The sequence below is a fragment of the Anarhichas minor genome, unplaced genomic scaffold (assembly GCF_050575085.1).
Source record: "Anarhichas minor isolate MPS153535 unplaced genomic scaffold, ASM5057508v1 ptg000014l, whole genome shotgun sequence".
NCBI lineage: Eukaryota > Metazoa > Chordata > Actinopteri > Perciformes > Anarhichadidae > Anarhichas > Anarhichas minor.
Genome location: NW_027466460.1, coordinates 6,295,855 through 6,440,033, shown reverse-complemented (window position 1 = coordinate 6,440,033; position 144,179 = coordinate 6,295,855). Strand labels below are relative to the sequence as shown.

The window sequence follows — 144,179 nt, the reverse complement described above, 5'->3', positions numbered from 1 at the left end:
ACACTTATGGTGGCCTCATGAATTTTAATTTAGCATACTATATCACATAATTGATTGTGAAAGCCATTATGAACAAATGGCCAGTGTCTTATGACGTACGTACAGACCTCTCATTCTTGCTGCACCTCCAGATTTATTGAATACAATTACCGTCAAGCTTGCAGGGAGAGAGAGGGTGCAAGAAATTAAGTGGAAGCTGCTCATAACTTTAGTCATTCAATGGAAGTGAAAAGGGCAATATTTGTATCTAGAAGTCTAAGATGGATATATACCCCATCTCCTCTTGTGATTGAATATAAGCATGGACAATAATGAGATTCATTGTCAGTGGACTACAAATCAATACACCATCATAATCTCATATCATTTTTACAAACATATTACACAGCCTCTGCACCTGGTAAACATCACCCAGGATCTTAAGTCTGCAGAGTCCATTATTCTTAGTTTGGCACTATGCTAAAAAAAATGTATTTCAAAAGAGAAAACAAAAAGGGAGCTCTGCCAAAAGGAATAATTATCTTGGAGATTGAGTTGTTTAAAATTGTTGCTTAGATGGTAGAGGTCTCTAATTGGCATGATCTGTTCTGTTGAGGTTTGTTTCCTCCATGACCGATTGACGAGTGTGGAATAGTCACCACCCACAAGTCTTAGCTCTGCTTACCCACACTTGGTCAGTCAGTCAGAGAGATCGATGTTGGAACATTGTTGAGACATTATTAACCTTTTGCTGAGAGACAAACATACTTTTAGCACCTCTTGTGCCAATCAGGCCCGTTCTCTGTGACGATGGAGTAGTCTGACTCATCTGAAGCTCCAGAGAGCGCCCGAACACAATTAGCTTATATTAGTGCACCAGACTCATGAATACCAGAAACTGATGGAATAAAAAGAAGTGGCCTTTCAGAAATACTTCTCTCACAGGGAATATACATTTTAGTTTTTAGTATGAATTATTCAACTATATATAATTTGCTGCTTTTCCTTTATTTTTGGCTGACGTAAATTCAACCAGCATAAAGTCACACATTCATGCGTGTTTCAAGTTTCCAATCATTGCAGTTCATAGTTGACTTTCTTTGTTTTAAAGGTGTGCATTCTATACTGTTACTTCAGTTATGCTTCGATGGATTTACATTTTTACTTTGAGCTGTATGAGGACCCATACAATTTACTTAGGGTGAGCAAATTTCAAACCATGTTGATCAGGATGTGAGCTGGCAGTAATGGGAAGTTTGGAGAACCAAAATGAGCACAAGAGTAAAGGAACTTGGTTTGTGGTTTCTTACTTAATAATTAGTATACATAAGACAAATAGCGCTGATACAAGAATAAAGGACACTCCCTGACACAAAGGAGGGATCCCCAGCACACAGAAAAAAGGCTGAATAACTCAAACTAACTTTAAATACTTCCTGGTTAAAACTACTTTGCTAACAGTAAGGGTAAAATTAGGCAGACAATTAAAGCTAGTAGGAATTTTAGTAACATCAGTATTTTCATTCAGGCATTAAGATACAATAACTTTAAAACATACATGTCAAGCTACAGTGATTCTATCTAAGGCTGAAATAAAAATAAATGAATACAAAATGAATTCCTCCCCCATCCCAAGGTCCCGCTTGGTACAGTGCACAGTACCAACACCTGGTGGAGCAAGGGGCATTCATGTGTGCATGTTAATGAGAGCGCCATCCTCAACCAGGAAGTGGACCCAGGAGAGAACAATTATTAGAAATCAAAGCAAACAAGAAACAATAAAACAAATATTTGAATGAAAACATACTTGATGAAGCAAATGTATTAATCAACAAAAGTGGATCCTACATTTAGACGAGGAACACATGTAAAATAACCCAAAGCCATGTATTTAACTAAGCTGATAAATAAAGGAGCGTTTCACCTGACTGGTGAGGGAGTGGGTGTATTATACTTGTTCATGAAGAACACAAGGCTTTCTCTCTATAAAGGGTAAGTCTGGTGATATTCTATATTTTTCTATTTGTCAACAAATCCCATGAGAAGACCAAAACCAACAATGAATTGATATGACCAACAAGTATTGTATTCTGTGACCTGATCAACCTAATTTCTCTGTGCTAGAGACTTCCTTTGTTGTCCATAAATGATACAAAAGAAAACAACATCAATTAGCCACACTGTTTCTCTGAGTGACATGTTCCTTTATTATGAGGCACCTGGGCACTGTCATTCATTTATACACCTCCTGCTGCTTTAAACACTACCACAGCAAATTTGAAGCTGCAATTAGTCCTCAACATAATCACTGTCTACTCCTGAGGAAATGGTTTTGCCTTTAATAATAATAATAATATATTCATGATACGTTTTTAAAGATTTATGTCTTCGGTGGAACAAATGTGCTTGGGGCAGAGTGTTTTGAAAGACAAATTCATAGTTTCTTTTAGTTTTTTCATAGAATTTGTTGACAATAAGACAATTATAAAATACCATCAGTATAGGTAAGAATAGTAATCTTACAGTTCATGGCTAATCATTACAATATGTCATTTGGTCAACAAGACTCCCTATAAATGCATACCATTGTTTATGCAAGTGTTCACTGAACCAGAGCTTCATACTTGAAGCATCAAATGTCAAGGAGATTATTCTCTAAACTCTTTCCACCCACCCGGACCTCCTCCTTACACATACGTTGTTGCTCTTTAAACAATACTTACCTGACTTTCTCCTATAAATGTAAATATCCGTTGCATTAAGCTGTTTACTGACTTATACTGGGGTTTTGTTGGGGAGGACGGTCTGCATCTAGCAGAACTTTAAAAGATACTGTTATCTAATAGGCAATAAAACAAAAATCATGGTGTAGTGGTAGTGCGTCACGGTACTGAATCACTTGCTGTCTGCCTTTAAGGTGATGTCATTTCAGTAAGAATAACCAGTGGATAACATCACTCCCTTTAATCACTTATTCATCTTAGTCTTTAACAGTGTTGAGTCAATGACTTACAGACGAGACGAAAGCAAAGTAAGAGGCAGGTAGCCGGAGCTACACAGAATATTGTTCATGCTGCAGAAAAACATACAAGTCAGAGAGAGAACTGTTTTATTATACAGTTTTTGTCTCTGAATAAATGGCACATAAAGTGTTCAGCATGTTATTGGTAGCTGATGTCAAAACAGCATGAACCATTGTTTAAATTACATACAAGCCATTTTGTATATTTCTAAATTGTACGAACACATTTGAAATGAAAATGGACTTCTGGGCTCAGGCAATGCAGACTTGGCATTAGCACTGTGACATGTTGCCTCTGTAGTCCAGGGTCAACAACTATGTTAAATTCAACGGGGAGAAAAGAACAAATTGCAATAGGATAAGGCAGCTTTCCATGAAAAATAGCATGTCATTTCATGTCAAGTATGATAAAATGAGCAAAGCAGCTATAGGGCTTGGGTTGATTGTAAGCAGAAAGAAAACTCACCTTTTATTGCAAAACTTTTATCTAATTAATGGTAAATTACCATTCTGTAATGTTATTTGGAAGAACTTTAAAAAGCCTCAATCCATTTTTTTAAATGCCTTTAGGCGGTTAAAAAAGAAAAATCTTAGCTGTTACATTTTAATGCTCTGCCATCCCAAAAATAAGCTGATAACTGGAATATTTAATGTTATCCAAGGCAGGATTTCTCATAATGCAGACATAATGACAAAGACATGGTTTGAATGAACCTGTGCACAAGCTAAGGCGGTGACATAATTACATGTGGAATCAGGTAGAACTACACTACTTCTGTGCTGACTCATTCAAACGCCTGACAAGACTATATCCCCTCAGAGAAAGCATTCACCACAGGAACATTTAAATGCCCTTCATGCTGGTAGCAGTCTGGTTAATGAAGACAAATGTTTTAATCAATTAAAATCACTCAAGAAAGGATTCAAGTACTTTGCACAAATAACAAAACAACTCACATGTTCTACTCCTGCAAAAGCCTCATGAAAGGAGTTGTGGTTGAAACATGCTCAGTAAATATCTGTCCCCATGAATAAAAGTCCACAAAATGTCTCAGCCTCCCATCACTACTGGTACACAACTAATCACTTCAAAAAATATGCTGTTAATACCTTACAGTCAAAGGGTTGAAACACACATATATGTAGCACAAGCATAATACAATGGTATAGTGCATTGTTTGTTTCAGATTCAGGTTCTGTTTTCCTGTATAACTATTTAAAAACACAAACTATTTAAAAATGGACTAATTGATAAAACAAACCTTTTGTCAAATTGACATAAGATACAATTATTCAAATTACTAAAAAATATTTTATACTGATTAAAGTCCAGATTGACAAAATGAAATACAGCATCATTTTGCCAAAAATCTTTATCTGTTATTTATCATAGCATTTGGTATACATAAAAGAGAATACAACCTATCTTACTGTACCTACATTGAGCTTCAACAGGTCTTGGTTTTGACAAATATCTTATGAAAATGTTCTTGAATTTTTAACAGAACAATGTCAGCAGTTTACTGTTCTTGTATTGTGCATTTACTGTATGTTTCCTCACAAATATTTCGTATGGATCCATCTCCTTTTAGGTGCCTTCTTTCCAGCACTGAAGCCATCAGAAACGTTGTTTAAGGTGGTCTTCTGGCTGGGCTACTTTAACAGCTGCATCAACCCCATGATCTACCCCTGCTCCAGCAAAGAGTTCCAGCGGGCATTCACTCGGCTCCTCAGGTGCCAGTGTCATCAAAGACAGAGGGTCCTGCGTCGCTTCTATGACCACAGGTGGCGGACGGCTGTCAAGGGAATGACAAGGGATCAGAGGGGAGACTGTAAGCCCGGCTATGCTGTGCACGAATCCTGTGGCAACTCTTTGTTTCACAAGGGAAAAGGGCCCTCGCTAGGTTTCAAGAGATGGAGTCTGTTTCCACCTCTGCAAACATCTTCTTTTCAGCTCAAAGAGAAAGTGAACAATCTGTCAAATAAAATCAAGGGAGGGCCAGGAAAAGGAACCAAACCTGCATTGGGTCGGATGGATACAGTAGACACAGTCTCTATGGGGATTTACAACTCTTGTGAGCAGAGCAGTTATCAATTCATTGATCTGGAAGACTGCTATGGTCTTAAAGAGACTGACATTTAAGGGGCAACCAGAGAATCTTTTATTCATTTTCAGAGCGCCATATTTGACCGACATGGGACGTACTTTTTTGTTCACAAAACATCTGTGAGTCCAAGCTTGATTAAAGCTGCAGACTGAGAACAATGGCTTGATCCCAGCCCAAACAGGACTAAACGTTTTTCTCAATCCCTCGCTCACATCATATTTATATAGATGACAAATCTTGCCATTTAAGTGGACACAGTAGTAGCCACATTCTTTGACTTACTTTAATTGCTGTCACTTGGAAGCACTGTGCATCGACATTACACAGCCTAGTTGACACGCATACGCCCTTTCGGCAAGACATTTAACATTAGCTTCTATATTACCGCTTATTTCTTTAAATTTATATATTAAATTTATATTTCAGCTGATTTCAGAGAAAAAAAGAACATACAAATGTAAAGGATTGAAACAAATATCTTGAAAACTCTAACAGAGCAAAATAAGAGTTATAAGTAACATTGTTGTTACGAGAATGTTTGGGTTTAATCAAAAGTAATATGTCAAAATGAATCATGATATTTCATCAATTCTGGGGGTTTTGACAAGGCATTGTAAAGGTAAGAGTCCGCCTATGAATAAAGATGCTGCACAGTATTTATTCTAACTGTTGGATGTAGAAGTTAACTTGGCATTGGTATGTACACTTATTTGAATAAGATTCCATGTGTCCTCTTGGCCCGCTTAACTGTAATTTCTTTGCCAAGTGAGTGCTAATGTGAGACAAACATGCTTTTTTAGGGATACTATCTAATGTTTAATGTTATGTTTGTTAACGTAAGATATAAATGAGAAATAAAATAAAAAGTATTTGAGCCATTGATTTTTTTTTATACAATCTGCCTCATCCAGCAGATGTCACTACTGTTCTTTTTGTTTCACCTCTTGCATCCTTTCACCTTTAAGTCTTGTGCTTTTGGGAAGCAAAATAGTGTGTTTTGACAAATTAGCAATAAAATTGATGGAAATAAATCAATATCTGTATGTGTCAACCAAGGTGAACAGAGTAGTGGGAATCTCCTGACACACAAACAAACAAAAATTGACAACATTCACATAAGGCTTGAGCTGCAGGCAATGTAAAAGAGACAAAGACAGAGAGAGAGGTAGAGACACTATCAAGACTAATACATCTCAATTACTTTCTGTTATTATCCTCATTCCACCATGAGTTTATTCAAATGTTCTTTTTTTTACCCAGGCGAAAGTCAAACAGTTGAATTTATACTTTTTAAAATCTGTAATCATGACCATAAATGAGAGAGAAAAAAGAGCTCCATGAAGAGAAAGAAAGCGATGAAAGAAAATAGAAGAAAGTTCTCATCGGTTGACACCTCATAAAGAATACAAATTCAATATACACAAATAAAAAAGCATAGCTTGTTGTCATGCTTCACATTCTCTTTGTTGTGTTCTTTGATTAATGCCCTTCGAAATATTTTGCCGTTTATACTCAGTCACTCTTCTGTCCCTCAAAAAGAAAACAGACTCGAAACAACATAGCTCCATCAAAGCTACAGTATTCTTTTAACTGGAGTGATACAATGTACTGGCTCCCACTGCAATGTGTGCACAGTTACACAAAGCAAAATAGCCTGCCAAAGAGACCGCCACTGCCTCGACTCCTAATTGTGTATACTGACAGCACTGGCATTAGTTTGACAAAGAAAGACTTTGACTATGGTTTAGAGCAGATACACAGACTGCAGATAAACATCTAAGTTTATCATTTGCACAAAGCTGTCTGGTCTTTGACTTTATTTTGAGTATGACGATGCATTCTGGGCACTATCTCTGTGCCTTGCAGGATTAGATTATAAATTAAAAGAAGAGGCAATAGCAGAAGCTAATATATCCTTAGGACTAAACAAAGATCCACGGTGCTGACCCACAAAAACAAAAGAGAAATAACTATAGTTACACACTAAATGAGGTTTTGGGAAAATATACTGCAGGACTCATTCTAAAGAGTGAATGAGAGACAGAGAGAGAGAGAGAGAGAGAGAGGAAGGGAGAAGGATATTCTTGCTCTAACAAGACCAAAAAAACGTCCCACTTATTAGCGTCCACCATGAAAGTGCAGCACTTTCTCAGAGCAGATTATGTGTTGAACCTGAAAAGAAATATTGTTTTTTCAGTTTAAAATGTCTCCAAACACTGATTTGCCAGCACTGAACAACATCTCACCAACTTAGCATCCAGTATCTGTTATGCTGCAGTGTTCCTAATAATGGATGTGGTTTGGTGTAAAGTACGTTATTCCATTGTACTAATAATGGTGGTCTTCACCTCATGTGCAATATTGTGAAGCAAATTGCCAAGGTAAATGCATTCGCCCCACACCAAACTGTTATCACAATATCCTAAAAATCTTTAAATACACTACCATAAACGTCTTGTTCACGTTTACATTGCATAACATTTACATACGTAACATTTTGGATATTAATGAATTCATAGTTTGTGCAAAATAAACGATTCATTTCTTACTCAATGTTCGTAGATTGATTTAAGGCCTTTTGTGCTGTGCAGGAGGCATTGTGTGTCATTATACCACAACATAATCCAGATTCAAGATTAGAAGAGCAACATGTTGCAAGTAGAGACAAAGAAATGGGACACATTTGGTTCATGTTTCTAAAATAAGCATATCAATTTACTTAAGTGTAAACGCCTTAGAGATTAATCATTGCAGATGCAATTTGTAGTTATTTCATGACAAACTTTGAATTCCAACTTAATGCTAAATGTTGATTTAAGAATAAATAATGCATTTTTATACTGTCTTATAGTCTTGTATAGTGTACTCTCTTTTTTAAATGTGTTATGATAAAATAAAAGCAACTTGAGAGCACTCATACACAGGCATGCGCTCAATCGTCCACCACCTGCCATTCTGTCACAACATCTTGAGATCTACTACTTTCTGATATTGTTAGTGTCGCTAAACTGTGCTGCAACTCCTGAATTCCGTCTATCCTTTCTCAGACAGCAATCCTTTCAGAAGAACAATCAAGAGACAACCTCATTTAGAAAAATAGAAAACTACAAGTACAAGGCAAGACTATCTTTGTAATTTCACCTTACTCTCGCCTCAAAAAGCCCAATTGGATGGGTGCCACACATTGAAGTTAGCCAAATACCTATATTTAAATTTAAATAATGAATTGGTTTCTTAGAGTATGAGCTGTTTTCATAACGTAAAAGGCTATATCAACACTGACTCACAAAAGGCAGAAAACTGCTCATTTGTCAAGCATGCAACATTTCAGCAAATATACTTTTTCTTAAACGTCTAGAGATGCAATTAACAGGGATACAGTACTCTTTCTAATTGGTTTTGATTCACCCTTCCATAAAACAACTGACACATTTTGATAATAATTTGTAATTTGCCATCTTGGTAGATCAATTTGAGTACATGTACTGTATATTTGATTGGGAATAAAAAGTGGCTCGAATTTTCATTTTATCAAAGAATCCTAAGCTGTTTTGTCAGATTTTGCTCACTGGTCCTGCCCAAAGCCGTGGCTTGTTCAACAACTGCATTTACTGCTCCTCCTCCACAGTTATATTACACAGATTCCCAGAGTAAATATGAGAGGTACAGTCAAATCTCTGCTTTGCCTTTCATTGTATTTTGCACACTTACCTTCAAACTTGTGCACCTTTATTCTGTATCTGCAGGTTTTTACGAGGATGTTTTAATTGTCCTGCAGTTGTCGGAAGACCTGACATTCCTGTTTTGATCAGCTTGACCACTGTGGTCTTCGATCCCACTGAAAGAGTTCCAAATCACGATAAACACATTTTTTAGTAATGACAGAGAGACATTAAAAGAACAATCATAATACAAATGAATAATCATCTTTTTGAATTCGTATTGTATATGTATTACATATATTAATATCAACCTCTGGAATACAGCCAGGTTAGGTGACGATACTTAAAGTCCAAATGTCATTTGTCAAAAGATATGCCTGGCCGCTCTCATTTTAAGTATCAATAAGGTGTTTACCTGAGATGCAAAGCTCTGTTGTGTCATCATAGCTTCATCAACCCCTTTGATGTGGCCTCTTCAAGTCTTGCACATTTTCCAAACCTTTGCCCTTTTTCTTTTTAGTTCCAGAGAATTCAATATTCTATGATCCTCCTAATCACTAGTACGTAGATTGAATAAAAAAATGTATATTTTCAATTGTAGCAATTTCTACGCCCTATCTGCTCTGGCATCCTCTTGGATCCTTTTGAACTTTTATTATTATTGAAAAATCATTTGTCAAGGATAATATTTTCAAAATATGTCAAAAAATGCCACGTCACTGATATTTCTTATAGTAGAAATAACATTCCTCCTGATTTAAACAAATTTTCTATGATATTGACAAAAATCTTAGTTTTACCAAATTAAAAAGTGACATTGATTTACAAAAATGTTGCCGTGTCTGTTCACTTTGTATGCCTACACAAAATGTACAGATACTATCTTTATTTTAAGGTTAATCTGCACGTTCATTTGCCTCTTTCCTTGTGTGCGACAGGTCCATCCCAGGGGAGGATCCAGGCAGACATACCCTGCAGCCCATGAACATCAGGAATGCCCTACGGAAGGAACGGTTGAAGAACCCATACAGGAAGGGATTTAGAGATGAGTTGATATATCCTAGCCATAAAAATGTATCCCAGACAACCACCTCCGTGCTGTAATCAATAAACGGGTCCACAATGTTGACTGTAAAAAAGGGCATCCAGAAGATAAGGAAAACTCCCATGATGATACCCAAAGTTTTTGCTGCCTTCCTTTCCCTTTTCATTGTGTTTCGGTGTCTTTGTTTCTTGCTTGAGTCTTTGCCAACTCCAGCAGCCATCTGGCTTTCCATGGCGCTGATCTGCCTGGCTTGCCGTTTAGCAGCTTTGAAGATCTTCCAGTAGGCTATTAACATGATAGCCATCGGCAAGTAAAAGGCTACCAAAGAAGCCATGACAGCATAAATGCGATTGACCAAAAACACACATACATCTTTAGGAAGCAGGATGTCCACACCGGCAATATGGAGATCTAGCATTATGGGGCCAAAGGAGATGAGCGTAGGAACAGCCCAACATATAACAATAAGGAGAGCTACCCGATTGCGGGACATCTTTAAAGAGTAAACTAGCGAGTTGCAGACAGCATAGTAACGGTCAAAGGCAATGCAACTGAGATGGAATATAGAGGCAGTGCAGAGCATGACATCTAGGCTAGAGTGAAGCTGACAAAATAGGACACCAAAGTACCAGCATCCCTCCACGGTTCGAATCATACTATACGGCATCACTACCAGGCCAACAAGGCAGTCAGCCACTGCCAGGGACATGACAAAGGAGTTTGTGGGTGACTGCAACTGCTTGAAGTAGGCGATGGACAACACCACAAGGAGGTTTCCCACTACTGTGCAGACGATGCCAACAGAGAGGAAGGCATACAGGAAAATGCGAGAGACCTGGTTCCTCAATGTAATACAGGATGGAAATTCAATCTGAAGAGATGTGTTTGCATCTCCGAGGAATCCCAAACTGCTGTTGTCCATGGTCAGATCAAGCCTGTCAAAACACACACAGATACAGGTGTTAGTAATGAGCGTTTTGGTCACACTCCTCCGTAGCACATTAACTGTGAAAACATTGACAAACCACCCAGGATTCTGTTTGTTTTGTCCCGAATGCTGCTCCATGGTAACTTCTCATTAGTTAATCTCTAAACTGTAAATTTAAGTTCGACATAGGAATCATAAAAGACTGTAGGCCTGAAGAGCACCTGTTCTGGTGTAATTGGCTTATCTAAAATGCCATCTCTTTGCTGGGTGTTGAGATCAAAACTAGATGTTCTTTTCATCAACACATACCTATATATAATGAGGAAAATACTATATTATTATTTTTGCATGTGTCTTCTTAATTAACCAAGAAACACTCTGTGTCAGATAATACATTGCAGAGCTTGAGCAGGTAGAACATTTTCATACGAGTCATTAGGTTAGTTGAAGGGGAACTTGACACCACAGTCACATTTTCTTACAAAGGCATTTAGGAATGTTAACCCTGTCTGTTACATGCATCTCATACATTATTGGAAGTCTTTGAGAATATTGGTCATTTATTTTATTTCACAGGTGTGTTTGCTTCTGGGAGCAATTACGTGTTTTGCTCCTCTGGATTCATACATTGCACATTACAGTATATCACACAACAGAGTACATATGACTATAAAGAATAGGGAGCAATATAATAAGAATATATATTTTCATGAACACTACAGGGACAGTGCAGTGGTGATGGGAAAGTGATGCTGAGTGAATATAGATTTTTGCAGGGCTTGTAGACTTGTTTGAGGGGAATCTCTCTCTCTCTCTCTCTCTCTCTCTCTCTACACATTGCACTTTTAAAATTGACAGAACTTTAGACTTCTGTATTTTCAACTAACCTGGCTGTCTATCTGTGTATCTTATATAAAGGCTGTTGGCATACTAATCATTTGTTTAATAAAAGCATGTGAACATGTCCTTTGCTTTGCCTGTTCCGTCTGCAACAATAATACAGCTGTATTAGAATCTGTTATTGTGGTACAATACCTCTTCCACGAAATAATGTTCTTATTGTCAATTGATTTACACTGCCAGTAGACAATAATTAGTAATTAGTTATTAGTTAATAATAAAAGTTGCCTGGTAATAATGACAATACCATAACATTTAATGAAAAGATAATGGCCATCTCTTAGTTTTGTCATGGATAATAGGTGGTTAAATCTTTTGCAATGCAGCAATACAGGAAAATACAATACTATTAGTATGAATGTAGGACTGTCAACAGGATTCTTCCATCTGATTCTACAGAGAACAGCTCAGTTACTAAGAATTAGCTTAGTTATAGAAGTTAGCATTTAAAACGTTTTTCGAAATCAAGATTAAATACAAAGGGTTGTTTATTGTAAAACTTCACATCATGCACTACCAGAAAACTGTGTAAAAAATGACACTCACCTGTAAAGCAGAGAGACGTTCGTCTGTCCTCTTGTCTGCATCATACTGCACCTTTTACACAGAGATGAGAGGGATGGGCTGGGAAGTGGGCTGTAATGAATGCATGCAACAACAATCACAGTCACAAAATACAGTCTGTTGCCAACTCCCCTGCCAACTCAAATCAAATGACTGTCAATTCAATTCGTATCGTGATATGTTGAATAGGGGCAGACCAGTATTTGTATCTGTGGATCACTTTGGAAGGTAAACATTTGTATAGCAGAGCGTGGAAAAATGATGTTATTATACCAAACCGATGTAAGAACATGACCCTCATTGAAACCATTGATAGATCCATAAACTGTATTGCTCCGGCTGAGAATACACTATGTACTTTACAGCAAAACAAACAATTTATATTCTCCAGAGACATCAGTGCACATCCTGAATGTTTTTGCTGTCCGTCAAAATACTTATAGCCATACTATACAATGTGAGTCTAGGGATGGCAATGTCAGTCATTCTACCCCCACTTTGGTCCATACAGAAATAACTATATGTCATGCAATTATTGTACATTGACAGTCCCAGAGGTGTATCCAACTGACTTCGGTGATCCCTCCCCTGAAGTGCCGCCAGCAAGTGGATATATATATTTCTTAAAGTAAAAAGTCGAAACAACTGGGATGGATTGCCATGACATTTGATTCTGACATTCATGTCTCCTTTAGGAGCTGTAATAACTTCACCAGGCACGAGTCATTTGTAATGAGTCAAATGGACAGAGGTCACTGAAGTGCTGTGTCTATCCCAAATATAAATGATTTTAAAAATGTTGTGTATTTTTTGTTTTGGCTTAATGTTTTGTATAATACAATTCATTATTCAATTGGAGAACAAAAAAGAAATAATAACACTAAATAAAAATAGAAGATTTACAACATCACCATTTTCTGTTTTAAATACATATGATGGATATATTATTATTATTATACTTACAAGTGCAACTTCACTTTCTTCATGCCCTTAAAACGGCTCTCATCATCCCTTTCATGTGTTTCAGTGAGCAGTAGAGCGCAACCAATCCTGCCAAGCTTGAATACCTTGGGCCTCAGCCAGTGACAGACATATCTCAAGTGTGGCGGATGTGTTCTAATTAAACATGGGGGGATTTTTAATGAAGGGTGCAATAAAAGGCAGATTGGCTCAGATTCTTTTTTTTGTCAGACCAGTCATTCATATGTGTAATGCAAGTGTGCCTTACAGACAGGATAGACTGGCTGCACATCTGTTCCTTTGTTTCTAAAAGAGGAGTGAGCAGAGGTTGATTCCCGGGGTAAGCGGTAAATAAAGTGACCTATCTAATATGATTAAACATTTCATTATCAACAGTGTAATACTGATGAATAATACTACTATATCTTATGATGCTTCAAAATTGCATTATAATATTCTGGACTACCCTGTCTTCATGAAATGTTTGATTTGTTGAAAATGTGTTGAATTAACATAATGGGATAGGTTTTTAATAAACAAATCTGAAAAGCTGCAAAATCTTGCAAAAGTGGTGACGTTGCAGATTGCAGCCAGTTGAAACTTCTTTAGTGCCCCAAGCTTCTAGGAGAACCACGGTGGCCGATAAAATATCGTAAAACGTGCAATTTTGCTACTTCATGCTACCCGCAAACTGTATGTCATAAAGAAAGCCTCCACAGATTCCAACTGTGTAAATGCGATAAGATCACTCGATCAAAACTCACTGAACTAGCACCCAAAGAAGAGAAAAAACATATTTCTCTTTATACAGCAATAACCATAGATACTGACTTACCTTTGCTGTTTTGTTATCAAACGTTGTGTTCAAGGGCATATCAATGCTGCTACCGGCTAATGTCTCGGAATCATTTTTGAGTCGATTCCAGTTGTGTCTATTCATTGTGTGGTATGGAGGATAAATTGCAGATTGCCTTCCTCTGTCTCCATCTGGAGGATAACATATACACCGACACTTAAAATAGAATGTCCCCTTTATTATGATTGTTGGAGCTATTTCATTAGTTTGATTATTTTGTTATTTGTTATTATCGTATTTATTTATTTTTGACACTAGGGGCACTGAGCACCAGGCCGGACACTTATAGGTGAATGGGTAGGAGGTGTGTCAGTGTCAGGTGATGCACCAGGAAGGGACATGTTTTTTTACCAGAGCAAGAGAGCAGAGGAAGAGAGAGACCGCATGAGAAATGTTTGATTTTGATCAATACAATAAAATCCACCTAAACTGGAAATCATGACCAGACATTAAACTTCTTGCCTGAGTTACAAATTGACTAAAATGGTGCATTAGTGGCCTTTTGATGTAGGTTTTTTTGTTGTTGTATTTTTTCGAATAGCCACTACAATGATAACAATATTATCCAAATAGACCTTGTTGCAGAGATACACTCAATTCATTTTGGGCCGGAGCATAGGGTGGAAGGAAATGGTTTGTGGAGTTCATGTGTCTTCATTCACTGAGTGGACAAAATAAAGAAGAGAATAAATGGAATAACAGTAATTTCTTACTTTTTCAGATTTTGGGGGGTTTATGCAGGGTAACACAAAGAAATAAATCAGAATCAGAATCACAACTCATGTCAAGAGGCCAGGGGTGATGTGAGAGCTATGTGACCTTGACTAACAGCAAACAAAACTGTAAATAAAACATTTTAGGGATGAAAGCTGTACACACAAGACCAAGTTTGAATGAGCTTTGGGGCAATGCAGCCCTCTTCTGGTGTGTCATTCCTATTGCATGTACTGTATGGGAAGATGACATGTTGTTGTTAATAGCAACAACTGGATTTTACATTCTGTATTAATAATACCACTTATGCACAAACTACACTCATGATGTGGTCTTTTGTTTAGATTAATAAAACACCGCTTCCATGTGTGACGCTAGTTGATACTCACACAATCAGCCATGAAAGCATTTTGACATACAAAATACACATATCGTGTTCCAGAAAATGAGTACAGTCCTAACTCTGATCAGTATGTTATTAGTGTATTCTATTTGTAGCCCAAGAATGTTATTATGGTGCTCTTGTTAGTAAATGTGTTACAGACCATCCAGGTAGCAACAGTGGGATCCCCCATTGCCTGTTACTGGGAAAAGTTGTTGCCCAGCAAATATTGAATGCATGGCCCCCATCAGACATACTGAACAGTTGTTCATGTGCTTTGGGGATGGAGTGGCTAGGAAAGCCCTATCCAAGAAACGCCTGGCAGGATGGTTTTGTGAGTGCATCTCCCAAACCTATAGGCAGGCAGGAAGAGACCCTTCCACTGTGGAGTGCTCACACTCTACACGCAGCATGGCAATGTCAGCGTCCTTGTTCAGTGGGGTGAGTTTTGAGGATATGTTATACAGCAATGTGATCAATATATTGTTCATTCATACTTTTCTATCTCTTTGACATGTCAGGCTCCTTTTCAGGGTCTATGCTTGCTGGAACGATACAGGACTGGATAAAAGGGCGGTGTGCGTCGGTTGTGTTGCACCTGCCGCTTGTCTTTCGGTCAATGTTTTGTCGCGGCAGGGCATGCATTCATCTGGCTCCAGCCACTGTACCCACGGATTCCAGTAGAGGGCGGAACCTGGGTTATTTAGAACAAAGGTTACAATATTGTAACCCTAGTTCTGGTGGAGCTAGGGTGGAGCCCTCTACCAAGGGGGCCCTGCCTCTCCTGTGTGTGTGCGTGTCATCATGGCAAAATGTATTCCTGGAGACGCCTATTGAAGTGGGAACTACCCCAGAGGCGGTTTTGAGTACTGTCTGTCTGTCTGTTGAGATCCAAATAAAGGCTGAGTTTGAAGACTGCTGTCGTCTGAACAAAGGTACCGTAAGTAGTGGGGTAGGAAGTTGGGAATGGGCCATTGGCCCACCCAATTTATGGCCCTGTCCCGATTTGGTGTTACAGCTGGTGTGAGCGGAGTGGAAACCGGAGACAAATTCCATGTATGCGTATGCATACATGGCCAATAAAGCTGATTCTGATTCTGATTCTGATTGTTGTGGCAAAAGCACCACCATTATGTTGTGGCTGAAATTAAGAGAAGATACGTAGTTCTTGGAGTAGCAACCAGCGGGACTGTTTAATGCACACAATGGCAATTCATAACAAATCCAAAGTATTACTTCTTACAGCTTACTCTTATAGTATAAAGTCAGCCCCTTATGTCATTTTCCACCAATCAAATCCGTCGATTGAACCACAAAAACAGAACACCTGGTCTCCTCATTATGTCATGCTCTATTGTCCTCGTCTGGATCAAGATAACCTTTTGGCAGAACAAATGATACATGTACGGGAAATGTTTTGTATATAATTACAATTTGTCTGGCGCACCTTTATCACTTCCTAGGAATGTGCTTATGAAACTAAGTGTCAACAAAACAAGTTATATGAGGATTTTCTTCAACATGATAATTATTATAATTGTTTGCCTTTGGTTGTATGTTCTTTGGTTGCCATGGTTTCTCATGCATCAATTCTTCGGAAACACAATTATTATTTCATCAACTATCATTACGTCTAGGCTGGATTCTGACTTAGAGGCATTCAGTCATAATCCCACAGATGGTAGCTTCGCACCATTGGCTCCTCAACCAAGCACATACACTAAATGTCTGAACCTGCGATTCCTCTCGTACTGAGCAGGATTTCTATGGCAACAATTCCCAATGTAGTGGTAACTAATTCAACTACCGTTGGGTGCCAATTATGTTGTGGCAAAAGCACGGTTGATCGCCACATGGCTGTGCTCAGTCACGTTCAGGAGCAGTCGATCACATCTTGTCACTCAAAAATGACTTTTAGGCAATAAGCAGTTGGAATAATAAAAAATATTCTATCTTCATTACAGATACATTCACCGACAACAGACGATGTATAGAGAAGCACATTTTATTACAGTGTTCTGTACGTCTTGGCAATGATCATAAATATTGTTGTTGACAGTTATAAATACAGAAAAAAGTTGGAAATGATTAGATTCAGTCATCACATAACAGATATGTAATCTATAACAGCACTAATTCTAAATGTTCAAATCTGCCATTCTGCCGACCAATCATAATGAAATATTTTCTTTTAATACTAAAAGAGAGTCAAAAAGAAAAATTTGAAAACCAACAAGGTCATTGGAAAGGTAACATTTTAATAATTTTAAATTAACAAAGATACACATATGTATTATTCCCCTTCTTGAAAACATACAGGAAGAACCAGTGTTTAATTTGAAGAGTTAAGCAATTACAATCAATAATCTTTCTAAATGTTAGAATAATAGCAGGACACTTTTAAACTTGCATCTACCAATCCACTTGTCATACTATTAACTTGATACTGGATGGTTCTGCAATCCCAACATAGTGCTTAATGACAATTTATTTCAATGTTCAATGACATTTTCTTTACTACAACATTCTCATATGGCAACTGTGGTGTTGTTAAAGTAAGCTACCTTAAACTGCATGGTTATGGTTGGAGAAAGATCATCTTTATAATGATTGGTCTGACAAGTAATATAAGTTATTGGTCTTCAGCATCAACATTAGTTCTACACCCCTAGCTTTTGGCATCACACTACATTAACTGCACACTTCTTCCTTCATTTGCACTTCACAATGGCATTGGATGTAAATTGTGTCCTGCTAAATCGTACAATGCTCATATAGCATTGGGAAATAAAAATGTTGTACATTTTCCTATATGTATTTGCATGTTTTAACTATGTTAACAATGTCACATGAAAAATTGCATATAAAGAAGCATTGCCAAAACAAACACATTGTATGATATCTGCCACAAAAATGCCCAAAAAAGTATCATATTAAGTATTTTTGATTACTCACAATCTTTATGGTAATCAATGGTAAGTTATTTAAATACAATTTAATTAAAACACAAGCAATTGTAACATAAAATGTGGAAAATACTGAAAAACTGTCTCAATCTTTGACACAGTACACATCTTTTTACCAAAATACATTGTATTGGTAAATTTCATTATGCACACTTGTTATGTCTTTTGATTTTAGTTCGATGGTACATTGCTTTTTTTCTCAAACTTGATAGCATGAAATATTGGCAATTTCAGTGCATCTACCTTGGGTTCGGGTTAAAGGTCTATCAGCATCTGTGCTACAGCCAGCAGTGTTAATGAAAAGACAGCCAGTGAGCCCATTGTGGACTGAGGAGGACTGCTTGATGTTGATGTTGATGTTGACTCTGAAATATAAGAAAAAGCAAAGATTGTAGTGATTGTTAGATTAAGTTGTCAGTGAAAATATCTGGACAGAAAGTAATTAAGTAAAATACTTTAGTTCAAAGTTCAAAAATATAGGCTAAAAAGGAAGCTGCATCGTACTTTTATATTTAAAAATGAACAAATAATTACAAATATCACATTGTAATATTAATTTAATAATTTAAAACATTAACGTATGTAAAACCATGAATTTAATACATTTTGAAGTAAAACGATATGCTTTAAGTTTAAGTCACCAATAACTTACGTGCAGAAACGCTGCCTTGTATAATGTTCAGGGTGGTGCCGCCGAGTGCACTGCTTAATTGTGAAGTTGCAACGCCTGCTGAAGGAACTGAATTTCTATCTTGAAAGACAAGGGTCATGTTGGTTCTCACTGATCCACTCCTACAGTGACAAAGAGGTAAATCAACACTTTTTAAAGCAAAGTAAACGGCAAATGTGTGGGAGAAGTTGGTTATTGATCGAAATTAATCTTACGTGAAGCGGTTTACAATGCTACGCCTGAAGGATGATCCATAGAGAGTGTTACCCACTCTGTTAACCTGAAAGACAACATTACGGTCATTTGCAATTCAAAAATACAAAAACTGTCTACAAGCACCAATGCACAAGTTCCCTGATTGCCCTGTAAATCAGGGATGTTGCTAAGGTTTGAAAACAATGGCGAGTGAGCTGAACTGGGATTTGGCACAAACTCATTTTGGGGACGTGTTTAACTTGCAGCAAGGGGGAAAAGAAAAAGAAACACCTTCCAATATAATGCAATAATCACTGTGTAAATTATAGAAATTTTGATATTGAATTCTTAAAACATGGCTCGTGCATACTGTATTCAGATGCAGCAACAGCTCTATGAGCTACAAAGCTCTTGCATCGTTTTAGTACAGGCTTTCATGAATTAACATTATCCCAATTAAAAATAGTAGGACAAATTTGATATTTTCTCAAAGATTATGTTTGGTGTTGCTTGCTCTGGTGTTGTTAGAGGACAAAAATGTCGGCTTCAAAAAAACTGCCATAAAACACAGAAAATAATTAATATTATTTTCCTCTTTCAGTGAGTTAAACCTTTACACCAACATCAGTCCTGATCATATTTACTGTTGTTTTTTATGAAAAAAATAACACAAAATGAACAATGTTCTGTATATTATCTTCTAGGAGGAATTACTTTTCTATTCATTTCACTGTCCAGGATATGTCAATGTTTAGCAATAGGCATATCAGTTTCAGTTGATATTGCATTTGATAGCCCAAACCGGTTAATTAATAAGAAAAAAAATGCAGAATGAGTTGACATACAAGAGGTGCTTTTCTTTCCTTTCGGCGCCGCGTTTCAAATCACTAAATCCATCCAAGTTTGTATGTTTTGTTTATTCTTTGCTGAAGTGTGTTGCCACATTTTGATCAGGTCATGTGTGTTCTGGTCAATTGGCCACTGATCATTATCAGCTAAAATCTGTTCTAAATAGTGTGATCGGTGAACTCTATAAAGGCCTATCATGAGAATTGATCAGATGAAGCATGAATTCTGTGGATGTGTGTGCTGTATCGCACATACACTGGGGAGCTCGCGCTGTGCGTCCTGTGAGAACAGTTCGATTGTTCGAACAGTTCGATCAGTGCCGAAGCTTCTTTCTGCGCCCATGTTAAATTACTATGCAGACTGTAAATCTATAGACCAAACGTGTGTAACCAGTTAAAAATGTCCTCAGTGGTTAACTGTTGACACCCCTCATTAGCAACAACATTGACTTCGTCGCATTATTATTTCTGCAGTGTCAGATTAAAAATAAACTCCCTTTGGTACTTCAAAGGAAAAAAATATCCCCTGCTAAAACTGCTATACAATTATTATGTATTAATTCCTTCATTATCTTTATTTGCTGTCAAGATCAAAAAAGTGTTGACTCAATAACCAAAATATAAGGCATATTAAGCAACAAATAAATTTCAAGAATAACAGATGTAATTGTTTCCATGTGAGAATTATAGGGACAGACTGAATGATTAATCTACATCAGTGCAAAAATGTTAGCAACATGTGTGTTCCTATAGTCAGTGTGCACGTTGAGAATTATTAAAAAAAATACATTATTTGCAGTTATATTTAGAAGACGCTTCTGTTTCTTATGATGTCCATGGAATAGTATTGTAACAAAATAAGATATCAGTTAATTTGCAGTAAACTAGTATAAGGCAAAGAAAACTAACCTCTCTGACGACTTCTGCAGCCAAAGTCCGAAACGCCGTTGATGACGGGTTGGAGAGGTCGGATGTAAATGCTCGGTCGAGACGAAACTCAAGGCCAAGGGTTCCCTCACTGGATGTAGGAGGATCTGTTGATGCAGTGGTGGTTGACGTAGTTGGAGCAGCAGTTGGAGCAGCAGTTGGAGCAGCAGTTGGAGCAGCAGTTGGGGCCACTGTAACATTGGGAGCAGCAGTTGGGGCCACTGTAACATTGGGAGCAGCAGTTGGGGCCACTGTAACATTGGGAGCTGCAGTTGGAGCCACTGTAACATTGGGAGCAGCAGTTGGGGCCACTGTAACATTGGGAGCAGCAGTTGGAGGCACTGTAACATTGGGAGCAGCAGTTGGAGCATCTGTAGCATTAGGGGCTTCGGTCAGGGTAGGTGTAACAGTAGGTGCAGCGGTGGTAGTAGCAGAAGAAGCTGTACCAAAACCAAAGGGTTATCAATGAATATGACACTGTAGCATGCATGTAATTTAAATAGATTGATCAATAGATTACGTTTGATTCTTAAACACTCCAATCACTTACTTGCATTAACACTGCCTGATATAATGTTCAGGGAGGTGTTCGTAAGTGCACTGCTGAGTCGTGAAGTTGCAATGCTTGCTGAAGGAACTGAGCTCCTATTTGTGAACACAAGGGTGGTGGCGGCAACCACTGATCCACTCCTTTAATGACAAAGAGACACAGCAGCACTGTTTAAAAGCAAGTGACTGGTAAATGTCCAGAAAAATTAGCCAGTGATTGATATTTAGTCTTACGTGAATCCGTTAACAATGGAGCGAAGGAAAGATGATCCAAACTGATTTCTTCCCACTGTGTTTAGCTGAAAGGCAACACAACGGTCATTTGCAGTGTAATGGCTCACAAGAAATGCAATATTTGATTTTGAGGCTGCTGTACCTTTTTTGTCTTTTGTATACATAATATGTTTACAAGATTACAGAAGTCATACTAGACTAATATTGAGCAAATTAAGGAATAAAATGTTTTAGTTATTGCTGCTTTAAAATTACAATTATGTGGAAAAAATATTTAATTAAGATCAGCACAATAATGTTAGAAACTTGAGTTTATTTAGGGGGCATTTTGATTCATTTCCAAAAACTAAAATTTGCTGAATATTTTAATGTTTCAGTGGTTTCAACTTTAATGTAAGATAAACTTGTTTTTCTCCTGATGCTCACATGATTAACATTTTTTGGGGCTAAAATGCCTACTTTTTAGTCAATATTTGTTGAATATTTTCTTATTTTTCTTATGATGCCCATGGAGTATTGTTACACAATACTATTTCAATGTATTTGCAGTAGACTTTTATAATGTAAAGACATCTTACCTCTCTGACCACTTCTGCAGCCAAAGTCTGAAACTCCGTTGATGATGAGTTGGAGAGGCCGGGTGTAAATGTTTGGTTAAGACTAAACGTAAGGCCAAGAGTTCCCTCATTGGATGTAGGAAGATCTGTTGATGCAGTAGTAACATTGGGAGCAGCAGTTGGGGCCACTGTAACATTGGGAGCAGCAGTTGGGGCCACTGTAACATTGGGAGCAGCAGTTGGAGGCACTGTAACATTGGGAGCAGCAGTTGGAGCATCTGTAGCATTAGGGGCTCCGGTCAGGGTAGGTGTAACAGTAGGTGCAGCGGTGGTAGTAGCAGAAGAAGCTGTACCAAAACCAAAGGGTTATCAATGAATATGACACTGTAGCATGCATGTAATTTAAATAGATTGATCAATAGATTACGTTTGATTCTTAAACACTCCAATCACTTACTTGCATTAACACTGCCTGATATAATGTTCAGGGAGGTGTTCGTAAGTGCACTGCTGAGTCGTGAAGTTGCAATGCTTGCTGAAGGAACTGAGCTCCTATTTGTGAACACAAGGGTGGTGGCGGCAACCACTGATCCACTCCTTTAATGACAAAGAGACACAGCAGCACTGTTTAAAAGCAAGTGACTGGTAAATGTCCAGAAAAATTAGCCAGTGATTGATATTTAGTCTTACGTGAATCCGTTAACAATGGAGCGAAGGAAAGATGATCCAAACTGATTTCTTCCCACTGTGTTTAGCTGAAAGGCAACACAACGGTCATTTGCAGTGTAATGGCTCACAAGAAATGCAATATTTGATTTTGAGGCTGCTGTACCTTTTTTGTCTTTTGTATACATAATATGTTTACAAGATTACAGAAGTCATACTAGACTAATATTGAGCAAATTAAGGAATAAAATGTTTTAGTTATTGCTGCTTTAAAATTACAATTATGTGGAAAAATATTTAATTAAGATCAGTACAATAATGTTAGAAACTTGAGTTCATTTAGGGGGCATTTTGATTCATTTCCAAAAACTAAAATTTGCTGAATATTTTAATGTTTCAGTGGTTTCAACTTTAATGTTAGATAAACTTGTTTTTCTCCTGATGCTCACATGATTAACATTTTTTGGGGCTAAAATGCCTACTTTTTAGTCAATATTTGTTGAATATTTTCTTATTTTTCTTATGATGCCCATGGAGTATTGTTACACAATACTATTTCAATGTATTTGCAGTAGACTTTTATAATATAAAGACATCTTACCTCTCTGACTACTTCTGCAGCCAAAGTCTGAAACTCTGTTGATGATGGATTTGAGAGGTTGGATGTAAATGTTCTGTTGAGACGAAACACAAGGCCAAGGGTTCTCTCACTGGATGTAGGACGATCTGTTGATGCAGGGGTGGTTGACGTAGCTGGTGCAGCTGTAACATTGGGAGCAGCAGTTAGGGCCACTGTAACATTGAGAGCTGCAGTTGGAGCCACTGTCACATTGGGAGCAGCAGTTGGAGCCACTGTAACATTGGGAGCAGCAGTTGGGGCCACTGTAACATTGGGAGCTGCAGTTGGGGCCACTGTAACATTGGGAGCAGCAGTTGGGGCCACTGTAACATTGGGAGCTGCAGTTGGAGCCACTGTAACATTGGGAGCTGCAGTTGTAGCCACTGTAACATTGGGAGCAGCAGTTGGAGCCACTGTCACATTGGGAGCAGCAGTTGGAGCCACTGTAACATTGGGAGCTGCAGTTGGAGCCACTGTAACATTGGGAGCAGCAGTTGGTGCCACTGTAACATTGGGAGCAGCAGTTGGAGCCACTGTAACATTGGGAGCTGCAGTTGGTGCCACTGTAACATTGGGAGCAGCAGTTGGAGCCACTGTAACATTGGGAGCTGCAGTTGGAGCCACTGTCACATTGGGAGCTGCAGTTGGGGCCACTGTAACATTGGGAGCAGCAGTTGGAGCCACTGTAACATTGGGAGCAGCAGTTGGAGCCACTGTAACATTGGGAGCAGCAGTTGGAGCCACTGTAACATTGGGAGCTGCAGTTGGAGCCACTGTAACATTGGGAGCTGCAGTTGGGGCCACTGTAACATTGGGAGCTGCAGTTGGAGCCACTGTAACATTGGGAGCTGCAGTTGGGGCCACTGTAACATTGGGAGCAGCAGTTGGGGCCACTGTAGCATTAGGAGCAGCAGTCGGGGCCACTGTAACATTAGGAGCAGCAGTTGGAGCCACTGTAACAACAGGTGCAGCTGTTGATGTAGAAATTCCTGTAAAAACAAAATGCAGATGGTTGTAGCATTTGAAGAAGCTTTGGATGCAGTAAAACATGCAGCTCTGCATACTGTATGAAACATGACGAAACAAAACATAAAACAACTCTTACTTGTTGCAACAACAGTTGATATATTCAATGGCAGGGAAAAGTTGGCATTGTTGGACGCTGCCTCCACCAGAACCGTTGCCACAGCATCAGTTTGTGGCACTGAGCTGGCATTATTAAAGGTCAGCACTGAATCTACCACAACTGAACCTCGGCTGTAAGAAAAATGATAGTTATCATAATTATTGGTGTCTGTTATTTGTGACAACTCAGTATGAAATGGTAATATACCGCAGACATGAAAATGACAAAATTATTGACAAGGGAAAACAAACACTCAGGTTTGAAGAAACACTTAGATTTGTGAGATAACTATTTAAATAAGACATACTGTATATTATTTTTTCTCAAATGTTTGATAAAGAGTAATTTCAAATACCTGAAAGATCTTATCAGGATTCCAAGGAAACGTATTCCAAATACTTCTCTAAAGATAGGTTCAAGCTGGGGAAATGAAACATACAAATGGTTAAACAACTTGAAACTTGAGTTTATTTAGGGGGCATTTTGATTAATTTCCAAAAACCAAAATTTGCTGAATATTTTAATGTTTCAGTGGTTTTAACTTTAATGTAAGATAAACTTGTTTTTCTCCTGATGCTCAAATGATTAACATTTGTTTGGGGCTAAAATGCCTACTTTTTAGTCAATATTTGTTGAATATTTTCTTATTTTTCTTATGATGCCCGTGGAGTATTGTTACACAATAATATTTCAATGTATTTGCAGTAGACTTTCATAATGTAAAGAAATCTAACCTCTCTGAGGAGTTCTGCAGCCAAAGTCTGAAACTCTGTTGATGATGGGTTGGAGAGTTCGGATGTAAATGTTCGGAGGAGACTAAACTGAAGGCCAAGGGTTTCCTCACTGGATGTAGGAGGATCTGTTGATGCAGTGGTGGTTGACGTAGCTGGTGCAGCAGTAACATTGGGAGCTGCAGTTGGGGCCACTGTAACATTGGGAGCTGCAGTTGGGGCCACTGTAACATTGGGAGCTGCAGTTGGAGCCACTGTCACATTGGGAGCAGCAGTTGGGGCCAATGTAACATTGGGAGCTGCAGTTGGGGCCACTGTAACATTGGGAGCAGCAGTTGGGGCCACTGTAACATTGGGAGCTGCAGTTGGAGCCACTGTAACATTGGGAGCTGCAGTTGGAGCCACTGTAACATTGGGAGCAGCAGTTGGAGCCACTGTAACATTGGGAGCTGCAGTTGGAGCCACTGTAACATTGGGAGCAGCAGTTGGAGCCACTGTCACATTGGGAGCAGCAGTTGGAGCCACTGTAACATTGGGAGCAGCAGTTGGAGCCACTGTCACATTGGGAGCAGCAGTTGGAGCCAATGTAACATTGGGAGCTGCAGTTGGAGCCACTGTCACATTGGGAGCAGCAGTTGGAGCCACTGTAACATTGGGAGCTGCAGTTGGGGCCACTGTAACATTGGGAGCAGCAGTTGGAGCCACTGTAACATTGGGAGCAGCAGTTGGAGCCACTGTAACATTGGGAGCTGCAGTTGGAGCCACTGTAACATTGGGAGCAGCAGTTGGAGCCACTGTCACATTGGGAGCAGCAGTTGGAGCCACTGTAACATTGGGAGCTGCAGTTGGAGCCACTGTCACATTGGGAGCAGCAGTTGGAGCCACTGTAACATTGGGAGCAGCAGTTGGAGCCACTGTAACATTGGGAGCTGCAGTTGGGGCCACTGTAACATTGGGAGCTGCAGTTGGAGCCACTGTAACATTGGGAGCTGCAGTTGGGGCCACTGTAACATTGGGAGCAGCAGTTGGGGCCACTGTAGCATTAGGAGCAGCAGTCGGGGCCACTGTAACATTAGGAGCAGCAGTTGGAGCCACTGTAACAACAGGTGCAGCTGTTGATGTAGAAATTCCTGTAAAAACAAAATGCAGATGGTTGTAGCATTTGAAGAAGCTTTGGATGCAGTAAAACATGCAGCTCTGCATACTGTATGAAACATGACGAAACAAAACATAAAACAACTCTTACTTGTTGCAACAACAGTTGATATATTCAATGGCAGGGAAAAGTTGGCATTGTTGGACGCTGCCTCCACCAGAACCGTTGCCACAGCATCAGTTTGTGGCACTGAGCTGGCATTATTAAAGGTCAGCACTGAATCTACCACAACTGAACCTCGGCTGTAAGAAAAATGATAGTTATCATAATTATTGGTGTCTGTTATTTGTGACAACTCAGTATGAAATGGTAATATACCGCAGACATGAAAATGACAAAATTATTGACAAGGGAAAACAAACACTCAGGTTTGAAGAAACACTTAGATTTGTGAGATAACTATTTAAATAAGACATACTGTATATTATTTTTTCTCAAATGTTTGATAAAGAGTAATTTCAAATACCTGAAAGATCTTATCAGGATTCCAAGGAAACGTATTCCAAATACTTCTCTAAAGATAGGTTCAAGCTGGGGAAATGAAACATACAAATGGTTAAACAACTTGAAACTTGAGTTTATTTAGGGGGCATTTTGATTCATTTCCAAAAACCAAAATTTGCTGAATATTTTAATGTTTCAGTGGTTTTAACTTTAATGTAAGATAAACTTGTTTTTCTCCTGATGCTCAAATGATTAACATTTGTTTGGGGCTAAAATGCCTACTTTTTAGTCAATATTTGTTGAATATTTTCTTATTTTTCTTATGATGCCCGTGGAGTATTGTTACACAATAATATTTCAATGTATTTGCAGTAGACTTTCATAATGTAAAGAAATCGAACCTCTTTGAGGAGTTCTGCAGCCAAAGTCTGAAACTCTGTTGATGATGGGTTGGAGAGTTCGGATGTAAATGTTCGGAGGAGACTAAACTGAAGGCCAAGGGTTTCCTCACTGGATGTAGGAGGATCTGTTGATGCAGTGGTGGTTGACGTAGCTGGTGCAGCAGTAACATTGGGAGCTGCAGTTGGGGCCACTGTAACATTGGGAGCAGCAGTTGGAGCCACTGTCACATTGGGAGCTGCAGTTGGAGCCAATGTAACATTGGGAGCTGCAGTTGGAGCCACTGTCACATTGGGAGCAGCAGTTGGAGCCACTGTAACATTGGGAGCAGCAGTTGGAGCCACTGTCACATTGGGAGCAGCAGTTGGAGCCAATGTAACATTGGGAGCTGCAGTTGGAGCCACTGTCACATTGGGAGCAGCAGTTGGAGCCACTGTAACATTGGGAGCTGCAGTTGGGGCCACTGTAACATTGGGAGCAGCAGTTGGAGCCACTGTAACATTGGGAGCTGCAGTTGGAGCCACTGTAACATTGGGAGCAGCAGTTAGAGCCACTGTCACATTGGGAGCAGCAGTTGGAGCCACTGTAACATTGGGAGCAGCAGTTGGAGCCACTGTAACATTGGGAGCTGCAGTTGGAGCCACTGTAACATTGGGAGCTGCAGTTGGGGCCACTGTAACATTGGGAGCAGCAGTTGGAGCCACTGTAACATTGGGAGCTGCAGTTGGAGCCACTGTAACATTGGGAGCAGCAGTTAGAGCCACTGTCACATTGGGAGCAGCAGTTGGAGCCACTGTAACATTGGGAGCTGCAGTTGGAGCCACTGTAACATTGGGAGCAGCAGTTGGAGCCACTGTAACATTGGGAGCAGCAGCTGGAGCCACTGTCACATTGGGAGCAGCAGTTGGAGCCACTGTAACATTGGGAGCTGCAGTTGGGGCCACTGTAACATTGGGAGCAGCAGTTGGAGCTACTGTAACATTGGGAGCTGCAGTTGGAGCAACTGTAACATTGGGAGCAGCAGTTGGAGCCACTGTAACATTGGGAGCAGCAGTTGGAGCCACTGTAACATTGGGAGCTGCAGTTGGAGCCACTGTAACATTGGGAGCAGCAGTTGGAGCCACTGTAACATTGGGAGCAGCAGTTGGAGCCACTGTAACATTGGGAGCTGCAGTTGGAGCCACTGTCACATTGGGAGCTGCAGTTGGGGCCACTGTAACATTGGGAGCAGCAGTTGGAGCCACTGTCACATTGGGAGCTGCACTTGGAGCAACTGTAACATTGGGAACTGCAGTTGGAGCCACTGTCACATTGGGAGCTGCAGTTGGGGCCACTGTAACATTGGGAGCAGCAGTTGGAGCCACTGTAACATTGGGAGCTGCAGTTGGAGCCACTGTAACATTGGGAGCAGCAGTTGGAGCCACTGTAACATTGGGAGCAGCAGTTGGAGCCACTGTCACATTGGGAGCTGCAGTTGGAGCCACTGTAACATTGGGAGCTGCAGTTGGGGCCACTGTAACATTGGGAGCTGCAGTTGGAGCCACTGTAACATTGGGAGCTGCAGTTGGGGCCACTGTAACATTGGGAGCAGCAGTTGGGGCCACTGTAGCATTAGGAGCAGCAGTCGGGGCCACTGTAACATTAGGAGCAGCAGTTGGAGCCACTGTAACAACAGGTGCAGCTGTTGATGTAGAAATTCCTGTAAAAACAAAATGCAGATGGTTGTAGCATTTGAAGAAGCTTTGGATGCAGTAAAACATGCAGCTCTGCATACTGTATGAAACATGACGAAACAAAACATAAAACAACTCTTACTTGTTGCAACAACAGTTGATATATTCAATGGCAGGGAAAAGTTGGCATTGTTGGACGCTGCCTCCACCAGAACCGTTGCCACAGCATCAGTTTGTGGCACTGAGCTGGCATTATTAAAGGTCAGCACTGAATCTACCACAACTGAACCTCGGCTGTAAGAAAAATGATAGTTATCATAATTATTGGTGTCTGTTATTTGTGACAACTCAGTATGAAATGGTAATATACCGCAGACATGAAAATGACAAAATTATTGACAAGGGAAAACAAACACTCAGGTTTGAAGAAACACTTAGATTTGTGAGATAACTATTTAAATAAGACATACTGTATATTATTTTTTCTCAAATGTTTGATTAAGAGTAATTTCAAATACCTGAAAGATCTTATCAGGATTCCAAGGAAACGTATTCCAAATACTTCTCTAAAGATAGGTTCAAGCTGGGGAAATGAAACATACAAATGGTTAAACAACTTGAAACTTGAGTTTATTTAGGGGGCATTTTGATTAATTTCCAAAAACCAAAATTTGCTGAATATTTTAATGTTTCAGTGGTTTTAACTTTAATGTAAGATAAACTTGTTTTTCTCCTGATGCTCAAATGATTAACATTTGTTTGGGGCTAAAATGTCTACTTTTTAGTCAATATTTGTTGAATATTTTCTTATTTTTCTTATGATGCCCGTGGAGTATTGTTACACAATAATATTTCAATGTATTTGCAGTAGACTTTCATAATGTAAAGAAATCGAACCTCTCTGAGGAGTTCTGCAGCCAAAGTCTGAAACTCTGTTGATGATGGGTTGGAGAGTTCGGATGTAAATGTTCGGAGGAGACTAAACTGAAGGCCAAGGGTTTCCTCACTGGATGTAGGAGGATCTGTTGATGCAGTGGTGGTTGACGTAGCTGGTGCAGCAGTAACATTGGGAGCTGCAGTTGGGGCCACTGTAACATTGGGAGCTGCAGTTGGGGCCACTGTAACATTGGGAGCTGCAGTTGGAGCCACTGTCACATTGGGAGCTGCAGTTGGAGCCACTGTAACATTGGGAGCAGCAGTTGGGGCCACTGTAACATTGGGAGCTGCAGTTGGGGCCACTGTAACATTGGGAGCTGCAGTTGGAGCCACTGTAACATTGGGAGCTGCAGTTGGAGCCACTGTAACATTGGGAGCAGCAGTTGGAGCCACTGTAACATTGGGAGCAGCAGTTGGAGCCACTGTCACATTGGGAGCAGCAGTTGGAGCCACTGTAACATTGGGAGCAGCAGTTGGAGCCACTGTCACATTGGGAGCAGCAGTTGGAGCCAATGTAACATTGGGAGCTGCAGTTGGAGCCACTGTCACATTGGGAGCAGCAGTTGGAGCCACTGTCACATTGGGAGCTGCAGTTGGGGCCACTGTAACATTGGGAGCAGCAGTTGGAGCCACTGTAACATTGGGAGCTGCAGTTGGAGCCACTGTAACATTGGGAGCAGCAGTTGGAGCCACTGTAACATTGGGAGCAGCAGTTGGAGCCACTGTCACATTGGGAGCTGCAGTTGGAGCCACTGTAACATTGGGAGCTGCAGTTGGGGCCACTGTAACATTGGGAGCTGCAGTTGGAGCCACTGTAACATTGGGAGCTGCAGTTGGGGCCACTGTAACATTGGGAGCAGCAGTTGGGGCCACTGTAGCATTAGGAGCAGCAGTCGGGGCCACTGTAACATTAGGAGCAGCAGTTGGAGCCACTGTAACAACAGGTGCAGCTGTTGATGTAGAAATTCCTGTAAAAACAAAATGCAGATGGTTGTAGCATTTGAAGAAGCTTTGGATGCAGTAAAACATGCAGCTCTGCATACTGTATGAAACATGACGAAACAAAACATAAAACAACTCTTACTTGTTGCAACAACAGTTGATATATTCAATGGCAGGGAAAAGTTGGCATTGTTGGACGCTGCCTCCACCAGAACCGTTGCCACAGCATCAGTTTGTGGCACTGAGCTGGCATTATTAAAGGTCAGCACTGAATCTACCACAACTGAACCTCGGCTGTAAGAAAAATGATAGTTATCATAATTATTGGTGTCTGTTATTTGTGACAACTCAGTATGAAATGGTAATATACCGCAGACATGAAAATGACAAAATTATTGACAAGGGAAAACAAACACTCAGGTTTGAAGAAACACTTAGATTTGTGAGATAACTATTTAAATAAGACATACTGTATATTATTTTTTCTCAAATGTTTGATTAAGAGTAATTTCAAATACCTGAAAGATCTTATCAGGATTCCAAGGAAACGTATTCCAAATACTTCTCTAAAGATAGGTTCAAGCTGGGGAAATGAAACATACAAATGGTTAAACAACTTGAAACTTGAGTTTATTTAGGGGGCATTTTGATTAATTTCCAAAAACCAAAATTTGCTGAATATTTTAATGTTTCAGTGGTTTTAACTTTAATGTAAGATAAACTTGTTTTTCTCCTGATGCTCAAATGATTAACATTTGTTTGGGGCTAAAATGTCTACTTTTTAGTCAATATTTGTTGAATATTTTCTTATTTTTCTTATGATGCCCGTGGAGTATTGTTACACAATAATATTTCAATGTATTTGCAGTAGACTTTCATAATGTAAAGAAATCGAACCTCTCTGAGGAGTTCTGCAGCCAAAGTCTGAAACTCTGTTGATGATGGGTTGGAGAGTTCGGATGTAAATGTTCGGAGGAGACTAAACTGAAGGCCAAGGGTTTCCTCACTGGATGTAGGAGGATCTGTTGATGCAGTGGTGGTTGACGTAGCTGGTGCAGCAGTAACATTGGGAGCTGCAGTTGGGGCCACTGTAACATTGGGAGCTGCAGTTGGGGCCACTGTAACATTGGGAGCTGCAGTTGGAGCCACTGTCACATTGGGAGCTGCAGTTGGAGCCACTGTAACATTGGGAGCAGCAGTTGGGGCCACTGTAACATTGGGAGCTGCAGTTGGGGCCACTGTAACATTGGGAGCTGCAGTTGGAGCCACTGTAACATTGGGAGCTGCAGTTGGAGCCACTGTAACATTGGGAGCAGCAGTTGGAGCCACTGTAACATTGGGAGCTGCAGTTGGAGCCACTGTAACATTGGGAGCAGCAGTTGGAGCCACTGTCACATTGGGAGCAGCAGTTGGAGCCACTGTAACATTGGGAGCAGCAGTTGGAGCCACTGTCACATTGGGAGCAGCAGTTGGAGCCAATGTAACATTGGGAGCTGCAGTTGGAGCCACTGTCACATTGGGAGCAGCAGTTGGAGCCACTGTAACATTGGGAGCTGCAGTTGGGGCCACTGTAACATTGGGAGCAGCAGTTGGAGCCACTGTAACATTGGGAGCAGCAGTTGGAGCCACTGTAACATTGGGAGCTGCAGTTGGAGCCACTGTAACATTGGGAGCAGCAGTTGGAGCCACTGTCACATTGGGAGCTGCAGTTGGAGCCACTGTAACATTGGGAGCTGCAGTTGGGGCCACTGTAACATTGGGAGCTGCAGTTGGAGCCACTGTAACATTGGGAGCTGCAGTTGGGGCCACTGTAACATTGGGAGCAGCAGTTGGGGCCACTGTAGCATTAGGAGCAGCAGTCGGGGCCACTGTAACATTAGGAGCAGCAGTTGGAGCCACTGTAACAACAGGTGCAGCTGTTGATGTAGAAATTCCTGTAAAAACAAAATGCAGATGGTTGTAGCATTTGAAGAAGCTTTGGATGCAGTAAAACATGCAGCTCTGCATACTGTATGAAACATGACGAAACAAAACATAAAACAACTCTTACTTGTTGCAACAACAGTTGATATATTCAATGGCAGGGAAAAGTTGGCATTGTTGGACGCTGCCTCCACCAGAACCGTTGCCACAGCATCAGTTTGTGGCACTGAGCTGGCATTATTAAAGGTCAGCACTGAATCTACCACAACTGAACCTCGGCTGTAAGAAAAATGATAGTTATCATAATTATTGGTGTCTGTTATTTGTGACAACTCAGTATGAAATGGTAATATACCGCAGACATGAAAATGACAAAATTATTGACAAGGGAAAACAAACACTCAGGTTTGAAGAAACACTTAGATTTGTGAGATAACTATTTAAATAAGACATACTGTATATTATTTTTTCTCAAATGTTTGATAAAGAGTAATTTCAAATACCTGAAAGATCTTATCAGGATTCCAAGGAAACGTATTCCAAATACTTCTCTAAAGATAGGTTCAAGCTGGGGAAATGAAACATACAAATGGTTAAACAACTTGAAACTTGAGTTTATTTAGGGGGCATTTTGATTCATTTCCAAAAACCAAAATTTGCTGAATATTTTAATGTTTCAGTGGTTTTAACTTTAATGTAAGATAAACTTGTTTTTCTCCTGATGCTCAAATGATTAACATTTGTTTGGGGCTAAAATGCCTACTTTTTAGTCAATATTTGTTGAATATTTTCTTATTTTTCTTATGATGCCCGTGGAGTATTGTTACACAATAATATTTCAATGTATTTGCAGTAGACTTTCATAATGTAAAGAAATCGAACCTCTTTGAGGAGTTCTGCAGCCAAAGTCTGAAACTCTGTTGATGATGGGTTGGAGAGTTCGGATGTAAATGTTCGGAGGAGACTAAATTGAAGGCCAAGGGTTTCCTCACTGGATGTAGGAGGATCTGTTGATGCAGTGGTGGTTGACGTAGCTGGTGCAGCAGTAACATTGGGAGCTGCAGTTGGGGCCACTGTAACATTGGGAGCAGCAGTTGGAGCCACTGTCACATTGGGAGCTGCAGTTGGAGCCAATGTAACATTGGGAGCTGCAGTTGGAGCCACTGTCACATTGGGAGCAGCAGTTGGAGCCACTGTAACATTGGGAGCAGCAGTTGGAGCCACTGTCACATTGGGAGCAGCAGTTGGAGCCAATGTAACATTGGGAGCTGCAGTTGGAGCCACTGTCACATTGGGAGCTGCAGTTGGAGCCAATGTAACATTGGGAGCTGCAGTTGGAGCCACTGTCACATTGGGAGCAGCAGTTGGAGCCACTGTAACATTGGGAGCAGCAGTTGGAGCCACTGTCACATTGGGAGCAGCAGTTGGAGCCAATGTAACATTGGGAGCTGCAGTTGGAGCCACTGTCACATTGGGAGCAGCAGTTGGAGCCACTGTAACATTGGGAGCTGCAGTTGGGGCCACTGTAACATTGGGAGCAGCAGTTGGAGCCACTGTAACATTGGGAGCTGCAGTTGGAGCCACTGTAACATTGGGAGCAGCAGTTAGAGCCACTGTCACATTGGGAGCAGCAGTTGGAGCCACTGTAACATTGGGAGCAGCAGTTGGAGCCACTGTAACATTGGGAGCTGCAGTTGGAGCCACTGTAACATTGGGAGCTGCAGTTGGGGCCACTGTAACATTGGGAGCAGCAGTTGGAGCCACTGTAACATTGGGAGCTGCAGTTGGAGCCACTGTAACATTGGGAGCAGCAGTTAGAGCCACTGTCACATTGGGAGCAGCAGTTGGAGCCACTGTAACATTGGGAGCTGCAGTTGGAGCCACTGTAACATTGGGAGCAGCAGCTGGAGCCACTGTCACATTGGGAGCAGCAGTTGGAGCCACTGTAACATTGGGAGCTGCAGTTGGGGCCACTGTAACATTGGGAGCAGCAGTTGGAGCTACTGTAACATTGGGAGCTGCAGTTGGAGCAACTGTAACATTGGGAGCAGCAGTTGGAGCCACTGTAACATTGGGAGCAGCAGTTGGAGCCACTGTAACATTGGGAGCTGCAGTTGGAGCCACTGTAACATTGGGAGCAGCAGTTGGAGCCACTGTAACATTGGGAGCTGCAGTTGGAGCCACTGTAACATTGGGAGCAGCAGTTGGAGCCACTGTAACATTGGGAGCTGCAGTTGGAGCCACTGTCACATTGGGAGCTGCAGTTGGGGCCACTGTAACATTGGGAGCAGCAGTTGGAGCCACTGTCACATTGGGAGCTGCACTTGGAGCAACTGTAACATTGGGAACTGCAGTTGGAGCCACTGTCACATTGGGAGCTGCAGTTGGGGCCACTGTAACATTGGGAGCAGCAGTTGGAGCCACTGTAACATTGGGAGCTGCAGTTGGAGCCACTGTAACATTGGGAGCAGCAGTTGGAGCCACTGTAACATTGGGAGCAGCAGTTGGAGCCACTGTAACATTGGGAGCTGCAGTTGGAGCCACTGTAACATTCGGAGCTGCAGTTGGAGCCACTGTAACATTGAGAGCTGCAGTTGTTGATGTAGAAATTCCTGTAAAAACAAAATGCAGATGGTTGTAGCATTTGAAGAAGCTTTGGATGCAGTAAAACATGCAGCTCTGCATACTGTATAAAACAGAAAACACTTAGGCTGCTTGCTTGTAAAACATCTACTCTCAGAGTTCTCCTCTGCTCTTTGATTTTTTTGTGCAATAACCCTGTAAAAACATGGGCGGTGTGCTGATATACGTATATAAAATAAAGAAAGAAAGCAATATCATAAAGCCTTTGAGGAAGGCAGTTGATTAACCAGGTTAAAGAGTGACCGATGTCAGGGAGTAAAGCGAACGCAATCGCAACAAGGCAGGGATCATCACATCAGTCAACACTACACCTGGCATACTATTGTTTGGGGAATTGTTATCGGGTTCTTGCACAAAAAATCCAAGAGCAGAGGAGAACTCTGAGAGCAGACATTTCACAAGCATGAAGAAGCAGCCTGAGTGTGGGGAGAAGGGCTAAAGCTGGACCACAGGAAATATGTGCAAGCAACAATATATCTGCGTGCAAGCATACAGTTTACGCAGAAGCAGAGCAAATCCATGCGTAAGCCGGGGCTATTTCAGTGTGAGGACAGGGTTCTGAAGGAAAGCATCACAAAATCTGAACGTGAATTTAATAAGTTATGCTCTCAAATTGAAAAAGCACACTCTTGAATAAAAATAGGAAAAAAAGCTCCACAGAAGCCTGCACTGCAACAAATACCTGCTAACAGGAGAACAATTATCAGAGGATCCATCCTCCTTTTTTCTGGTTCCTGTGAAATATCAAGAACACATTATAAATACATTGCAAATAAAGTTTAGTATGCAGAACCAATATGCAGACTGATATAATTTGAATACAGGTTACAATAATTTGCCAGTTTGCGTACACCTAGATTTAAAGTAATGCATTCTAACACAACAGCGCTCCAATGAATTCATTCATAAAGGTTATGACGTTCAGTTTTAGTAGAAGCTGTTTTTAAAAAGGTTTTGATTAAACTGAAAGACCAGTTGGATGTTATAGTTAGAAGTGTGTAATTCAAAGTGAAATTTCGAGTATTCTTTCACCCCATTGATATCAATAAGGATGATGCATATTGGAAACATCTCTTAGTGTGACAAATACAATTCAACAGCACAAGTAGCATCCTGTGAAGTGACTATAGATTTGAATCAACACATCTTTTAAAACTGTTTCAAGACAAACTAAACCGAATAACCATAGGATTTATTGCAAGGCTGTTGTATTTGGCCACATTAGTTCTAACAAAGTGTACCTAATAAGCAGCAAACAAAGCCTATGATATAGCAACTCAAATACAGTATAATAAAAAAAAAAAGGTCTCATCTTCCTCTGTGTGGCAATGACGCACTGATAAACTCATCTTCATACTGTCGCCATGCTTAAGACAGTTAACACATTCTGAGTGTGAGAAACGGCAGGATCGGGTATGTCAACATTCTGGAGAGACGAGATTGGGCATGTCTCACTCTGTCAGATAGTATCACACCTCCAGGACTGATTCAAACAGCAAGTGTATGGTACGCCTACAAGACTATCAAGATGTTCTTTCATAAGCTCAGTTCAATTTATGCACAGCCTAAAGCACAATATGATCCATTTATATTTCTCAAAGGAAATAATTTATGTGACCGCTGACCAGTTTATGAGGCATTTCGACTGTTTGTGTGGATTCAATTCACATTTCTGTCACCTTTAATACATCTCATATAGGCCAAAATCAGAAACAAGAGTCTGTCAGGTCTTTTTTAAACACCTGATTTTTGATACCAGCTCAGTAGACAATAACAATACATATAATGACAAAGACAACACATCATCTTCTCAATTATCTTGTCTCAATTAGATTTTGATCTGGACTCTGCCACCTTTGGACTCCAACATTTTAATATCATCTGATATTGATACACTTATGGTTTATAGGATTATTAATATAAGAGAGACAAACTAATTCATTATTCAACTTGCTAGACATCCTGATGCGGTATTGATCTGTCTAAGACATGTATGCGTCAACCTTTCAGTTTGATATTGTCTGTGAAAAACTGAATTTGTTTTAAGTAATTTGGATCAGAATACATTTCTTTACTTTATACCTTTTCTCCAATTAGAAGCCATTTTTTTGTTATTATTTAATTATTATTATTATAATTTTATGACATAAATATTTATATTTGTCAAATAAAGCAATTATTTTACAAGAGTTAAATTAATTCCCATTAGACAATCTCGGCGGCTACAACACAGGACATTCTGCTCTTTATATTCATTATATACAGCTGACAGAGCATTAAGGTGCAAGATAGCAGCCACACCCCGACAAGCCAAGCATCACAATCCATTAGTATATAGGCTATTGAATGTTTAACTGTTACAGCCTTCAGAATCATAACCGTTACTTTTAATAATCAAAGGTGTATCGGAGCAAATACCTGAAAAGTTAAGAAGAGTCAATAAAAATGAGAGGTAAATGTTTTACACATCTTAAAGGAAAAGCACAGATTGTGAATTAGAATTAGAATTTCTTTCTTTCTGACCCCAAATTGAAATGCATTCATTAAAAATCACACAATTCAATTCACAGTCACAAAAAAAGTGGTACAGAAAACCACCAAATCCAAAGTACATCAGTATTTATGCATGGGTTGAACATTGAAAAAACTAAAGCTACATTTATGGCGCCACATATACAGCCTTTTTTAAGGTAAAAAGTTAATTGATTTCTTATGGTTGACATTTTATATGTACATCCATGTCAATATAAATTGTTGCTTTCTTACCTCAGTGGAGTCCAACTGTGCAGAAAATATTGTTATATTCGCAACAATTCTTCAATGAATGGTAAGAGCTGACACTAAGAAGGTACCAGACACCTTGAAGACGTGAAGATGGAAGTTAAGTCTTGTCAGTGACTGAGAGTTTTGTTAGACAGACCAGAAATTCTTCCTTTTTAAACCTCTGACAGATCTTGCAGGACTGGTTCTCCTGTGTTATTTCCATGTTAAAGGAATGACGTAAGAGCTAAAGCACAATGTAAAAGTTCGAGGGAAGGGGGGGGTTTAGTTGAAAGATTTAAATACCAATGTAGGGTGAGTAATGAAAGCATTCTGGCTATTTGAAACATCCATGAGGTGTCACAATACAGTCTTAGCCTACGGTGCCATCACTCAACTCTGCCATCAGTTCTTGTAAAGAGCCGAGCTGCACAGTTGATTTGTCTGTGATAACACAAATGAAAAGAATAACTTTTGTTAAATCTGTGTAACTAATCTGCGTCATTACCATAAAAGATCAGCACGGCCTATCAACTGTCTCATCCAAAAGCAAAAGCTCAGACAGGAAGACTGCTTCACTCCTTTAAACTCATCTCATGCATCCATTACTGTATCCAAGCAATGTCAATAATCTGTTTTTTTTCATGTTTTTTTCCTTCTTTTCTTTACTTAGATTCAAAAGTTAGTACTGTCCTGGATTAGACTGTCCACCCACATAGTATACCTCTTTCAAATAAGACAATCCTTAATCGCTGTGCTATCTATTAACTGATTAATTTGCAGCTGTGACAGGTTGTTTGTTGCTTCTTTTAATTAGCAGCCAGACTGAAGGCATCAAGTTTTTCATGTTGTACAGGCAGCTGCGTTAGGGTCAGCCTCATGATCAGGCATTACAAAAAGGTAAAGCGTATACCATTTAATGTCACTCTTTGTCACATACTCTGCTTTCATACTGTAGTAGTTCCAACATTAACATATTTTAAATCCTCATTTAAAAAAGTGTTCGATAAATTGTATTTGCAAAACATTGAATTATCAAACACATTATGTCATGACTAAAGTTGCCCGAGGCTATTGTTTATTTTTATTTATTTATTTTATGTCACCATTTGATGCACTGTACCAGATTATCGCTTTAAGCTAATTCACATCTATCGTCCCTTGGCAGTTCAAAACTAGGAAAGCACAATAACAAACAGTACAAGGTAAAGACATAATACAAAGATATACAAAAAGGAACACACAAGACACACAATACAAAGCTACACGTAATAGCACATCACAAATGTATGTTTGTCAGATAAAAGCAAGTCATAAAGACAATAAGATTCGAGGTCAGTGAGTACAGAGCTGAGCAGCTTTTAACAGACTTTTTAAGTTGGTTTTGAAAGTGCTGATAGAGCTGCAGCTCCTCACATCGTCAGGCAGGGTGTTCCACTGACGTGTGGCTTTTACAGAAAAAGCTGATTGACCAAATGCAGTGCGGCAAAATGGTATGGTACAGTCTCGTATGGAGGATATTCTTGAGGATCTAATAGAATTTACTGAGCGAGTATACACAAAGTTACATAGTGGAGGAGGGGTCAAACCATTTAAAATTGTATAAACCAGCCACAAATTTGAAAATAATCTAAAATTCTCGAAGCTCAGTAAATTGTATTTCTCCAGTACCCTACAGTGGTGAAAGTGCAATGGCTTTTGTCCAGACAGCTTTAGGCAGATCTAAAAACACAGCACCAACTACTCCTCCTTGATTTAATTGGCTCTATTAAGTGCAAGGTAGCAGTTTCCGTGAAATGATTTGTTCTCAAGCCAAGCTACATAGGATGTAGACCAGAAATGATTTGACATTACTGGCAGTATACTTATCGGTCTATAATTACTGGCATCAAGGTAAGGTTTCCAGGTTATAAAATAGGTGTGACAATGGCTCATTTTCAGTCATCAGGAAACAAGCTGTGTTTAAAAGACACGTTAATTACTACATTATCCATTTGACACAGACACAGTGTCAACAATGAGTCAGATACAATACCCAACCCATCACAAAACTACCGATATAAACACAACACCTTTAGACAAAAGTCCCTTTGGTATGCTAAATGTAAAAGTGATTTCGACACACTGTCATACCTGCCATGGCGTAAAAGATGACAAAAGGACAACAGTATAGGTATAGGTAGATTTACGCAACACAACTAAGTCTATAAGTCTATAGTATGCTAAATGTAAAGATGTGACATTGTGGTCATACTAGTCATTCCAAAAAGAGGTCATATGTAAAAGATGACAAAAGGACAACACTAAGCAGCAATCTTCACTGTTAACATCTTTTTACACTGCAAGTATATTTGAAGTTATTTGAAGAGCTAGATAAGTAGGTAGATGGATTACAGATTGCTATGCTATCATGCTGATTTTAAGAACATATGCTGGTTGAGTCTTCTATGTGCCTCATCCTTTTTTAAAGCATGTGGCTGATTTTCTCATCCATCACACGATGTGACCTCTCCACACCGACAATACCAAGTCCAGAAGCCCAGTGGATTGTTTCAGTTCAGAATCTGGATGACTGAGATATACTACATACAGTAGATCTAATGCTTAGCACACATGGATTCATTAAATAGCACACTGATGATTTGTATTTAAGTATAACAGGTTGATGAACATGATGTTTAACATCACATTTCTGACTTTGCTTCTTCCACGGAGTCTTTGTGCTTTCTCGCCTCGCAGGTTTCCCTGGATCGTGGTTATACCTGGACAATGGTCCTGCCTCCTGCTTGACACCCACTGCTATTATTATTATTAATCACATTTGTGTTACTATTACTGATACCATTATCACTTTCATTATCATTATTATTCTATTATATCCACTGCTGCTGTTATTATTAGGAGTGGCAATTATTCCATCATTATTTTGCTCACTACTCTCATTATACTCGACACTTTACACTACACTTACATCTCACTTGTTCATAGTCTTGTTATCTGTTCGTTTGTGCACTTTATTTTATATTTTAGTGTACATTTTAATATGTTTCTACTTTGCACTGTGTTGATTGTTGTTGATTGTTAAATGTTATGCACCTGCCGTCATGTCAAATTCCTTGTATGTTCCACATACCATGGCAATAAACGGTTCTGATTCTGATTCTGATATGAATAATGTATGTCCGATGCATTGAATGTGTTGTAACTTTGTTATGTTGTTCATGCTGTACACATAGGCTGTCTATGTTTCCTAGGGCCACTGCAGAAAAACAACAATACATGTGCAATACATTTGATTTAAAAGGCATATATTCACAGTTACTGCTGTATAAGAAAGTCAGTTTTGGAATTGATTTGATTACAAAGATGTTATAGAAGCTTGTTGTAGTTTGAGGAGGAAGTTTGCAATATTTATCCCAGAATACCAAAACGTCATGCTAGCAAGGGGACTTTCCAGCATGTGTGTTGTGGTTTTTCTGTTGGCAGGGAATATGTTCCAGGTGTCAGGCAGGTTTGACTGCATTGCCAAACCTCTGACGCACGGACTGGGTGGGCGATGCAAAAAACGATCAGATATAATAAACAAAGGGAAAACAAACTATAATAAAGCCAGTTAAAGCTAAATATAGCAGACTGTCTACCTGAGCAGAGAAAGAAGTTGCTTTCCTGCTTGGTGTGTTGTTATCTGACCTTTAGTGCATGTGACGGTGCCCCACAGACCAGCTCACAACCGCTGCTCTACACTGCTCTCATTCGCGGTTACAGCTGATAACGCATGTTGAAAATCATTGAGAGGCAGACTAAATACTTTATATTTCGGATTGTGCACCATTAAAGTAAAACTTTAATTTGTAATTTGCTCCTGCTGCTATTTGCCATTTATTCCATTAATTATAATTAACTAATTAACTATTCAATTAATTGAGGACATTGCTCTGGATGATGATGATTAATAATTGTAACCCAAGCATAATGTTTAACAGTAATATACAAACTAAACAAATAGGCCATTCGCTTATGAAGTCTAGCACTGCTATTTTGTTCATATGAAACATTGCTGGAATGATAGCGTGCCCAAAGAACAGAGAGCATGCTATAAAAAGATTAGGTTACAAGTAAAATTACATTTAACTCATAATTAAGGGACTACAGACTGAATTATTATTATTTAGGATTTATTTTGAACCACCTCCATATTTCCCTGTAAAGGAGAAATGCATTATTGTAAATGTAATATAATCTCTCAGGACTCTGCTTGAGCTCATGAAATATAAATATTGGTCTGCTTTAGTATCGATCATGTTTGATGTTGTTAGTAAAGTTTTAAAAGTGGTCAAACAAGTCGTTACAATCCTGTTATCTTTTCTCAGATCATAGCACAAAACACAGGAGCCTTTGTTCTGAAAGTGAGAGAGTGAGGAACAAAGCACAATGGGCGATTGATAGAGAAACCAGGTGTCACATCATTCTTTACAAAGAGAAGATAACCAATGCTGTCACTTCTTCAGCTGAAGACAATTCCATAAATGCACAGGGATCTTCTTAATATCAAATCATAACATGTTAAAGGTAATACTAGAAAGCTGCACTCAGTAGAGTGCATATCTCTGCCAGCGGGGTCTGCAACGACCACTGCCGAACTGTTTGATTGCACAGTGAATCAGAATCAGGACCGTTTATTTGCTAAAGTATGTTTCATGTACAAAGAATTTGAAATGGTGGATGGTGCATAACATTAAACAAGCAACATAGTGCAAAATACAAGACATGATTTAAAAATAGAAACACATAGAAATGCACAATAAAATATAAAAATATGGTAAATAAACAAACATATAAGAGTATATTAAAACAAGTATGTTATTAAAGTGTCAAGTGTATATTAATAGGGAAAGAAGTGCAAGGGTATTTAAGGAAGAAATTGTCCTGGGGATGTAAGTGTCAGAGTCAGTGGGGGTCCCGGGCTTTGTTAATGAGTCCAACTGAAGACGGGAAGAAGCTGTTCTTATGACGTGAGGTCTTGGTCCTGATGGACCGCAGCCTCCTGCCAGATGGAAGGGGCTCGAACAGTTTGTGTCCAGGGTGAGAGGGGTTGGCTACAATCTTGGACTGGGATGGGTGGTACAGAGACATGAGCCCCTGCTGGGCTGGGGGGAGGGGGACATGGTGGTCTGGAGCTGGTGGATGGGGTCAGGACTGTCCCATTTCAAAGCGACAGTGGAACTCGTTCAGCTCGTCTGCCAGACGTAGGTCATTCATGGAGTGGGGGGGGGGGGGGGGGGGGGGGGCTTTAGGTTTGTAGTTGGTGGTCTGTCTGAGACCTCTCCAGACAGAATCAGAGTCACTTGCTGAGAGCTGGTATTGCAGTTTCTCAGAGTACTGTCGTTTCGCGTCTCTCACTGCCATGCTAAACCTGTATTTTGCCTCCTTGAACATGTCCTTGTCCCCAATCCTAAATTAAATGTTCCTTGTGCAACCTTAGCTGTCTGAGTTCTGCTGTATTGTGGGTCGTATTCATTGATGTAATGAATACGATAAATATTGGCTAACCCCCCATCTAGCGGATTGATATTCAATAAAAATGCATGGAATAGCTGTGATGCAGTCAGCTGTTTGTGTCTTTCCTTTAGCTGTTAGCTAAAGAAACCGTCCAAAATAATACAAGTGGGCGAACTGTTGTTCCCTATAGCATACAGCCTATGGTTTTCCTCCACTGTGTCTCAGGCAACAGAGTCGCGGCTGGGGGTTGGCGATGCACTTATCTGTGTTATCCGTAGTGGCCCTATACCAGCCAGGGACCGTTTAAGAGTAGTGAGTGAGAAGTCAGTAGGCAGTCATTGGCAGTATAAAAGAGGCAATAAAGCTGTTTTAAAAATGTATGAGCACCTTCGAGCATGACTCAAAATATTATGCAGTTTGCTGCCGAGAGTGAGGGATTAGTCCCTCACCCACGGACACATGCACTCATGCATGCACACACGCAAACACACCAAATCATGTCTCGTTTGTACGAACCACTACCTTTGTAACATTTTTGAACAAATCATGAACTCTGTCCCGTTTATACAAATGATCAGTTATGATCAAAGTTAAAAAAAAGTCACTTTAAAGCAGTATTCTAGGGCATAAGAAAAACAGCAGAAATTATTATATTCCAGTAATACCTGGTGAGAATTTCAAATTAAATTCTAAAATCACCTCAGTACAGAGCAGTGTTAATATTTGCTAATATGTTCTAACTCCTCAAGGCCAGCTATGCAGCACTATTGTTACAGCACTTTAATCCTTCGGCATACAATTCTCAAGACCTGCTCTGTTGACGTACATGCATTTTCATGTCTGAAGGTCGAACCAGTGCTCACAAATCCAGATGCACCCAGTCAATCCCTAATCCACTGTGTACAAAAGGGGTTGATATCAAGTTGAGAGATGTAAATAACACTGCAGTGTCATAATTCTATCTTAGCCTGGTGCACAAATTTGCCTCAGATGGCTTTACAATCTGTACACACACGACATCCTCTACCCCAGGACCCTCGCATCACTAATCCCTTATGTATTACATTTTCTCTTTTAAAATTTGTGGAGTGGAACAATGGAAATCAAAGGTTATTCTGAGCAATTACTAATAAATAGCTAATAAAAAGTTGATTATTACCTCAGTAAACATTGTAAACATGAGTTTATGGTCCAAATTTCAATACACAATGATATACATTTCGTGAATAATAGATTAAACACAGGGTTTGATTTAGGGCGTGGCTACCTTGTCACTGACAGGTCGCTGCCATGGGGTCTTCGACTTTAACCCTTTCAAGGTGTGTTTTCAGTTCATGAAAGTTAATTATAACTTTTTTTTGTTGCCCAAAAATGTGTTATTCAGCATTCGGTTGTACATAGCTCGACCCTTTCATGTCACTCACTTGGTTGCAAAAAGCCAAGATGACGAGGGACAAAATGGCAAACTCAGAGATTCAATATGGCAGTCCACAAACCATTGGGTCACGTCCCGGTGACTACGCCTAGCTATGCTGGGTGAGCGCAGTTCAAGATGGCGGTGACTTTGGTTATATTAATTTGTGTCTGAAGAAATATCATTGATTATCACACCTGATAACAGTCTTTAGCCACAGGTATTGAAATGTTGCATTGTTGAAGAAAATACAAGAGCTGGTAATATCTAACTTTCCCCTTTAACTGAACAAACTTTTTACCAACTTCCCTAAACAAGCAGAGAACAAAGCAATGTCTGGAAAACGAGGTCAAGATAGGGGAAAGGCAGATAAGAATCCCCTTTTCTTAAGCAGTGAAGTGAATCCTGCAGACATGCATTCTCATGCATGCTCAAAAACTCCTGACTGTATGCCATCACCTGACACCGTGCACAGTACTCCTGCTCCGAAGAAAACCAGAGCCAACCCTGACTGAAATGCAAGACAATATTTTGAGACTGCTGCTTGAATAAAAAAACGAGAGGGCTCGACGGTATAGAAGAGAAGGCTAATCATCTGGAGAAGTTGATCAAACTAAACAGAAAGAAAACTAATTTTTTAAATCTTTGATATAGTTTCGATTTCAAGAGGTCCAAGATATGAAAGCAGATGTCACAACACACACACAAGACGGCAAACCGCCGACCACAAGAAAAGAATCTCTGAACACTTAAAACCAGATCAAACTCATTTTAGTGTTGAACGTTAGTCCATTGTGGTCCATTTTCTTAGCTCAATTTCTTCACATAACGTAATCAGCTCATCACATAGACAAGTCTGTTGATTTAAACTGTGTGGTATTGTTGTATTAGCTTTTTATATGTTAACATATGTGAGGGACATGCAAACCCACAGTTGGACACCCAAAGCTTATCCTGGATGTCATAGAACTTTCCAGAAGTTCAGAACATTGTGTTGCTAAAGTTTTTATTTTGCTTGTTTTACAATCACTCATCATCAGAGATTGAGGAAACCAGCCAGGTGCATACCATTGAACAACAGTGGCATACCACTGCAGGGATAGGTGCATACCGCTGAGGTTACCCTCATGAGTTCAGTTAAGCCGGTCATTATTAAAGATTTTATGACTGTATTTGTTTTCGTCTAAACATGCAGTAGATTGTGAGTTTTGTGATCTAATACAAATGTCCCTTTATTGTTTGTCTTGAGATCATGTATTAAACTGCAACAATTATGTATTGAATGTCTATTGTTATTCTTTTATTTTTTGGGAATTAAATGCAAAAGTATTGGGTTGTATTACCCTTTGTAAATAAACGGTAACATTCTGACATATACCGTAAAGTCACCGTAAACCCCAGTTATCCTACTATCACATAATGTCATCCAGTGTACAGTAAGCTACCGTAGAAGTAAATTGCGGTAGCTTCACCGTAAAAAAAACAGTACATTACTGGCGTCCCTGCTGCCAGTAGTTACCATTATTTTACAGTGTAGGCCTGAAGATATCTTAACGCCAATATTTAGTCATAGCGCCACCTACTGACAACAGAGAGTCAGCCTTATGTGATCGTTATTGGGATTGTCAAAATCTCAGGAAAATTGGCAAAACTGGCGAAATTTGCAAAATTCTACCATGATTAGACTCATGTGTGGCCAATATGCTCCATAGCGTCCCCAAATGCAATCCAGGGTTGGGATAAAGTTCATTTGATGTTCATGAATTTTGTTTTGGATCATTTCTCTCATCTTTAAGAACATATTAAATGTTTTTTAAATTTTTTCACCCAACAGGAATTCAGCCATGTTGGATTTTGTGCATTCCTTTTCATTTTACAAACACATGTTTGAGAACTTTTGGATGCTCAACAACTCATGAAACTTTGCATCCATGTTCAAACAAGTAATTATTTAAATTTGATGTTGTAATTGGACTTCAGCGAGGCATGTATGCTCTATGGTGCCGATTTTCGCGATATTTGGTACCCACATTGCTCTCATCATTTTGGACACACTTCACATTGGCTATCATTAGCTCGGCCCAACCAGAAATATAAAAATAAGATAAAGATAAAGAGGTTTTTATTGTCATTGTAGTGATACAATGAAATTCCGTTTGGTAGCCCTCAGCCAGCCAGCAGCAGCGAACAACAGACATTTGAAATTTTGTGTTTAACTTGTACTTTTCAACCTCTGATTGAATGGCAACCCTGATCTACCGCTGAGCCAGTCGGAGCGACATTTCATTATCACTAAAAGCAACATAGCCTTCTGCACGATATGCAGTTATCATCTATACCCGCCATGATAGGGGGATTTTAACATTCTGAATTGAATGGCTATCAATCCAACAGCTTTTGAGACATTTGACTGAAAATCTAAAAAGTCAACCTATCGGTGGTTCAAGAGGAAAAGTCAGGGGACACCTAAGTAGAGTTCTGTAGGTGAATTAAGGGTGATTGGGAAAGTTTTGGAATTTCTGCATTGTGTAAGCTTTCTTACCATGAATTGTTTTAAAAATAAGCCAAACATACGATACATTTCTGTAATACTGAAGTTGTTACTTTGAGGAGGAAAGTAGGTAATATCATACTCCAAGGAGGCGTGGCATACCCTTTTGTGTAAACTGCCACAAGACTTTTTTTTCTTTTTGTAACATTTGGGTGATTGGGACAGCATATCTATCATCGATTTAGGCTAGACTAAGCATGTTCATTGCACAATTTATTTTATATGTTGATTTCATTTTAAATGCACATTTTCCTTTTCCTGTTAATCATTATGAATTAAAACTCCATGTTTATTTATGCAAAACTTTATTACTGAAGGTTTAAAAATAGGGCCACAATTCATACAGGACAAAACTGCCTTTCCTAAGTGTCAACCCCCTCCCTACCACAATTATCTCCCCCAAAATCTCATCGAACACATTTATTTATGGTAATAATAAAAAAGCTTCAAGTCCAAAATTCTTTCTCACTAGTGCCATTCTACTCTGATTAATCAAGATTAGTTCGGGATGGTTTAAGAGGTCAAGGCTAAACATAGTTGTTTGTGTTTGGCTTGGATAGTGTTTGAAGGTAAACATGGTGTTTTTTGCTTGCTGGCAACAGTCTAGCCAGCAAAAACAGCTAGTGAAAGAACAGCTAGCAAATTTCAGGGCGGCATTTTTGTGGTTGATAAGGGATCCGCACACATGAAGAAGTTGGGAACCACTAGCATACACAATGATTCTCTGTTGCAAGGAGCAAGCATTGTCCCACTCACCCAAACTGTGAATGGGACAAAATATAAATAACACAATTCAAAAAAAATGAACTACTTTGTTTTTACTGCATCATATGCACGTTTCCATCAAAAGTTTGTAAAATATAAAAGCTAAGACAAATGTATGACCTTATGATGAAAAGGTGACCAAGCTTGTCATTTTCCCCACCTCGTGCATTGCAGGAGTCATTACTTCCTCTTTGATGCTTGCCCCTCCCACCTACGTGATGTTACCACAATGAGGACATGGAATTTAGATTGGGTGGTTTCACAGCTAGGGACCAACAAAAGAAGTTATTCTCACAGATAAGCTGAGGAAATAAACAATGTGTTGTTATAATGTCCCTTTGGACATAATGTTCCAATCACCCTTGATTCACCCTACACAACCTATTTGAAAATGGTAAGCACAGAATACTTCTAAATCTACCTCATGTCACTTCCTTTTGAAAAGGGTTACTGTTAAACAACAGTGCCAGACCCAAAGCTGAATGATTTCTTCAAAGGAATGAGTAGCATCAAAGGAAGTTGAATGGTATTCCTCAAATAGCACCCCTCCAAAACTGTCTGGATGACGTGGGACATACATTCCTCAACAGGACGTTTGGAGAACGTGAACAAAAGATAACAGCCAATCAGCTTCTATAGAGCTGATACTCATGACATGCAAACACAAATGTCAAATATTTTGGCCACAATAGTCTTAATCAGTGTTTGAACAGCAGTCGACCACAGCAGTCAACCACACCCTCAACATATCAGCTAACTATGATGGCGTCATTACCTCCATGAACTAGATCTTCAACGACAAGACATAAAACACAAATCAACACACAAACATTAAAAGTGAAAATAATATTTATTCAGACAATACTCATTTAATCTAAAGTATATGTATGAAAAAATATAAACAAAAACATAAAAGTTCAAAAAGATTGTTCACAGTCACTAACTTCTCAGCTGTCACACACTAACCATAGCATACACTGAGTGCATTAAAAATAAGCTTGTGTTTGCAAGTTAAGCAGATGGGGATTTCTAGCATCAGTCTGGGTGGCGTGAGCTCTTTGCTCTAGCGAGGTGGAAAGCCCCGATGTAGCCCTCCCCTGCCCCTGAACCCTCCCCTGTCCCCACGGAAATTTGGCCGGTTTCTTTCACGGCCTCTGTCTCCGCCTCTTCCTGCATTTGGCCCACCACGGCCCCCTCTGGTTGCTCCACCACCACGTTCCGACTTCAGCTTAGCGGGGGGAGACTTAGGCCGCAGCCTCTCTATATCCTCTGTGCAGCCAGACAGGTGGGAATTGACAAAATGCGAGGCGTAGCTCTCTTGGTTAAAGTTACTGTTTGTCAAAGTAGGACCCACGGTCAGCCAGCCTAGAAGGAGAAGAAAACCAAAAAGCAACAACATGGGTATTGAGAAACAAGCAGAGGCACAGAGGAAGACGAGACACTCAGAAACTAAAAGCAAACATAGCCCACTGTACAATATGCAGTTATCACCTAAATTGACCATGGAAAGAGATTGTCCAGCTCACCTGGTCTGATGGTCGAGTCTCGTCCGAACAAGTGCAACCTCCTGCGGCCCAAACAGAAGTGCTCAATTATGTGGAAGATCTCAACAGGCTTCTCTACATTTCCCATCTCGGGCTCCTCAGTGATGATCAAGTCAATGTCCACGTTAGCATGGATGAAGTCACCGTCAGTACTCCTACGCACTGTTCCTTTGATTCCCATTAGGCAGTGTTCCTGGAGGGAATAGGTTGTATACATCATAATATACAGTTTAAACTGCTTTTACTTGACATTCATCATATGTAGAGGAGTTCATTTAAATTGGGTATCTATAATTACAATTTACAGATAAAAAGGAACAAATCCCAAAGCAATTTGATTATGTAAAATTGACATTAACATGTATTTCACATTTCTGCTGTACCTTGGTCCTCTGGAATACTGCTTTTGGGTCCAGTGCCTTGGTCTTGCCTGGGTTATTCTTGTTGGTCTTGATCCAACAGATATCCTCACACCGCCTAAAGCCCCACTTCCTCAAACACTGAAATGGGTGTAAATACAGTTAATGTGATGGACGATGCACTACACACACTCACCATAGAGATGTTAATAATGACAGCTCATATTTGTGTAAGTAATGTGAGACGATTACTGCATTATTAACACAGTACATGCAGAGTAGGGCTACCCCTACCCTTCTACTGTATGGCAAATCATGTAGCATAAATATTATAAATGGAATCAGAAAATCCAGTGTTTCCAAGAAAACTGATTTCTGAACTGCTGAAAAGTGCATGGCCTTACTCCGTGGTTCAAAGAGCAATAATGCCAGTGATTCCTTCAGTTTTATGTACACCAATTTTGAGTAATCTGCACAAAACATAATGTTTTGGCTTTTGTCTCCATCTCGTTCTTTGGTTGTAATACTTGAACGCTATTTGAGACAACGCATAATTGTTCAACATTTAGTTTACAATAAGCATGTTCTGTCTTCCTTTCTTAAAGGTTGTCCACATTAAGCTTTTTGGTGTTTTTGATAATGGCATTAGCAAAACATTCAAAACAATTAAAACTCTTGACATCAGACCAAAATTCCAAAATATTGTTGACTGCAAGCTATTAAAGGAATTTCTGTATATATATATATATATATATATATATATATAATAGGGGTGCAACAAAATTCTCGGTTCGGTTTAATACGATACAGTGGTGCCACGGTTCGGTTCGTTTTCAATACAGCAAAAAAGCAGAAATGCCAAATCCTTGCTGGTGAGACTCTCGAGGGGGGGCGTGTCTGAAGAACATGGCTCTTTATCTCCAATCAGTAGTGAGGTAATGTGTCGTTACTGTCGGGTAGCTTTGTGTAATCTGTGATGTCCAGCCGTCTGTTGTCAGAGCAACATTACCTAAACACTGCGGGGAACGTTTGTAGCGCGAGTGCTGCTGTTAGTTTCCTGCTCAGCTAGTTTAGCATAGGGCGCTTCCCAGAAGATAAGTGCCTCAGATTAGAGTGTTTTTCTTTCCTGGTCAGGGGTGAGACAGCTCATTTTCTGTTACGTGGTGGGAGTGTCAAGACAGCACTGGCAAACTTCATATAATTGAAGGAAGGATGAATGGAAAAATGTACCGAGACATTCTTGATAAAAAGCTGCTCCCATCTACCAGGATGATGAAGATGAAACAAGGGTGGACATTTCAGCACGACATTGATCCCAAACACACAGCCAAGGAAACTCTCAACTGGTTTCAGAGAAAGAAAATAAAGCTGCTAGAATGGCCCAGACGATCAGCTGACTTGAATCCAACAGAAAATCTATGGAAAGAACTAAAGATCAGAGTTCATAGACGATGCCCACGGAACCTTCAAGGTTTGAAGTCTGTTTGTGTGGAAGAATGGACCAAAAATCACACCTGAGCAATGCATGCGACTAGTTTCTCCATACAGGAGGCGTCTTAAAGCTGTCATTATCAGCAAAGGCTTTTGTACGAAGTATTAAATCAATTTCAGTAAGCGTGTTCAATACTTTTTCCCTGTGTCATTCCATTTTTTTTACACATAACTTAATTTCTGAACTTATCCGTTTGGTTTTCTTTGTATGTATGGATTACTTGGGTTGTTACCGACATCTGTTGAAAAGTTCATGTCAATAGCACCTTTAGAAATATATTTAGTGAGAAAAATGTTGACATGTTCATTTTACCCGCTGTATATATGTATATATATATATATATAATTATTTATTTAGAGTTTTTAAAGTTGTTTTGTTTGGAATATGTATAATAAGCATATAATTTAGTTATCGCTACTGAGAATTTAACAAACATAAGAAAGAAGAAAAAAACATGAAGTAGATAGGTTTGCAGTTTTCAAGGTGTATATTTCAAATTGCATCTATTACACACATGAAAATAAAGTTGTGAACACCGACTGAATATCTATGATCAGAATCATTATAACTGTATTATAACTGCTACTGTGTAAAGGGAATACTGCTGTTAAAAAGCACCTTATTTGTTTAAAGTGTTTGCAAACCAAATGGTATTGCACTTTTGTTGATATAGCAGTACTTTTAAAATAAAAGTGCGCAATACCCTACTTTTGAATTAATTATTGAACTTTGCGCATAACAATGCGATTAAAAATTGTCATCATTGCCCAGCACTAATATATATATATAAAAGCTTAAATGCAAAACTTGACATCGGTTTGCCTCGATTCAGTTTTCCATATTTGACTGTGAAGCAGTGTTATTGACAAGCTCAAAGACGACATACATCACATCGACGACAAACAATATAACAAAGTGAAAAATACTGTTCGTCTGACTGCCTGCCAAACATGAAACTTATTGTCATAACATTATATAAACAATTGCCCAACTGTCAGAAGCACACTGAACCAACCAGTTCCTGAATGACTGCCAGAATGCAGTGTTAAAAAGAACTTGCAAGCCTCTCGTTGCAAAACCTTGAGAACCCAGTAAAGAATGAGAGATGTATTGCACACAGAGTAAGAGTTTTCCTGGAATTGACTTTGTGCTTTTGATTGATTTAAGGACAATGTTACCATTCTGCCCAAGTCCAGGCCTTCACCAGAGCCGCACCAGAGAAAGACAAAGGAACGTAGAGAAGATATCTCCTCAATTTCCAGTTTCATGATCTGCAATCGCAGAGAACAGAGAAGGGAAAGAGGGGTGAGGGGACACAATGTCATAGTCATCCATGTAGGGTGAATACACCACTCACTAATCACTTTAACTTTAAGAGAGAACAGGTGATTCTGCTATGCCATCTTCACATCTGGACATTGACAGGCTCATTCAGAATATTTGTCACCACCTACTGGGAGAAGGTCAGCATACTCCTACTTAACATTGTGCGTTCACACATCACCGATACCGACTTCCACACCATATGGCATTTAGAATTATAGCTTACTTCAAGCAATTTCAGTGTATAATTGTTATACACTGATATTGCTGTCATAACACTATTCTATATTTTTCACATACTAGCACAAACTGCTAAATGTAAAACCAGTATAACATACATCATCCCAGGTCCAGAAACGCTCAGTGTGGCTGATGCCTGATTCTCTGTAGTATTCCTCTAAGGGAGGCTCAAGCAGAATGACATCAAACTCGCACTTCAAATCTTGCAGGTCAAAGTGCATTGGATCAGCCTGGAGGTACCTTAAAACACACACACACGCACACATTATAAACATTTTAAAGTTAATACCAACTTGATCTCAATTTGGTCTTCTTAATTAAAGTTTTTTTTGTCTCTAGGTGTAATCACATTGACATTCCGGTAAATATCTACTCTAACGTTCATCATTTCAAATACATGGGAGGGGTGTTGGTGGTGGAGATGAGCTCGTCCTTCAGTCGGATCAGCTCTCGAAGCTTAGGGTATTCTTCAAATCGGTCAGCCAAGCCTAAAACACAGAAGGCAACCAGGTCAGAACCACACACAAGCACGCCCATCTACATAAAACAGATAAAACACAAGCACACACTCACCAACATCTCTGATGAAGTTTTGTGGCCGGTGCCCTGTGTCAACAAAGTGCTGACAGTAGTCATTGTGAGGGTTCAAACTCTGGGTACCCTGAAAAAGAATGAATGAAGATAAATAAGAAATGCAGGAGGAAGGGTAATAAGACAAATACATCTGCATAAACAGAGACAACATATCGCTGGATTGTGTATTCAAGCATTTTAACAAACATTTGATGTCTGGAATTGGAAAAGTTCTAATACAATTTCTGCAATATCTAAAAACACTTTAAAACCTTTATTTTTTTTTAATACAAGGCAAAATAATAATATTATATAAACACCACTCTGGATTTATAGGGCTTTTTTATTTTAACAGTGTGATGTTGTACGCACTCTTTACTTGATTAAAAGCAGATCATGTGCATTGTAAAAAAATCAAAACTTATGATGCTGCAAACAATCAATAATGTCTGACCGAATTTCCTTTTGATGTGGCTATGTCTCAGTTTCTTATTTATTATCCGAATTATAATGTTGAAAGTGAGACTTACAAATATGTGTATTGTTACACCCCTAATATATATATATATATATATATATAAAAGCTTAAATGCAAAACTTGACATCAGTTTGCCTCAATTCAGTTTTCCATATTTGACTGTGACGCAGTGTTATGGACAAGCTCAAAGACGACATACGTCACACTGACGACAGACAACAATATAACAAAGTGAGAAATACTGTTTGTCTGACAGCCTGCCAAACATGAACCAGGGTGTCTTACACAAACACATTTAAAAGATGGACATTAATGATGCACAATTATGTCCAAAAGGGATCAAATTGACTTGTTTTTAACGGTGTTATTGCACTTGAAACAACATAAAAGAACAGAAAACTAACTTCACTTTTAAAAACTGCACAGTGCAAGATCTATAACTTAAACCATCTTCAAATATACCAATTGTAAAATGCAATCAGTCACCACATTAAATCACAAAGGGGACGGACAATCACTCACAAGTTAAAAGCATTATCAGCGGGTGAATAAATAAAAGAAGCTCGTTCCAGAAATGCTTTGACCGAGTTGTCAGGCAGTATAACCCCATCTGAACAGCTGTGAGATTAAAGAGGCTCTTTTTCCTGCTTCTCTCATACACATGTGACCAGTATTACCAGTGCAACTGTAGATTGCTTAAAAAGGCCATGGCTTGCATGCACAGAACCGGTAACACAAAAACTGTATCAATGTGCCAAATACTGGCACTATTTCTGTTGATATTTTCTAATGTAGCTACTTTCTACCTGCTTGATAGGCTACAACAGCATAGTTAGTGAGACACGACATAAAAGAGACGCGTGTATAAAAGAAAGGGAGTCCAACCTTAAGGAAAGTACTTGAGTCCTTGTACACTTCCTCATATGGGTTGCTTTCATCCAGCTGCTGCACCTCCACCTCATCCTAAAACATAAAAACACAACGAGGTTCATATTTTTGTTGATCTGCGTATGAGACATGTGTGGTTGGTCGATGAGTACAACTGAAAAAATATTGATGATAAATATTCATAAAATATGAGTGAAATCACATTCATGATAAAGTGATTTATCCCATAATAACAAATAAAACCAGTAAAGCTGTTGGGATAGTAAATAGAGGGGAAAACATACATTTTTAAAGGGCTTACGGTAAAATAGTTAACCACATGGTAACCAGCAGTCCCAACTACTGATCAGAATGTAAAGGGACGTCCAAATGGTTACAATATCGCCCTGACGCAGTTCAGCCGCTGGTATTTTGAACTCACGATAGAAAGATATAGTAAAATATGAACGATATACAACGATATACGACGTAAATTTGGCCACCACCCAGAATTGCCTTTCCCCTTTCTTCTTATCCGAAAGAAGCTAATAATGTTTCAGTTGACTCGTTATGGGGCTTAGCGTGTGGGATGAATCTAATGAAATATTTGAGCATAGTGTGAAATATTAGGTTCACCTCCGGATGACTTTGGGGTGAATATTTGACGTGTGCAGAATACAGGATTAACAATGTTCCTGCTTAGTCTTTGTTTTCCAGCTGATTGATTTTGAAAATAAGAATCTTATTTCATGTAGACTATGCATTTTTTTTGAATTACCAGAAACTGTGCATTATTATGATGAATCAAGAAATGAAAACCCCTATAGCGGGATTAAAGTTGTTGGCCATATCACTCAGCCTACTACTGTAGCCCAGACTACTTTCAATAGAGCTGGCGAATAGTCTGAGATCCTCGGGCAGGGACCCTCTGAACTGTCCCACTGGTCGGACAAAAGACCACACCTCTGTTTCCAGTGTCCTGAGGAACAAGCTGCCTGAGAAGATGCAGTTTGTTCAGTCTGTGTCTTCTTTTAAAATATTCCCCCATACATATTTACTCAACAGCTTGTCCTGATTTTAGTTGTCTCCTCTGTCATTCTATTTATTACACACTCTTTGTTTTATCTGCTGTGGTTGTTTCCTCATGTATTTTGATTTTATTGTCTTTCTAATTTTGTTTTTATACTTTAAATCACATTTGTTCAGAGAAATTATACATCAGTCAGGTGATTACCAGTACACACAAAAGGTTTGAGGTTTCTTTAACCCATGTAGATTCAAAATGCTCACCTTTTGTTCTTCCACATCTTCCTCTGTGTCCTCTCCCTCCTGTGCCTTCCTTTTGGAGGGTGCTGCTGAACTGTCAAATGAAGCCCTGCAGAGCACACACACAACACAAACACATTTCCACATTCTGTGATCTCACTAAAGCACAACATTTACATGTTAGTCCTGGGGATGACAAGACAAAACTGGCGAGCAAGATGGACAAATGCTAACAAAGATATGTTAAAGAAGAAAAGAGCGAGGTTGTGAATATAGCGAAATTAGTGAATTCAACATGCTCAATATGTGCACATACACAAGGACTAAATAGCACATATAACTCAAAAAGGCTTGGGCAGCTACTCTGCTTAGCAAGCTTTTTTTGTATTCTTCATGCCATAAAGTCAATTTAGTTTATGCGTTGAAAACACACACATTCACACATTGAAAATAGTTCACACAGCTCCACAAATAACTGTGAATCACCTAAAACTTCTCTCTACGCAAAATGTTGTCTGGAGCTCCACATTTGCATTTATAATAGCCTACAGGTAGATGTGTGGCTGTGATAAGCAACATGATGTGATGGAGATAGTTTGGGTTCAAAACTAAAAGTTAAAAAATAATTTCCAAGTTTCCAAGTCCAGTACCAAGTCCCAGACAACAACACGTTTCCTTTGAGGAAAACTCTACAGGAATCCCAAGCTGTCGGTGTATCCTGACAGGGAGGGCTCAGGTGACTCTGGAGACTTTTTGTCCCCCCCACTTTCAGGTGTCTGGTAGGGTAACTCCATTACAGAGATCAGAAAGAAGCTATTATTATAAGTGGGTGCATTAGAGGCTGTGGCAATCATAGATTATCACATTTCCTACTTCCACCCGCTGTAATCAGCTCCACCAGTCATGACGCACTGACAGTTTTAAACCCCAAAAAACCTCCATCACAACTTCATAGCAGCCACATATCTCCTTTAATCAGGAGGGACCTTAGGGATTCATAAGGGGAGCGAGAAGCTTTAAGTGATTCAAAATGTTTCACCGACATGTCTGTTAATATGCAGAAGAAACTGTGTGTATAATAATTAATCAATATGTTTAATGTGTTTTTGGGGGGTATTACATATCTTACCTGCATGTTTCTCTTGTCTCTTCAATCTCCTTCAGTTCATCTTTACTGTTTAGGACAGCTCCGATGCTGTCTGCGCTTTCAGCTCCCAACTGTGGTTAAGAACGAGAAAGCCAGTGTAAAGTCACATATTTTCAAATTCTGGTATCGTTTCCTTTAATGTATTATGCATTGTTGGACTCAATGTTGTTGTACTCAACGTTTCCTTTCTCATTGTTTTGTAATGCTGTTATATAGCTACAGATTCAACTATTCAAACAGATATAAAGCTCTATCTTACCTCACATATGTTACATATTACGTTACTGTAAATGGATCTCAGTATATGTTCTTAGTAACTCACTTCTAGCGTCATTCTAACTGACATGGCGTCATTTGCATTTGCTCGGATAGCTTTACCATGTTGATTTACTCGATACACGTTATATTCAGCTAGCTATATGATCACCCATGTGTGCGACAGAACTATGCCCATGTTCACCACAAAGTCCAGCATCAACATTTTGTTATGTAGCAGCTCCAAAGATGGTCAATAGATATAGCTTAAGTTAGCTAATGTAAACTGGTTAACTTGAAAAACGAGTTAGCTACGTGCTAACAACAAGAGGCTAACTGTCCACTTGCCTGTTGAGCTAAAAGCTGCCGCCTAAGTTTTTGTCGCTCGCGGATCTCTTGCAGTCGACTGTTCATATCTTCAGTTGTAATGTTTTCTTAATAATGCTAACTATCTAGTACATGTGGTCGTTGTTACAACAACGTTTTTCATATACATGTAATCGGCTGGTTATCTATAACATTAGACAACAATCAGCTAACGTCTAATAGCCGCTAAAAATCAAAATGGGTGTGCTCGTTATGAACACCGGGTTGCTCGGGTTCAATTTAGGGTCTTAGATGTAGTTAGCCGGCAAAAAAGATGCTTATGACACCCGGCTGCGCCTGCTCAATAGTTGCAATCTCAATCACGTATACGGGCTTTTTGCATCCGCAACGATCTTGGCAGCCCGGTTGGAATGGGTCAACAGGCGAACGGAGCTGTTTATCGAATGTCGACTCCGCCAAGCTGGGCGAGTTTCGGCGTACGCTGGTCATAATTACGAGTGCACACGTCTGGGGTTGAATGGACGCGGCGTGGTGATGTCACCATATAGGACGCTTTAGTTTGACGTGTGAAAATTCATCCTCCAATCAGATAATACCATGAGGGAGACACCGGTCACTAGAGGCGCTCTGTGGTCCATTTCAGTCTGTCTGTGATCGACATGGTCATAACATAACCACACAGGGATAGAGCGAGTGTATTCAAAAGAATCATTCGCCATACACGACCGTCCTGCGCCAAACTGTATCATATCAGTAGTTGTGCTTAACTGATGTGGCTACAAATATACTTTTCAACGTTGTGTTTGTTAAGTTGCACCTTGTTATGGATCCATATGAGTCGATGGATGATAAATGGGTTTATGTACTGTAGGTTCGTGTTGAAGGATATTGCTTAAAAATGACGATGAGCTTCAGAAAGTCATAAAGCATATCGATCTCATCAAAACTAACAAGTAAACAACTGGCTACGCGTTTTGGCCATGGCCGTGTTGCCACAATAGGCATTTCTCAAAGTTGTGGGCGCTCTAAGTGGATTATAAGGACTATACGACTGACTGCTTACAGTATGGCTAAATATCACATTATATAGGATGGAGCCCCCTCTACTCTGCAAATGTGCTCTAGAAACCATATCATTACTTTGATTTAATATAGGATTATTTTTCATAAAATAGCCATAATATAATTGTGTAAATCGCAATATGGGGGGGGGCAATTACTCCGAATATTGGATTTCGGTTGGAGGGCTGATTTCCCAGTAGCCCACGCAAATAGGAGTTTCATTGATCCGCGTCGTTTCTCCTTTCCCGGTTCACTCTCGTCCCACGGTAGGGCGATGAGGCTGACTAAAAATCGTCTCCTCAGATGATGATAGAGGCTGCTGCTGATTGAAGCATCGTTCTAAGCTGCCTATACAACCAGAGACCAAACATGAACGCGGCATTTATTGCTCTAACAGCCGCGCTTTTTGCTGCGAATAGTGGCTTCTGTTATTCCAGTAGCGTCCCTTCATTCATCCTGCCGTTCACTGACTGCGTCCAGAGCCGTGGGGAAGGCGGTTTCTACCAGGGAGCGATAGACGTCACCGAGTCCGGCACCCGGTGCATGAACTGGACAGAAGTGGACGGCTTCAGGGAACGCAACCCGGGCAAAGGAATTGGGGAGCACAATCACTGTCGCAACCCGGACGGCAGGATTCGACCCTGGTGCTTTTTCAGGAACCACAAAGGCAGAGTGGACTGGGGGTACTGCGACTGTAAACAAGGTAAACACGCAGGCCTATAGTCACACAGCAATAGGCTATAGTGTGTTGTGTTGCTTTTCATGCTCTTCTGTAGAAATATGTCGAAAACAGTTTGAACTAGACACACAGGAACTGAAATGACCCGACCCAAACAAGCCCCTGTAATTTGCTACATACTAAATCATTGTTGTGGGGCTGATGAATAGCAGATAACTGTGCAGTTGTTTTGTGTTTGGTGTGCGATTGTCTTAACAAATGTTCTAGCTCCACTGGTGTTAAACTCAGGAAGCCCAAGCTTAAATAATTAGACAAGACACACCTAAAGAGTCCCAGGTGTGAGTCGGTATGCAGATGGCGTGTCTAAGCACATTTGTGCTGTAATGAGTGCACAGGTATTTGCTGGTGTGGGAATAACACAGTCTAATGGATCCCAGGTGTAAGAGAATAAAGTGAATAAGCTCAATAAAAATCTCTCTTCTAAATAGTTTGCCATGGGAACACCACACTATCAATACCTGTCAAGCATGCAGGCTTGCACTGCTAAGTGTTGCTAAAATGAAAAGTGATGGCAAAGGATGGCCCCTACATCTCTGGATTGATGAAAGGTAGAAACGTAGAGAGAGAACGAGAGTGGTGAGAGGAATAGAGTGTGTGATTTTCATCTGGCACAAGACAAGCAGCCTGTGGTATTTTTAGTGTCGGGCAAAGCATGGGTAAATTATCTCCTGGTAATTGAAACATGGAATTGTCATTCATTGATCCAGTTATTACAGATGTTTGGACAATTACAAGCCTTTAGAAGGGGTGGCCAAATTTGAAGTCTGAATTCTGTTAATTTTGTGTCTATGACCTTTTACCGAAATGATATACAGCCACACACCAGATGTCTCTGATTTAAGTTCAGATATGCTGATGGCAGTAACAGGCAGGCACATACCTGTATATATGTGTGTGTGTAAATGTGTGAGATAGAGAGCATGCACCCTTACATTATATGTTGCCATAATAACTCTTCCCAAATGTATCAAATAGATAGACACAAAACAAACTTGTTACTCCAACAATAAACACACACTGTATCCATGTATTTTATGTGGAAACGTCTTGAAACATTCAATTCCAAATCCTGAATAGGACGTGGCTAAAAGTGATATCTTCAATTGTATGACAGCAAGGTAGGCCTATGGGGCCACACACGGAGGGAATCCCCTTTATTCTCTGGGGAAAGAAAAATATGCTGAGTGGATAGCTAAATATGTCACTTGCTGTGAAAATGAAAAAGACAACCAGAAGCACGTCTTGTTTTTTCATCTTTTTATAAAGTAGTTGTGATGTGCTGACACACAGGAACTGTTTTCTCTTTGGATGTCATAATCTGAAGTGCAATGAGAACTTCCATATGCAGCTGTTTTGACACAGACCGATTCACTGCTTCATTTATAAGACAGTTCTACCCCTGTAAATGTGCTCTCCTGTCATCTCATTTCATCCTGCTACTTTACTCTCTCTGACACCCTGCCTATATCTTGTCATATGGTGTGACACATCTCTTTCGTGTCATCTTTTATCCCCCAGTTTAGTATGTGCTGTATTATTAAACATCTGCTGTTCTCCAACCCTCTTTCCATACCCAGGCTCTGTGCGTCTGCAAGGAGGCCGCTCCAAGCTTGATGGCAGGGTGGAAGTCTATCTGGGAGGAGTGTGGGGGTCTGTCTGTAGCGATGACTGGGGGGACGAAGACGCTGCAGTGGTTTGCAGACAGCTGGGCAAGGGGTGAGAGAGCACACATGCATACACATGCGCTCAGACGTGCAATATTTGCCGCTCTCGTCTGCCTCTTGCTTCTACATACGTATTCAGACACAGGTGCAAGTACAATCCCCATCTGTCGTATGAATTCACAATGTGAAGCAGCCCACAGAGGTCTGACATATGGTTCGAGTGTGATGGAATTTTGGTGGGAATTTAAGAGAATTTAAGAATACTTACAACGCAGACATACATATGCATGCACTCTCTCCACAGTCTTTGTACTTTTCTTGTGTGACCCTTGCATTCCACCCCCTCATTCCCCAGAGGTATTTAAATACCTTCAGTGCTCAGCTATATACCTTGTTACCAGCTCTCTCTTTGTCTCTGTCTCTCTCTCACACACATGTACGACTGTGTCTCATGGTCTTGAATTTTGAGATGCTTTAATGGTGGAGGAGCCATTGATTTGCAGCGTCTCAAGGGAGCCTGCAGACAGATCATACATGTCGACGGTGTTATTAAGCTGCGGAGCGTCTTACTACCCTGGAGAACAGAGCCGTTCTGTTAACATGCTACACATGTTAACACGCCAGCGCTGGCACGCATGCTGACAGGAACACATGCCGCTGTGTGCATATTCACACAGGAGTCAATACAAGTCCTCAGCGGAAAGGAAAGAGGGCAAATGTCAGACATATGTCAGCTGGAATGGTTGGTGATGATTTTCACGCGGCCAGTTATTGAAGCTGTTGGGTGTAAAACGTCTGACCGCATTGGCCCTGGAATGGCAGATCATGAACATACAGACGGCTGAAGGTTACTACTACCAGATGTTAATGACTGCTGTACTTTTTCCTCTGAGATGGTCCGCCTTTTTGCCTAGCTGCAGGATTTATCTCAGATGATATGAAAAAAAAAGTGTCAACTCTACTGAGGTTGCATCTATCCTGAAAAATGTTATTAGATGAGACTGGAGGGAAAAAAAGTGTTTCTGTAGCTCACCTGGTACATGTTGCACATGCAACATTTATTAAGGCTTTGATTCCAGCCGGAGCCCTTTGCTGCATGTCATCCCACTCTTTCACCCTGCCTTTCCTGGTTCTCTCCAAGCTAACACTATCCACGAAAGCATAACTGTCCAAAAATTTAAATTGAATTTAAATTAGTAAAAGTAAATTGTTTGCTTATCGATCCCATTCCAGGATCTCAGGTCGTGCACGTGAAGTTCCCCTGTTTCGGCCAAGCATGGCCAAGCTCCATTGGAGGGCAGTCCATTGCCAGGGAGAGGAGCCAGACCTGCTCCAGTGTCCTAAGACTACTTGGAATGGAGGGGAATGTCCTCAGGCTGCAGCCATCACTTGCATACAGCAGCAAGGTACACACTCCTCATAGGGAATCAACGGCTCTTAACGTGGCGATGTGGAGATACACCAAATCTGTTGATGTATGTGAAGTGGACAGATGCTAGACCTGGGGGGGGGGGGGGGGAACCGGAGGGTGGGCACTAAGCTTCCGCAACGGCACCATGGGTCGGGACGGCGTTATTAACTGTACTCGCCATATCAGCCCAGTGGGGCACGCTCATATGCACTAACATGCACGCGCGGCCATCCCGGCTATGAAAACAAAGCACAGTGAAGCTCAGATAACAACACACACAGAGGGAGAGTGACTTCATTCTCTGCTCAGGTAAACATTACTCCACTATATCTTTTCATAGCAAATAGTTGTTTGCTGCTATATTAATGCTCTGTACATCAAATAGTGGTCATTCCGTATGTGATAATGTGTGTATTCATGCTTGGTTTCAGCGGTAGTGGTGCTCCCTATACGGCTGGTGGGTGGTCGATCAGGGTCAGAGGGCGCAGTGGAGGTCTTCCATGCGGGGCAGTGGGGTTCCATATGTGACGACCAATGGGACGACAGTGATGCAGAAGTAGTGTGTCGACAGTTGGGGCTGAGGTGAAGGGTCACACACACACACATACACGCACATATTAATGTTCATATTCAGATTCATTCTATCTCGTAGTTAGCATAAATTAAATACATTGTGAGTATGAGAAAACGAGGAACAAGTGTGAAGATAGAAGCTTAGATGAGTTAATGTGGGTGTCCAGCCGTGTGTCTTTCCCTCTGTCTCCAAAAGTATGAGAAGTATTCTTTCCATTCGGACACACGCAGAGAGAGGAGCGAGCAGTAAAGAACATCTGGGGGTCAGATAATGAATCAGGCTCATTGTTCCTGCATGAATTCTGGTAACACAGAGATATGCATATTTAGCAACACTACACTCGCCGCAAATGTTCGCGTGTGCATTTTGTGTGTATGCCACTGTGGTGTTGGTGTTGCAATGTCTATGTATTCTCATATATGCATAACAAGCAATTTTCCAAAAGTTTATTTGAAATACAATAGGTTCATTCCATTCAATATCCAGACTAAACATGTTGTAAGCCAGTCATTGCATCTTTTTTTCTCATTGTATCACTATTTCTGTAAACCAAACCTTTCTTCTGTACCTTCTCTGTTCTTTGTAGCGGTGTGGCAAGGGCATGGGGCCAGGCACATTTTGGCAAGGGTTCAGGCCGTGTGTGGCTGGACGAGGTGCGTTGCACAGGCAATGAGCTCACTCTGGAGCAGTGTCCAAAAAGTGCCTGGGGGGAACACAACTGTCTGCACTCTGAAGATGCAGGAGTGTCCTGTAACCCTCTTACAGGTAGAACAAGAGCCTGACTTGGTATAAGCAATCCATAACATTCACATTTTTATCTTTCACATACATAGACATGGAAACCCCTCCAGAAATTCACACCATATTGTAGCAAAAGGGTTTGCATGTACCCGTGACCCCTGAAGCTGGGTTCCTGGAGCCAACAGAGATTTTGACTTGTCAAACACAGGTGTAACTGATTGCATTAATAATGGTTGCTTTCCATTTCTGGTGCCTAAACTGAAGAGAGCAATCATTTAAGTTATTAGTTACTCCTGTGCCTTTCCTGTTATGACTAGTCAAAATGTTCTCTTTGAAAAAGGTATGGCAATTGGTCTCAGGAGAGACAAACAAATCAAGGACCCCCAAGAGAAGGGTGCAAGGGGAAAGGCATTGGAGAGGTGCTTTTAGGAGAGCTCATGGTGGATAGACCTTGAAATATGAAGGTTGACTATTGCCCATCTGTGTGCTTTCACCACTTACAAGTAGAGGATTAGGAGTCCGGTGTGTTGCCAGGTGACCAATGTGTGAAGGTAGAAGTCTAAAGAACTGAATCCTGGCTACAGACACTGGCTTTTAAGCCAGATTACGATCTCCCAGAGCTTTGCAGCCAGAAATGACTGCATAGTGTTTTATTAGGAATTGCAGCATTTTGTTGCAATATTGTGATCAATAATTCAATCTATTTAAGATTTTTTTTTAAAAGCTACACGCGGATGGAAGGCCAGGAAAAAATATATACATTTTCAAATGTATCCTCATTAGCGACTCACTCTCTGCCCGTCTCTGTCTTCATCTCCAGATGGTTCCGTTAGGTTGGTAGGGGGCACAAGCAGCTACGAGGGACGTCTAGAAGTATTTTACCGTGGTCACTGGGGAACCGTGTGTGATGATGGCTGGACAGACACTAACACACACGTCGTGTGTCGACAACTTGGTCACAGGTAATGTGAAGAATTCATGCGCATACAAAATAATATTATATAAACTTTTGATAAGAAAACAATATGTGAGTTTGTGTGTGTACATGTCTACCTTTCAGATTAGGTGAGACTCTCCTCTCCGAAGGACTAGACATCACACCAGTCCCACGCTTCGGGGTGGGGTCAGGTCCCATTCTCCTGGATGACGTGAGCTGCACAGGGAAAGAGCCTAGCCTACTGCTGTGCAACAGGAAGGAGTGGCTCCGTCATGACTGCACACACCATGAAGATGTTAACATCGCATGCACCCCTGATCGCATTGGAGAGAGTCTTCCAACGAGTAAGATCGAATCTTATCTTACAATAAGACCTTAAATGGTTGCAGATAGCATAGAAACCATGAATGGGCGAGAGAGGCTCATTATGAACTTTAAAATGTTGCTCATGTATGTAATTAGATACTGATACATATATTGTATGTGCATATGTGTCACAGTTTTTGGACTTTGAAAGACAAAGAGTGGGCTTTTTGAATATGGTAATGGTCTTTCTCAAAAATCCCATTCTGCTTTGAGAGTTGATCTTGACACAGAAACGCCACTCGTAACTTTGCTTATTTTAGTCCATATTAAGGCTTTTGATATTGTCGATCATTTGATTTTATGTTGCCATTGTTGAATACAATTCATCAATCCTCTTTGAATTCGGAGTGCCTCAGGGTTCAGTCCTGAACCTGTTTCTCTCCTCTTTCTATTGCAGCAACCGCAATGTACATACAAAGAGATTGAACATTGTGATGTCTGAAAACCTCTTTTTGTTAAATCCGAATTCATCATCATTGGTCCAGATATAGAATCTCCCCTAATCTTGTTTTACTGTTTTCTAATATCATCATCCCTTGTATTAACAATAGTACAACTCTCTCTTCAGTCCTGTTTCCCTGAGATTCAAAAAGAAAAGATTCTATCTATTTAACCAGCATTATTTAAATTCTCTTTATATACGCAATGTAAACTTTTAAAGTAAAGTTATTACTCGAGGATGCCGCAGCCCATTTCCTTTTTGAGATCCAGTTGGAGACTATAAATCACTATTTTAGAATCTCTGCACTGGTTACCCATGTCTTTGGAGTCTCCAGATTTTAATGAATATTTTCATCACTTTTATATGTGGTAAGCTCCAGACTACTGACCTTTACTCCCCTTTTTGCTGAGCTCTGCCTGAGATCTTCTGGTTCTTCCTTTTTAGTGGTTCCTAGGTGGAGGCTAAAAACAGTTTGTTATCAGTAATAAGGGTAGCATAAAAGAAGCACTGTAGAAGATAAACTTTGCACTAATAGCACTCATACTTTAAAGGCAGTGAAGAACAGGAAACCAAATGATGAAAGCCTCCATGTAATTTCCTTCACTTCATAAAACCCGGTAATGGAAGTGCAAGCTGGTCTGAAATCTGTTCCTGAGATCTCTGCCAAACTCAACCTGCAGTCAATTTGATCTCATCTTACTTAGATGAGTAAAGCCAACATTCTCCAACAGACATATAGAGGATGATGTAAGTCATAACTCTAATAGGCACAGCTGTTAGTTGGCTTTTCCTGCCTTTATTACTGGGACTCTTGTAAAGCCGTCATGATTAAATGGACCGACTGCAAACCTATACCTAAAGTAAGTCTCCCTCATGCCACTATTCCCAATTGCAAGACCATAACTATCAGGCACCAGTGGGGTGATGTGTTGCCAGACACACATAACTCTGCACCTTTTACTTCTTTATAAGAGGAGACAGAAGGGTTCAGTGGTGTTACTACTTGCTGAAAGAGGGGGAGAGGGTTGAATGGTAGCACCATTAATCCAGCCTATTTCTATAGCCTTCAGACACCAATAAAGATATGTGAGCATAGAGCTGGATGGAACCAGTAGTGGCTGAGATTTTACCTCATACTGTATATAACATTATATAATGTTGAATCTAACAGATATGAGTCTGATAAGTCTGGTGAATGTCACAGAAAGGATACATCATGTTTTCTTTCAGTGATGATAAGTTGGGTTTAAGTAGCTTATGTTTTTGAAGAAGAGTCTGAGGGACACTCTCGCTCCACAAACACCCTCTAAAGAACGCGTGTCATTACTACATAGCATTCGTGTGTGTGTTTGTGTGCATTTGTTTGAGTGTTTGTGTGTACACAAATCCCTCTTTCTCGCTCAACATGCTACAGGCAGATTGGTTTATGTTGTTTTTGGAAAAGGAGACAAAGCAGATAAGCCAGGCTTTGCTTTGAACTCTCCCTCTCTCTCTCACACACACACACACACACACACACACACACACACACAGTCTGGTGTGGGGGACCAGCACATTAGGGTTGTATCAGAGCAGCAATTTAACGTGTGTGTGCGTGACGTGTGTACTGAGAGGGAAAAAAGTCTTTGTATTTCTAAGGGAGAGGACAAAGATGAGCATTTCCTCAATAGCAAACACCAACAAAGAGGTAAACATTCCCACAATTTCCCCCTCTTACAAATTCTTATGTGCCACACACAAAATGTTTGAATGTGGCATGCCATTCAACTCCACACAGTGCAATACAATGTTTGAGCAACAAAACACAACAACCAACTTTATACATCACAGCATACAATTCCAAACACTTGGCAAGAGTGTAAACTGACCCTGAAATTGTCCACGCATGGAAAAGACATCGGCATTCACGTAAATGTGATTAGTGTGTGCATGTGTGGGCAGACAAATGAGGATGGATGGTTTAAACCTTAAGCCCAGACTTATTTGATTAACAGTGTGAGTGAATACCATTTGAGAGAGAAAGAACAAGAAAGGGAGAGTGTGAAAAACAGAGAGGCAATACATCTTTTCATAGCGACAGGAGTCTAAAAACAAAAGTGGTTATGTGCATGAAAACAGACAGGTGTTCAAGCAACTTCCTTTGTAGGGAACATGAGCACACATGCCCCATTCACTAGACTTGCTAGCCTGGAGGAGTTTTTGGGAGAGTATGTGTGTAATGTCTTTGAGTATTTCTAGACTCAGGGGTTTTGGGTAACATCAGAGAACAAAAATAAACCTGTGCCAGCAGCGTGAGTCTATGTGGTCGGTCTAAATTGCGTTTGTGCACATGTGTGTTCTCCAGGTGTGCTGGTGAGACTTGTGGGAGGAGAGAGCCCTAGGGAAGGCAGAGTGGAGCTCTATCTGTCCGGACAATGGGGGACTGTGTGTGATGACGGATGGACTGATCGTGACGCCGAGGTGGTTTGCCGACAGTTAGGATACAGGTATGTATATGTACAACTTGCACACTGATTTGCATGCATAAGCAAAAAGAATGCCATATGAGCAGACAGAGTTGTTAAAAGTGGGTATTTCCACACATTGCTCACAGATGTAGGTTCAGTTAGGAGGAGGAAATATTACCAATACGTTTCGAGAGATGGGTGCATTTTACGGATCCAATGATTATTTTCCTTATCGATTGTCGTGGTCCATTTGTCATTTGGCTGACAAGCTAAAAAGTGAAAATGCCCAATAACCCAAAGATGTTCAGTTTACTACAATAGATGGCTGAGAAAACCTGAAAACATTCACTTTTGAGAAAGTGCTTTTTGCTTCAAAACTGAAACGATGAAAAGTTAATTAACTTTGACAGTTGACTCAGTTGACAATTTTCTGCTGATCATTTTATTTTCAGTCGTGGTCCGGATGTTGGAATAGAGGTAACATGTTGGAGGCATTGCAATGTGATCACTCTATACATTACACTTCCTTAAGTGAATCCAGACGGCCTCTGTTTGCAAAATCAATCACCACTTCTAAACCTGGCATTTGTTTTATACACTTGCTCCCGCTTTCTCTGTCCGTCTTTCATCTCTCAACCCTTCTGTTTTCAGTTTGCACATCATCACGCACGTCTCGAGTTTCAAGCAGACCTACAATGGACAAACTAAAGTATGCTTTGAATCATTTAAGATGACTGTATTTTATTAATCAATCTGTACAAATTGTGCGCTCAAGTTTTTGAGCACTTCTTATAGCTGCTGGTGTGCTGCCAGCTGCTTTTATTAGGGGTTTTAGCTGTGCCCTTTTGCAGAGCCAAGATAAACATCCAATTAAAGGGCAGGCTAATTGTGCATATGACTCATTCACAGTGACAAGATATTTTGAGGGAAAGCCAACTACCTCATCTTATTCTCTCGCTTCCCATTATCTCTTCTCGCTGAGACACTGTCCAGATTTCCAAAACATTGGCAATGGGATGGCAAGGGACAACTGTACTGTAACAAACTGTCTTTATTTTCTCTCTTATCACTGCTCTGCATGGGACACCCCTGCCTCATGCTTCGTTCACACTACACAACTTTGACCCTGACTTTCCGTCTTTGGAATTCCCAGACAAAAGCCCCAGATCAGAGGGAAATCCACGTTGTCTTGGCCCTCGAGCGATACCTGTGAACTGTTCTAACGGCTCGTGGGTGCATCGCAGACGCATTCCAGATATCTAGCATGCTAAATATCTGGATCTGTCCAGGAGCTACAGCCAAGGAGTCAAAAAAATCATTTTTTTGAGGGAAAACCTGGCGGAGTGGTCGCCTCACCTGTGTCAAATCAAAGTTGTTGTTGTTGTTGTTGCACCTAGGGTGTTGGATGTTTGCATGAATAAATATAACACAGTGACTGATCCACATAGGGGAAATAGTAGAGTTGTGTGGAAACAGGCCATTATGTGAACATGTGTGCCGACGGCAACATCGATAAGCATGACAAGGCTACGCCCGTGTCACTACTCGCACCTGATTTTGTGACAAAACTAGCTTGGAGACCTCATCAGGATTCCAGATGAAGGATCTCGTAGCGTGTGACCCCCACTGTCGAAAGTCAGTCATGTAGTGTGAAAACCACACAACTTTAAGACTCGCGATTAAAAGACAACAAGTTGTGTAGTGTGAGCAGTACAGCGATCTGACTACTTTGAAAGTCACGTAGCGTGAATTTGACTTTAGCCACCCAATTTTCTGTGACACATCTGTGTGTAAGTGAAAGCCACATCTGGAACACATAAGCGTGAGAGAGGGGAAGTGTGTTGGAGGTGTGTAAAAGCCCTGTAAGGATCATCATCCAGTCTCACACAGGGTGTGGTGAAAGGTCGTTACATACTCAGCAGGTCCCCAAGGGTTAGAGGTTGCTCTAGGGGTGATAAAACAAAAATACACACAGACACACACTTTCACATACAAATTATATTCAAAGACAACAGAGTCACCTTTGACCCAGAGTCACCTTGAATAAGAACCTACATTAAACTGGACAACATGCACATGAAACATTTTTGAATTTGTATTTTGGCAACAATTTAATTTGCTAGTGGTTTAAAAGCCGATAATGTGGATTGAAATGTACCAATCGCTCTTTGTACCAATAATCTGAAAACAGTAACTGACTTGAAAGCAAAGGGAGCTTGTTTGTCTAACTTCAGGCATTTGATGTTGTATTTCTGCAAGTGTGGCAAAAGGCAAAAACGCGAATGTACGACACAGGATACAAGGTATGATCAAAAAGGCTAGATCCGTTCTAAACAGCAGGTGGTCATATAGAGGTCAACAGTCCAAGAGAGTAAACAATAGGCAAAATCCAAAGCAATGAGTACACAGAGTAGAACAAAGACAATCTGGCCGGGGGACAGGGAAAACAAGGGAGTATATAAAGGGGTAGACCAACGGCAAAATCAGGGGCAGGTGAGTAATTGAGGCCAGGTGAGGATAATCAAGGAGGCGGGAAACGTATGAGTGCATGAACTGCAGCAGCAGGGAGCGTTGAGAAAAAACTGCGGTCAAGTCAGTTTTTAGCTGCCTTTAAAGAATACACAGGAAGTCAAAGTTACATCCTGTTAGATCCGATCTGTAAGCTACTTGTAGTTTGAAGACCTCGTTCGGATTTATTTGTGTTTGTAAATATACTGTATATTTATATGGAAATGTGCGTGTAACTGGCATTGTTTGCTATCTTTTGGTATGTGTGCCTGTGAAACACTTTGCTGCTTGTTTTAATATGTGTTGTATAAATAAGCTTTATTATTTCCAATCACACAAGATATGTTTTTAGATTAAACCTTTGTCACACAGCATGAGACTATGAGAACATGAGAATAACCAACAATCTAGCGTTAAGTATTACAATTACACAGAAAAATAGGATTTTCTATAGGATTGTTATGCAGTTGGTGGAGAGCAACCGCGGCGCCTGGCTGTAAAAACTGAGGTTATCGTTGCCCACTTGCTCATGACGTCAGAGCAAGTCAGGATCAAGTCGGACACAAATCTAACCGGCATGCATTGTGCGGCGATCGCCGGTGATCGATTCTGTGCAGGACTGGCTCATCTTGAACGAGCCTAATAACATGGACAAAAACAACAAACAGAAGACCTAAAAACCTTGAACACAAAATTCTCTAGATACTTCATCATCTTCTAAAGATGCAGCACAGTCCAGTCTTCACAAAAACTCAGAGGGCATAGAGCCAGATTGTGACAACCATGTGACAACAAAGGAACAGTAAGAGGCATTTCTTAGATTGAAGACTTGTTTGAAGTTTGTCCAAACTGCATTAAGTGCCTGTTACCTGCAGCTCATGATGCATCCAAGTCACCTTGGCTGCATATTTTATTGCTTTCAACATTTAAAACTGATCCAACAAAAATGCAGCCAAGTCAGGACATATATTTTGAAGATAATTCACGGTACATGGACAGTACATGAAATATGATGAGAAAGAAAATACTTGGCTTTCCGTTCTAAGTTGAGCATTTAGTATCCAAAACAGCTTGTGTTGCATTTTTGACTCATGTTGTGTTACTGTGTGTTGCCACAGAAACACACCAAGCAGGCTTGATGTCAGGCTCTCGGCTTAGCTCCAAGTGACTTGGAGGTTCGTGCTTTGCATGCTAAGTACTGCTCGGGGAGCCATTGGAGACACAGACACAATGCTAGATGTCTCAATAAGTGACATGAGATTCCCTTTGGATGAGTGGGGATACAAGACCTGCCACCCCAGGGACACAACATGAGATCCTCTGAGTCGGTTATCTATCAATCTTAATTAAAATCACAGTTCCATCCTATACAGGCACACCTCGACCTACCGTCTCGTGTGTTAGCTGTTTGCTAATTGAAGTCAGAGGTGAGAAAGTGACAGAAATACTGTTGTTATCAGATTGTGAAAGTGGTTTGACCTGGTTTGCGTCACAGCCAGAGAATGTCAAACCATAACATCTATACTGAGATGTCATCACCTATATGCTTACACATGCAGGGAGAAGGATGTGTCAGGCAAGCATTCAACTTTTCAGTGTTTGTGACACGATTATAGGTAATGTGGAAAGATACACAGAATTAAATTATTTAAAAAAACGTAAGAGTTATATTCACTTCAAACATTTTTTAAAAATCAAATCAACAAAACCAAAAATATATGATGAACTAGATGTTCTAAGAGCTAAGCTTGAATTGTTAAAAAAAAAAAAAAAGCTTTTCAAGACTTGCTCTTTTGTTGATTTTAATTTTGTTTTGCTGCTTTTGAATCTGTTGAAATCCTGTCTTTTGATATATATAATGCTTTTATTCTGAGACTAATTTTGCCGTTTGTTTTGTCTCCAGCCTTAAGATGAAGTACTTTTTCGGCAGTTCTAATAGTCTTCCAGTTTAACAAAATGTATACGGCAATGGCAATGAAATGCCTGTGTTTTCTGGGTCCTGTCCATCCTCCACAGTGGTGTGGCAAAGGCCCGTGTGATGGCTTACTTCGGGGAAGGGACAGGGCCCATCCACGTGGACAATGTGAAGTGCAGCGGCGAGGAGCGTTCGTTAGCAGATTGCATCAAACAGGCACCCGGCACACACAACTGTCGCCATAGTGAGGACGCCGGGGTCATCTGTGACTATGGTGAATCGCAACCCAGCTACAAAGAGCTCAAAGGTCAGTCAGGTCTGTTTTTATAATAATAAATGTAGCTCTTGTGATTGATTTGGAGCATATGAGTGTGCATTGATCACGCATGAGACTAGTGTGTTTAGCAAACATTTCAGTTATCTTATATACACTGAGAAATGAATGAGAAACAAATAAAGAAAAGCCAGGAGGTAAGATTCTGAGAGGAAAGCGGGCAGCACTTCAGTTTGTGCGTATCCAGATGGTAAAATGGAGAGAGCAATGTTATTGCTTCACCCTGTCTGTCACACATCAGGGCAGACTCGCACAATGCTATCCATTACCTGCACATATGCTATTACTTCCCTTTCTCACAGGCACATACTGCGGAAAGTCAAACCAGTGCAGGAGGGTGTTTTGTCTCTTCAGTATGATGAATTACATCTTCTACACACAGACTATGAAAATGATCCCCCATTTATTTAATTGACTTTATTTCAGGTTCACATGTAGTGAAAGATTTGAAAAATGTAATCTAAATATTTAATAAGAGCAACATCTGAGCGCAAATGAATGGTTTAACAATCATCACCCTCCCACACACTCTCACATATACGCACACCCAATGGTTCCTCTTTTGTCTCTGTCAGATCCTGTCAACTCAATTTGTGGTTTGCGGCTCATACACACTCGCCAGCGCCGAATCATAGGAGGAGAAAACTCTCTGAGGTAAGCTGGCTGGAAGGGACATTAGGGATTAATGACAGCACAGAGGACGCCTGCCAGAGATATATAGAAAAAGAAAATTGGACACATTTTCAAGTCAACAGGTCTGAGATGGAAGACAGCTGGTCTGAACCACAGGCAATGGTCTATCCAATTGTATGTACTTCCAAAAACAAACTATATGTGGAAGCGTGGGAAGTGAGTGAGTGACCAAAATAATTTAGATAAAAGAGAAACAGGCGCACATGGCCAATCCAGAAAAACCCGCTGGAATTGAACAAGAAAATCCCATGGTTATGACTTTCTCTGTTTTGCTTTGTGTGTGTGTGTTTATGTTGTGTGTAAGAAAGAGATAGAGAGAGACGGAAAGAGGTTGGGATCAACAGAGAGAAAAGCAACATTTATGCGTATTTGTACGCAAACCGAGTGCGTGCGGTCACATTTATGTGTTTGTGTGTGTGTGTGCATGTTTAGATGACATCCTGCATCCTTACACTACACGAAGCTGCATGTAAACTCTGTCTGCCTGCCAGGTATGCTAATGTTTAGTGTCCTCCAAAAAAAAAAAATCACAAATCATGTTTGGATAGAATTCCTGTCACTCCTGCTGGCTATAGCTGTTTCAGGCTCTGTTTTTATCAATCAAGGTTCAGTAACGACATGCTGACTTTTCAGTACATAGTACTTTATAGTATATTTGTGCACTTTTATAATTCCTTGTGTGTTTGTGTGCATGTCTGGCTTTGTGCTCATGTTTGTAGGGGCGGCTGGCCATGGCAGGCGGCGGTTCGTTTGCGAGGATCTCGAGGAGACGGGAGGTTGGTGTGTGGAGCGACTCTCATTGACACCTGCTGGGTCCTCACCTCGGCACACTGCTTCAAAAGGTCAAACACACACACACACACACACACACACACACACCGACATCTACTTACACACAAATGCATGTGTCACAATTTGAAAGGCCATGTTGAACTTTTAACAGCCAACTCATCTCAGGCAGCAGGTTCAGTATGGAGGCCAGGAAATAATAACCCACCTTCATGTATGTGTTCACGGGCCTCTCAATACACGCGACACAACATGGGTCTTGCCTCTCATCCTGGCCACTGGTCTTTTCCACACGCCCACAACGCTGGACAGACAGCAATTTATTCTGTCAGCATCATTGATTGGCTTGTTAACTGTGGTGGCATTCCACATATAGTAAGAATTAAATATACTGTTTCAATACACTAAGTACAACTAAATCATGCAATAATTTAGTGCTCTAAGCCCACTGTGAACCCACTTTCAAAGCTGCTCTCCTGACGTAACGCATAAACGTAAGCTTTTACATTGTCTGTTAGGATTTTCTGCACGTTTGAGGTTTGAAGTTATCTTTATTCAATGAAATGTGGGTGTACATATGTATGCACTCTTCCTGCAGCTTGAACTAAACAAACGAGTCCGACAGAGGCATGAGAATCTCAACAATGTAAGCAGTGATCAGTGGGTGGTGCAGGCTGTGGTTTGTGGTGCAGGCAGCCAGAAATTCATCTGGTCTGGGGGCCTCTACATGGCACCACCAACATGAAATCAATCACTTAATGCATAGAGCAGAAAAGGCAGCAAAAAAAAAAAAAAAAAGAGCTGAGAAAGTTGGCGGTTGTGAGGACGCTAACCCTAGCGCCTGCCTTTAATATTTGTACAGGACATGTAAGGTTCTCAGACTGTATATTAAGAATAATATCTTTTGTGTTACGTTACCAAGTATTAGTTCCAACATTTGGGTTTAGGAAAACCAGAACTCTTTACCGGCTCCAGCAGCTCTACCACTATAAATCCTGATATTTCCAGATTAAAGAGAGGATGAGGTCGTTCACAAAATCCTTTCCAGTGCCATTTCTCCAGCCATCCCCAGTCCCTTTCCACTGCCAGAGTTGTACTCCTAATGCAGGAACCTCAACTTTGCGATGTGTCTTGTACACCTTCTTCCTTTATTAAACGACACACACAGGAAACAGACATCTGTGCTATGCTGCAAATTAAGACCACGAGGGATGTAGCAATCAGGACTTCTACGACTGATTAACGGAAGCACTGCAAGCAGTTGACTACCAGTGTAACTGCAGACTGACATAAATCATTTCACTGTCCGACTGTTTACTAACAATGGTAAGTCATTTAAAACTGCACAGTAGTCACTATAGTAACCACAATAGTTAGCCTCAAGCACAACAGGCTTTAACAGTTTATTCTTGTCGTTGAATGTCATAGCTCGCTTGAGTAAATAAATGACAGGCTTTATCCAAACACATTAATTATATGTTAGTGTTGTGCTTAACGTGCCAGGTGCTCACTCAGCTACTGCCTCAGGCGTTGCTTCCTATATTGAACAGGTTTTAATAATTGATTGTAGCTCTTGGAATTCGCCTTCACATTCAGATTGATGACACTCCTTTAAAAGACATTTTGCTGACTGCTGCAGATTAGCACAACATTTGTACAGCAAATCAGCACAACGTCCCTAGTGTAACAGTTAAGTATTTCTGGTAGACTTTTTATTTTGCTAAGAGGATACTCAAAGTCCACACCTATACACTACATATGACATGACAGAAATCAAAGTATTTTTTAGCTGTATGTAAGATAGTTGTTATGTTAGACATTGTAAGCAGACACAAAGTGTCAGACACGACAAAGTACTTGTCTTGCCTGCCTGATCACATATCAGACTTCAGTGGCCCGAGCTGTTAGCCTCAGCCATAACAGCTTTGAAAAGTAATTTGCTGCATGCAAGCCAGAGCATGCAGACCAAGATAGGGACTTCCGACTTCACAGTGTCACCTTTCATATATGGTAACCAAAATAGGGTGATACACATACAAGCACACACAGCAACAAACAAACAAACACACCCATGCAGGCAAACAATATACAGAAAATACATCAACAAGTTAGCATACCCATCTCTTCTTGCTCTAGATTGCACACAAGCACAGATGACGTAAAGGTGCAACCACCAAACGCGATCATGTTACCTTATCCCTTACACTACCATTACCATTAATAGGTTCATAAAAAAATGACCTCAGGTCAGTGGTCACATGCTGTCAACATATTTAACCTATTTATACCTTCTTGCTGCACAGCTGGTGGCAGGCCAACAGTAAGATTTGGAACTGTTATGAGCAACAACAACGTGTGAAAGGTAACTTAGATGTTACACATTCAAACTCCATTCTAATCCTGAGATTTCGCCTTCATGGTGGGTATGTACTGTACGCAAATGGCTGCTCAGCAATCTCCGCTCTGCCACGAACTTCGTGGCATTCCCAGGTCAGGAAATCTTTCCGGAAACACTCTACCAGTTGTAACTGGACACAGACAGTTGGCTCGATTGAAAGGCCTCCTTCCTTCTCTCCTCTCCTCTCCCTTGTCCCTGACTTACCCTACTCCTCTCTCCTCTCCTTCTCTCCCACTTGGCCAAACATCTTCAACAAGTAAATTGAAAAGCATGGAAACACTTAATTATGTCAACCTATGAGTCAGTTGAAAACATAAACACAGACACTGACAGTTTTTTTGTTATCATTCTCGCCTATAATCGCTTTTCCTAGAAGCAGTGTAGCGAGTGTGTAAACCGTCCTCAGTCATGATTTATAATGAATTGATAGAATGTATAAAATGCACTTCAATAATGTTGTGTTGAAGAAAGGGGTACAGCCGAGATACATAGAAACCATGTAGCTGATAAGTTTCTTGGGAAAAGCTTTTAGGACCGTCTGATTGAGCATATGAAACATTAATAAGACTTCGGGGGAACACAAACAATATACATTGTTGAAAATGTTGCTAAAAACAACAAGACCATTTTAAACAAGGGGTATAAAATAGTAATATTTTCTAACATGATATACATACTTCAAGGGAAGGTGACCTGAGCCAAAACACCTGTGTGTCCTCAGTGTTAGTGCTTGTACTTTTTCAAGCTGTAGAGCAGGGGTGTCCAAACTTTTTTCAAAGAGGGCCAGATTTGATAATGTGAAAATGCCCAAGGGCCAACAGTCCCTGCTGACATTATTTTAAACAATACAAGTAGCCTTGTAGATAAAACGGGGATGAATTTATATCATTGTATAAAGAGAGTGACATGAGAAGATCAATCTCATGTCTGTAAGTTAAATCAGCTATAATCACTATTTTAAAGTGATTAGTGACTCGTCTAAAACATTTAAAAAAGGAAAAACTTCAATAGAATTATTCTGATACAATGTAGCTTCTTTACATTCTATTAGAATGTAAAGAACTTACATTCTGATACAATGTAGCTTCTTTACATTCTATTAGAATGTAAAGAAGCTACATTGTTGCCTTTTCTTTTCTTTTCTTCCCACAAGAACGTAATTTTGTCAGGTTGATAAAAAAATGTCACTTTACTTCCTGACATTGTTATTTTACCACAGGGGTGTCCAAACTTCTTTCAAAGAGGGCCAGATTTGATAATGTGAAAATGCCCAAGGGCCAACAGTCCCTGCTGACATTATTTTAAACAATACAAGTAGCCTATACATACATTGTTATTTAATCATTTTATTTTCAATGACAGCAAATAGCAATGTAACCAAATGTCACATTTCTGACAGCTTGTTGTAGCATTAGCATGTTTGGTCTCGTAGTGTCTCTTTACATTATATTCCTTAAACAAGGCAACAGTCTCATGACTAATTAGGCAGACACAGTTGTTTCGGTTTTCGGTGAAAAAAATATTGCGATCTCCACCTCTCCTGGAAGCGGCGGCCCTTATTATCGACTTTCCTTTTTTTTTACTTGCCGTAACATGACAGTTCAAGGATCAGAGCCAATTTCAAACAGCCAGACAGTTACAGAGTGGTGCTGCCACCATGAGGTAAAAAGAGGAATTGCATGTTGAATTTGTATGATTTATTCATTCCGTTTTGACTGTGCTGGCGGGCCATAAATAATGCATTTTAAGACAGAAGCTGCGGGCCATATAAAATCTGACCTCGGGCCGTGATTGGCCCGCGGGCCGGACTTTGGAGATGTCTACTCTAGATGAACTATGACCCCAGCCAGGGCTCGTAATTTTATTGCACATGGTTTATGTATCAGCCGTGGGATTGCTCTCACACACACACACACACACACACACACACACACACACACACACACGCACACACACTCACTCCTTCTCTAATGGCCTCTCTTGATCCATCCCTATATTTATCTCTGCAGGTATGGAAACAGCACCAAGCAGTATAAAGTTAGAGTGGGTGACTACCACACCCTCGTCCCTGAGGAATACGAAGAGGAGTACGGCGTCGATCAGATTGTCCTCCACCCAAGCTACCGCTCCCATAGTAACGATTACGACTTGGCCTTGGTTCGTCTGTCACCGGGGGCAGTGGGCCAGATGCTAGGAGAGTGTGTGTCATTCAGCCGTCATGTTCTTCCCGCCTGTCTGCCCATGAGGAAAGAGAGAGTGCTCAAACAAGCCAGCAACTGTCACATTACCGGCTGGGGTGACACAGGTGAGGGTGTGTGTGTGTGTTTGTGTGTGTGTTTGTATGTAAAGGGTAGGTGGATACTGAGGCCTTGAGGTGACATCATTTCATTTCATCCTAGCATTTAACGGGAAGGCGACACTGTCTATGGAAAAGTGTAGGACCTTCACAAATGTAAATTATTTTATATTAAGGGCAATGCAGAAAATATATAGATGACATTAAAAGACCGATCCAGCAAAATTTTAGTTTGTGCTTTTTTCCATCTCTATAATGTTCATTTTAGCATTTTTCACAAGCACGTGCCATGACCAGGGATATATTTTCACAGTTCATTCCTCTTGAGCCAATCTGCCTTAAACCTTTCAAATCAAGCAAATGCTGTCTTTATATTGATGCTGACTGAATAAGAGATTGCAGAATTTGGAAATTGTTTTACTAAACCTTTCCTAAAAGTTGGTGTCTGATTTAGAAATCGGCTTTTGTAAATACACAACATTTAATTAAAAATATTTATCAGAACAATTGGATTTTAGAAGATATGTAACAGTTTAAAAAAGCACTGAGAATCAATTAATAAACAATGTAGTAATGTGAAATCAGCAAGGAGGGCCGTAGGAAGTCATATCACACTGGGACTAGTTATTTGGGGTAAAGTCTATTGTACATTTGGACAGACGTTAAAACAGTCATGTGCTGTAATCACAGTATTCCTACCATATGTAAGTCATTTTGAAGGTCAACTGCAAATGCATATAAAGTAGAAGAGAATCCTCCACCAGTAATTACACTTGCTTGACATCCCGCTTTGTATCTGTCCATACACTTGACAGTGTAAACCGACACACATCTGTTAGTGATCTCTTAATAACATGCTGGTGTCATCAATCAGAGCAACGCAGTCACAAAGGGCTAGAGTACACGCTTATGCAAAAAACATGTACTCCCTATTGATAGGTTAGAGTGTCTGTGTGTGTGGGGGGTAATAACACTGTGTGGTCATAGAGAGAACCAACACTGTAGAGGCTTGGGTTCAGTTTTGTCAGTGGCTCCCTTCAGCTTGGATGTACCTTCCATCGTCCATGTGTGGAAAGCCATGGAAGGACCATGTCCTTGTAGAGTGGGTTACAGTAGAAGGGAAGAGGAAATTGGAGGACGGAAATATTTTGGCCACAGAAGTTCCGTGCTGGTAATTGAACAAAGCAACCGGTGACAGTATGTGTATCAGAGGATGCACATTTTTGTTGACAACAGACAAGAGTCGAGACTGGAGACAGGCTCTGCATGCAACGGAATTGTATTTTGTTTTAAGAGACACAGAAAAAGATATGTAATGGGAACCTTCATAAGATGAAAGAAACAGCCTCCCTTAGACTCTGCCAGAAGCCTTGAAAGTGATCTCTAAATTAGAGCCCTCTAATGCCTGAAAAAAGTCAAAGCCTTTGATAAGAAGGTCATGGCAAGTGGAGTCTGCTGCCGGCTGGCAAGACAAGGCAAATAAATATATTTATATTTTGCACAAGTCATGCACTTGGGGAACACCCTGTGCTTCACATCCACAAATTTGAACTATCCTAAGGCACTCTCACCAGACAAGCACAGGCTTGTATGCAAGTTTCATATTGTAAGCTGTGCGAGTACATTTATTTCAAACATCATCACGATTGTGATTGATGCAGTTATATAGCAGCAATTCTGTAGTCTAGTTTTTTTCTCAGACCACTTAAATTAAAATATGCTGAGAGGTTATTATGTCATTTTTGTGCAATGACACTAAATATGATGCTCACACACACACTCTTCCACCTACCTTCTACCTCTCATTCTAAACTCTTCCGCTTTGCCTCTTTTTTTCAGGCCGCTCATACTCCAAGACCCTACAGCAGGCACCCCTCTCCTTACTTCCCCGCCGTCATTGCCAGCAGCATTTCCACAGTGCCTTCACAAGCCGCATGCTATGCGCCGGAAGCATCCAGTCAGAGAGGCGTGTGGACAGTTGCCGCGGTGACAGTGGAGGTCCGCTGGTGTGCGAGCGTCCGGGGGGGGGTTGGGTGGTTTACGGGGTCACGTCTTGGGGTCATGCCTGCAGGACACAGCAGTCTCCTGGCGTCTACACAAAAGTCTCTGCCTTCAGCTCCTGGATACGCAAGGTGATTGGGCGTGATGACAGAAAAGAGAACAAGCGATGAAAGGTGAATGACAAGTTGATACAATTGACTTCTCGATCAGAAAGAATGACTCGATCTACTGGTTAGGCGACAACTGATACAACAATATAATTCATAACTGATTAACTGATGTCATGATGTTGTACCTGATGTAAGTTATAATCTGACAAACGGAGAGCACAATGCAACGCTGGACTTTTTCCAAATAGAATTTTATTTTATATTTTTTGGAGAGAGGAAGGCTTTTCTGTCTTTTCTCTGATCTAAGTCATTAGCACTTATTTTAATGATTTAATATTCTCTTGAGCTGCAAGAATTTGAATGGAGTTAAACGTCAACTCAAGGAAACGGCCAATGTGTAACTTAAATTTCTTTTTGTTGTATCTGACATTGCATACTACACTAAAATGTTTTCTTTCCATAATAGTAATGTTTTCTGTGATTGCTTTTGTTATAAACTTATATTGTAATTTATGACGTGAAATATGTGATTAAAAATGTTGTAAAGGGACCACAGAAAAACAGTATGCATGTATGCGTGCACAGCAAGTATTTGGCATGATATCACCTTGCAGACCTGCACTATGAACCCCTCTTTAGGTACTTAATGCATAATAGTCAGTGCTTTTGTGTTAAGCATTCTAGTCATATTGACATTGGCCAAACTGAAATATATGTTTCAACATTATTTCATCATTGTTATATGTAATGTTTCTGTGCTCATTGTTTTGCTGTGTAAAAAGCAGATGTCAGGTCTTTGTAATTACTCAGGCATTTCCATAATTTACATCAAGTCAGTATTTGTCCTTGTCTCAGTGCTGCTTGACATTTTGCAGAGAAAGGAAAGGACTAACGTGTCTCTGAATCAAAGCACATGACAGTGTTGATTTGTCATATTGACACTGTTAATTCATGTCGTTAAGTGTTGTGGCGGATTTGACAACACTGAATGGAGACAATCTGGTACACTTGAAAAAAAAAACGACACTGCCTTTTTATTTGTGTTTACTGTTTATGTGTTATGATTTAATGTACTGTAACATTTCTTTATACATTTTTGTAAAAAAAAAAATGAAAGTGAGTTTTTTGTTCGCTTAGTTAATAAGCATCTGAAAAGTGACAGTAGCTGGAACAAGAGAGCTCTTTGAGGATTTCATCTGACTGCAAACTGTCAAAGTGAGCACCACTATGTCAGACAATGTGTACTATGCACACACACCGAAGCACACCCAGTGTCACTGGTTTTTCCGCACAGTGGCTACGGCAATAGCAGCCATTTTCTGAGTTGTCTTCATTTGCAAGGCAAACAAGTCATGTTGACTTAACACCCATTTAAGAACTGGGACCAACAGCTACAGTGAGAAGCTGCATACAATCTTGGCAACAAACATACAAATATTCTCATTGTAGTGTCTATAAATCCTATAATTTAGCTACTACTGGCTGATAATTAAGCTGAATTGTTTAGACATGTGCTCAGAAAAACAATACACAACGTCACCAATACATGCATTTATTTTTGCGTCCCTTCCAAGTTTAGTCACATAGTTAAAACGAATAACACCACCTGATATTAACCGAGCACAGTCATAACTTGGCTGAGGCCAGCATAGGCCTGTTCAACAACAGCACCTAGTGCTTGGAGGCATATTACATATAAACAAATATCAAATACATGGCTCATACACTTTGTACTCTTTATTTCAGCTTGGAAAAGCTGCATAATTGAAATTTGTATCTCCATATAGCGGCCTTTTCTTTTGTACGATTTATGTTTACTTATACACCTAACTGAGATCAGTTTAAAAATAAATAGGCATATTTATTTCCAACACAACCAAAAAAAAATAAAAAATCATATTAAGTCAGTAATTAGTTATGTAAACATGTATGGATATGTGACGTGTCTGCAACAAACCAAACCAGCAGCCTTATCAGCAATGGAAGAGGGAAGGTGGTGAGCTTTATATTCTGAACCACTCTGGCCCAGGTGTGGCTCATGACGCTGATGACCCAGGTCCTGCAAGACAAACCAGAAGCCAGCAAGCAAAGAGTACAGATTGGGTCAAAGGGTCAATATTATATTGGGAAGTAATAGTTTTTAATCAAAATTGAATTATAAGTCAACCACACGGGATGGTTCCACACATGAACACAGAGGCAGATAGTTCATTTAACTAATAATGCTAGAGGGGACGACATTCTGCAGGGGAATGTTTGTGGGCGTTAATGTGCAACTCCATCAGAATTTATCTTGGCTTACTTCTGCTGAGAATTGATTGCCTTAACTCAAAGAACTGCTCTCAGCTGGAGCACAGTTGTCCTTGTTGTCTGAGGCCCCCCTCCTGTGGTCATTATCATGCATTACAAAACATTGGCTAATGGTTAATATAAGGAAAATCAAACATCCAAAACCTTCCGATATTTCCTGTTTAAAGACACGGTGATGCTTGATGAGTATTTTGACATAATAAAACATGTAAAACATTACTAACCATAGAAGACATATATTTCAAATTGTAAATGTCCTTTTATTATTTGGGCTGATATCAAGATTAACAAACTAAACATATAAATGAAATCAAGAAAAAAAAAATCATAGATATAGAGATATAAATATGAATCTTAATTGAATGAATGTAACGATTTATTGAATCTAAGATTTAATTTCATAATGTCAATCATAAAACTGTCATGGCAGTGTGTTTTTAATCTGAATATTGAAACCCTTTTCCTTATGATTTTGCATTGTTCTTGTGTTGGTTTTGATGTTCGATGTTTTCGTCTGCTGATTTTTTGATTCTTGGACCTCCAATTATTCAAATCACTCAACAAAGGCAAATCAGTATCAAAGTATTATGCACAGACATTCAAATGAGATGAAAAGAGGAACCAGATTGGCTTATTATGTATTTTTCTTTTCGCTATTCCCACTGAACCTTTAGCCATAGCTCTCTGCACTATGTCACCAGAGGTGGTGCAGAACAGACAGTCTCATTATACACGGATAATTTATTTCTACTACTATCTGTTTCCATCCCTGAAACTCTGGCAACATGTGGAAAACCCAGTTGGGAAAGAGCTGAGGGTAATAATTAAACCTGCATAAGAGACACATCACATTAGCTGCTAAATGTACCCTCCTCAGCTAGCTACTTTAGAAGATGGATTAAGAAGTTCATGGATTTGGGATTTTGATTACTTTTAGACTGATTACATCTAGATGTGCAACACTTGAGTAATGTACTTCCTTTATCTTTCTATTATAAAATATGTATTATTTATAATCAGGTCTACATACCGTAGACCAAATCGCAAGTCTATTATTTTTATCAATAACGATCTGTTTAATTAATGCTGTAAAAACAGAACATTACAGCCATTATATCATGTCCAAAAAATTACTTTTTTCATATATAAAGTATGCAGTTCGTAGACTTAATATGTAAAAACTCCTTCCTGCTATTAACTGCCCATGGGAACTCTGCAGTAGAGATCTAACTCTGCCATAAATGAGCCAACTGGAATACCTGAAACTATTTCAGTCCCCTTCACTCACTCAGTTCTGGGAAGCCATTATGTATATTTCAAATTTCATCCATATCTGCCAAAAGTGGTTCTATGAGTGTAACATTTGAGAGTTGCTTAAAAAGAGTAAAAAAAATGCTGACATTCACATGCTGTGTGTTTTCCTTCACTCCTGCCTGTCACAGCTCGGCTCAGACCAGATGAGCAGGCTGCTAAGAAAAGTAATTTATTTACAAAAACATATACAAGTAATGCAGTTTATAGGTATCAGCTAATCAGTGGTGGACTGCACGTATGGTAGAAAGAGAACATAAAACAAAAGCTGCATCATGCCGGAGGGACGACAGGATCTCCCCTAGAGAGGCCAAAGCTGCCAAATGAGGGAGGTATTTATGGCCTGAGTAGGGAACGGGCCAAGGTGTGGCTCATGCAGCTGACGATCCTCCATTCAGCACCTGCAACAGACAACCAGGAACAAAACAGGGACACCTAGTGGATGGGAGGAGGAGGGTCGTCACATGCCTTACTGGCGATGGATGTTTTTATTGATTTCTCACTGTACAGTCGGACCCATCAGACGTGTTTGGGCAGTCGTGTTTGACTTCATGGCTAAACGTTGTTTCCTGTTGCTTTGGAAATGTCAAGGCCCTCCATCGGATTCAAGGTTTATTGCAAATTTCTACATTTTATGTACAGAAATAATAACAAAAAGCTCAACAGCAGATTGACAAGTACAATCTCGCCTGGCAACCCTCACTGCAGGATATCAAAACACTTACCCACACCCTCTAACACCGACTAATATGTGTTAACCATGCTGTGCCTTGGAGGGTATAGGGTCACATTTTTTCAGGTCTGTCTTAGAACAATAGTCAGGCGCCTAATATGGTCATTGAAACAGGTTTTGCTTGCTTGCTTGGTGTAAACATTCCTCCTGTTCCTCACCCTGGCTTTTGAAAGATCACTTCTTAATGTACTTTCAATGCAAGTGATTTAGAAGTATATATGAAGTTAATATGAGGCGTCAGCTGTCTGGGATAGTTAAGTCAAGTGGATATCTTCCGGAGTTCCAGTCTTTTGAGTTAAAAACCTCCTATTTGTTTTGTCCCTGTTGAGCAACCTGTGAACCTTTCCCTTAACATTACAACATGTTGCTAGATATATTCTAAAGTATATTCTAAACTCTTTCTGAATAAGCATGTAAATGCATTGTGGTCCAATGCATCATGTGTGACAAATAGTAACAGTGTGGCTCTCAGAAGATACAGCATGGAATCTTCAGCTGCAGTAATTTACCAAACAAAGAGGACTGTGAATGGTGTGAGTGTCTGCCATTTTGTTGTTTGTCCATATTGGCATTCTTTCTTGCTTTATTTTTTATTGTGTAATAGCATTGTCTATACTTTACAGTCTGACATGTGTGCTCTGTGCATTTCTGTGTTGTATTGTGAAAACAGGAATAGTTACACAACCTTGTTTTTAACTGAACATTATTGTATGGTAGGTTAGTTCCTGGTGACCGTTTCCTCAAAGAGCAAACTGTCTTCTCCATGTCATTTTAAACTTACCTTGAGTCTATTGTCAACCGTTCAGGCCAAAGATTAGACTTCACAAGTGTGTATTCAGGTGTGTCCCGGCACAACATGGTTCATCCGTGTTGCTTCCTCATTAAAAAAATTAATCGTATGCCATCAGTAATATCCATTTCTTTAATTTCTGTTTCTGTTTGACATTTAGGGTTTTTTGCATTCAAATAGAAGCTCAACAGCGTAGGCCACTGGTTTTAAAAAGGAAAGAAAAAGGAAGTTGAGACTTGAATGAAACACTGACAAAACAAAAACTGCCTGCGGTTACAGTAGCTACTTAAAGAGTGTTGGAATTGAGTGTCATATCCATTAGGCTCATTTTGGTCAGCTTTCTTCACAAACTCATGTGCCCTCAGTCCTTAGCGCTAAAGCCATCAGCGCTCATGCTCTGCTAAATGGACACAGCGTTCTTCTGCATGGCTCGTCACAGGAAAATAATGAGCGGGCGACGCATCTTGCTTGACTCATTTCTAGGCCATACTTTCCAATGAAAGCCTCAAGGGACATCTCTAAATGTGAACAAGGCTACCAGATCTACCAGAAACTAGCTTCACTTTAAAAAATGAACTTAAAAATGAACTCATAAAACAATGAGAACCTATCGTGGGAATCCTGTCACTCACCCTGAGTCTATGCACTTATCCTCCCTGCTTATTCACTCTCATTGTGACAAAAAACAACAACTAAAAGATAGAAAAACAGAACCACATAGGGTGAGGTTTTTTTTTTGTGTCTTGGAAACGCATGAAACAGAACTTAGTGCAAAGTCATCTCTATAGGAACCACACACAGCTGACCAGCGCTGTTCTGGCATCATAAATTAGAGGTGAAAATTAAACAAAAAGTAATCAAAGTCACTGCAGCTCTTCACGAGAGTTCACCACATTTCAGAACAGGGTTTGAGCATCAGAGACTTGCCAGTCATGGTTCTCTTCATCCTTATAATGTGGCTCTTCCTTCTAGTCCCACATTCCGCAGAGCTGGCAGAGTCACCTGGAGCTCTGATTCCTCCATCCATCCTTTCATCCTTCCAAGAGTTCAAGCTTCAGCCCTGCTGCTCCCTCCAGCTGTGTCACAGCTCCTAGGTGAAACAAGGCACCTTGTCCTTGCCTTCACCTCAGGGTTCACTAAAAAGCCACAGATAGATCATCTGACGGTCAGGTGCTCCTGGTCTTTGACCCCTTGACCTTTAACCCTGGTTCATGGATGCAAAGGTTATCTAACCTTCAGAAAGAGGTAACGAGAGGGAGGGGATGGAGAGGGAAACAGAGAAGAGGGAAAAGGGAAGGAAAAAGTTGTTAATTTAATTTTGTTTACCTACTGATTCAAATGCCAACCATGAAAAAGGAAAGAAAACATGCTGCAATTGCTGCGAATGGGCTGACAAACCTAAACAGACTTGTCAAGTGGCTCCCTCTAAATCGCAAACAGTGGCAAGCAGTAGCACAAACAAATCCACAGACAAAAGAAAAACAATGTTGAGCACTTTAGAAGAAAGAGGGCTCTGCAGAGATCAAGGTGAGACGACTGTCAGCAGCACTTACACCAGGAAGCCTCATTTAAGTGCATGCTTTGAATACCTCGACAGGATTAGGAGGTAATCAGAGGATGTCTTTTTTTGAAGAAGCCAACAATATTTGTATTCTCTTTGTATTTTGAATCATCCATTGATACCTTTTGCGTTCGTTGCTTGCTTTGCATGGTTAAACTAAGGCCCTGAAAACATATTAGAGTCTTACTATGAGTCATGGGGTTCTACATGAGCATAAATCTTTCTGTCAGAACAGTTAGGGTTATTTAACATGGGGGATTTCTGTATTGTGTTTTTCTTTCCTTTCTCACTGGTTTGAAGTGAGCCGGGCTCTGTTAAAAGAGATAATGACAAATATATTTTCATGCACCAATGAGAGGTGAGCAAAGTTTGAATCAAAATCTGGCAACGCTTAATAAATAATAACTACTTTACCAGGGCCCAGGGCACTTTGCTGCATGACATCCCCTCTCTCTCCCCTGCCTTTCCTGTGTATCTCTATTACTATCAAATAAAGCAGAAATTCCCTAAAATAATCATAAAAAGATACTTAAGATATGAAACCAAGTTTTCAGGGGCTTCAAGAACAAGTTTTGCAGTCTGCTGACGTAAGTCCATTTTGAAATGTTGACTTGCATTTATAAGCTGATGAGATAAGTGTCACAGAGTTGAATGCACGCTGACCTTCTGCAGCTCCTCTCTTAGCCAGGAGGGGAGGGGCTGTCCGAGGCGATGCAGCAGCTTTGACAGCTCCACGTTGTGTTCCCTGTAGTACCTGGAGAGGTATGCATGCGCCTGAAGAGAGAAGAGCGGGAAAAAGATGGAAGAAGAGGAAGGGTGAGTGCAAAATAGGTAAGAGGATGAGCACACATGGGAGGTGGGGGAGTGAGTGAGGAAATAAAACATATAGGGAAAGAGTAAAGATGGTGAGTCAGTATTCGATAAGTGGCAGAAGACAGAAAGTGTAGTAAAACATATGGAAATAGGCAGTAAATGGGGGAGAGACATGAGCAAGGAGGAAAAAAAAGGGATTATAGAAGGAGACAGGAAAGGTGAATGGAAAAATGGTTGGAGGGAGGCATATTTAGAGGAGAAAATAAAAAGACAGCATGAGAGTATGGGGCAAACAAGAAACTGAGAGAGATTAATGATGTACCAGCATCTTTAGATTAGTTTATTTCTCCTCAATAGGACTTTAGGGCCACTGAGTGCCATGTGGTATGAAAAGAGAGGTTAGAGAGAGGAAGACAATTATATGAAGGATGTACGAGATCCATTATCCCTCTCCCTCCTGTGTGCATCCCTCATTTCCCCCTCTGTGTCTGTCCTCCCTGGTGTTCCCTCCATTTCCCTCCTCCTCATCTGTCCTCTGCTTCTGTACCCTTGGTGAAAACTCAATTGCAGTTTAATTACAGGTGACACTGAGAGGCAGCCATTAGCCATGTGTGAGCACATGAGGGAAGACAAATTGTCTCTATGTGTGTTTGTCTTCATGTGAGAGCAAATGTGTGATTCATTGTTGGCAGGTCTGGTCTCTCCTCTGTTGAATCAGTAGCCAGGACAAAGATTTATGAATTGGATTTTCTCCCCCCCCCACACACACACACACACGGGTGCTATGTCACTATTGAGTCCCCGTAATTAGGTTGTAACTTTCTGGCTGGATCTGATTGGCTGTCAGTTTCCACCCCACCACTGAGTCCTGTGGGAAATTTTGCCACAGTGGTGGAGGGGACTGTGTATCACTGCTGCTTTTTCTTTTTCTCTAACATTTCATTCAATGCATATAATTTTTTCAGTGAACAGAAATCTATTCTATTTACAATGTGTATGTTTACCTCTGACTCCATAGGAGGGTACTTTCTTCCTTTGCTCTTTCCCAAACATTTTGTCTTTCCTCCCTCAAGGAGCTGGCACCAAAAGCCCTTCTGAGGGTCAAACCTGGGATAAAAGAAACAGAGAGAGACGGATGGAAGAGAAAAAGAAGAGAAATCTTAATACAAATTGAAATAATTATTTGACCTAAGTTATGGTAAATGGACTTGTACAGTGCCTTTCTAGTCTTCCAACCACTCAAAGCACTTTAACATTAGATGTCATTCCTCCATTCACACCCATTCATACAGGAACAGCCTACGGGAGCAATTTGTGGTACATGAACTAGCGGAGCCGGGGATCGAACATTCAATCCTCTGATTGGAGGACGCCGACAGTATGTCCTCCTTGTTTTATCCAACGTGTTTTAGATATAGATAGTTGGCTTTATTTATCCCCTGAGGTAAATTAAAACACCATAGCAGCAAGACAAAAAATACAAGGCAATAAAAAAAAAAAAACACAGGTTCACATAAACCAACGATGGAAACACAACAACAGGACGAAGACACACAGAGTTGCTATAACAGGCTGCCGCTAGCAAAGCGACACCCTGCCTTATCTTCGATAAGTCTCTATCCAATAAAGTATTTTGTTAATAGGAGATGTCTTATAATCAAGACTCACTCTAGACAAAAAACACAGTGGGAGATTATCTGACTGCCTTAGTTTACAGGTACATGACCAGATCAATTCAGTAATTAAAAGAGCAGACATCAGAAAACATGGCTCCCAAAGAGAGGTAATAACAAGGAGATAAGAAAGATAACGTTTAATCACTTGGAGATGTACATGCTCTGTATGTGCCCTAAGATGGTACTTCAGTTCATTACTAAATGTAAAAAAAAAACATAAATGTGAGAGAGAAATATTTCAATACATTTGATGTCTCTATAACGTTCCTATATTGGCTCGATGAGACTCCCTTGTGAAGCCAACTTGCCTCTCATATTAGCATTGTGCAAACACTGTTGCAGCCCAGCAGCAGGTTATGTGACAACCTATCAAAAGGCGAGGAAATGGTAGGTGACTTTCAAAGCAAAGAACCCTAGTATATACATGCTTGCTGACTTGTGTATATGCATGAATACATAGACATGTATATATATTTATGTATGCACATATACTGTATAAGCATATTTGAGTGTATATTTGCATATGAGGTATGTATGGGTATGCCTGCACAAGTACTGTTTATTTGTATGCATGTTTATCTACTACATACTGTAGATTTCTTAGAAAATGTCTATGCATGTATACATTAATACACCTTGCTTTTGTAATATAGCAGTACAATGTACGTCTCAAGAAGATATTAAGATATACATTACTGTCAACTGCTATTTGGCAGTCAGAGTGTAAAGGCTAACGTTGATGTAACTGAAAGATGCAAATATTGTTCTTTATCCGCATGCATCAGTGGGTGAATAAAAGAGATTAAAATAGTTAAGTGGTTCTCCTTCAGTTTTCCTCTGACAGAACAGGAGGAAGAAAAGAAAGAGGGATTAAATAAATAGACTCCAGTGTTGAGGATCTGCCAGACCGCTGCCATGTCAAAAGAATGAGAAGTTGAAAAGAAAGATTAGGCTTTTGTGTAACTCTGTCTTCACCCAAAAATCACACACACAACTGCTTTATTATTCTGTCAAAATGCATCTCTTCACACATTATTTGTATGCATGTGGGCTTGTGATTCAAGACAGAGGCACTCTCTGTCCCAATCTGAGCTACATATTCTAGATGTCCCTGTCTGGAGACTTGAGGGCTTGCAAGCAGATGCATTCTGATGAGTGGTGCTCAAGATAAATGAAGCAGCTACCACTCCTACCAAACTTGAAGGTCACATGAAACATCTCTAATGGAGAATGAGTTGAGAGCATCAAGAGGCCAAAGCAAATTTGGTGGATATGCATATATTCTAGGCTACATCATATTTGGCTTTACAATAAAAAACGTTGTTTCTCCCTTTTCGCCTGCCTTTTTTTATCTGTTGTCAAATAATGCAATGTATATATTTAGTTCATACTGTAGAAGTTGCTTTACTTATTTACTTTGGTTACTGGTGTATTTGCTGTTTTAGTTCTTTCGGATTGACAGTGTGCAGTGCACCAACCTTTTCGTTTTATTTATTCAGAGAGATGTAATGCAGACAGGCAGGCAGTGTAAGTGAGACAGTCAACGCTCTGCTGGGATTTGATCCCTGGCCAGCGGCTCAGGGGGCTGAGACTTCACCACTCAACTGTCTTTTGGCAAGAACAGGCATCAATTTTTTATTGCTGCTTGTGTATATGTAATAAAAACGATATTTATGGACTTCAAAATTGTACAAGCAATGTAATCAAATGTTAATATTCCTAATATGTTTGGAAGTGATGCCTAGAATATGAGTGTCAGGAGATGTAAGTGTCTATCATTGATGACCGGCAATTAGAATAAATACAGCTTTCCGAGTCTTTACACGTTACACAAAATTACCTGCTACGTTTTTTGGCACTTATAAATTACTCCTTTTTACAACCGTAACCTTAATTCGCAATTATACCGAAGAACTTCTGCCATGTCCTCTATACTTAAAGGTGTATACAAAATTCCACGATGTTTATTTTCTCTTTTTTGCCTCATCATCTCTTTTTCGTCTTGTATCTATATCCTCTTTGCTCTCTCTATTGGGACCACATACTACTACATACAATTTGCCCCTTGACAATAGTCCAAACCTCAATTTGAGTAAATGGATAAATGTAACAGCTCAAAGCAAGCTGTGAATTGACCATTATGCTATTGGCTGATCTTTGATGCCAGGTGATGTCACTGCCTGTTGTAGTTTTTAGAGAATGACACCACCTGGCACCAAAGACTGGCAAATTGGAGATGACCAGCTTAGTGTCGCACTGTTCACCAATAGATGTCAGGCTTCACACGGATTTGGGTTTGGAGTCTTGTTACAGCTTGAATCTGTACTAAAAGTTCTATCACGGTGCACGCCAGGAGAAAGGCTCCTTACCCAGGAACGCCAGGGATGGAGGAGACGTAAGAGAGAAAGCAAGAGAGACTTACGTAAGGGCCTGGGAGTAGTTGAGGTGAGGAGTGACTCCCAGGAACTTCTGCACTTCATCCATCACTGCCGCAGGGTCAGTTCTCAGCTGATGGCCATCTATGATCATCACCTACACACAGATACATTCATACTGTAACACTGGGTACTATTAACTAACTTGTTTGTGAAAAGCATGGGAGCAGCTTCTTTAGTACAATTTGATCCACTTTTATGATCGCTACAAATGCTGGAAAACAGAACTCTGAAAGCAGCTGTAACATATTACTTTACTCTTTTTCGTGAAGTTTTTCAACTAATTTCTTCAGGCAATGAACAAAGTGTTACTAGTTCCCATCACAGAAAAAATCAGTGAATGTCATATCTGAAATATTTCATTCCCTTTCTTCCAAATGTGTCAACAACAAATATCATTTTACAGAACCAATACAAGGCTTTTACATTACATACTGTGTTATTTGTGCATGAGTTTGGTATTAGAGCGCAACGGAGTGCATCTGGGTCTGTGCCTGTGCGTACCTGGTTAGCAGGATAGTAAGTAAGCCACCTTTCTAGGTGTGAGGAGTAGAGACCGGGGATGAGACAGCGGCTCTGCAGGGAGTGGAGCTCGGCCGGTGCTCCCGCTCTTGCACTGATGACATCATAGAAGGTGAACCGCAGGGCTGCGTGGTCCTCGTGAGCTCTTTGATGCTGCGAAGGGTAGCAGATACAGCCACATAAAGAACCACTCTAAATGTACAATGGATCTCATTGCTTGTCTTAAACGTCAAGTAATATATTTACAACTTTGCACGAGAGACTATTTTTTTTTTGTCGACAATGACATTTGAGCTGGCACGTTGTTGACATTCATGTCTCATTAATCAAACGGACTTGAGCGGAAGATTTCAGGATCTTGTGACACACTGAGACGTATGGAAAAATCAGGCTCATTAACTCCATAGTCACAGTGAGGAATCCCACTCCAAACTCAATCTTGGACACAGAATTCAATTAAAGTCAATACAGAGACGAAGCATGTCATATGATGAAGCAGGCCGCTGAATAGAGTTAAAAAATAACACATGCGCACTGGGATCTAATATATTCTGTGTGTTTGTGTATGTACCTGATACCAGCTGTAGGCCCTATCAGAAGGGTTGATGAGCAGGGTGATGATCTTGGCCTTGGGCAGCAGGGCAGCAGCTCGACGCGGGGACTCCTCTGAGGGGAAGTAGTTCGCACTCTTCTCAAACAGGAAGTCCGTGCTAACATTAGAGGGCACGGGGAAAAACTCCATGTACCTGCAAATACCATGCAAATGCACATACACACACACTGAGGCCACCAGCATTTCTGCAAACTCAGTCACCCGTAGTGTAGTGTGCTAAATCTTTACAAAGTCAGATACAGTGTCAAAGTTATGTCATTAATATGTGCTTAGACAGGGAGCCTAACATAAACTTGACAATATAATTTTAACAGTGTTCTATGACACATTTTCAGAGATAAGTATTTTCTGGATGACTTCGGATACTGCACCAGCTGTGTATCTGTCAGCTAAGTAACCCATTTATGGGTCAATTTAGGCATCCATATGTCTGTTGGCTTATGTTTGCAGGCTTAAAAGACCATTTTGAAGACGTTTTTAAACTGCTTGGAACTCCTTAATGTATCATTGAAGTCTGCAAGACACATTGACATCTACAACAACCTTGCAAAATGGATAAGGGTTGTTTATAATATGTCTTTTCACCTTAAGTTTTGACTAATAAAAAGGCCCAGAGAGAGAATGATAAGTGTAATAGGATGTGTGTGTGCGTGTGTGTGTGTGTGTGTGTGTGTGTGTGTGTGTTTGTGTTCTTACCAGTCAATTCCTTTGTGGTAGTTATTGGTGTTGAAGAACTGGACCTCCTCATACGTCTTTGGACTGGGGAAGTTACTGGAGATGGAGGGATGCATGAGTAGGAAGAGATAAAGTGCTGTCGTTCCTGGAAGAAAGGGCATAATTCATAACCGGCTCGTTAATGCAGCTCTGCAGAGAGTAGTCTGTGTGTGTGTGTGTGTGTGTGTGTGTGTGTGTGTGTATGTGTGTGTCCGTCAGTACGTGTGAGAGTTGTCATCCACTGATCCATACTGGATGATTTTACCCTCCGCAAGATTTATATCTTGCTGAGAATACACTATGTGTGCAATGACCACAGGCCTCCCTATCAAATTATTCAAAAACCATTTGACACCAATCAGCACCTGGGGCTTTGGTCGCGCCCTCTGTTTCACCCTCAGCAGCTCCCTTTTCACCCCGGTCCCCTAAAACTTACTCTCACGCATCCTGCTACATCCCCCCCCTCACCCTGTTTTTCCATTTGCTCTAACATCTCTGTCATGTGAGGCAGACCCTGCAATAAAATGAGAATTGATTGAACTGTGGTTGTTGTCGGACTGCTAATGTTGCTATAGTGACCCCATTAGTAAATTATCACCTGGTTAATCAGCAGCATTACGAGACCTCCTCACCTCTCACATCAAACACCAGCAATTACAATTCCTGTGATCACACGAAGCCAGTGTATGGGCCATTCTACCGAATTCGTTCAAAGTGCGGTCCCACAACAAGAAAAACTATTTAACAAAACAATTAAGTATTCAGACATAGATATTTACTAAGAATATGTTATGGTCTATTTAAACCCAAGGCATTAAATTAGATAGTGATAAGCTAAATATATACAAAATCATCATTTATAGGGTACTTTCTATTGGGAAGTAGCTGTCCCCAACCCTGACATCTAAATTTCAATTTCTGTAAATAACACTTAAAACAATTTTTAGATTTTGTTTAATGGTGTAATTTCAAAGATCTTTATGATTAAGTTTAAACAGAAGTTGTAAGATTTAGATTTATTGTGAGTTTAATTTTAAAATTAAAAAACTATACCCAAAAAATCATGTCCGAACACATATTCTCTTCAATTAAGTAAACTTTTTGGGGTTTAATGCAAAGTATTATGTTTTTATGTGTGTACACCTCTTCAAATACGTGTATGCTAGCCATCCGCTTGCTAGCATTCTTTAGTTATGCTCAAAGTTAGCTAGAATTGTCACTACCGAAACAGTCACTACCGAAACATATGGTAAAGTATCTCTTTCCATTCATTCTCACTTGGCCATCTTTCGTTCTCATATTCCCATTCCCTTTGAATCAAACTTTATTTCATAGTCTTATACGATTCCAATACAAGCAATACTTATCATATCTCCCAATGTCCTTTTATTTTACCCGTTATCTGTCTGCCCTTGAGGTCAAATTGGGCGAAACCGCTTTTATTGACCGCGACTAGAGGACAAGATCTGGTACACAGTGGACAAGGTCGTCACCATCGTCATCCCTCCACCAGAAAACGTCACACAGAGGCATGTCCAGATCAGCCCAAGAGTGTTCACCGCACTATGTGAAAAACTAAATTCGTGAATGGATTTGTGATGGTGTCTGACACCGAACCCCCTTAAACATACAGTACAACATAATATCAGTTATTTGTCAATGTTTTCTTGTTCTCTTTTACTGAACCCACTTGGGTAATTTTCCATTGATAAGTAATGTTTGTACTTTAAATGGTTCTGGATGAACAATTGTTATGTCTTCAAAAATAAAATTATTCTATTGACCACAAAACATTTGTGTTTGTAATATTCCCAACCTAAGGCATGTTATGAGTTAAGATTAAGCAATAAGGTTGAGGAAATATGATACAACCTTGCAAACAAAATACTGTGGTCACAACCGAAACAGTGGATGTTTTGTAAAAAATTAAGTATATTGAGTTATCAAGTAAAATGTTATGATACTCATTGGTTTAATGTATGTTCAATTGTATCAATCATCAACTCTGGAATCAATATGATCAGTATTATGCATTTTACAAAGAAATATAGCATTTCGATTTTGATGAATTGTATGAATTGAACTTAGAAATTTGGTACAAATGTCATTTTTATTGATTTAATTGTGAAAACCTTCAAGAAATATTTGTAAAAATACTCTTCAGAGAAGGGAAGGAAACACAATCTTAACAAGTTAATAATAATACTTTTTTACTATAGTGTATTACTATGTTTCGGTAGTGACAATTTTTGGGAGAGGAAAAACATTCCAACACAGTCTGAAAATACAATATAAAAATTGACAGTTATTTTACTAGATATGTGTACTTTAGATATGGTACAATATATATAAGGACAAAGTTTTGGGAAAAAAACATACAACATTTTCAAATATTTCCAACCTGACTATGAACCAATTCGGTAGAATGGCCCATTATTTTTAATAATCTGATCTTTTTTTCTCTTTGAGAGAGACATTCAGAAAAGGAGAGGGTGGTAGCTGGCTGGAAGAAAGGAGGCAAGGGCCTCCTCCTTTGTCTGGCTCTGACAAGACCAAAGGAGCTAGGGGGATTGAATGAATAGAGTCTGATGTTGAGGATCTATAGACACCTGGGCACACTGAAGGAGGCTCTCTGTTGTATGTGCATGTCTGAGTTTGTGTTTGTGTGTAGCTTACCTGTTTTCTGTGGGCCTATGACCATAAACTTGGGTAACCTGTCACAGGTTTTCTCTTTAGACCAGATGTCTTTATGTCGTTTGTCATCGCATGGGTTCTACAAAAGGCATAGACAAACAATTAGTGATTCAAGTAATGATGTACACATACAACATATAAAAACACACATGCCCATATACCTTCAGTACATACAGGATTTACTAACTTTAATGACTGAATGAGGTTGTTGTTGGTGTGTTATGCATACAACTAGCAGTGAGCATGGACTTACAAGACACCAAGACAGAAAACATAATGCATCATATCATTTTTCAAACAATACTATAAAAGTTTTATAAAGAGCTACTTGAACAACTTTACAATCATATATATGCTCAGACCTGTATTGTCTACAACAAAATTCCTATCATAAAGAGAAAATCCATTTTTAAAGCTGATTGGTATGACAATGGTTTAAAATGTGTCTATGATTTATTGAATTCAGATGGAACCTTTTTATCTTTTTAAGACGTTACCATCAAATATTAAATTACTGTTTTACGAAATAAGTATGACATTCCTTTACCTCGATTTATACAAAGCAGTATGCAATTTTCTTTGATTGCACCTTCCTTACCTTCTCTAAAAGTTGGTGATGTCAATTTGTTGGATACAAAACAGTTTGTCTGGTTTTAAAAAATAATTTTGGGGACTTTAACTCATGCTCTGTACAGGATGTAGAGGTCACTTTAAGGGGACAGTCCTTTTCCTTTGATCTATCATGTCCTACTACTCATAAAGTCATATTAATTATTTTGAAATAGTATCAGCAATCTACCCTATAGTGTTTCACAAAAGATATAAATTTGAAGTGGAACCTTGCATGTCGTGTTCTTCAGAAGCTGAAACCATTGGCCATTTATTTTTGAAATGTTCATACACAACATTGGTCTGATATTCATACGTGGCTGTTGTTAAAAATGGTTCCGTCATTTGCTTAAAATGATATGTTTTATTTCATGGACAACTTGGATGCATAATTTCTGATACCGGTAACCTTGTTATTATTTTAGGCAAATGTCATATTCATACTTGTAAGCAGAATGGCAGTACTCCCTCTATAACTGTGTTCGTCTATCTATATTTCAGTCCTTGCTATTTTATTGTCTCTTACCTTGCTCTTGCTTGCAGATTGTTTCCTTTTTTTTGCTGTTTCTCATTTTGTAAAATAACATAGATTTGTGGTATATTGGTACCTCTATGGTTTGTTGTTTGTGTCAGACTCTGTTGGACAATAATTTCCACCATTGTTGATTAAATTATATCCATCATCTTTGTATATTAATTCCCTTTTTTGTTTTTTATATTTCCCTTGTGCTAAGAAAAATTCGAAATTGCTTTTTTATCTAATACACAAGGGTAAATACCAGTTAAATAGTCCATCTTTCCATTTTTTCCAGGCTTTTGACACAAAGTTAGCATAATGGAAAATTAACTCTCATTAAATCCACATAATAAGAATATTTTTACACAGGAATGCAGAAACACACAAACCCATACATGTGGGCAAATATCCATGCAAACACACCTGCCAGAGCGGGTTCCTTTGTTCGGGAAAAAGCTGGAAGTACTTGTGTGCAAGCTGCAGGGGTGGGAGTGTGTGGAGTTTCATGTTTGTCCACGAGCGAAGGAAGGAGGCCAGGTGGACGAATGTGTAAAGGCCCAGTCGATCATTGCCATAGTTAGACAAGTGGGTCATGAATATACTGATCTAAGAAGGGGAAACAGAGACAGAGTAGAGGGGTAGAGAGGAAAAGGGAGAGTAGTGGAGAGAAGGAAATACATACTTATTGTATTGTGCAAAATTGAGATAAAATCAAAATCTCATTTCCCAAGTTCCCGTGTTTGGGAAAAACTGAGGCAGCGCAGTAAATCGAATCAATGTTGTTATGACTGCAGTGGGAAGCAAACTGATTATTTCTCAGTGTGCGATAGTTTTAACGTCACTAACAGAGCAGCTGTCCACCGGCTATCAATATTTGCCATCACTTTGGAAAGAGACACACTCACTTTCGTTATGTAAGATTATACATACACTTTCAGCGAAATACAGTTTCAAGTATAAAGAGGAAAACAGATAAACTGAAGCCGAATATATTCACCACTCCTGATAGATAAAGCTGAAGAGGCAGCAGAATACTCCTCAGCCACTGGGTGATGGGAGAGATGCAGCTACACGCGGGAAAGTGTTTTCGAGTGTGTCGGTGTGTGTTCATGACGGCTAATGTGTGTGATGGAGAAGGAGTCACTCATAGGGAGTGAAGGAGCGATAGTGTGTTGGTCCAGGCTATCTGTCCACGCCTCACTGCTTTTATAGGCTGATCAAAGAGACAAGCTAAGATAGCTGCTACAGACAAATGCATGCACACACACACACTTCTTTTGTGATTGGAGGGAGCTTGGGAACGTGAAGTGTCTGGTTGAAACGGTAACATCGGCCATTAAGATATGAATTATTTGGTGGGTGTGAGCATGTGCGTGTCCGTCAGTGTGTGCATGAATGATTGTGGGATATTTGGGAGAAAGTCTCTGAATGTGAACAGACATATATAGAAAGACACACACAAACATAGAGAGTGAATTTCCTGGTGACAGAGGACTGTCGGTCCTCCTCTTTAATGCTGAAGGTTGCCGCAGATACAAAGCGACACAGTGTCGGGGTTTGATGGATCAGCGTCCGGCCGACCCGGGAAGCTGTTCAGAATACTGATCGCCCCCGAATACTGATGTGTGTGTGCGTGTGTGTGAGATACTGTGTGAGGGAGAAAGAGGAACCAGATGTGTGTGGCTAGTTGTGTGTGTCTCTGTGACAAAGAATGCAACACAGACAGAGAGGTGCAAGGGTGTGCATGTCGGAGTCATTTTTCGTGTGTGTGTCAGCATAATTGTTCATGCATTTGTGTGTTTGTGTATTCCAGCACAAGTGTGTGCATCTGCCACGGCCTTCGTTTCTTGTGCTCACTTTAAGCAAACCAGCAGTGCACCATCCAGCCGTGCCTGCTTCATATCAATCTGGTTGATGTAAGGGCAACAATGTGGAACCACTGTCAAGGCATCACCAACATGCAGTCAACTCGGAACAACAGAAACACACGGCAGTAATAAATGTTTGCTTACTCCTCCTCTCTCGTAATGTCAAAAACTAAGAACGTCTCTCTTCCAAGCATGCACAGAGAAATTGGAGTACTGCTCTTTGAAACGTGTAATATTAAATTCGACAGCGTCTCACCGGAAACATCTATTCACATTTAGGATTGAGACAGGATATTTCCCACGGCACACTGCAGTGGTTTGGGTGGGGGTGAATATTGTAAAATGAAAAGGTTTTAGACGGATACACAGTGAATGCAGACAAATCTGACCTGAGTAAATAAACTATGAAATAAACCATTAACCAGTTCAATGTGTCCCACCTCTCCCTTCTTGTGTTGTTTTGTGCTTTTTTTTAAAAGCAGGCAAAGTGATCAAAAAGTGATTTATGTTCCTTTCAAACCACTGAATAGCCTATGAAATCTGGCCCAGTACGTGTGTGTATGCGTGTGCGGTTAATGTGCGGGTGTGTGTGCATGAAAGACAGAGAGAGAGTAAGAGAGAGAGACAGATTGAGAGAGAGAGAGAGATAGAGAATCTGGTTGTTATTGAACATGGAAACATTCATTATGGAGCTTAAGCACTGACTGCCAAATTAAACAATGGGGGAGAGAGAAGATGATTTGTGTTTGTAATTGGAGAACTGCAGGAAAAGAGAAAGCAAAGTACAGAGTGTGTGTGTGTGTGTGTGTGTGTAGGGGGGGGGGGGGGGGGGGTAACCTTGGCAGGTGAGTCTGAATTAAAAAAAAAAAAAAAGCCACTTGAGAGAGTGTTATTCTCCCGACACAGTGCAAGCCCCAATCCCTTTTGGTCGAAGAACTCGCTGTGGGTAAGAATTCAATTAACTGAACCACATAAACCTTTTCTCTGCATCTGGTGCCACGTCTCATTTCCTGAATATTGGATTGCTTTGAGTCCCTTATGTGCCTTTAATAAAGAATACAGCGCTAATAATTTAACACCAGAATTGGGCTCAAATCATACTTGGATCTGGACTGGGAGGGAAGTGTAAAAATGAGAGAAATGAGCCCAACCCTGCAGCTTCCCTCTTTTAAGCTGTTCCCCTTGTCTTTTGTCCTCATTGCTCCTATGCAGCTTCATTTCCTCCCTCTTCTCTCATGCTTTTAAAGTCTTGTTCTCACTCTCTCGTTTTCTGCAAAAAAGTCACTTTGTGTATTATTTTTTCGTCTACTCTCTCCTCATCTCATGCTGACCTAGATGCTCTGATGAAGCATGTCAGTCCAACATGGAGTGATGTTCTTCAAAATCCTCGTGCACACATGAACCCACAGCCACACAAACAGTCTCACACACACACACACACACATATATGCCATGTTTTGGAAGATTAAGAGAACGCCAGCCATGTATTTGAGTTTGTGACATGCTCCAATCCAGTGTAACATGATTGCATTTTTGAGGACATTACGTGTTTTAAATGAGGTTGGATTTATTTCCACTCTATCCATTTTTTAAATATATCTCTCTATCCCTCTATCCTTCCATGCATGCCTACAACTCTCACTCTCTTTCTGCTCTGCCTTCTCTGCTGCTTTCTCTCTCCTTCAATGTGTAGCTGAGGTAGCCTGTTTCCCATTACATAGCACTTAGTTCCATATACATTTTCTCCCTGATTGAATTGCTACTAAAAAGAAGCCTACATCCCCCCCTCCCTCTCGGTTTCCCCTTCACCATCATCGTCCTCTCTCCCCTTCTTGCTCTTGCAGTGTCTCTGCGATTCAATTTATTCTGCCTGCTCCAGTCAACATCTTCTGCCCCTTTCCATTCTGCCAACTTCCACTGCTTTACTCTCACTTTGTAAGTTCTACTTTTGGATGCGCGTGTGTGTGTTTGTGTGAGAGAGTGCGTTTGTGTGTGTTAGAGAGTGGCTGTATGTGTTGACGAGCTGCCAAAGCCTTCAGTAGCAATCAGCAGGATTCTGGATAAAGGGAAGAAAGGAGTGGAAATGAGACAAAAAGTGTGAAAGTCCTCCTGAATAAGTTGTTAAAATAGAGAAAATTATAGACAGAACGAGTTGGAGGAGAGGTGAGAGGCGTGCGGGTGAGTACTGGGTAAAACAGAAGGCTAGGAGGAAGGGAGATTGTGCTGATATGGCTAATAAGCTTAGTGGCAGAGCTAAGCGTTAAATGTCAGCCCTGATATACGTCTACAGCTCTGCTTATGTCAGCTATACACTCATTTGTTCAAAAATACACATGCACACATACGCAGATATTTGGATGCTGACACACAAACATATGCACGGGTGTGTGTTTGTGTGTGTGTGGCTGTATGTGCATCACTTCCTCCCTGTATGTGTCTGGATTCTCAAGTGACACAAGATTCCGTGACCTGAAAATTAAATCTCAGTCTGTCTGCCACCTTCTCACCCTTCTCTCCCTGACTCTCCCCCCCCCCCCCCCCTCCATGTCTTCTTGTCCTCCCTCTCTCCTCTCTTCTCTCTCAGCCCTCTCTCACCATCTCTGCGGCCATTTATCGGGGAATGACTTGTGCCCTATTGGCTGTTTGCAGAGTCTAGGTCGTCCAATCGATTGTCGAGCGTATGCGAGACGGGGAGCTCAATGATCGCTGATGCAGCCCGGAATGATGCAAAAGTATCCTAACGCACATGGACACATGCACAAACGTGCGCACACACATACAGTTAATGCACGCACACGCGTACACGCACGCATTCAATATGTTGGCTGTTGTCAGTGGTGAACTGCCACCACAGGCCAAATGTGATTTAAATTCGCTGAATGGGAAGTGACAATGTTACCAATGTGCAGATCATCAAACAATAGGAAACCCCCGGGGACTAAAGCAGTGAGCTACCAAACACTATTGATTATACACACAAAGTGCACACACTAATGAAAGCATATGCGCCTGCAAATGGAAACATAGCAGGGAGAAGCAAAAATAAATCATCAGTCTTTACGTATGTGGGAGCATGTGTGCATGTGTGGGTGGATGTACGTCATGGCAGAATAGTTCTCCTCATTAAGAGACACAACAAGAGGAGAGTTTCATCTCTTATTACACTGATTCAAAAAGAAGGAAGTGAAAGAGAAGGACAAAAGATTATGGAAACAGAGGAAACAATGTAATTAGCCTCTGTCTTACAGTAAGAATGTCAAACCCTGTATGTGTGTGTGCGTGCGTGCGTGTGTGTGTGTGTGTGTGCGCAAAAGACAGAGGACAGGGAGTTGCAGTGAGCGTGCAGAGGCATCCCTCTTGGTTTGTGAGCTCATCTTGAGATGACATCACCGGTGATGTGAGCAAAAAGCATCGTTAGGTCCTTTGTTCTTCAAGCAGCAACACAATTACAGTATGTGAGTAAGGAGTCACCATTTGTATCATAATTACTGCAATGTGTTGTACTTCCTTAATAACCTTTCAATATAATGCATAACAATTCTCTCTCCATAGAGTTTCAACTTCTTTTCCTATAGCAATGTCTCTTTTCAAGGCAATCCAGGAAGTATCTCATTCTGTTATCTTCAATCCAAAGCTATACTACTGGTCTTCCTTAACACATAGTTTGCTTAATTGTGCTGCTCAGTCTAACTACTGCAGAGTTTTAAAGGTCACATAGTTATTAGTCCCTCTAACAATTCATGCAATGTTTAAATTGGTCATGAAAAGACTTGTATAGGCACAGGTGACTAATCATTGGCTGCACTTTCCCTTCTTATGTTCATACAAATCCCTTGAATAGAAAAAGGTGAATTACGCTACCTCTAGTTTTTTACCCGAAGCAAACCATCTAGTTCTTTGTCTCATTTTTTCAAAAATGATGGACCCTTCTGCAGGAAATGTAAAACACTTCCCTTTATTCTTACCAAAGGCCTTTCTTTCCTAAAAAGTGCTACCTGATACAGAGAAGTTTAGAGCAGCAAAATAAAGCAATTATGAGAGTTTTTGTTTTAATGTATACATCCTGATAACAAGCTTATACCGTATATTTGTCATGTATCATTATCATTTTAAGACAATGAAAACTGAGGACGGAACAGGGATGCACTGACTTGCAGAGACACAGAGGACAGACAGCACGAACGACAATAAACATCCAAATGAATAAAACAGTAAAGATTGGCAGACACAAAGTAGAAGAAGAAGAAGAGGAGGAGAAGAAGAAGAAGGTGAATGGGAAGAAAGAACTAGATTGGGTTGTTGTGCGTAGCTGCACTTGACTCTGTGATGTTCGCGGAGTTCTGACAGCTCCTCTAGTTCAGCAATCCCCCACCTGACACTTCAATACAGCCTGCTGGTCTCTCTCAGTGTATGTTTGAGCATGTGCATGGTATGAGTCAAAGGAAGTTGTTTGGAGATAATTCCTGGGAATTTCTCTGCCTACAGTTAACTGTGTGCGTGCACGTGCTTACAAGCACGTGTGCGAACATCTTGGATGCCACCAAAACCTAATTTTTTTACTTAATTCAAAACAAAATGACATGAGCTGACATACACAGCGGGGGTAAGTAAGAGGGGTAGGATGTGTGTGTGTGTGTGTGTGTGTGTGTGTGTGTGTGTGTGCTTGTGTGTGTCTGTGTCTGTCTGTGTCTGTGTGACAGCAACTCCCCCTGTGGTGTGACCTAATTTAAAGTGGGGAGATGAACACAGCTCCACAGTAAGAAGCAGCCCCTGACAGGAAAAGAGAGAGAGAGAGAGAGAGACACACACACACACACACACACACTATACAGACGCACACAAGGCAAAAATGAAAAAGAATGAGCCAGACAGAGGAAGTTACCTTTACAGAGTGAGCGGAAAACCCAGCTGGGCCTCTTTAAGGTGCAAAAATCAAAACAGAAAGTAACAGGCCTCGCTGCTTCTCACTCTGTATATCCGTTTGCATGTGCAAGAGTGTGTGTGTTTAAATGTGTGTATGGTTTTGTGACTCACTGGGTTGAGAAGCACAGTGAGAAACAGCTCTCCTCCACGGATGCTTTTGTCCAGTTCTTTAGGTCCACCAGGGTATTCCTTATAGTAGATGGTGTGAGTAAACAAGCCACACGTCTGGCGGGGCAGCACCTACGCATACACATAAAAGGAGGAGTTTTGAATAGCTTTCATTTCATTTCTGCAAATGAACAAATAGTTTATGAGAACAGTCAACCAAGACAAGTACGATCAGTAGGAAGTCATGTATATGGCAAAAAGTAATAAAGCAAGGAAACGCAGTCTCTCTGTGTGTCTTTTGCATATTGAGAGAACCGTTCATTCTCTCTACTTTACTCTTGGCGGGTTTTCTTGATGTGCAGTGTTGAATTTAGAGCAAACCTGACATGTGACACAATCAATATTAAGAAACTTTGAAAAAGCAAGCGAACAGCGTTTTGTGCAGCAGTTGGTGCAGGGCATCAGGGCTCTGTGGACTGAGTCGAGCATGTCGTCCACAGCAGGCCTTTATACAGGCGGAGATTCTGCTGTGTTATGCTGGTAGCGGCTGTTGTAGCCTTGAGCCTTAACTCCACACACACACATTTTCATTTTCAAGCTTGTAGTAGAAGAGCTCACATTTATCAGGTTTGACTTAGGTCCCCCTGGAGCCACAAATGGCTTTCTACTATTTTTTTTCGCATATGCAGTCCCCAAGATCTGTAAACACACTTTAATGTTCCCCTTTAAGTCGCATATGAAACTACTGTAATACAATGATTTGTGATTAAACAGCCAGCTCTGTTTGAGGTCTTTGAGAGTGCTCACACACCTATTTCAAGGCCAAAGTACAAACAAACTAGGTACCAACATGACTTAAAATAACACAAATAATTCAGCTAGCAGCATAAAATATGACAGATGTAAGGGTGAAATGTACAGCTATAGAGCCAAGGTTGTCCACACGAGAAATATGAGAGCAGACAGCAGAGCATGTCAGGGATATTCTGATGTGTTGTGTCATCCAACATATGGTAATGCTACCTGTTAAGAAGAACTAGTGCTAATTCCACAGATGGTTCAAGTCACATCACAACTCTTGCAGTGTAAGAGACACTTTTTTCACAGCTGATAAAATAAAAAGCACAGGTGTAATTAATAACATAAAAGACGTCTCTGCTCCATTTAGGTTTGAGTTGCAGGACTCTGGTATTGTGCATGCTGGTTCACAGTTACAGCTTACTGGGATACTTAAATAAAATAGAACCATCATTAAATGTTACTAGCTCCACCTGTGCCTTTCCTGTAATGACAAGTTAACATGTTTGCTGTGAAAAAGATCTATGAGAGTCAAATTAGGGTTGTCCAAGGACACACCATTGACTGCTGTGCATGGAGCTATGAGTCCCAAAGAGAGGTCCAGCTGAGATTACTTCCCTACAGTAGTAGAGACCCTTCATTTTCATGCAGGTGTATGAAATGCACGGGTGAAGTTAAGTCTTCCCGGGGCACCGTTCCTCACCCACACCTGTTTGGTATTTTGGGGACTCGTTGTTGTGGAAGGAGAAGATAATGGATTACTTTTAATCCCACCTCGAGCAGGTGCCCCGTGCATCCTTGATCACGAAACCCAGCCACGACGTGTGTGAGTTACATGCCTTGATCGATGAAAGCAGCGTCCCACATGTCAACTTCTCAGATTCTCACTTGTAAATCTAACAATGTTGTGGTTGGACAAGGTTTTAAGAGTGACAACAACAGTTGATTTCACAGCAATGACATGTTGAAATTACAGGTTTTTGGCTTCATATTTTAATATCTGAATCATCAAGTCTTTACAGTTTACTCCAACTGTAATACTTATATGTGTCCAAGATGAGACAAAGTATCCACTGAGAGTTAGTGAGTAAAAAAGTATTTTGGCTGATTTAAAATATATATATTTAGATTAATCTATGCTACAATAAAGCAAAATAATGTTCCCGACACGAGCATAAAAAGACTAAAAGAGTGCGGGATCTAGTGTTTAACAGCGGATTAATTAATCTCCTTTTCATTAGGTCATTAAATGACTAAAAAAAAGAGAAGAGAAGAAGGTCTTTATTGTGAACTCCTTGTGGAGCACTTCTCTGTGTGAAATAGAGAGTAAAGGCTGGAAGCGCAGATATTGGTTTATCTATAAAACACTGCAGTCGTTCACACTTACACACACACACACACACACACGAAAGAGACAGAGAGAGAGAGAGTGAGAGAGTGAGAAGCCACCAGAGCCACAGACACTCAGCACTATTTCACCAAACCAATTATCCACAGAGCTATAGCTCAAACTGATATAGTATATTTTAAAAATAAATACGTACACACACACACACACACACAGCACAATCCCATATTTCAGTCTGATTTGTTCGGATACTGTGGGTCCACTGGGTGGCTCTCAATCTGCTGACAGAGACACACAAACACCAATTGTACAGCCTTAAGACAACTTCCTGTCCTCCTCGGAGCAAACAAAGATGGAGCAAGGGGCAGAGGGGAAGGTTGTGAGTGATGTGCCAGAGTAACTTTATGAGGTTAGGTCCGGAGTCTAGATGAATTATCACAATCTAACAGCTAACCAGCCAATTTATGGCGAAATTATTTTACGTTTAAATTCTGCATGCATGTGCACGTATGCACACACAAACCATCACAAAAAATGCTCTGCAGCCATGAGCTAACTGTCAAATCCATCATCTTTTTCCAAGCCTCCCTTATTTAGTCAGTGCAGCATACAATGTCTTGAAGCAAGAGATGGGCCTCTTCACTATTTCCTACGCTGCTTCCCTTGCTCCTAGTTCTAAATATATTCAACAATTGCTATTAATTCATTCAAGTTTTTTCAGAGCACTTTTCGGTCATGTTGGCTTAAAAGTTGAGTTTCGAAGAAAATAAATTCCGGTCTCAAGGTCCATTTAGTAGCTGTTCAGGAACATTCGCTCATATCCCATGAGCTTCATCTGCTCCTGATGAGGATGAAGGTCCAGCTGTGCTTTCTAGAGGTCATTTCATCATAACACTTTCCTCAGAGAGTAATTGACGTCTGACTGGACTGAACAGAGTTACATGTGGTCTCTTTGCCAAACATCTATAGCTTGCACCAGAGCAGGGCAAAGCTGAGAGACCAGGAAAGCTGAGCTGATGGAAGCTCACTCTATACGTGATCACCGGCGTTCAACAATGGATCTGATTTGCATGTGTCCTTATTCTCCTACCAATGTGATTTTGGTGCATTGGCAACATTTCCAACTCCAATTTCCAAGTTTATTCCAGCCAATAAAAACTATTATCTGATGTTTTACTTGAAAGACAAAAAGAACAAAAGTGTCAAAAACAATGTTCGGAGAACAGCTGCATCCCTCATTGGGGTTGATGGTAAGCTTGAGAGAATGTTTTGGGGGGCATTTAATTGTATTTCAGCCTACTTCCTCTTCAGCTTTTCTTCAAAAAAACTTTTCTTGTATAAAACTAAAAGGAGATTTTCTCTTTTCTGCCAATTTGCTTGTCCTGTTTTCTGTGCGATGTATCATGTTGAATATGTAGTTTTGTTCGATGGCTTATTATCTAATTCAGTGACTCACTGATGCTTCTCAATACCTTACTATTGGTAATGTATAATAACACATTACAGTCTGTCAAAGTGTCAGCTTGCTATTGTATTGAAAGGATGTAGGATTAAGTGGCTGTCTTTTACGACTCTGTGACAAGATGTCAAGAAATAAAAGCAGACGTCTAGGACTGATTAGGAAATTGACATAGCTGTCGGTTCAAATTGTCTGCTCAAGACCCAAATACAGCAGAACAACATGGACTGGTAATTTTAGTGTCAGATGTGATTGGCTCTTTTGTCAATAAGAGAGCAGTTATGCACACTGAAAAAGAGCCTGACTGACAAGTGAATGAAGAGGAGGAGGGGAGGAGGAGGAGGAGGAGGAGGGGGGGAGACAGAGAGAGGGACGAGGACAATTTGCTTAGGTGGAATGGGCGACGGGAGCTTTATTCTATTGCTGTCTCAAACAGTGACTGATAAATTATTTATTGGAGCATGAAATGCTCACATTATTAGATCCTTATTCCTAGATATACACCCTGCACATACACAAATATAGAAATGCACAGACTTACACACACACACAAAAAAGCCAACATCTTTAGCCACCTTGTGACGGCAATAAAATTGAATCAACCCAGCAATGTGGTGAGACGAGGTCAAAGAATACATATCACACAAACAAACACAGACAAACACACCAGGGTTACACACCACGCAGAGCATCATTGATTTTCCGTTTAAGACCGCAAAAAACAATCAGCACACAATTTGCTATTCAGCAAACACTTACTTGAACAAAGAGACAGTAGATAAAAAACTGTTTTTCAAAGTAAGATAAAATAATCTAAAGAGACAATGATTCTGCTCTTAAGCTTTGATTTAGAGACCCATGGTTTTGATTTCATTTATTTGATTTAAGAAAGTAGTTTTCCGGCAAGCAAGGACACAACATACCACACTTTGAGTGTTGGTATGATTGATGACCTCTGTATGACCAAATGTGTTGTGTTAAGAGTCGCGCATATAGGATTTCTTCAAATATTGTGATATTCATCGTGTTTATCTGACTAACCTGACTCACCTTTTTTTGTCAGATAACACAAACACATCTAAGCTTTGTCTGCCAGGCCAACATATTTTAGAAAATGTGTCGACACACTGCACCAGCACTGACTTGTATCAAAGGATACCCACGAAAACCAACTGTGGAAACGCTAGCTAAACTGTTACTATCTCTAGCCCTTCAGAAGAAAAAACAAGATGGGAAAAATCAAAACAACATAATAGTAAAGAAACATATTCAATAATAATAGAGGTGTTTGCTGTAGAATGTATTTTTAAATGAAAGCTTTAGCCACTCAGCTAAACAAAGAAAATAGATCTTCAATAATGAATGCCCAGTTTTGAAGGTGTAAATCAATTTTTCTGCTTGTGCAGAAGCGCGTCAACTGATCAAAGTGCAGTTATGGATGTGCATGAGCACATTTGGACGGGTGTGTGCTTGCGGCGACTCTTTGTCTTTTTACAGACATGTGATTCGCAATGTTGTCTCCTCACCATGATGCTGTCGTGGATGAAGCCCTTGCGGTAGCGCGCTGGTTTAAGGTGGGGGTACTCTTCAGTGCTGGTCACCTGGATGTTCCACACATGTCTCCAAGCCTTGTACAGCTGCAGGTGAACCGGGTAGACACCCGAGTGGTGAGGGGCCACGGCGTAGCCCATGTCCACTGGGATGCTGTGCTCCTGGAAATGGAGAACATGCATACGCAGAGTCAGACAGGTATGTGAGGGTTATATACATAAACAGAAGTTATAGCGCATTTACAACTCTGACAAAGGACATGGTGGGACATAAGCACACAGAGCCCAGCAGGCTGACCTTGTAGAAGAAGCGCATGGTTTGTGTTGTGTTTGTTACGACGCTGGCCTTCAGGTTGAAAATAGTTTGTGTGAGCATGTGTATGTGTGGGAGAGTGAGGGTGGATGGTTGCTTGGTGCATCTTGCAGACGGATGGTGTTGTCCTTCGCTCTGACACACACCTACACACACTGTCAAAGCTAAGCATCAGCGGTCAGAGGATGAGGGAGTGGAGTATGTGTGTGTGTGTGTGTGTACAATAGAGGTGAGGGATCACACTTTATGATCATATTCACCTTCAACAACATGAACCAGCCCCCCTCACTGTACTGCGCACCAGCACCAGCAGGGTCATACAAATCATTTCAACTCACTCACACACATACTAACGTAGCACAGCAAAACAAGGCAGCGCAGGGCAACAAAAGCGCTCGACCTTTATGGACGTCGGATGAAACCGGGCTCAGGTGTGCCCATCGAAATAAGTGCATCACTTCCCAACAGGAAAATGACATTCATTTGTTTTTTGTTTTACTGTAGAAAATGAGTTCATGATGGTTATGGCTTATGCTGACAGAAAAACAACACATTTCCCAACCCAGCCTCTTAGAAATATGTTCATGAGCAAATACATTCTGCAGGAAGTGTAATTCTACCCTGAGTATGTTTAATCAACATAACAAAGATGTATATTGTACTCTGCAAAACACTCACTGTCAGTATTGTAATGTGCTACATTATTGGCTTGTAGAAACAAAAACACATTTTAAAGCTACACCTGTAATACACAGAACATATAATCTGGTTCACAGTGTCTATGCCCTGTGGTATAGGAATGTCGCCGGGGATGGAAAAAAAACCTAACAAATGAATGTAAACAAGGCAGCAATTATTTTGGTTTCCTGTAAATAGTGTAGTGTATGTAACAAAAAGTGTATTCTTTGTGTTAGAACAGTTACAGCGCTTTGACCTGCAAACATCATTTCTGCAATCTGCTGTGGCAAAAACACAACAATTACTACCGGCAAAAAGACGTCCTTGAAGAAAATGCAATCATGGGAAGCGAGCATGATTAAAAGGACACACAAGAAGAACAACGCAACAACGAAATAAACAGCTGCAATAACTGTGTGTACGTGCATGTGTACGTGCATGTGTGCGTGCGTGTGCATGAGTGCGTGCATCCATCTCACCAGAGCGAACTCCTTGTTGAGGACCATCTGCTCCAGCAGTGAGGACTCGTTGTGGAAGAGGTGAGGCTGCATGTGGCTCCACATGTGGGGGAACCACCAGAACTCATCCACATACTTCAATAGTAAATCATCTCCTTCGTCCTCCTCCACCGTGCCTGCACACACAAACACACACACAAGGACAAAAGGACAATAATAGAATGTATAAATGCATGTTTCATTAAAGATAGTTGCTATATACAAATTGTCGCTGAGTTGTTTTAAGGTTGTGTTGCTAAATAAGGTGGTGGTCTGATACTATGGTGATAAAAAAATCATGCCATGGCAATAATAGACGCTATAGCAATATGTTCTATTTGGCATCAGATTTGTTCTAATTAAAATTATGTTTATAATTATGTTCCCACCTCTATTTTTCGTTTCGTTACTCCTTTGTTCTCTTGCTGCAGATTTAGACACTTAACTAGAAAATCAATCAAATCTGTCCTTGGAAACAAAACGGAGCTGAGAATGCACAGCAGTATGTCAGCACATCACATATATGATATGATATGAAACCTTTTAAAGATTAATAGGATAACATAGCACTTATACGCACTACAAGCTCTGGCAACCGTGTGGGATTGATTACTCCATCTGTACTGCAAGTTCATCCGTTATTTAGTACATTTTATTTGGTAGTTCATCTACTGATGACTTTAGGTGTAACAGTCTTTATGGAGTTTACTGAAACTTTTACTGTAAATAGAAACATCAGATTTACTGAGAACACGGAACTAAATTAAATCATTTCTGCCTTTGCTTTCATCTTAACAAAACAATTATTTTACGCCAATACACAACCTTACGAATAAAGTCTTTCTTATTTATCTAATATCAAGGTTTGCAGATGCATTCCTATAGTGTAGTATACATCTAGATGTACAACAGAAATCAACATAAAAAGCTGGTTCTGTGAAAAATGTTGTATATTTTATCAACATTTTGTACGGCATGGTATAACTTGTCATGGTTCAAATAAATGCGGCAATGATTTTCACTTTCTGTTAGAACAATCGTAACTGCAACTTATAGAACCAGACTAACACTGAGCATCTACATGATGTGTCATGATGTAATAGATCATGTTGTATCATGTTAATTGATTGGAATGACCATTGTGTGTTCAGTTCATGGATTGTGCTTAGTGCCATCAAATAAAAACCTGATACTTCATCAATAAACCAAACATGGTAAGCCCCACAATATCTGATCATGACCTTTGAAATAAAAAAGATATTTTACAGTAGTGTCAAAAGTCAAAAAAGGGAAATAAAGTGAAATTAAAAACGAAAACAGCTTTTTACATAAAACTACTGTGTGTGCTCTTCTTAGTTTGAGACGTATGGATAGCTCTTAACTAAGGCAAACAATTGAACCACTCATTTTGACAAGTAAAATATAGAGCGTCCACATAAAACCCCACTCAAATTAATCAAGTAATCTACGAATCATTGACGCAAAACATCAGCCTATAAAAAACAGCTTTGTGTAAAGACATTTTATAGTCATTATATTTCGATTTGTTAAAACTAGTAAGCCTGGCACTGGTGTGTTTGTTTATAAAGCATACAAACAGAACTCACCTGTGTGGTAGAACTTCCCTGAGAAGCCCAGGTTGAAGGTGAAGTTGGAGATTTGAGAACGCAGCTGTTTCTGAGTATCAAGCAGAGCCTGTAGACAGACAGACAGAGATACACAGATAGAGAAATAGATAGATACATTCAATTGATATTAATGACAGAATCACATTTAACCCCACAGACTCCAGTAGTTCAGGTTCAGGTGGCAGTCACTAACATACAGTGTGTTTTTTTGTGTTCGGTTTTCTATGTGTACTTAGTGGTCCAGTGGCCGTGCCTGTCCTTAAAGTTACCTAAGTCCCTGGTTTCAATACTTGAATCAGGAATTTCTCCACTTATTTAATGACTTCATTAGTTTACTGGCCTTTAAACAAAGACTCTGTAATGAGTGTTAACTAAAGAGAGTTGCACATTCACACAGTCACACACACCGACAGTAATGCGAGTTAATGAAGGTCAGTGCATTAGTAGCCTCTGGAGGGTGGACTAATAACCCGCGCACACACTCCTCCCCTCACATCATTCTCTCCATCCATCCCTAACACTACCAAGTGGAATCATGCCACCCCCTTCTCTCTCTCTCACACTCCTCTGCTGCTGCCTCTTTTTCTGATTCTCCCTCTATTCTTCCATCTCTCCGCTTCTGAGAACATGCAGTCACCTCTGCCCCCCCCTTCCCCATTTGTCTTCCACCCCACTCCACCCACCCTTCTCTGAACCTCCATCTCTCTCTCTCGCTTGCTCCGTGAAAATGTCACATTCTCAGGAGACGGGGCTGTTCTAATTTGAAAGGAAGGCTGGAGCGGCATGGAGGAAAGATCGCTCTCTCTCCCTTTCTATAACGCTCTCCCCTCCCCTTGCTCTTTCCCTTGCACTCTCCCACCCCGTCTTCTTGCTATCGTTGCACTTCTCCCTTCCACAAATGTTTTGTTTATTTATGAAACTCCTATAATTCCCTGTATATTTCAGTCTGCTGGGTATTTCTGTTGGGCTGTGCGCCACATCTCTATTACCAATCTTTGTCACGCTGCTTTTAATCGATCCCCAGAAACACTGCCTGATTTAAGAGACCTGAGCAGCTGATGTCAGAGCAAGGAATTGGTTCCAGGCAGTCTCTCTGTGTCTCTTTTCAGCCACTCTTCTCCTCGGTGTGTGAGTGTGTGTACGTCCCAAACTAACAAATATACAAACACATGCACACAGTGTCTTCATTAGCTCTAATCTAATGGTGTTGAAGAAGGCCGCATGCTGACAGATGTGCACTGCTCCCTAATCTGATCCCCTGTCTCCTCTGTTGTGACATCCTCTACATCTTATCCACACACACACACACACACACACGCACACACACAAAGACATAAGACTTCAGCTACAAATTAAGTTTGTAGGTGAATGCTTTGCATTGTAACTCAATATACACTCCCCGATGCACTTGGTCGAAATGCATTATTAACATATGCTGGTATCTGTGAGAGTCAGCGTAGGTGTGTGTCCAAGTGTGTCCAAGTGTGCAGCGTATTAGTTTTAACACCTCATTTGTATTCTCAGTATTCAGTCGCGTAAATGACCAATTTTTGTGATCTGTCAGTGAAGACTCGGAGCCACAAATAACCCTACAGATGCTTTGGCATGATTTTAACCCTTGTGCTGTGACGGTGAACATTTTGTTACCTTCATTTCTTTCTTGGAAAAGTTATGTTTTAATTGCGCAGTAATGCCATTGTGAGCAAAGAAACATTTCTAAAGCTTGTTTTGCAAATCCAGCAAACTTTAAAAAAGGGGTAATGTGAACTTTGACAGTTCTGGCATCAAGGAAGTTGTTGTTCAGCCGCCAATTCTCAAAACACTCTCTGTTATCAACCGCAACGCTGATTATGAAACTTTCACAGGCAACAAATTGCTCACAGTGAAGGATCAGCCTTTACAATCAAGTTTCAGGTCCCAACAGAGAAGATTGCAAAGATGTGTAATGCAGTGCGCTACATTTAATAAATACACTTTACAGATTACTGATTCCATTGAAGTGTAAGGTAATATTGTTTAAATATGGGAACAATGACACACATTTCCTCTTGCTATACATTCATAGTGTTGCACTCCAGTGTTTGTGTGAAAAGTGAAAAAAAAAAACAGTTTTGTAAAGAATAACAAAAAGAAGAGCAAAGAGAGAACTTCCACACATCTGGCCAATCACTGTGTGAAGTATGAATTGTCAGAAAGATGTCGGGGGAGGTGGGTTCTCGAAGCTTTTTAACCATCTCACGAGCATCTCTGTAGTAAGTATACTGGCTGCTTAAAGGCCTTTGTGATTTGAATAACATTTCATTTTGTCAACTCAGTGTATGTGTGTCCTATCCAGAGGTTCTCCAGACACCAGGGATAAAGTGCACATTATTGCCAAAATATTCATATCAGGATACCATAACCACAACAATGGTAATGCAATGGTTTGTTAACACCGGAGTCAACAAAAAAAGAAAAACTGGGCAAATTGTGGTAGTTTACTGCCCTTAAACTAAAGACCGGGATGTTGTTCTCAGAAACCCTACTTTCAAGAATTGAGAGCAATGGTAGCACTGCTATTGATCATCATGGTGAGGCAGAACTGCTGGTACAAATTATGCCCAGCAATAAAGAGGAGTGCACTTCTTGGACAGAGTCACTCGCACTGAGCATATGACAAAACCCTACCTCTGGCTCTGAGGGACAATGAAGTCCCCTCCTGCTGTTTTTCTGAGGGTAACGGCAGCAGATCCGGGAGAATGGAGGGATTTGAGCAATATGGAGCCAATCTGTCCAGTGGATGCTGAGCTCAAAGCTGGACATGGTTTTAAAATGGGCCATAAGAGATACTTTATCAGAGAGAAGGGGGGATTTAGATTAGCAGGAGGTGGGACTAGTAGCATGTGAGAGATCTTGACAATCCTAGTGATGAAGGTAAACACACAAATGGATTAGCGGTTAGCGATAGCCCTCATTTCTGTGCCCAATCCCACAGCTGCCTAGCACTGCTAGTGTCAGAAGTAATGCCAGTTTGTTTCTGCGTGTGTGAGAGCGACAGTGGGTGTGTGTGTGTGTGTTTCTGTGTTCTTGAATGTGTGTGTGTGGTAAGCACTAGAAGAGGTGCCAGCTAGATGTTGGGGTTCAAACAGATGGGAGACAGGCATCTGGACAGCTGGCATTCACTGCCTTTCACAAACCCTTTACACCAACCACCTCCCCACCATATCCCCATTCTGTCATTCTCGCCTTTGCACCATTTCTTCTCTTTTCTTTTCACAACCTTAAGCCTGGCTGGGAGATCTAAAAGAACAAAAGTAATTATAAGTGTTTGTGAGGGGGATTTTATGCGCAAACGGATTTGAAGGCGTGATGAGAGGAACAATAAAAAAAATGAAGGGGTTTCATTTTTCTGCAAAAGAAGGTCAAAGTTCTTGATTCATCTACATGAGTGCAGTGTTTGTGTGTGTATCTGTGCATGTAATGTGAACACCAGACCAGCACATTTAACTGGGTCAGGCATCTCTATTTGATGAGCAGGGAGAGTACTTTACCAGTTAATGCCAGTCTCTCTTTTGCTTACTCTTCCCCTCTCTGTCTCACTTTCAGTCTCGCTTGTCAGATTTAAGTCAGTGTAGCTTTTTGTATTTGAGAATTTTACAAAATCATCTACTGCCTTGCATTTACAGATCTAAGGTACTTGTGATTGCTTTGGCATCGCTTTATTTACACTAAATTCTACTCGGCAGAAGCTCAAGGATTTTGAGTTTCAGTGATTGCTGTGACCGCAAAACCTGCCTCATTTTGAGGAAGAAAATACGTGGCAAACTGCCACATTCTGACAGTTAATTTGACTAAAATCAAGAGCACTGACAAATTTCACAAAACAAAAAAAAGTTATTAAGATGCTTCATCACAAATGAGCCCTTTTGCTCTTTCTAGTGTAACGAAAATGTGTCCTTCCCCTGCAGGGCTGACTGTGATCAGATTAATTTTACTAGTTCAGATCAGGGGGGGGGGGGGGGGGGTGAAAGCAGATGTCAGGACGCATCGTGCTGGAAACAATATTCTGTTCCTTTCTGCCATCGAATATGTCATCTCATTTTCTCACTTTCCCACCTGCAACTTTGTCACTTGAAAAGCCATTAAGACCACCTAAGATTCCCTCTCAAGGGTGCCAATTTTTGTCAAGTATTAAATAAATGACATAATATATATATATTTGTATGCCTAATGTAACAAAAGACCAAAAGCATCTCCCTTTCTCGCATTTCTTTGTCTGCTTCCAGTCGTTTACATATCTTCTCCAGTGTTTGCCTTTTATTCATCACTTGGCAAAGTAATGGTCGGATATGGAATGAGCTCAGTTCCATTGAATCAATGGCATCATACTTAATTAGCCTAAAGATTAACTCTAAGTAGGACTGCACAATAAATTACAGACTCTTATGCCAAAAACCTTCCTTGACGTCTGAATATTGCCCATTTTGTGAAATTCCTTTTTTTGTTTTCTTTTCTTTTCAATTTGATGCCAGATTTTATTGCCTGACCAAAGTGATCATGTCAACATGAAAAAACACTTTAGCCTTTACACTCTTCATTTCAAATGTCCCAAACTCAGTGCAATGCAATAATATGTAAAATAACAACCTCCTAGAAATTATTTGACTTGCAAAATAAAACAAATGAATGAAAGTGGAGCACATGACATGATAACAATCCATCCAACATAAAACCACACAAACATGAGGATGATTTGCAAATGCTACACAGAATGGTTCCAAGTATGAGGCAACTGTGCATATCACTGAGCGACTACCTTCCTTTAGATACATAAAGGCTGTATAATGAATGCTAAATATATTCAGTTCAAGTAAATGTAGCCTAAAAGAGTGCGTGTCTTGGCTTCATGTACAGTATTGTTCACATGTGGGTGTCCCCCTCAACTGATGACACCACTACAGAACACACTTTGTGGAGGGAAAGAGTGCCAACGAGTTTGAGAGGGAGGCTTAGGGAGGAATACAAATAGGCCGGAGATGGTGATCAATGACTCGGGTAAAGGAGGGGGGGAGGAAGGTGAGTGGAGGAGGAGGAGGAGGAAGGGGAGAAAGGACGAGGTGATAAAGAGGGATCTGAAGATGAGAACCGGACACCTCCCTAACAACCACTCCGAGGCAGAGAAGAGGGGAAAACCTGCAGACATGAATTTAAAAAAACAAAAGCACCGGCACGCGCAAATCATTGATGGGAGTTTTTGACTGGCATCATCCCTCATTTTGAGAAATGTCATCCGTGAGGTGCCTGACTGTGAATCATTCTAAAAAAGGGAATACAGCTGTGTGTGTGTGTGTGTGAGTGTGTGAGTGTGTGAGTGTGCGTGTGCGCGCAGATAGGAGGGGGTGTAGGTATTGTTTGTCACCAGATGAACTCGTGGGGTGAGACTAATGAAGAGTGCAGAGAGAAGGAGGGAGGCATTTTAATTGGCCTCTCTCTCTCTGTCTCTCTGTCTCACTCCAGGAGAGACAGGAGATTGAATGTTGGCTTTACAGAGGTAAGAGGGGATTTGTAACATTGGCACTGCAAACGCTTTGTCCTGCTAATTGGTCAATAACACATCCTGTTACATACTTGTGTGTTAGACATAAGTTATTTTCGAAGCACCAGGAACGAGAGAGGATTTACATCTTCACATAATTTGTGTGCCATTCCTAATGATTCACCGCGATACGTTTGTGCTGTGGTGTCTTGTAACGGATGTTTGCTTATTATAAAATCTATTTTTTTGCAGTGTTAGAATAGAAAGAATGGTATTAGATGTCATCACAGCAGAGGTATCTTGCTTAAATGTAGATTTTTGGAATAAACCTGTTTTTGTAATTTGTCATCATGGCCATCAGTCAGTTTGTTCTGACCCAAATTTAACCTAAGACCGATTTTACACAACCTCAACTTAACTTGGTGCAAGCGTCTTGCTTTCATGATTAAATAATTCCCCGGATTCCACATGCATTAATCATTGTTATTAAAATGAAGAACCCTCTTTTCAGCTGTCACCTTCACCCAACGCTCGATGTGTATTTGACGCTTGCTCATCTATTACGAGTCATCCTTTCAACAGCTCTTCAATGGCACTCTGCTGGAGGGGAAAGAGTTCCATTGAAGGGTCAATCTGAAAACTATCCATGGATTTACTAATCAAACAACCCCTGCCTCACGACAAAGATAAAAGACATTTAGACAACAGTGAGATAAATTAGTTGATGCACATAATTGTGGACCTACAAGATTTACACACTTGTCACTGTACATAAGCCTTGTTCAAACAGTAATCTGACAACTCTACCTGGGGGCTGCTACAAATCACTATATTCCTGCTCCCCTCCTCTGCTTCCCAATTTCCCCTCAGTATTTTGTTTCTCTGAAATTAGCTGCAAGCTCTTCCCCGAGGTGCCATACTCCACCCTCCCCTCCCCCCCCCCCCCTCCCTCCCGCCAGTCTTTCTAGCTGTGATTGCAAAGAGAAGAGAAAGGAGAAATGTGGAAGGAGTGTGTGTGTTTCAAATGACATCACGTCTTCGTCTTTTTTTCTCTGCCCCTCTCTCTCTCTCTCCCTCCCTCTACCTCTCCCTCTCTATCTCCACCTCCCTCTCCCTGTCCTTCTGTTAAGGCACTGGTTCATCCTCATGTATATTTATGCTACAAAGCTGAAGAGTCAGGCAGACTTAAAATGAAAACTCCAACTAGAGAGCACTTGTGTGCTCATTTTGTGAATGCGTATGTGATCTCTGTGTGTGTGTGTGTGTGAATATGCGTTCCTTTATCCTTTTTGGATTCAAGAGTCTTTTTTATATTCAAAGGTGGAATTCCTCTCCACTTCACCACACACTGCCCCCCTGTTTTCTCAGCCTCCCCATTCCTCTCATCTTCTCCCCAAGTTTCAGCCACGGACAGGTGTCAACCATTGACGGGGAGTGACATTCTAATCTAAAGTAGTGATTCAGAAAACACTCGAACACGCACACACACACACACACACACACACACACACACACACACACACACACAGTTCCCTACCATGTATATTGGGCGGACAGGATTAGCTCATGCACATCAGCGCAGAGCAGCATAAATCTCACCTGTCTTAAAGTCCCACACGCACACAGACTCCCACACATTAAAAAACCCACCAAACACAATTAGTTTCTCTTGAATGGCCCAGAGTGAGGACACAGTGGGAGAACACGACCACCGATTTCAAACAAAGTTATTTTTGCAGAACTGTTTTATCCACTTCTGTTTGTTTGCGCCAGTAAACCTGAAGTTTGTTTTGCCCCTATTTTGAAATATATTATATTTTTAAATTCCTACAGAAATTACGGTCTGAATGAATTTGAACGTATGCTAATTTAATTATTTGAGGAGGTCTGAGTATATGTATATGTCTATGCATTGTGTGTGTGTGCGTGTGTGTTTGCTCATGCAAGCGTGTGTGTTGAAACAATAGGTGTCTTGAGAGGCGGGCTGCATGGCTGACTCTCCTTTAGTTTCCCTAAGAGGAGGAACGTGGGAAAAGAGGAATAAGTGCCATTCATCTTTTCACAGGCTCATTCACTACCTCGCTTTCTCTCTTTCACTTCACGTCTTTGTTCCCTTAAATGGCCTCTTTACTTCTGGCTAAACCTCCATTTGAGATAAATAGCCTCTCGCTGTACCCCAACACACAACACGCACAGACATTAGACACACACACACAAACGTTTACCTAAATACCCTCCCGGCACACCTGTGCCCAAGCTAAAATCCTCAAAAATACACTCCAGGTAAAATGTTTTGCTGAGGTGTCTGCAGACTTACACAGCAATAAGTGAACATTCCATATTTTCACCACTGCACAGCCATCAATTACTGTTTTTAGAAGTTGATAGAAGCGGAATTGAAAATATAATCCAACATCACTGACCCCACAATAATTAATTCTCTATATTCCACTCTGTCTTGCTCTAATGCACGTTATCACACACCCATCACCCTCAATACCTTCACATCCTTGGCGTTCATACGTGTCCCTTCCTTTCCCACGAAAATGTCGTCTATATCCACCAGTATGTGCCGGTCCAGACCCAAAGTAAGCTTCCTGTCTGTGAGGTAGGAGATGGCATCCACCAGGATGAGTCTGTGGAGCCAGTAGCCTAGTCCCTGGCCAAATAGCACTCTCCTCACTCCATCATAGAGTCCCATGTCCTGCACCACAGTGGCTTGGAGGCCTAAACTAAAGCCAGGCCCTGGATTATCGCCACTACCTGTCCCTGCACCCTCCTTGGCCCGTGCATGCAGCACAGCCTGGTAGGTGGAGTGATTGGAGGAGAAGGAGGTCCAGTCGTCCCCAGGTAAAGCCCCTCGATCTGTGCCGGGCTTGGTCAGGTGGAGGAGAGGTGAACTAGACACCACACAGCAGTCCCAAAGTGCCTGGTTGGTCCGAAGGACCACCGGGAGGCCTCTGAGTTTGAGGAGAGGTGGGGAGTTCTCGGTGGAGCGGTAGAAACCTATGATGCCCACTCTGTACTCAGTGCAGTATTGATGCAACAGCTGTCTGTTCCATGTGTCTGCATGTGCATACTTTAATAGATTTTCATAAATGATGAGTGAATATCGGCCACGACCTTTCTCTGTCAGCGGCGGAAGGTCGCCCTTTCCTGAGGCAATCTCCATTCGAAACTGGAAGTGTGCTGACTCCAATATAGCCACAATGTCCTGACCCAGCTGGGAGTACTGGGACTCCACAAGCACCAGCACAACTGGATCAGTGTGGATATGTGTGTGAGGTGGGTTAGGGGGGTACGGGTATGGAAGTTGATGGTAGGGGGAGAGCGGCTGGGAGCAGGCAGGTTCGGGGGATTGTCCAAGCTGCATGGAAGGGGAGGAGTTTGTAAACAGAAAGTAAGCAGAGAGGAGGAGGGAGAGGAGACAGCAGGAGGCCAGCAGGAGCAGGAGCCTACGCAAGTGGCGACGGAATCGCACGGCCACCGTCATCGCGAAGTGGGGAGGTGTTGTGCGTAGGAGGGGGAGATGTCTTTTTCAGTATGCTGGAGCCTAGAGAGCGCGTGCACGAGTTTGGGGGTTTGAGGAGCCCAAGAGATTGTCTGGGTGTTCGACAAAGGAGCAAAGCCACTCAGGGGTGTGTCATGTCACCATGGCAGGTGGAGAAGGGAGCTGTGCCGGATGCTGGGGAACAAAGGTCTTCATTGAGGAAATGCAGTCGAGGTACTCTCCTTCCAATCCTCACGGAGGAATCACATGCAGAGAAGGAGGGAGTGATGATTAATGCCTGCAGAAAACGGGGACAAGGAGAAAAGAAGAAAGAGTGAATTTGTTGGGCAAGGTCGAATAGTATGCATTAGTTCCCTGTGAACGTGCTCGCGGGTGTGCGTGTACCTAGGTTGTGCAACTCTAGGGAATGTGAGGGCACAGCTGGTAACTACAGAGCTGATTGAACAACAACTTGTATCCTTAGGGCTTATACAACCTCTGGCGCGCACACACAAAGTGACATCACATTTAAAAGCATAAGCATAAGACAAAAGTCAATCCTCACAAATAAACAACAGCTGGTTCTGTGTTAATGTGGTAGTGTGGGGAGGTGGAGGGGAGCTCAACTAATCAGTCCCATAAAGCTCTACAGAAAATTCCTATAATTGCACGAAACTCTGTGCACTTCTGTCCTATTTCTGAACCTAATCATCTGAAATACCACAAAATTAGAGTTGGAATCCTTTCGCTAGGAGCACTAATCCGGGGGGAGCCCATGACAGTACAGAGGAAATGGAGAGCAAGAGAAAAGTGCACGAATAAGAGAGACCGATCAGAGAGGAACAAAATGCAATGAATTATAGAAAGAGACAAAAAAGACCAGGATTAGCATCTTAATGTATGTGCCCGGAGCCAGGGAGAAGAAAAGATCCCACAGCATCTCTTTCTCTCTCTTTTCGCTCTTCGCCTCACTCTCCCCCTCTCTCTGTCTTGTCTACACCGCCTCTTTCTCTCCTTCTGTCTGTTTGAATATCAATAGTCTTCCCTCACGTTCCCCACGCTTCTCTCCTTGTTCCTTGCCTTTAGATAACAAATGCAAAGAGAAGGTCATAGAGGAGGGACAGCTATATTCCTTAAATATGACACCGAAAGACATAAGAACTGTTAGTATTTTCCTTTATAGCCAACACAGCGGAGAAAATAATCATTTTTTTGATAAATAAGTTGTTACTTCAATGACTACACTACTTCCCTTAAATAGCTTCTGTGGCGTTACGAGTTTTACAAGTGTGGAGGAAATTGTCTCCTGGAGTCTACCAAGAAAAAGAGCGTGCACTTACTCTTATTCTTAGGTTAATTGAAACAGGTGTTTTGAGATTTTAAATGAGGAAAAGCATAAAATTTGACTTACAGCTGAGCGTCTCAACTAGAAGTGAGTGCCCATTTAACTTGTTACTGGAGGGATGCATGTGTCTCACTATTAGGACCCACAGGAGGGCGCTGGAATTGGATTAACACATGAGAGTTTGCGTGGAAGTTTTCATCTTGGCATTTTAATAACTAAAATGGTATTCTCAATCATGCAAAATTAATAAAAGCTAAATATAGGCCTACTAGTTGTGTTGGTGCTTTTTGTTAAATGGCTCATGGGGAAAAAAAAAAGTTTGGGACCATTTTAAAATTACAAATTGTAAACCAAATGTATTCAACTTCAAAATGAATAGTGTCTGTTTTGTATTTCAGTGAGTGGTCAGGTCATAATAATAAAAAAATAACTGCAATCATTTTTGAAAGCCATGGGAAAATCATCCAACGATAATTAAATTTGATTAATAACAGTGAATGAAGGGTCGTGGTGTTAAGTATCGTGTACACTAAAAAACGGGAGCAACACACAATCATGGTAATCAATCCAGTCTAATATGCTATTTGTGCGGTTAAATCTGTAACGAAAAAGAAAGCAACCCGTAGCATAAATACCACTGGCTATTGTCAGGCTGAAAGATGAACTCAAACTAACGGCAGATAATTCCAGAGAGTTTACATCCCGCTTTCTGCCGTAGAAGTTTATGTTAAGAAGGAGCACCGACTCGCCCACTTACCTCTGGCCGAGGCTGAGGCGCTGCCGTGCGGAGAAGAAGCGTGAAGGGAGAGCGCCGAGTGTGGTGCTGCTTCGGGTGGATCCGGGGCTCCGGTCTCGGTGGCGAACCACTCCCGTGTGTTTTGGATGCTTAAGCGATGTGCCATCTCTCCCCCCCCCCCCCCCCTCTCTCTCTCTTTCTCTCTCTCTCTCTCTTTCTCACTCACTACCCTCCGCTAGAGCAGCAGATGCGGGAAGCCGGAATGATCGGCTCTCCTCCCCCCTGTCATCATTCTTCTCTTTCTCTCGTCTCCCCCGCTGTCTTCTCCTCTCTCTCCCGCTCTCCTCACTTCACCCTTAATCTCCGCTCTTTCAGGAGGAGATCAGCCAGCGAGTGTAGACGGAGGAGCACCGATATCAGCCAGCCCGTCAACGACTGACTGCCGTGCGTAAATGCTCCGGTTTAAGAGCGCCTACACAAGTAGAGGCGATCGAGGGAGAGAGAGAGAGACAGAGGAGGGCGTGTGTGTGCGTGTGTGTGTGTGTGTGTGTGTGTTGAGGGGGGGGGGGGGGGGGGGGGGGGGGGGGGACTCGGTTTTGATTGACACAAACAGCCGTTTTCTCGGGCATCACCGATCACTGGCCCCGGTAAAAGCTCACGGCCCGTTAGTTGTTTGTCGGATGAGGGATGTCACGCGCGGATACTCACCGGTGCAAGTTAATGGCGCGCCTGGCTGATTCTCTCTTCGCTTCTTGCACAAGTTGTAGTACTCAAGGATAAAAGGAAGTGGAACACTTAGACTACACCGGTTGTAAAAAAAAAAAATGAATTTTCACATAATCTGGAATGGTAACAAGCATGGGAAAGAATACAGGAATATATTTCTGATCTTCACTATGTGCATATTCACCCTCGCGTGAATCAGCCCCATTAAGCCTACTTCTGCAGAATGTCAATCAACCAAGCACAGCATGTCAATCACACCGTGTTTTTAACTTGATTAGGTGTTCCCTTCTCCCTTTGCACTAGTCCATCAATCTCTCTAACCTATTTGCGCTGACACGCACTTACTTACACTCATCTCAGTGGTGCTGGTGGGCCCCTCATTCACATTGTAATGGCCTTACAATAGAGTTTATTTAGTGTGTGTGTGCATATGGTGTGTGTTTGAGAGTGAGAACACTAGTCCGAAGCGTGAAGAAAGTGTATGAACCCGAAGCAAGACAGACACACAGCTGTGCTGTCACCTCTTAGACGGTGATGTTGGGGCACACTCACACACACAGACAGTGCACATAATGAACACAGAGCGTTGAGAAACCCATTTTCATACTTGTATCATGTTCCTTTTAGTCACCCTTAGTTTGAAAAAGAGTACCATCTCACTGGAAACCCTATTTGTAGCTCTCAGTTAGTGCAATGAAGCAGTGGTGTTGAGAAACAGTGCTTGAATGAAACATAACAGCCAGAATATCATCCCCTACAGAATGGAAACCAGAGATAATGAAGGTTTGGATTGGAGTGTGATTGTGTTTGTATGTAAATTAGTGTCAGTGGGTGAAGTGTAATTAGAGAGGCTGTTCACCCATTTCCTCCACATTGAAAGCGAAGAACCAATTCTGCAATGGCGCTAGTTGGAGACAATAAGCCAGAAATGAAAACTATACAGCTGTGCATATACATTGTAGGCTACAAGGTGTAGGTGTTTGTATTGAACCTAAAAATAATTACGGAGACATTCATTGTTGCCAACAAAAGAGCTGCTGAGAAAGCGAAGGAAGACAATGCAAACAAACACATAATAAGCATATGGTCACTCTAATGGAAAGCTTTACTCTGACCCACAGGCCAAGGTGCAAGTTTACAAAGCACAAACATTGGCAAGCAAGGGCAGAGACACAGGCAAGCCTGTGCTTTACACAACAAAACACGCAAGGATGCAGCCGCTCACACACATGTGTGAGCACACACAACAAAGGACTAGAGATGTGAAAAATGTCGGAGCTGCCATGTTCAACTAGCACTCTGACAGTTAAACAGAGGAGAGCAAGAGACAAATGGGAGAGAGCATAAGAGAGACAGAGCGGGAGAATGCTTGTTGTCTTCATCACAGGCTTTTGTTAAGTGAGAGATAAGAGAGGAGGAGCGACTGATTCCCCCTCTTCTCTCTCCCTGCTGAGAGCTAAATGGTGGCTCTGTTAGTCCCGTTCGAGGCCTGAAGAGAGCAAATTGAGCTTGGGTGTAAAAACAGGGAAAGACATTATCATCACGATACATCACATCATCCCAGGAGTCAGGCATCCAGACAGGGCAACAGTCACGCTTTACCCCCCTAATTAAAAACAAAACAAAGCATTGGACAGATTGTTGCATGCTCGCACTGAACACATACGAGACCCTGAGCCCTTGCACTAGTAATGATACTCTTCTCTCCTGGCGGTTTCCACAAAGAGCCGGATCTATTGCTCAAACTAGCAGCTCACTGAGATGCATCAGCTCTTTGCCTCCCACAGTGTAAACAACAACAAGCTCGAGCTTTGCTTAGGTGTGCTGGCTGCTTGATGCTGTTGCTATTTTAATGATTCCTGCTACCTCTACTCTCTCTGTGTGTGTAATCGAACCACCTACCTGCTCCTGACCCCCCCCCCCCCCCATGCCTGGAAATGTTGATAGATAGATATTCTCTTAAGAGCTTGGAGGCTAAGTGAAAGCCCCCCCCCCTCCTCCTACACCTCATCCCCAAGCGTATTAGATGCAATATCTTTTGGCCAATCAATACAGCGCTTCCAGATTGATAAGGCAAAGATAGACATGTACGACAGCGCACACATGTACACGTGCACACACTCCCACACACTCATACGCACAGAAAAAAAGAGTCCAGTGTATAGAATAACCAGACCCAATTTAATCTATTACTGGAATGTTGCCAAAAGCAGGATTACCATAGCAACATACACCACCAAACTATACTCTGCTAAGAATAATATCAAATCAATTATTTATTTAGCAGTTCCAGATAAACTTCTAATTTCAATCTCATCCATCCCTTAGTATAATATGATATGCATATATGTAAGAATAATAGGAGCAACAACTATTATAAGAATGAGAAAACTATAAGAAACAAATCATTTTATTTTCTATGGTTACACTTTTTTGCATTTTCTTTTCAGTTAGTTTGAAAAGTTATTAATGCTTTCTCTTTGTGCTCATTGTGTCGTTGTATGTGTTTTTTTTCTATGGTTACACTTTTTTGCATTTTCTTTTCAGTTAGTTTGAAAAGTTATTAATGCTTTCTCTTTGTGCTCATTGTGTCGTTGTATGTGTTTTTTTTCTGTGTGTATGTATGCAGAACTCCAATACAAACAATTTTAATATAATTTTAGTTTCACTGAAATCGTCACTGTCATAGACATTATGCTTGTGTGCAATGATGAAAGCAAAGTAAGAAATGAAAAATCAATGTGTCTTGATTGTTAGTTGTGGTAATGCAACGAAATTAACAACATTTAGGTTAGAAAGCAAAACAGTAAGTGGTCAGGACAAAACAACCAAACATTTACGTGAGTAGGATCGTAGTAGAGTGTTTTGGTACAGGTGTACATTTCTGTGTTGTCTCATTGAAAGACAGGATGTGGTAGGCCAATAAGAACATTGCTTTTTGATCTATTCAGGAACAATATTGCCTCCACACAAACAGAAACACATAAATGCGCACACATACCCACAAAATCATGCCTAACGCCCACACATCTCTGTAAACAACCCAACTCTCCCACACTTTTATAAGCCACAAACACGAGCAGGCTTGCTGTTAGAGTGACAGCGAGCACCTCCATTTCATATCAACACTTCATCCCCGAGTGATGCTTCTGACAGACACCACAGAAAGGATAAATGTATGCAAGAGTGTTTGCAAATGAGTCTGCACGTGTTAACAAATAAGTGCTCACGGTATCATATGGTTGTATGAGGATTCAAAAAATAGGATATATAAAGGACGGGGGAGGATGCCAGAAAGCACAACAGTGATCAGATCGCACAGCACTCAAGGGAGGGAGAGGTAAAGTGATCTATCCCTGTCTCTCTCTGACCTTGTTCACTCTCGCCAAAAACCTGACTTACAACCCCAAACTAAATATGATACCTTCTCTCTCTGTCTCCCCCTCTCCCCCCCCCCCCCCCCCCCCCTCTCTCTGGTAATAAATCGCACTGTAATTACCAGGCAGGATCAATAACAGTCACATCACTCCTCTCCTCTGCTCATCTCCCTCGTCTGCAACTGACACTAACGTGTTCATCCCTCGCTGTGTGCCACCGTTATAGATCCGCGAGTGATAGATCGCATCCTGTTTCGTCTGTACACACACACACAACGACACATGCAAAACACAGGTACACACTTAAAGGCCGCACACACAGGGGGACGAGCCCATGCAAACACACTCACAGACAGACATGGACACTCACAAGCGAAAGTATGAGAGCTAGACGCCGCAGGGGGTAGGCCATAGGTCTCAGTTGCTATTGGAGACGTCTCTTCAGCAGAGCAACCAACAAAGAGTTACTGCTCTCTCCCAGAATAGCTCACTCGGCCCCCCTGTCTAATGAAATGGATGACAAGGATGAGCATCACATGGGCAGTCACGCAGTGTGAACTTGGTGAGTTTGTCTTTGACAGAGAGACAGGTGCATATATGTGTGTGTGTGCGCGTGTGTGCAGAATTGTACGTGTGCATGAGTGTGGTTTTAATGCATAATCATACGAGTGTAATGATATTTAATAGGAAATAAAAAAAAATATCCTGGAGAGCAAGAGCAACTTTCACACCATAAAATTGCTGACTTGTAATATTCTTTCGCACCCACACCTCCATGCGAACTTGATGGTGGTGTGAGTGTGTGTGAGAGAGAAAGGGAGAGTATGTGTCCATCAGCATAACATATCAGCACGAGGGAGAATCAAGATGGTCTGACATAAACATTCATTTATCTGCAGCTTTCATTGGAAATGAGTAACATAACAATATGAGCAGAAGATGTTTTGCAAGTTAGCGTTGCGATCCTCCACCCATGTTATATGCACCAACATAATTATTCATGTTATGACCAAAAGCCGCTCATAACTTTAAGGGGAAAATAATTCTGATAACCGACTAAACAAAGACCCTGTATTACCAGAGCAGCTCCTTAATTGGAGACGGACTGGATGTTTGAGTCTTTTTCAGTTAAGATTTCCGTTTTGCCAATGCAAAGTGCAACCAAATTGTTGGCCCCCCCAGTGTTTAATTTCATAAGAAAGAAATAAACTAAATTTCAATGTTTGACTTTTTAAGAAAACCTTTTCCTGAATAAAAAAAATATGGTATATCTTCCAATCTTGTGCATATAAATAATATATAAATATGTGCAGGTAGATAGGTCTATACATGTACAATACAATAACAAACTGTTGTGCAGTGACGGCAGACAAACACCACCGCTTTTTGTTGCTAATGCTATATTTACTTAAGTACTTGAATCCAGCACTGTGTGGGTTGTACTGAGCCTTGACTGCTAGTCTGGCTGGGTGGTAAATGTGGTGAGAGAGTTAGCTGAGGTGGGCAGTGTTCAGACAAGTGATGGTCCAGGGACAAAACTGTGCCTGAATCGCAATCTGCAAACAAAGATGAGGTAGCAGAGTGGGTTGGGTCTGTAGAAATGTTTATGGCCTCCACAATGTTGTAAATGTCCTTGATGTCTGAAGGCTGTGATCTCATGATACTCTGGGCAATTTATATCTCGTATTTCATCTGTAACAGACGAAATATATGCACCCAGTCGAAGCAACATAATAAAAAGGCAATTTCCACTATAAACTGCAGTATCCTAGAAATGATGTTCATATTGGATGCTTCCGCACCACATGATTTACCATCATTGCCAATGCAGAGAAAAGAGCTGGATTTGTGCAAAGAGTAGTAAATACGGGTTTGGAGGTCAAGGTGGAGAGTGGGCACGTATCATTCATTGACTGCTATGGACGGGAGCATTTACCTTATATTTACCTGAGGTAACCTCAGACTGGACTTGGTTTCTTCATTTTCAATGTAAGAGGAATGTTACAGGTCATCCGCATCATTATCACCAACATTAACATTACTTAAGACAGCAATAACACAACACTTTCTTAAGTCACACTTTTGCTTGCTTCAGGAAACAGAGAGTTGCATACTTTGCTCTTAATTTTTGGTTTATTCTCTGGCCACTTCTCTTTGGTTCCAATTTCTTGAAATGGTTTGTTGCAGCTGTGCATACATCTGGAATAGGCCACTTGTGAAAAAATAATGTTTAAGTAGTTTTGGACCTTGTAATTTAAAATGCAATTAATTCATCGTTTTTACAATCTATGGTCTCTAAAAAACAGATTTCCACGATACTTAATAATCTGTTAACATATTAATTTTGTATGGTCGGTTATAAAACACACAAGTTTAAAAATTAACTGGAGGGAGACTGTAGTCTGCTCGTGAGTTGATCAGATAGTTGTGACTTGTCAGGTTGCTCCTGTCCTGTATGGTTGCGGCAATGAAGTCCACTTAAAACTGAGCCAGCGCACTGAAAGCGACACATTTCTCACCACACTTGTGGTTTCACGCATCAAAATAAAGCATAAGCCCAGCGGGTTCACACTTCACTAGCTGAGATATTCTCCAAGTCTTGCAATGGCTGATTCCACAAAACCTTCCATAACAACTCGGTCATCATTGCTGAAGACCGCACAGGCGACAACGTGCGGAGAGTTACAGATTCAAGCTTTCAACAGAAATTCTTTCTGGACTAACAAAATGGAGAAATCCACCATAGCAGACACAGAATTTCCAGCTCCTTCACCAACAGCAGCCTCAACGGACCAGAGTTCAAGACATTTCACCTCTGATTAAAGAGCCGCTCCACCAATTTTACATATTTGAACCAATTTACTCTCCATGGGGAGTAATATTCAGCCTGTGAAAAACAGCTGTGTAATGTCCTCTGTGGCATATCTCAGTTTTGAAATTGGAGAGTACAAATTCATTTCCAAAACGGTGTTGCAAAATCTTTGCAGGAGCTTGAAGGATGTTGGAGTTTCAAGGATCTGCTTTTTCTTCTCCTTGAACTCGTCTTTGATTTTACTGCTAAAGCCCCATATTAACTTGAGACAAACTTCAGTGTATTTTTACACAGCACAAGAACTGTGGATTTTGTCCCTTATCACTTCTATTTTGAGTGAGTTATGAGGGATATTTAAATGAATTTAGGATGAATTATTACAGCGAACAAAACTTGTTTCAATGTTTAAATGGGCGCCAGGATTATTGTTTTAAGAATTGTAAACCTATCCTTTAAATTGCTGGAGTATTTCTTTAAGGGTTGTCACTTCTATCATAGACCTTTTGTACCAGCCTGATCTCTTAAAAATTGCGTTCCCCTCCAATAAAACTGCATTCTCAATTATGCTTTGAAAGAAACGCGTTTGCTCCCGCATCACATTTGTTTTTTACGTATCACAAATACGTTTCTAATATTTTTCCACGGAATTTCACATACAGAGGAGTGGATTGATGGAAGAAACACTGGACTTTCACCCAGGACACTGCTGTTTGTGTTCTGTGTGAAACCAAAAAAATCAATGTTCACATATTTGGAATTATGTCAGCAACTTAAACAACATATTAACGAACTTATTTTAAGCCAAACCATGATGTTTTACTAACATGTTTTGGTGATTGAAATATGTATTTTTCTTTGTGTATTTGTTTGTGTTTTTAATACTCACATGGGCAAGATATGAGAGATGAAGGGCAGGCGAAGAAGAGTCGAAAAAAATGAAATGAGTGAAAAATGGAGGTGAGATAGATTGATCCTCTGTCTTGTTGAAAATGAAGGTGTACATCTGGACACGCGCGCACATACAGACACAGACACACACACACACACACACACACACCTAGGATGAGACCTGCAGAGAGTGTATGATTAACTGTTCTGTCAGAACTGAGAACTCTCTGGGGCGGGAAGGGCAGAGGAGGGGGAGGAACAGAATAGTGGATAGGATGAATTGTAAAGGGATGGAGAAGCATTAGGAGGGAGGTGGAGGTCTCTGGGGTCTCTGAAAGGAGGTCTCGTGGGTTTGGGGAGCAAAGCTAGAGCCAACTGTTGCTCTTGTGTGTGATGTCTTTCAGAGTGCACGTGCAAGAGAGAGTATTTGTGAGTCTCCTACTCCCATGATACTTTTGCAGAACCTTCCTTGCAGAAAATCTTTGTTGTAATCTATATGCAGAGCAGAATGGGCACTGCAGTATGGAATGCAGTTGCTGATTAAGTATATGATTGTGTGTGTCCGTATGCGTGTGTGGCCCTTATCACAATTCTGCAGTGCAATGCACTCAGAATGGTCAACTGAATCTCCCGCTTTCTCAATAAATCAGAATGGCAAACGTGTAGCTGCGGACACACACACACACACACACACACACACACACAGCGTGACTCCTCTATTTTCTCCAATTCGTCACAGGGCTTGTTGTTCTAATACCATGGATAGGTCTGCGTTCAGGGTCCCCATGCTGGGCGGCATTTCTCAACATTTCTCACCGACTGTGGGGGATAAGCCGACAAAGAAAGTGAGAGGTTGACAGAGAAACTGGTTGAAAACATACTTAGCAAATACAAATGTCCACATTTGTAGTTGATGCAGCTTCTTGTTATCAAAGTCTATCGTGTGTCTATACATTTGGAGTGGTGGGGAAGTCCTTTAAGGTGCTGAACCAAGCTTTAAAGCTCTATAACGGGAGAAGGGAAACTAATCTCTGGAAACCTGCAACCACCAGAGAGTGTGGAGATTATACCAACCCCCAAACACATCCACACTCACAAACGAAACAAAAAAAACACAGCTTTGTGATTAATTTAAATAAACTTGAAAAGGCCATCCTCTTCAGTTTTTAACTGAGACAATACAAGACTTTAGTTAAAGCTAAAATGAGACAAATAGCATTTCCCCGCTTGTTCAATTTTAACTCTCTCTTTCTTGCTGCCCATCATAAGCTTTTCCTCTATCTCCCTTGTTCCTCTCTGCTGAAGTGTCGTCTTGCTCGCAACCACAGCCTTCTAAAACACTTCACCCCACTTTAGATCCAGAATAGCACAGTTCTACATGGTTCTTCTAGTTTCTGAATGTTGCTTATGAAAGGGTATTGTTTGCCCACTTCAGCTGATATGGCCTCGGAGCTGTAAATCACCAGTTACTACTTAGCTTACTAACACTCCATTCAGGAGCTGGACACAATAGATCCACAACACATTCATTCACCCACTCTCCCACTACCGCCCTCCTCCTATTCAACTTTACTCTCCTCCCGCGCTCTCCCTCTTTCTCTCTCCTCCCTCCTGCTACGCTAAGCTGTTTTCTCTCCTTCCCCTTCTTTCTTCTGTATTCCTCCCTCCCCCCCCTATCAATTCTGCCATTCTAGTTCCTGATGCGGTTTTGTCTGTTGTAGGGGCCAACAGTTTCCCATGCACCTGCCAGGTCTTAGATATGTCAGAATGCACACACACACACACACACACACACACACACACACACACCTTTAATTTATTCTCTAAAAGTTCAAAGAATTTGCTTGTTTAATGAATTAATTTCAGCCAGTAGATTCCATCTGTTACTAGCGTGACTGTGAGCCTTTGTTGTCTTTGCGGAAAGGCAGAGACACAGAGAGAGAGAGATCAAAACTGCACCACAGAGAGGAGCATCACTTCTGATTGGTCTTGACATTTCAACAATCTTTTCTTATTGTCTGTGGCACTTCAAGAGTATGCAGTTTCACTCCTTATCTGTTGGGTGTTAAAAAAGTGAGAACCACACACAAACACGCATGCAAAGAACACCAGCATTGACTGTCAGACGCAATCGCCTCAAAGTATGCGCTACATCCATGCAGCAGGTAAGAGCAAGGAGGGGAGAGAGAGGAACAAAAGAGAAAGAGAAAGAGAGAGAGAGAGATGCCAAGCAGTGATTTACGACCTGAAAAGGCAGATTAACTCCACTGGCTGCCTAACTGGCCCTGAAACAAGCTGAATTACACTCCAGACCAGGAGGAGAGGAGAGGTAGAGAAATGGAGGAAGAATGAAAATTAAAGGTCACTAGTATGGCAGGACTGAGAGAGAGTGTAGACGACAAGATGGAGGAGCAGATTGGTATGGAGCAACTCAAAAATGAAAAGGTCAGAGGTAAAGAGGAAAAGATAGATTGAAGACTGCAGGGGGACATACAGATTGAGAGATGTGAGTATTGTCCAAAAGGAGACACTGGAAGGTGTGGATTTTGTATTGGGCCCTCAAGTTTGTGTGATCTGATGAACCCTATCAAGCCATGTGAATCATATCAGATTCCATTTCCTTTGCATGCTGTGAAAAAGCATGGGTTAGGGTCAACCCTATTTCACCTGCTTCGTGGCATGAGGTTAAAGGCCAACATACGATGTGTGGGCAATTCACACAAATCATTTAAAGCTAAAACCTCCCTGATCCCCCCCAGTGAGCTGCTATAAGGCAGTTTCCTGTTCAGAGGAAAGAAAACAGATTTCAGATCTCAGTAAAGAGACTAGTTTTGGTGCTTAATCTAACTCATATTAGGGTCTGAGGCTAAGCTTTAGCTCTGGGGAGTTCAATAATGTCACTTTGGTCTAAAGGGGTCCAGTGTTGTATCATTCTAAACTATGGTCTTATTGTCCGGTCACACCAGCATTTTAAATGGCAAAAACAAGTAATTCCAATGGAATTACCACAATTTGAGGATTTGCTTATAAAGGCCAACATGAAGAAAGCCATCATGTGCTGTTTCACAATTCACTTTCATTCAACCTCCTGCGTCGTAGAATAAACTGCTCCACACAGCAGAGGAATGGTTTGCAGAAAGTTATGAGACTTAATAAAAGAGGTTTATGTTTGATGTTGCAATCCGTGTTTTAAAGAGACTCTGTGAACTCATTGTCCCACATTTAACTAAGCTAACAAGCTTGCTAACTGACAGTGAGCAAGCAGTTAGAAAACTTGTTGGGTCCGACCGATTTCCCCCTGGTCATTGAATCTCTATTTTGTGAAATGACTAAAGATCCTGAGCTCTCTTTCACTTGTAAAAAAGTGGCTCAGGGAATGACAAGGAGAGAGTTTGCACAAGGTTATACTTAAAACTGGCAATTAATTAAACTATATTTAACACAGAACCAACAAAGTCAATAAATGATAGTAGCACGTGAAGGTGCAAAACCAAAAGAAGGTGATGCAGGGTAGATGTGAGCTTTAGGAAGAGGGGGAGGCAGTGAGCACATGGACCAGCTTTTATAGCCTGAAAGGCCCAGGTGAGCTCAACCAAGCAAACGACCATGTCAGTCAACTTGCCTGCAAAGGACTGCCTCCAAGATAGTGGGAGGGGCGTCACACACTGATTTATCAAACTGTTTAGAGTGACCACATCTGCTCAGTAATCTGCGTTGCTAAATACACAAGTGTATGTCTGCAGCTCTTGGGTTGTTATGGCACAGGTCTGTCAGCAGAGACAACCACAGGCAATCATGTTAAAGATTAAGAAGAGTACAAACTTAAGCTCAGACAGCAAGTAATCCGGTGATACACGGGGAATTCAATTAGACAGAAGGAAAGACATATGAGAGCAGCTTCTTAGCCCCTGAGAAAGAACCTGAGGAGATTTCCGTAGTCCTGCTACACTCTCAGCATTGACACTGGATGTTAGCTGTTTGACGCCACTGCTGATAAAAACACTACTGGTAAATTCCAATTGCAGATCTAGTGGAGGGCAAGGGGGTTCAGTCCCCCTGTGATATTGAGCCTAGACCCCCACTTGGCCCTAACTGTTGCAGATATTTTCACAAGACAGAACAAAAATTGAATATATGTAGAAACAAAAAAAATCATGTTGTATAATTGGACCCTTTTATATGAGGGACACACTGAATTTTGTGTGAAGTACTTGCAAAGTCAATCCTTAACAACGAGTGAGCCACGTTCATGTTTTCAAAACTTACTCAACTATACAAACGTGTAGTATGTTAAAAAAATAATTCTACAATATATCATGACAATATAGTTTGTAGTTACTATTATGTTAACCATTAGGCCGGATTTGTTTTTACAAAGAATGCGACACTACAATAATCTGTAACTACTGTGTTGGTTACTGCACACTGCTATAAGGTTGGGCAATATTGTAATTCCCATGCTGACGATATTGGTTTAAGAAAAACAACAATATTTGCAATTGTCATAAAGTATACATACTGTATATATGTATACACATTTATAAAAATTACATCATATAACCACAACGACACAAAATCAGACACATAGCATCAACTTTTTACAAGTTACAATGCGGTGAAGCGATAATCTCATCATATCGTTAAAGCCTTCTTCTATATCACTTTACATGATGTGACGAAAGCAATGAAAAGGAAGTCACAAAAGGACATAATGTCCATTTTAAGGAAAATGAAGATGGAGGTCAGGGCTTTCATTTATAATACATCAAATGAGGCCACGCAAAAGTTGTGATCTATAAAAACAAACATGATAAAAGAATGTTCACACCTGTACGGACACTTTGACCCATATGTACGCACTATGAAGACAGGGGAAATTGGCAAAGCAGATGGTGAGGTGGGGACTGATGCCTCTGACACATTTAATTTCCCTTCATATCACACATTACTTATAGATCTACATTATCATAATAATTCAACCCAGTAATGTTATTTGTACTTTTGCTTTTTTATAATCTTCTAATAGGCCTCTGTGCATATATCACCAAGTATAATTTTAGTTTTCACATAGTTTTTGTTTAAAATCATTGCAGTGAACATAACTTTATTTATTGTGGTTCATTTGAAAGGGACAGATACCGTATACATAGACAAACTGCTATCTGATGCACATAAGTATCAGACTGTATCTCCAGAGCGCACTGGAGACACTGGAACGAGTGTTCTGGGACCAACTCACCCACAAGCACCTCGATTTCTGCATCAGAAAAATGCTTATTCTTGGTCTATTCTTGGCCAAGTTGCTGTGATTCACCTTCAAGAACAATTGATCAGCAGGCAAATTTTTATGCAAACATTCACAAGGTTCTTTCATTGACCGTTTATGGCTGAACGTGTGCGTGTGGAGAGCCGGATAAGAGGCTGAACCACGCGCGGACAATTACAAGTTGATTTGGGATTTAAAATGGGAAATTGAGCAGTGTTAAGTGTATGCAAGGTTTTATAAATCAGAATATTTTCTGGTGTATCTACATTTCCTCATTTTTATGTACGCAAACATTTAGTGTAGATCCTTTGAATTGTTTTAAAAATGAGACCTCAGGAGGGAGAGACGACCTGATTTAGCTTCTCGCTGGTGGTATGTAACAATTGACCTACACTTGTGACTACACCAATAAACTTTAAATACCATGTAGACAAAAAATTCTCATTTTCTCCTCCTTGGCCTTTCACTCCCACCTCTCTCCAACTAAACTACCATAAACAGAGACAGAGACGAGGCTATAAATACAAGCAGCTACCTCTCAGAAAACGTTCAATAAGAGCTGTTGACAAATGAAGTAGCTGTTCACCAACTGCCCTAGGTCCTGTTAATGTCTCTCAAGTTTATTAACTTACTGTTTTAATGGTTATCGTGTGCCGTATTTCGGCATACACGCACAAATACACATCCAGTGAAACGTCTTGTTCCATTAAGCATGGGTGTGTTTATGTGTGCCTTGGTGTGAGTTATGTGATCGGTCGCTAATTGCAGACAAATCGCTTTGCCGCACACAATCATTCCTGGTTTTTTTATGTTTAATTTCACCAGTTGATTACCGGCAGAGTTTAGCTCCGCCATTCCTCTTCCTCCACCACCGGGACGACTCATCTGTCTTCTCACACTCTCACTGCTGCGCATACATAATGAGCTCGCTCTGACGAACAGAGGGGTGGATTTCATAAATCATGCTCTTGTTTGTAACAGCTTTCCTCTCTCTTTCCCTGTCTCTCTTTCCCTTTCAATTAAAGTAGCAGAGCCCATTCAAAATGTTGAGTGCCTAGAGACATACAGTCCAAGTAAATTATTTCCCGTACAGATTTTCGATTTGAGGCAATTTTGCTGCCCTTCTCCCAATATCCTCCCCACTACACCCGCCAAATGACACTCCACAACATTGGCTGGGCTTTTCTACTCACACTGAGTCTTTTATGTTTGTTGACTTTCCAATAATAAGTGCCATAAAGAGAGAAAGTACAGACACAGCATAAGGACAGCAGTGGGCCAGGGATGAGGCTATAACATTGTTTATATCTGCGCACATCCCATATTTGATATTTCTGAGTTGTTAAATGGAACCCAGTGGGCTTTTACTGTGTATTGGTTATGACATTGTGCAGCTGTTCGGTGAATAGGAACTTGCATTTCTGTCTCAAGCACACACAAAAGTGCAGTTGTCGCTGACGAAGACAACTGTCTTGCACAAATATATTCACACACGCACACAAAGGCTATGCACGTAAAGGAAAATGCAAGCGAAGCTTAACAGTTGTGTAATACAGTTTTTATCACTGCTCTCTGTGATCGGGAAATAAACCTAGCAACTAAATTGATTTATTTGTTTTTATCACTTGCTCTGTTGCTCATCCCTTCCTTGTTGCAGATTGGATTCTCGTATAAACCCGAGAGATACACATTTTTACAACCTAATTTAAAGCCATGTTCAGAAAAATGGCTGGGGGTGTAGGATGGGTCTGTTTGCTGGTGTGTTCCATTTAGGTTCAATTTTCTTTTGTAGCATGCCGTCTTTGCTCTTTACCCTCTGTGACCTCTTTAAAAGAGCCTTCCTGGGTTCAGGAAAGAGCCAGTTCTCACAAGGTGTTAGCGCCTCACCCTCAGACCCTCCACTAACAGGTTCACTCTCATCAGTTAAATAAATAGCACCTTTCACTGTTCCTATTTAACTCACCCCCTGGCCACTTAGGTTCAGTAATACAATGTGTTTGTGTGCATGTGTGCATGACACTGTGTTGTGGCAGGAAATATAGAGAACGAGCACCTGCGTTTGTGTGAAGGCTTCCACACATTTTTTCTCGTGTTCCAAATGATGTGAGAAGCTCGCCCTTGGCATGGAGGAAATTGGTGTTCGATCCTTAGCAAGGACGGTGGGCCTCCAGGCTAGCTATTAGCCACGTGCTAAGCTAAAAACAATGCAAATACAGGCCCGTGGTCAAGCAGCGGATCATTAACAGGCACTCAGCCTCTTCAATTATACAACAGGTGATGCATGGTAGCATTGAGGGGATGCTTACACCAATTGTTCCTCAATAAAGCTCCAGTGACACACTCACTTACCTAGCAAGGGGTCAAGGGAAGTGCACTACACTGAAAATGTTTTGAGAGGGAAAACCGACGCTGCAGGCTTTGTTTTTATAAACTTGAATGAAGTGTATTATGTGCTGAAAAGATCTGGATAGGTGTCTGTTTCAGGAGATTTTGGAAACGGATGAAGGAGCTTTGCTCTATTGCGAGCTCTCATAGGCTCAAATATATGGTTCTGCTTGAGATACAGGCATTTACTTTGATAATGGTTTTCTGGGAGGACACATGTCACCAGAGGGTAGGAGGAATAAAGCTACATTCAGCTTTAACTCCAGGCCCACTATCCATCATGACTGAGGTAGGTATTGACCACCTTCTCCTGCTATGGCTTCCTTCTCCTCTTTCTTTCTTCCTCTCCTTCTTTCTTTTCTTAAATTGGGATTTTTATCCAAGCACATAATCCAAACAACCACCCACACACACAGCAGTAAGTAGGGAGAAATTGCCTGTGATAAATGTGTGCAGTGTCGATGTTGGTGACCACTGATGTTAATTCATCCAGACCGTGTGCATTGTGAACACTAATAGACTTTGGCTGTGAGTGTGTTTGTGCATGTACTGTAAGCCCAGTGAGCCTGGCTGCTTGTGAATCTCAGAGTGCATTTGAAACTCGAACATCCCACCATTTTTATCAACCCTACGATGTTCTCTCTAGTGATGTAAATGTAGTGTGGGTCTATCTGAGCGTGTGTGAAGTGCAAAAGTGTGTATGTGTGTGTGTGTGTGTGTGTGTGTGTGTGTGTGTGTGTGTGTGTGTGTGTGTGTGTGTGTTTTTGCACATGTGCACCGTAGATCTGGTTGTTCCAGTGATTCTCATTTTGCTGACAGGAATGAACACGCTCTTGGGCTCGGAGTGCGGTGAGCCGAGACCGGCGAGGAGGAGAGTGGAAGAGAAGGAAAGAAAGAAGGACAGGAGAGGAGAAGCACATCGGACACCACCTATTTATCACCCTGACTCCTTCCGTCCACTGCCAAGGAGAGAGAGAGAGAGAGAGAGAGAGAGAGAGAGGGAGGGAGGGAGAGATGGGGCAGATGAAGACAGCAAGACTAGAGCATTAGAAATAAAAGAGAGGATGAAAAAACGATAGAAAAAAAGGATTTGAATCTGTATCACAGCTTTAAGGCCCGTCTTTATGCTTGTGTTGTTCACCATGGTTCATGCTTCCTTCATAACCCTGACGCCCACCCCCTGCTTTCTGCTTTCCCTTAAGGCCTCACCCCCAGCTGATTTGGTACAGCAGTGGATGAATAGAATAGGAAGGGTGTTGGGGGTGGTATGGGTGGAAGAGTGGTAAGGGGCCCCCAACAGAGAAAGCTAGTGTTACCAAGGAGAGAGTGAAGGAATGTGCATTTCAAAAGAAAAAAAACATCAAGTGGAACAAACTATGAAGACAGAGATTTCTACTTCCAATAAAAGCTTGATGATGAGCTGGTCGATATCCAGAAAAATGTTCTGATCCTCAGCTACAAAATTATACATTTAACTTCCATATCCAAACTCACTCTCCACGCTATTTTGTGTGTGTATGTGTCTCAGTGTGTGCATGTGTCTCAGTGTGTGCATGTGTCTCAGTGTGTGCATGTGTGTGCCACAGGGCATACACAATAAAGATTTTTATGCTCACAAACCAATTTAGGCCCTGAAATGAGATCTAAAGTACCGTCTCACCACGCTCTCATAATTAATTGAAAATAACTAAAATAATGATATCTGGGGAGCTATATTGATAGCCATGTTTTACTTCTGACAGCTGGTTCATACCGAGCCCTAACACCCTTGTTATAATCAAGCCAGAAAGAAAACTCCATGGTTGCACAGCATGCCTTGACTTTTTCCATGGTTTGAATATATTCGTTGCCATTGTCAGTGCATGACAGAGCGAAAATGACAGAGCGAAAGAGGGAGATGGGAAGGCAGACAGAGGAATTTAATGGTGAGGTCATGTTATAACAGAGCAATATTATCATATCAGTAAGGCTTTGGTTTGAAATGATTTGGTCGTTGTTATTTAGGGCAGTGGAGAGAGAGAGAGAGAGAGAGAGAGAGAGAGAGAGAGAGAGAGAGAGAGAGAGAGAGAGAGAGAGAGAGAGAGAGAATTTTGTTCTATGGGCATTTGGACTCAAGAAAAGGTCCCTACCACCAGTGGAATGATAAATTGCATGCCTAAGAAGACGGGACACCTGTCAGCTACCCCCTACTGAGACCAACATTACAAAAGAGGAGACATACACATGAGTGCTTACACGCACACAATCATGCACACACACACACACACACACACACACACACATCTTGTACACAGAGCTCACATCACACAGCGCAACACTGGATTGATTGGAGGTAGCCGTCACCTTGAACTGTCAATTCTTCCATCTAAAACATGTACTGGGCTGTCAGAGCGCAAATGAAGTGTGTGTTATAAGCTGTACAGGCTGTGTTTGTGTGCACTGGCATGCCTTAGTGTTTATTTGTGTGTGTGTGTGTGTTGGGGGGGGGGGGTATTTGTGAGCATTTGTGTGTGAAAACCACTTATCACTGTGTGAGAAGTTGTGACAAGCAGGAGAAAAGAAGTGCAGGAATTCTGGTGTTTGGTGGCGGCCTGTTAATCACATGATTATTCTCTCTGTGTTCAACACACATACACAAACACACACACACACACATACTGTTTTTTATTGGACTAAACACAGTTAAACATGCATACCAATAGTTGTTGCACTATTTATATTGACATTTTAGCAGTTGAGTTTTTCTTCATAGTTTTATAACATGTCCCAGAAAAATGTTGATATTTCTAGTGGCCTCATCTTTTTCATCTGTAATTATGCCTTTGCATTTCCTGAATTGCGCTACCACCTCGCTGACTTACTGAATTAGCCTCGGTGGCTTCTAGACACCGACAGTAGTGTCCATGCCGCAGTGGTGTTCTCACACTTAACCACTTGAACGACAAGCATATCATGTAGCCTTACACTATCATTGTGGTTATGAACCGAGGCACTTATACTGTACATCTGTGCAAAAGCACCACATGAGTAGGCCACCTGACTGAAAGTATTGTTCTCTACAGTACAGTAAAGGTGATTGGATCAAGGGTTTCTCATACGTTTTTTCTATGTTTAGAGAACCTGAAGCTGCATCTACATAGAATCTACTAGTCCACTAAAATAGGCAATTTTAACCGCAGCCATTTTGAAATGTCTATAGGGCACAGGTGTAAATAATATAATGAATGATGGTTGAATTCCATTTGGCTGCATTACTTTCATTGTCTTGTTATTGCTAATTATTGAGTCTCTGGCACACTGTCATGGCTACACTTGAATAAAACAAAGTGTTTGTTATTAGTGACACCTAAAGCTTTACTCGGTGCCAGGGGCAGATGTGCACATCAACAAACACCAGATAAGGACATGTTAAACATGTTGCAACATTTGCATCCTGCATACCTATATGACGGCAAGAAGCTCGGCTAAAAGCTCATGCATAACCATTTTTTACCAAAACTGAACTCAATTCCAACACCAAGTAACTAAATTAGCACAGAGCAAAAACATGCTGACGGTGC

The 144,179-nt window shown here is 40.8% G+C and overlaps 5 protein-coding genes across 6 annotated transcripts in view; 2 read left to right on the top strand and 3 right to left on the bottom strand.

Moving 5' to 3' along the window:
- The window catches only part of adra1d (adrenoceptor alpha 1D), an 8,623-nt gene extending 3,479 nt beyond the window's left edge, over positions 1 to 5,144 (top strand). The window contains exon 2 of the mRNA XM_076091885.1: positions 4,594 to 5,144. Coding sequence (XP_075948000.1) covers positions 4,594 to 5,144 — 551 coding nt within the window. The remainder of the gene's footprint in view (positions 1 to 4,593) is intronic.
- Positions 5,145 to 9,667: 4,523 nt separating this feature from the next.
- Positions 9,668 to 10,738, bottom strand: LOC142950007 (5-hydroxytryptamine receptor 4). Its single transcript, XM_076091912.1, has one exon. It carries the CDS (start codon positions 10,736 to 10,738, stop codon positions 9,668 to 9,670), a length of 1,071 nt encoding a protein of 356 aa, XP_075948027.1.
- A 38,406-nt stretch (positions 10,739 to 49,144) lies between these two features.
- Positions 49,145 to 58,424, bottom strand: mettl14 (methyltransferase 14, N6-adenosine-methyltransferase non-catalytic subunit). The gene is made up of 11 exons (XM_076091243.1): positions 58,206 to 58,424; positions 57,585 to 57,673; positions 56,480 to 56,564; positions 55,208 to 55,285; positions 53,845 to 53,932; positions 53,669 to 53,759; positions 53,370 to 53,511; positions 52,887 to 52,979; positions 50,241 to 50,357; positions 49,840 to 50,050; positions 49,145 to 49,678 (listed from the first exon to the last, which is right to left on the bottom strand). The coding sequence occupies exons 1-11, from the start codon at positions 58,269 to 58,271 to the stop codon at positions 49,377 to 49,379; spliced, it is 1,362 nt and encodes a 453-aa protein (XP_075947358.1). The 5' UTR covers positions 58,272 to 58,424; the 3' UTR covers positions 49,145 to 49,376.
- A 1,191-nt stretch (positions 58,425 to 59,615) lies between these two features.
- On the top strand, positions 59,616 to 81,828 carry prss12 (serine protease 12). Its single transcript, XM_076091241.1, has 13 exons — positions 59,616 to 59,949; positions 61,563 to 61,701; positions 62,883 to 63,055; positions 63,492 to 63,642; positions 64,221 to 64,399; positions 65,196 to 65,337; positions 65,436 to 65,656; positions 68,465 to 68,606; positions 73,092 to 73,297; positions 73,900 to 73,978; positions 74,737 to 74,859; positions 79,214 to 79,509; positions 81,340 to 81,828. Exons 1-13 carry the CDS (start codon positions 59,616 to 59,618, stop codon positions 81,669 to 81,671), a joined length of 2,517 nt encoding a protein of 838 aa, XP_075947356.1. The 3' UTR covers positions 81,672 to 81,828.
- A 5,045-nt stretch (positions 81,829 to 86,873) lies between these two features.
- ndst3 (N-deacetylase/N-sulfotransferase (heparan glucosaminyl) 3) lies at positions 86,874 to 125,608 on the bottom strand. Of its 2 annotated transcripts, none has more exons than XM_076091240.1 (15): positions 125,187 to 125,608; positions 122,095 to 123,382; positions 114,059 to 114,146; positions 112,434 to 112,588; positions 110,940 to 111,125; positions 105,812 to 105,940; positions 99,333 to 99,515; positions 97,766 to 97,862; positions 95,072 to 95,195; positions 94,334 to 94,508; positions 93,745 to 93,915; positions 93,228 to 93,337; positions 90,134 to 90,236; positions 88,980 to 89,090; positions 86,874 to 87,988 (listed from the first exon to the last, which is right to left on the bottom strand). In XM_076091240.1, the coding sequence occupies exons 2-15, from the start codon at positions 123,085 to 123,087 to the stop codon at positions 87,980 to 87,982; spliced, it is 2,634 nt and encodes an 877-aa protein (XP_075947355.1). In that variant the 5' UTR covers positions 123,088 to 123,382; positions 125,187 to 125,608; the 3' UTR covers positions 86,874 to 87,979. The 2 variants fall into 2 exon arrangements, with proteins under 2 accessions (XP_075947355.1, XP_075947354.1); XM_076091239.1 differs by having other exon boundaries at positions 86,874 to 87,983.
- Positions 125,609 to 144,179: the final 18,571 nt, after the last annotated feature.

Bases quoted from the DNA above. Each gene is read 5' to 3' on its own strand.
- LOC142950007 (XM_076091912.1), bottom strand. From the start codon at position 10,738: ATGGACAACAGCAGTTTGGGATTCCTCGGAGATGCAAACACATCTCTT.
- mettl14 (XM_076091243.1), bottom strand. From the start codon at position 58,271: ATGAACAGTCGACTGCAAGAGATCCGCGAGCGACAAAAACTTAGGCGG. The intron at 53,512-53,668 runs GTATTTGAAATG...GTGTGTTTTAAG, and splicing joins ACCACCAACACCCCTCCCAT to GTACCTCCAGGCTGATCCAA. The intron at 52,980-53,369 runs GTATGTTATACT...CTGCGATTGCAG, and splicing joins GTTTCTGGACCTGGGATGAT to ATCATGAAACTGGAAATTGA.
- prss12 (XM_076091241.1), top strand. From the start codon at position 59,616: ATGAACGCGGCATTTATTGCTCTAACAGCCGCGCTTTTTGCTGCGAAT. The intron at 65,338-65,435 runs GTAATGTGAAGA...TCTACCTTTCAG, and splicing joins TGTCGACAACTTGGTCACAG to ATTAGGTGAGACTCTCCTCT. The intron at 68,607-73,091 runs GTATGTATATGT...CATCCTCCACAG, and splicing joins TGCCGACAGTTAGGATACAG to TGGTGTGGCAAAGGCCCGTG.
- ndst3 (XM_076091239.1), bottom strand. From the start codon at position 123,087: ATGACGGTGGCCGTGCGATTCCGTCGCCACTTGCGTAGGCTCCTGCTC. The intron at 93,916-94,333 runs GTACATACACAA...TACCCTTCGCAG, and splicing joins GGGCCTACAGCTGGTATCAG to CATCAAAGAGCTCACGAGGA. The intron at 87,984-88,979 runs GTCAGCGTGCAT...TCTGAAGGTTAG, and splicing joins TAAGAGAGGAGCTGCAGAAG to ATAACCTTTGCATCCATGAA.